Below are 144,179 nucleotides of genomic sequence, written 5' to 3'. Positions count from 1 at the left end.
CTCCAAGTTGAAACTGTGAGAGGCAGATGGTACAGGAGTTTCCTGCTTCTCCTTCCCCAGCAGTGCATCTTCTGTAGGTTGGAAAAAGTGGACGAACAACTCTCAGCGCGGTGTTCAGTGCAAGGATCTCAACTCTCTGTGCGATTGCTGCATAATCGCTTTCACTTGGTCCATCTCCTGCACTTCCTGGGGATGATACTCCTGGGGATGGTCGCCCTGAGTATGGTGCTCCTGATGGCCTTCCTGATGGCGTCCTTCCTGCTGCTGTCCTTTCTGATGGTGTCCTTCCTGCAGATGGCCTCAGGCGCCCTGATCTTAGCCATGAGCCAGTGGTCTGGTTTGCTCCAGCTGTAAAGATATTTTATATATTGCAGATATAATAGATAGCCATAGGTAACATGTAAAAATCTAATATTTTGACATAAAATACGAGTTACAAAAAAAACACAATTTATAGATTATTTTAGGATACATATAACTCAAATCAGCTGCAAAAGTATAAGGGGGAGATGTATCAAGCCATGGGTGCAAATCAATTCAGCGTGATGTTGAATAACCCCAGGAAGGAGTTCCCAGAGCTATTCAACTGACCGCACTTTTAGCCCGACTAAAGGATTTATTCTCACATTCTCCTGAGGGTGCGAGCAGAAATGTGACTAAAGTTCTGGCTATAAACCCAGCTTTAGGGGGGTATCCAATTAGTAGCGCTGCTAATTGATCGCAGCAGGGCAATCCAATAAGCTGATGTGTCCCGAAAATAATCCACGACCTTATCACGGGTCCTGTGTGTTTTGGGGAGAAATATCCTATTATTTCAATAGACATAATAGGATAGGGTGAAGAAAAAACATTGCAGAAAAATGGGGATAATCGGCGAACAATGTTCGGGGCTTCCCTTAGGTGCGCTAACTGGCATTCTCTGACTTACTGCAAGTGTCTTTAGTCAGACTTAACAGCGCGCTGAATTGAATCACTCCCATGGAGAGAGATACAGTGGGGAAAGTAACCAATCAGCATGTAACTGTCATTAATCTAGCGCAGCCTGTGAAATAACAGTTAGTAGCTGATTGGTTGCTTTCGCCAACTTCTCCACTTTTTTTTCTTTCTCCAAGGCTTGATACATCTCCCCATAATTATATAGATGGAGGCCTCAAATGTTTTTCCACCTAGCACAGCTGGAAATATTTTGATATAGTTATCTACAGAAAAGGCTGCTAGCTGGAATGGTAACAATGAGCCCCTGTCAGTATGATATTTGTGTTTTATCAAACGTATAAAATATATATAAAGATCTATAAAGATGAGAAATGCAGATAGAATCACAGCCAAAAGCACTAAAGGCTGCGAGAGCTCATCAGGCTATAACATGGGGAAGGAGCACACAGGTAATCTGCAGAGCTCCGCTACGTATAGATGCCAGATTATCGATAGTGATGCCCGATGTTAAGAAACTGTTCCTGGTACCAATCCGATTACTGAGGTCTGCACCTGTGCAGCATTCAGCCATCAATGGGGAAACCATCAATGTTTTCCAATGATGGTTTAAAACTATCAACCATCAATGCTACAACCTTCGATGACCATTACTAGCTGAATGTAGATTTACTGTGAAGTCACCTAATATATTACCCATAATCCCCCTCTCATATTAGATAACAATCTGAGGACTGAGCGTTTCCTGATCAGTAACTGAGTAACAGCATGGGAGATGCCCCCAGTAACACAGTACTCTGACCTAACACCTTCATCATCATTCCTCCCACTTCCTAATACAGCTGCTAAAGACTGAGAAATGTCTCTTACATCTCATTTACTGAGCTAACATTGGCCCTCATTCAGAGCCGCTCGTTAGCGGCAGTACGCTCGTTCCGAGCGATGTTTGCACATCTGCGCATGCGTACGCTTTTTAGTACGCATGCGCGAACCAGTCATTGCGGCCGAAAATCGTTTGTACGCTATATAGCAAGTGCCTGCTATTTTGAGTGACAGAATGAGGCGTATGTGGGTGGTAACAGGGGAAGGTGCTTGAAAATGGGGAGTGGAGATCCGAACGCAGGCGTGCTTAAAGGTCAAAACGGGCGTTTTATGGGTGTGTATATTTAAAACAGCAGCGTCAATGACCACGTCACTGGGTTATTTTAGAGCCAGAACTGCTCGCAAATTTGTGGTAGCAAACACCAACCACAAGAATAGCGAGCAGTTCATACGCTGGTCGATGTACTCGATTAATCTAATAAATAGCGGACATGACGTATGGTGCGAGCGGCCAGGGGGCGTTTTTAACAAATAAACGAGCGTATGTTTTGCTCGTTCGTTCAGACTTAGAGGTGTGAACAGACTGCAATGTGCGTACGGATCATTTGAATAGCCACCCCTTGTTTTTAAACGAACGACCGCAAATAGCGAACGGCTCTGAATGAGGGCCATTGTACTTACCGTCATTTCCAATGAGCTGGGCCAACTCCCTCCGGCTCATGGCAGCTGGTGATGATGTTCAAAGTGATGTAAGAGGTAGATGCTCCAATAACAGCACAGATGGGATAGTGCGCTCGGCTCCGGTCAGCGGTAAATTGCTGGCAGTATACAATAGTGTACAAACCAGTTGTCGCTTTTGAGGCCTTTCTCTAGTGCCAGCAACTGTCAACTGAAGAAATGCCAGTGATATGGCCGTGCGCTGGGGCTTTATACCCGGCTCATGCAGCGGGCACCTGACCATGGAGAATGCTGTGTACATATGAACGTGGCATGCGGGTGGCAGTTGGTGATGGCCGTGCGGCACATCAGCTCTCTGCCCTATACCCCACATCATCATCTTCCCACTGATATTACACAGTGACAAATGTGGGGAATCAGTGGGAAATGACAGGTTAGTGCTGAGGAGTCATCACACCCAGAACAGGGTGGCTTAGGGCATCTACTGGCACCATCTCAGTTCTACTTCTGGGCCCAGTAACCTCAGCTGTCATTGCTGCTGCTGCCATCTCTGCTCCTCCTTTGGTGATCTCTGTGGTGGCAGCTGGCTCTGTTTATAGCCATGAGCCTGATGTTATAGATGTATAAAGCACCCAGCATACATTTACTCCAAGCTGGAGGACTAGCACAAGCATAGCCACACTAAGGGCCTGATTCAGCACAGAATAGCAAAGTCGCACACAAGCAGCTTTGCAATTCGGTCCTTACAGATAAAGTGCAGCAGGAGGTGCCTCACACCCCCTGCTGCATTTGTGATCCCAGCGCTGTGACCGAGATGGTCGGTGCTGGCCAGCTGAGTAAGGCTGAGCTTATGCAGGCTGTCCGACTTGCGAGGCCAGGAAACTGCATCTGTGGACGCAGATCCTGGCCTTGCCACTCCAGGAAAACGCCCCCGTTTCTGGGAACCCCAGCCATTCCCGACCCCGCAACACCCAGTAATTGTCTCTGCTTGTCAGGCTGCATGCGATCACACAGGAACCCTCTGATAGAGGCAATAGATAACTATACACAGAACTGCAAAGATGGGAGATAGGTAGGTACAAATGCGAAGGGCTGGCATACATGCACAGCATGCTCCCAATATGACCATGGCCTGATTTCATGTTTCAGTGTTCAAAGACACCTTCATCAGGGCCTCCACAACACCCACCCAGGGGGGCAGAGATACAACAGCAGGAGCAGAGCTGTCATTACCTTGATGCAGCACAGTGCGTCCTGCTCTGCACACTGTCACATCGGACGGGCTGGTACATGCGCATGTAAGTGAGGCAGATCTCTGGTACCTTTACTACACACATGGTAAGTGCCTATACCCAGCGCTTATACTATGTAATTACTTATTTACCTACACACATGGTAAGTGCCTATTACCCAGCGCTTATACTATGTAATTACTTAATCTACACACATGGTAAGTGCCTTTTTCCCAGTCCTTATAATATGTAATTACTTATTGACTTATACACATGGTAAGTGCCTATTACCCAGCCCTTATAATATGTCATTACTTATTGACTTACACACATGGTAAGTGCCTATTACCCAGCCCTTATAATATGTCATTACTTATTTACCTACACACATGGTAAGTGCCTATTACCCAGGGCTTATAATATGTAATTACTTATTTACCTACACACATGGTAAGTGCCTATTACCCAGCGCTTATACTATGTAATTACTTATTTACCTACACACATGGTAAGTGCCTATTACCCAGCGCTTATACTATGTAATTACTTATTTACCTACACACATGGTAAGTGCCTATTTCCCAGCCCTTATAATATGTAATTACTTATTGACTTACACACATGGTAAGTGCCTATTACCCAGCGCTTATACTATGTAATTACTTATTTACCTACACACATGGTAAGTGCCTATTACCCAGCGCTTATACTATGTCATTACTTATTTACCTACACACATGGTAAGTGCCTATTACCCAGCACTTATACTATGTAATTACTTATTTACCTACACACATGGTAAGTGTCTATTACCCAGCGTTTATAATATGTAATTAGTTATTGACTTACACACATGGTAAGAGCCTATTACCCAGCGTTTATAATATGTAATTACTTATTTACCTACACACATGGTAAGTGCCTATTACCCAGCACTTATACTATGTAATTACTTAATTACCTACACACATGGTAAGTGCCTATTACCCAGCGCTTATACTATGTAATTACTTATTTACCTACACACATGGTAAGTGCCTATTACCCAGCGCTTATACTATGTAATTTCTTATTTACCTACACACATGGTAAGTGCCTATTTCCCAGCCCTTATAATATGTAATTACTTATTGACTTACACACATGGTAAGTGCCTATTGCCCAGTGCTTATAATATGTAATTACTTATTTACCTACACACATGGTAAGTGCCTATTACCCAGTGCTTATAATATTTAATTACTTATTTACCTACACACATGGTAAGTACCTATTACCCAGCCCTTATAATATGTAATTACTTATTGACTTACACACATGGTAAGTGCCTATTACCCAGCGCTTATACTATGTAATTACTTATTAACCTACACACATGGTAAGTGCCTACAACCCAGCACTTATAATATGTAATTACTTATTTACCTACACACATGGTAAGTGCCTATTATCCAGCGCTTATAATATGTAATTACTTATTTACCTACACACATGGTAAGTGCTTATTACCCAGCCCTTATAATATGTAATTACTTATTTACCTACGCACATGGTAAGTACCTATTACCCAGCGCTTATAATATGTAATTACTTATTTACCTACACACATGGTAAGTGCCTATTACCCAGCGCTTATACTATGTAATTACTTATTTACCTACACACATGGTAAGTGCCTATTACCCAGCGCTTATAATATGTAATGACTTATTTACTTACACACATGGTAAGTGCCTATTACCCAGCGCTTATAATATGTAAGTGCTTATTGCATTACACACATAGAGGAAATCATTACTATGGGCGATTCCACACCACATAGAGCAAATCATTGCTATGGGCGATTGCACAACACATAGAGCAAATCATTGCTATGGGTGATTCCCAGTCATACACGTCTCAGTCACATCTCTGCTAGTGGCTGAATGGACATAACTGGGTGACAATGGGACATTTGCACATAGACTAAGCTTAGTGAGGGCGTGTAGGCAGATTTATAGGCTATGCAGAATGTGTGCACACAGAGATCCATCTGTTCTCTCCCAGATCTCTTGCACCAGGTATAGGGTTGGTGAAATTGTGCCCGGATAATGGTGGTGACTGTTGGAATAGGGCATATAGATAAGGGCAGTGCGATCACATAGATGTGTATAACACGGCATATGGGCACATATATGTACAGTATTAGTACCATGCACGTAGTGTCAGTGTAATTGTGGCCATCTGGAGTGCAAATCTGAATAGGCCCCAACGTGTGACCAACCTTACCTGTGTATATGATGCTGGTGATTAATCCCAACCCCTGTAACACGTTATCCCTGCAGCTATAATCACCTGTACCTACCTCCCTATAAGACATATGAGCAGATGAAGGCAAAGCTGCTTTTTGCTGTACAGGAGACAGAAGGTTTTAGATTTGAATGAAGAGCATGGAAACACCTGGACCCTCCTGTAACATCTGGGGCCCCTTATAACACCTGGATCCTCCTGCAACACCTGTGGCCCCTTATAACGCCTGGATCCTCCTGTAATACCTGGGGCCCCTTATAACGCCTGGATCCTCCTGCAACACCTGTGGCCCCTTATAACACCTGGGGTCCCTTATAACACCTGGGGCCCCTGTAACAACAACTTTCCAAGGCAATAACATCAATAAAGCGACTTCTACAGTACATCAGGTCACTTATATCTCTGTCTCCTTTTTTATTTCTCACTCATGTGACCACATTACTGGAAAAAACAACATGGACCAAAACAGCATTAAAAATATGAGCTGTGATGCCAAAAGCACCAACATCCAAGAAGGACTGGAAATGGCCGCCACATTCATACAGGTCATCAGACAGGAAGGCCTCCAGATCAGACCCCTGTAAGTCCTGGGAACCGGATAGAAATTATTATATTTTTTCCGTTCAGTTGGTTTTTTTTTTTATATAACAAAAAACAACAAAAAACGCCACAATATTGTATCACATTAACACTGCAGCTGGAATGAAGATGTCAGGCAGCCAATTTATCTTCTGATGAACCAGTCTCTTCAGACAAGATGGCAGAGATACTGTATATCAGGGAGATCAGGGAATATATGTGACATACTGTATGGGGCCTTTTATCAGGAAACTCGTCTCTTACTACACTCACTGTGAGGAGAAATCATTATAGAACAGCCTTTGCCAATAATATATTTGTATATATAGTTAGTAAGGTATACTGTAATTGCAGTTAGGAAATGTAGGTATCAAAACCATAACTACAATACAGAAGTAAAACCTCCAAAATAAGAAAATAAATGAAAAGTAAGGATACTAAACAAGGGGAACGCAGTGGGTGCAGGTGTGGTTGCCGGTAGGTTATATAAACTGTTACTGAAAGGGGATAGCCACTCCCCAAATCAAGAAAAGCGCATTGAAAAATGGATGGAAACCGCGCTGAGTAACTCAAATTAAGTTCTAATACAGGAATAAATGAAATGATATAAAATTCATATAGGTCGGATCATGTAATCATTACATTTTAAATATCACAAGTATAAATTGACACTGAAAATACATAAATATAAAACTGATTCCTAAGGACAGTAATATAAAAATTGTAATGGTAATAATGCCAGTAGCAATAATGGAATGATGATACTATTTACCCTTGTCGGACCATCAAATGTCACAGTAACTGAACTTGCATTAGCAATTTGCATGAGAGTCTATTTCCACAGCAATGGGGCAGTGTTTTGTTTTTGTTTGTAGGAATGGAGTCCATGGTTTTTAGCAGCACAAGCTAACTGATGTCATCCGGTTCTTACGCAAGGTGTCACGGTGCTGTTGGGTCTTGGGAGCCCTCCAAGGAAATAGTATATAGTTATGGTTGATTGAGGGGAATTATTTCAATCCAGAGCACAGCGCAATGTTCCTGATATATTAGAAAGATGAAGAAAATTACCAGATAGAATCAGGGGCGTCTTAAGAGAGGAGGGTCCTGTGTGCATTCCCCGTGCAGGGCCCCCTCCTCTCTCCCCAGTGGCTGGCAGCCGAATGATGTGGCTGGCCGGCCACCGCAGCAGCAGTAGACTCTGGGCACTAGAGTGTGCCCAGAGTCTACTGTGCATGCATAGAACGCCGGAAACATGGCCGTAGTGGCCATTTTCTGGTGTTCTGTGCAGCGCTGACACGGGACCACGGACAGGTGAGTTTTAAATAATATGGGTGCAGGGTGTGCGGTGTAGGGCCTCCTGGACCCCGGAGGCCTGTATGCCCCGCACACCCTGCACACATTATAGATACGCTCCTGGATAGAATTCATGATTGAAACACAAATATTTACACAAGCTTTAGTGACCTCATCCTTACACAAAGTGGCAGCCATTTTGTGCGATGAACCAATCAGTGCACTAAGATCTAATGACATAATGCACTCAATAATACCATTATTTGCTATTAACCTGAGACTGCATTCTCATGAATATTGGTTCAGCACATAAAATGGCAGCCTCTGTTGTGTATAGGTGATAGGGTTAGCTTTAATTGGCCTCACATGTCAGTTACTGATATTTGGTGAATTTATGCAATGAATGGGCAAAGGAAATAAAGTTGGTATATAATGTGGTTGTGGGGCCGAATGATAGTCATCTGTGTGTACATTATTAGTGTGTATTATACTTGTATCATTTGTAGATTGTGTTGTATATCCCAGCCGGCTGCTTCTATCCTGGGGAGTAAGGTCTTTATTTTTTAGTGTAAATACTCAGGTTATAAGGTGTTTCCATGTGATATATTTATGTGGTTGTAGTGAAATATTCATCCAAATGAACTTTTGTAATGTATAATAAAATATATATTTTGCAGTAAGGGTTGTGTTTCCTAATTTATACCTGGTGGCTCTGACTTAACCCTAAACAGCTATTACAGACTGTCCTTCTAAAAGGCATTCGGTATGGGATCCCGGCTGCCACATGGCCGGCAGTTCGATTCCCGGCAGCGGCAGCCCGACAGCACTGGAAATCCCGATCGTCCCTAAGGTAAGTATAAACTAACCTAACCAACCCCCCTAACCCTAACCCTCCTTAGGGGTGCCTAACCCTAACCTCCCCCCATGTGCCTAACCCTAACCTCCCCCTCAAGTGCCTAACCCTAACCTCCCCCCCAAGTGCCTAACCTTAACCTCCCCCCTCTAAGTGCCTAACCCTAACCTCCCCCCCAAGTGCCTAACCCTAACCTCCCCCCCAAGTGCCTACCCTAACCTCCCCCCAAGTGCCTAACCCTAACCTCCCCCCCAAGTGCCTAACCCTAACCTCCCCCCAAGTGCCTAACCCTAACCTCCCCCCAAGTGCCTAACCTCCCCCCTCTATGTGTCTAACCCTTACCCCCCCTTCCCCGCTGCCTAAACCTGTCCCCCCGGGGGGGTGCCTAACCCTAACCCTCCCTCCCCCTAGCCTAACCCTCCTGGGGGGGTGCCTAACCCTAATTCCCCCCCGGGTGCCCTAAACCTAACCCTACCCCCCCCCCCCCGTGGCTGTCTGCTCGTGGCGCCCGGCACCCTTCGATCGGGATGCCGGGCGCCTGTCTCCCAGCATCAGGAAAATGACAGGCGTCTAGATTTTAGACGCCTGTCATTTAACCCTATGTGGGATAGAAGATTCGGGAAACCGGCGGTCAGGATTGCGGCCTCCAGCTTCCTAAACATATCCCTCTGAAAGACATCTGTAAGTCGTGGATCCAGGTAACAGAATGTTTATCACTAGATAAAAACCTATATGGGGGAACCCTGAGTATCAATCCAGTACTGCTTATTTGTATGCAATAATCTAAGACAATGTAATACACAAACATTAAATATATCTGCCTACCACAATATGCAGCTGACCCATTATAGTAAATTTTTTATTATTAGCAAGCACCCCGCTGGCACTACTGTATGCTACAAATGCTCCCAATGCATACTGCACCTGGCATACTACAACAACCAGCATAACCCATACTCTCCAAGCTGCAACTGGCAATATCTCTGCAGCCCAGTGTCAGACTGGGACATGAAGGATCCACCACGGGAAACAAATTGTAGGGCCCGCTAAGAAGTGTGACCAGCCACCAAAGGGGGTGTGGCCAACCATCAATGAATGACCAGCCACTAAAGGGGGTGTGGCCAACCATCAATGAATGACCAGCCACCAAAGGGGGTGTGGCCAACCATCAATGAATGACCAGCCACTAAAGGGGGTGTGGCCAACCATCAATGAATGACCAGCCACCAAAGGGGGTGTGGCCAACCATCAATGAATGACCAGCCACTAAAGGAGGAATGTTAATCCAATGATGGACATTAGTAACACCATAGTATGATAAGTACATGGAGGGTTCTGATGGCAGGTAAGTGGCATGTGGAGAATTCTGATTTCATATATAATGGGCACATGAAGGATTCTGATGGCATATAAGGGGTAGGTAGGGGGATTCTGATGGCATAAAAGAAGCACTTGGGGGGTCTGAGGGGCATTTAAGAAGCATGTGGACTAGTCAATCAGAATAAAATAGCGCTAAAGTGTATACGGAACTAACCGCTTCAGCAGCTGCAAATGTAATTGTAAATCCTATTAATGATTATCAGAAATAGAAAACAACAGCACTGCAACTCAGTCCAATTGTGATGATGAAGAAGAAGGGTCAATACTCGTAAGTATAAAATAAATGCCTCAATTACTGTATTAGACATATTGCACACACTAAAAGGAACAACAATGAATGTACGATTTCTCAACGTATGCTTTTTAATTATGCACGCCTTAGAACCGGCGTTTTGACGGTCAGACATGCCTGCGATCGCACCACCACTCCCCCGTTTGCAAGGACCTTCCCCCGTCACCACCCACAAACGGCACATTCTGTCACTCATACTAGCGGGCCGTCTGTATTCCGAGCGATCGGTTCCCGATCACAATGACTGGCTCGCGCACGCTCACTGCGATGCATATGCATGCGCAGATAGCGAAATTCTACCAGCAGCCTAGCGAGCGGGTCTGAATCGGGCCCTGACACCGATACCAGGAAAGCAATCGAATGTCCCACAATAAGATGATCTATATCATTAGTGCCCCTTGTTTTGGGGAAGCAGTTGGTATAAGAAAGTGCCTTGGCAATGCACCCAACACTGGTGAGAGACTCTTCTTATTACACTACCAAATATAAACATTGGGACAAGTGGCATGCCTCTATGGTGGCTATAACAGTTACTATGCTGGATACTGAGGATGTTTGTATGAGAGAGGATTTAATCAATAGATTACATGTGGACTGTGGTGAAATATTCACAAGCCTGTAATATACTGTATAAGAGAGAGGGGAGATTAGGTATCAATACCAGGGCCGTAACTAGGGTAGTGTGCCCAGTGCCATGGCACAGGGCACCGCAGGGCAGGGGGCGCTGTTTGGGCCTGTCAATTCTCCTGTTTATTATCATTCTCACTTGTATCTTCCTCTTCTTTTATCCCCAGCATCTCCTGGCCTCCCCTATCTCTTCCCTGGCCCGTTCCCTCGAGGCCATGGTGCTTTTTCAGGTGCATTATGTCCCTATTTAAAAATTGAGGGGTGCGCCAATGTGGCACAGGGCACCAAAAAGTCTAGTTATGGCTCTGATCAATACTGCAGTGTCATTTATTATTTTTTTAAAGTAGGGAGTATATGATAAGTCAGTCATTGAAATATAGAATTGCTTAAGAAACCAGGCACGATGTATGTACTCATACTAATATGGGTCCCCAGAGTTAGGTGCCAGCAGTAATTTCTGTGGATATTATATAGTGGGTGGTGGCCTGTACCTTTGTAATAAACTGTATAATAGAGAAGGGGATACAGATATTAATCACAAAGTGAGTTAGTCAGTGTTTATAAAATACAGTATGGATTACTAGTAATATAATACCCTTACTCTACTCATTCTACCGCTCAGTCAACCCCAGAAATTGCTCTCTAGTAAACAGTACACATACTTTTGATACAGCAGCTGCTGCAGGTACAGGTTGGAAATGAGGTTGGGCAGCTTATATCAAGAGGCCTCGTGCCGTGATTCACGGGGGATATGGGGGCGGGGCTTGCCGTATTGGCTCCGTCCCCAAAGCGGCCAGTAATGGGGGGTGCATGGTCAGTCAGGGGGGCTTCTAGGTAGGTACTCGGAAACCCCCCTGCGTGCGCTAGATCCCCTCGCCTGGAACAATGTTCTGCATCTCTGAGGGTCACTGCATGGGGAGGAACTTATACAGTACCTCAACGCATATAGGAAAGGATGCTCCCGGGCATGTTTAGCGGATGCTCTCCTGCATCTCACTTCTCTCCACTCAGGTTGGGCCCCAGATTGCCAGCTGACGCAGATATGAAAAGGCGACGTCAGATAGAGAAACATCCATGTTAGCATCGCTGGTGTGTTACAGGGGGTGTCTCCACCATCAAGCTCCCCACTGATTGCGCGTTCCCAGAAATGGAATGAGTGGCTGCTGCACACTTATAGCATAGCCTGTCACCAGCTGCCCTCTGCCCACAGACTGCAGCCACCGCCACCGGGTCAGTCACCAGCCTTTACACCTTCTATCAGATGATGTGTGTCATGTGTGCAAACCATTTAGGCTAAGAGAAATAAAGACACTGAGACGTAGATTTGGCAGAGAAACTAAAATGGCGATTTATTGAAGCAATATTATTTATTTAATTTATTAATTATTTAAGGACGTATGGTGGCAAAGAAAGGACATCCAGAAATCAGCCAATCTGCAATGCCCACACACAACCAACAACAGGCATAGCAGCCGTATACTGCCCAGAGTGCATGAACATAACTATAAAACCCCTATAAGCAAAAAAGGTATCCACTCACCTTCTACCTTGACTACCCACCCATCTGGGTGATGATACTGCCCCCGTTAGGTTGGTACAGCCAACTACCAGTCAACGAATGGAGAGCACCTCAACTAAACAATTGCACCCGGATTGGTGACCTGCCATTCTTTCCCGCCACAGGAAGGTTCTGACCATAGAACCGCCGCACCGCCACCATACGAAAAACCTACCCCAATAACGCAACCTCCCTAAACAGATCCTCAACAAACAATTACAAACTTTCCTCCGTTAAATGGACACTGTCCGCCCGATACAAATAACTGAAACTACATTGGTGAACCACACGGCCATTACTGGCCACCACAGATTTTGACACTGCAGAATTAAGGGTTTTTTTGGGCCTCATCTATACCTGGAAAATTCCTAACCCCACGCCACACCTGGTGAGAGACCAGACAAGTGTGCACGAGGGCCATGCTGACAGCAATCGCGACAAATCATCGATGATAGCAAACTGCATCTCCAAAGTGACCCAAATCATTACCTCCTAAATGAACCACCAAAACTTTCAGCACTCCAAAACGTCTTTCACACTCCAACAGCCTAGGACAAAAAGAATGCCACTTCATGCCTCTGACACCTATCCACCATACCCTTGCCGAATCTGCAAAAACCGGAGCTCGATCCAAAGCCATAAACTTAGAAGCCCAGAAAATATACGAGTGGCCTATTATCCAAACGCTACATAAATCAAAATTTACCCTAAAAGAGAAGGAAAGGCAATAGAAAACACATTAGTAAATGTATAAAAGTATAATTAGTGGGGATCTGCCAAAAAAATAAAAAAATTGCGCTATTAGGTCGCCAACTTTACTAATTAAAGTGGCTGAGACAAACAAAAAGACACATAAGGAAAGAATGGGTGGGGGGGAATTGGGAAAAAACAAGTGAACTCGGCAAGAGGTAAAATAAAAACCTGCTGAGGGACATACTAGAACCTAATTAATTCATTGAAAATAGCCGAATTAGCCAAATTAATCCGTCAGTTCAGGCAAAAATGTAAAATCCCTCAAGACTCACATTGCCAGCAATGGCGAGTAGCTAATCCCGAGTAGGATGGACAAGGGTAACAGACAAGACAAGACAGTAACACAAAACATACATTGGACCATAAACATCACAATGGCCGGTAGCTTGGCCTGTAGAGCAGGAGCTGTCTCTATTGCTGGTTTGTCTCTGTCACTTCCTCTTACAGATGATGCTGGGTGAAGCTGGGGAAGTCGAAGCACCGTGTGCGGCACAGGGGGCAAACGTTGTTAATATGAAGCCATCGTCTCAAGCATGGTAAATGGAAGACGTGGCGGCACAATGGCACGGCAATGTCCTCTCCAAGTTCAAACTGTGAGAGGCAGATGGTACAGGAGTTTCCTGCTTCTCCTTCCCCAGCAGTGCATCTTCTGTAGGTTGGAAAAAGAGGACGAACGACTCTCAGCGCGGTGTTCAGTGCAAGGATCTCTACTCGCTGTGCGATTGCTGCATAATCGCCTTCACTAGGTCCATCTCCTGCACTTCCTGGGGATGATACTCCTGTTGATGGTCGCCCTGAGTATGGTGCTCCTGATGGTCTTCCTGATGGCGTCCTTCCTGCTGCAGTCCTTCCTGATGGTGTCCTTCCTGCAGATGGCCTCAGGCGCCCTGATCTTAGCCATGATCCAGTGGTCTGGTTTGCGCCAGCTGTAAAGATATTTTATATATTGTAGATATAATAGATAGCCATAGGTAACATATAAAAATCTAATATTTTGACATAAATTACGAGTTACAAAAATAACACAATTTATAGATTATTTTAGAATACATATAACTCAAATGAGCTGAAAAAGTATAAGGGGGAGATGTATCAAGCCATGGGTGCAAATCAATTCAGCGTGATGTTTAATAATCCCAGGAAGGAGTTCCCGGAGCTATTCAATTGACCGCACTTTTAGCCCGACTAAAGGATTTATTCTCATTTCTCACATTCTCCTGAGGGTGCGAGCAGAAATGTGACTAAAGTTCTGGCTATAAACCCAGCTTTAGGGGGGTATCCAATTAGTAGCGCTGCTAATTGATCGCAGCAGGGCAATCCAATAAACTGATGTGTCCCGAAAATAATCCACGACCTTATCACGGGTCCTGTGTGTTTTGGGGAGAAATATCCTATTATTTCGTCAGATATAATAGTATAGGGTGAAGAAAAAACATTGCAGAAAAATGGGGATAATCGGCGAACAATGTTCGGGGCTAATTGGATACCCCCTTAGGTGCGCTAACTGGCATTCTCTGACTTACTGCAAGTGTCTTTAGTCAGACTTAACAGCGCGCTGAATTGAATCACTCCCATGGAGAGAGATACAGTGGGGAAAGTAACCAATCAGCATGTAACTGTCATTAATCTAGCGCAGCCTGTGAAATAACAGTTAGTAGCTGATTGGTTGCTTTCGCCAACTTCTCCACTTTTTTTTCTTTCTCCAAGGCTTGATACATCTCCCCATAATTATATAGATGGAGGCCCCAAATGTTTTTCCTCCAAGCACAGCTGGAAATATTGTGATATAGTTATCTACAGAAAAGGCTGCTAGCTGGAATGGTAACAGAGAGCCCCTGTCAGTATGATATTTGTGTTTTACCAAACATATAAAATATATATAAAAGATCTATATAGAAGAGAAATGCAGATAGAATCACAGCCAAAGGCACTATAGGCTGCGAGAGCTCATCAGGGTATAACATAGGGAAGGAGCACACAGGGAATCTGCAGAGCTCCGCTACGTATAGATGCCAGATCATCGATAGTGGTGCCCGATGTTAAGAAACTGTTCCTGGTACCGATCTGATTACTGAGGTCTGCACCTGTGCAGCACTCAGCCATCGATGGTGAACCATCAGCGATTCCTAATGATGGTTTAAAACTATCAACTATCAATGCTACAACCTTCGATGACCATTACTAGCTGAATGTAGATTTACTTTGAAGTCACCTAATATATTACCCATAATCCCCCTCTCATATTAGATAACAATCTGAGGACTGAGCGTTTCCTGATCAGTAACTGAGTAACAGCATGGGAGATGCCCCCAGTAACACAGTACTCTGACCTAACACCTTCATCATCATTCCTCCCACTTCCTAATACAGCTGCTAAAGACTGAGAAATGTCTCTTACATCTCATTTACTCTCATAACATTGTACTTACCCTCATTTCCAATGAGCTGGGCCAACTCCCTCCGGCTCATGGCAGCTGGTGATGATGGTCAAAGTCAGGTAAGAGGTAGAAGCTCCAATAATAGCACAGATGGGATAGTGCGCTCGGCTCCGGTCAGTGGTAACTTGCTGGTAGTATACAATAGTGTACAAACCAGTTGTCGCTTTTGAGGCCTTTCTCTAGTGCCAGCAACTGTCAACTGAAGAAATGCCAGTGATATGGCCGTGCGCTGGGGCTTTATACCCGGCTCATGCAGCGGGCACCTGACCATGGAGAATGCTGTGTACATATGAACGTGGCATGCGGGTGGCAGTTGGTGATGGCCGTGCGGCACATCAGCTCTCTGCCCTATACCCCACATCATCATCTTCCCACTGATATTACACAGTGACACATGTGGGGAATAAGTGGGAAATGACAGATTAGTGCTGAGAAATCATCACACCCAGAACAGGGTGGTTTAGGGCATCTGCTGGCACCATCTCAGTTCTACTGCTGGGCCCAGTGAGCTCAGCTGTCATTACTGCTGCTGCCATCTTTGGTGATGTCTGTGGTGGCAGCTGGCTCTGTTTATAGCCAGGAGCCTGATGTTATAGATGTATAAAGCACCCAGCACACATTTACTCCAAGCTGGAGGACTACCACAAGCATAGCCACACTAAGGGCCTGATTCAGCACAGAATAGCAAAGTCGCACACAAGCAGCTTTGCAATTCCGTCCTTACAGATAAAGTGCAGCAGGAGGTGCCTGACACCCTCTGCTGCATTTGCGATCCCAGCGCTGTGACTGAGATGGTCAGCGCTGGCCAGCTGAGTAAGGCTGAGCTTATGCAGGATGTCCGACTTGTGAGGCCAGGAAACTGCATCTGTGGATGCAGATACTCGCCTTGCCACTCCAGGAAAACGCCCCCATTTCTGGGAACCCCAGCCGTTCCCAACACCACACCACTCAGTAATTGTATCTCCTTGTCAATCAGGCTGCATGCGATCACACAGGAACCATCTGATAGAGGCAGTAGATAACTATACACAGGACTGCAAAGATTGGAGACAGGTAGGTACAAAATGCCAAGGCCTGGCATACATACACAGCCATGCCCCCCAATATGACTATGGCCTGATTTCATGTTTCAGTGTTCAAAGATACCTTCATCAGGGCCTCCACAACCACAACACCTACCCAGGGGGGCAGGGCCGGATTACTAATGGGGCGGGTGGAGCTACAGCTCCAGGCCCACCTTGAAAATAGGCCCACAGGATCCATTGCAGTGCAGGCAGTTTTGAAAGGGAATTTAAAAAAAAAAATCCCTGTCACCGCTGTCTGCACTGCAGTGGAGGGAAGCCCCAGGCCCCGGCCAGTCACCCCCTCTCTACCCCCGGCCAGTCACCCCCTCTCTACCCACCTCACATCGGCAATCCGAAGCTCCGTCATTCGAGGCTCCACCCCCAGACTGTCTGAAGCCCCGCCCCTGTGTTATCCGAGTATCCTCTCCTTACAGGGTCTCCTTGCAGTGTTAAGCTCCGCCCCCATACCGGCCGAAGCTCCGCCCCCATACCGGCCGAAGCTCCGCCCCCAATTCGTGCTAGGGGTCCCATCTGCATCTGCAGTTATGTCCCTTTTCATCTGAAGCACGGTCCATTCATCCCCACCCACCTCCATTGATTGAGCTGACTGCTGGCATAGAAATTACGAGATGTCAGCCCTGCACAGGAGGGAGGGAGCTGTCACCAGCCATTAGGAGCAAGCAACCCACAGGTAGGTATACTGGCTGGCACCTATGTATGTGTGTATATATATATATATTATTATTTTTTCCCATTGTCTGGCACTACCAACAATAAAGAACCTAGGCCCTGATTCAGAGCCGGACGCTCTGACCAGAGTGCTCACTCTGAATCAAGGCCCTCCTCCATTAAAATGGAGCGTCCTCCTGGACGCTCATATAGCTGTGGGTCACCGCCCACAGCATATACGAGTGTTCAAAAAGATGGTCGCGATGGTCTTGACCATCGCGACCATCGGACTTGCGACGGAAACCCTGCGGTAGGGTTTCCCAGCCACAAGCCCTGGAGTGATTTTGGCTCTATCAGAGCCAAAATCACTCCCACTGACATCACTAGTGATGTCAGTGGGGCCGGCTTCAGACTGTAGGCGTTCCCATGGGAACGCCTCTGTCTGGCAGGCATGCCCACCAAAGGGGGCGTGCTGTCAGTCACCATCGACAGCACGCCCCCTTTGGTGCGAGACCCGGAGCGACAGCTTGGCTGTCGCAGTCCGGGTCTTGCGCATGCGCACGACGGAGCTCCCTCCGTCATGCGCATGCGCAGTGGGGAACATCGACCCACTTGCGAGCGTACTGCCGCTTGCGAGTGGGTCTGAATGACCCCCCTAGTCCTCACAGTCAGAAAAATCTACATAGCAGAGTTGGGGCACTCTAATGCCGGGTGCACACTAGACGATATTTTGCCCGATCCGGCGGATCGGGCCAACATATCGTCCGCATCAACCAGCGTGTACCAGCTATGTCGTTGATGACGTGCGCTCCCGTGCGTTGTCAGCGACATTGCTTGTCGGACCTGCATGCAGGTCCGACAGGCTATATTGTTAGCGGGGCCCATGCTGTCGAATGCTCCTGGCATCGTCTAGTGTGTACCAGCCTTTAGCTTAAATAAACATTTTCTGAGACTGAATGCATTATCAACATTTCAGTCATTGAGTCACATTGATACTGCATCCAGTCTCAGAAAATGTTTAAGCTAAAGGCCCCCATAAACGGTGCAATATGCACCTTGCGATGCGATGGGGGATCCGACGTCCGACATATTGGATGGTCCCCACACACGCTGTGATCGGGTTGCTGACCGCCCCATATGCCGGCACCCCTCTCCCCCACCCGCATAGCGCTGTGTGGGATCGTACATCGCATCTCCAGATCAATTGAACTTGCAGTAAGATCTGGGGGTGCGATGTACGACCCCACGAGAGCACGCTCTGGCCGATATCATACCCACACATGGTACGATATAGCAGCGATATCAAACCAATCATTCGGGTCGGCTGCTATATCGCACCGTGTATGGGCACCTTAAGAGTGCCACACCTCTGCTCTGTATAGAGAGAGAAAGAGAGATAATGTGTATATATAGAGTAATTATATGCCTCTCTCTCTCTCTCTCTATATATATATATATATATATATTATATATTCGGTTAGTATGCAGAGCCACGGTATGTGGCAGAACACAGTGCGTCACTCCAGGATTTGGTACAAAGTAATATTTCTGTTTCAATGTTTCAAGGCCCCTGCGGCCCCTTCGTCAGGATAACAAAAGTGTGAGCACCCATGTCATTGTCACAATTGAGAAGTATTGAGTGCTGGTCCGAGTGGTTTGTGTGTGTGTTTATATAGATACATATATTTATATATATATTCTCTCTGGGCCGTAACTAGGGTAGTACAACACAGGGTACAGGGCACTGCAGGGCAGGGGGCGCTGTTTGGGCCTGTCAATTTTCCTGTTTATTATAATTCTTACTTTTAGCCTCCTCTTCTTTTACCCCCAGCATCTGCTGGCCTCCCCTATCTCTTCCCTGGCCTTTCCCCATAAGGCCATGGCCCTTTTTCAGGGGCATTATCTTACGTCCCTATTTGAAAAATTAGGGGGTGTGGGCGGCACTGCTCCTTTTGGCACAGGGCTCCAAAATGTCTAGTTACGGCTCTGATATATATATATATATATATATATATATAATATATATATGTGTGTTTGTATGTGTATCTATGTCGGCCTCCTGCCTTGGCTCTGCTTTACTACAGCACAGCCGCAGGCTCAGTGTGTCTGTGTTGACACACTAGCTGCGGTGCACACAGTATAGAGGGCGGCAGTAGTGACGGATGGAGGCGTTAGGCAGCTGTGGGGCTGTGCTGTATTATAGACCTCTATCTGCCAACAACTTGTTATCTGGTTTATCCCATATTTCAGGGGCCATAGTCTGTGGCTGTGGTGTCCTCTGTATTTTGTGGTGGCCTTTGGAGTTCTCTGTATTATATGGCACTCACTGCAATGGTTTTTTTTGTAAAGTGTATGGCGGTCACTTATGCTTAGTGTAGTATATCTATCATGATGCCCTGTATTGGAACAAGTATGTATGACCGCCGGACGTGAGCCCGGCGGTTCAAATCCCGACACCGGCAGCCCGATGGGTGAAGATCCCAACAGTGCAGGTAAGTATACTATCTCTACCCCTCTCCCTCCCCTAACCCTCCCTTAGGGGTGCCTAACCCTAACCTCCCTCCCAGTGCCTAAACCTAGCCCCCCTCCCTGCACCCTAATCCTAACCCTCACTTGGGGGTGTCTAACCCTAACCTTCCCCCAGTGCCTAAACCTGACCCTCCCTTCCCCTGGCCCCTAGCCTTCCCCGGGGGGGGTGCCTAGCCCTAAGTTCACCTGGGAGTCCCTAAACCTAACCCCCCCATCCCCGGCTACGTGTATACTTACCCCCGGCAGAGAACGATCGGTCCAGCGTCCTCTCGGCGTTCCGGCATTGGGACTAACATAGGCGTTGGTAATTTGACGCCCTATGTTAAATCCCTTACCGGGATTACAGTGTTAGGGTTGAGACATCCCCCTGTATTATATGGCACTTACTGCGGTGCTCTCTGTATAATATGACGTCACTGTAATGATCTCTGTATTATCTGTTGGTCACTGAGACGCTCTCTGTTTCATATGGCACTCATTGCAATGTTCTCTGTATTATATGGCACTCACTGCAATGTTCTCTGTATTATATGGAACTCACTGCAATGTTCTCTGTATTATATGGCACTCACTGCAATGTTCTCTGTATTATATGGCACTCACTGCAATGTTCTCTGTATTATATGGCACTCACTGCAATGTTCACTGTATTATATGGCACTCACTGCAATGCTCTTTATGTTATATTGTGGTCACTGCTATGTTCTTTGTAGTGGTCACTTGAATGCTTGGTGTATTATGGCAGGCACCGATGCTCTGTATTGTATGGCAGTCACGATCTTATATGTCAGTCACTGCAATGCTCTATGTATTATATGGCAGTCACGACAATGTTTTCTACATATTATGTTGGTCACTGCAATGCTTTCTATATTATATGGCAGTCACTGTGATGTTCTCTGCATTATATGGAGGTCACTGTGATGTTCTCTGTACTCTATGAGAGTCACTGTCGTGTCCTCTGCATTATATGGAGGTCAATGTGATGTCCTCTGTACTATATGGCAGTCTCTGCAATGTTCTCTGTATTATATGTCAGTAACTGAGATGTTCTCAGTATTATCTGTGACCACTGCGATGCTCTCTATATTATATGGCAGTCACTGCACTGTTATTTGCATTATCTATCTAACTATATATATATATATATATATATATTCTCTGTATATTTACACACACCGATGTAGAGGAATCCTTTTGGATAGCTAATAAAATAGATCATGTAACTACTACTGCAGATAAGGATGTAATTGATTTAAGTTTCTTGCCAGAGTGGGGATGCACCAAATCGTCCTCTGTCAAAGTTAACCCTTACTGTCCTGGTCCAGTATTGCCATTGTTTTTTTTTTATTAAAAGGCAACACCTAAGAAGGCAGTTCACTAATTATTTTACTACAGTGGTTACGAATGTGGGATGAAAACGTACATAAATATGGTAATTTGCAGTGAACAATTTTAAGAATTTTTTGTTCTTTTGTTATTAATCTAAATCAGGGCTTGACAAATTTTTCTAAAATCTAGGAGCCAGGATGAAAGTGTAGGAGCCAGACCACAGTCCCCTCAAAAAAAATTACAGGAGTGAGGAGCACAGCTCTGTGTGCTATGCAATTGTTATACACACTATACTAGTCCACAAAATGGTCACAGTTGAATGGATGCAGTAAAATGGAGGCCCCCTCATTGCTCTGCACAGCTCCCCTGCTCCACCCCCCCCCCACCCTCCAGTAATAACACACCACATTTCACATAAAATAATGGTGCCAGAAAGTACAACAAAACCCCCTTCCCATCGTGGTCACACCGTAGACCCTACTACCGGAGAGCTCTATGCAGCCGGAGATAGGAGACAGTAGACAGCCGGGACGTACAGGAAGATCAGCATAGACTGGGACAGACCGCAGGGATCAGAGCAGGCCAAGATGGAGAGGAGTCATCAGCGCAGGCCGGGACGGACAGAGGCACAGCAGTCACCGCAGGCGACACTCAGCACATGCACTCCTGTGCATGATATGAACACCGCAATACTATAGGCACGAATCTCCGCCAGAGTTGATGAGGATCTGCTTTCTCCCTCACTGCAAAATCTAGTAGCCAGGCAGCAAAATCTGGTAGCCATGGCGACCTGGCCCCCGGGATTTGTCGAGCCCTGATCTAAACTATTCTAGGGGGTTAAGAAAAAGCATACCATACAGTTTTCACCATTTTACAAAAAAACCTCCATCAATTTATTTAGGAGCTCCACTATAAAGTGGTTCAAGACAGTTGCCAATGCTGGTCATACCTGCAGCGGCACACAATAGGCCCTTCATGAAGTTCAGCTCTAGGCCCATGCAGACCTTAATCTGGCACTGCAGGGGGGCAGAGATACAGCAGCAGGACCAGAGCTGTCATTACCTTGATGCAGCACAGTGCGTCCTGCTATGCACACTGTCACATCGGACGGGCTGGTACATGCGCATGTAAGTGAGGCAGATCTCCGGGACCTTTACTACACACATGGTAAGTGCCTATTACCCAGCGCTTATAATATGTAATTACTTATTTACCTTTCACAAATGGTAAGTGCCTATTACCCAGCGTTTATACTATGTAATTACTTATTTACCTACACACATGGTAAGTGCCTATTACCCAGCGCTTATACTATGTAACTGCTTATTTACCTACACACATAGTAAGTGCCTATTACCCAGCGCTTATAATATGTAATTACTTATTTACCTACACACATGGTAAGTGCCTATTACCCAGCGCTTATACTATGTAATTACTTATTTACCTACTCACATGGTAAGTACCTATTACCCTGCGCTTATACTATGTAATTACTTATTTACCTACACACATGGTAAGTGCCTATTACCCAGCACTTATAATATGTAATTACTTATTTACCTACACACATGGTAAGTGCCTATTACCCAGCGTTTATACTATGTAATTACTTATTTACCTACACACATGGTAAGTGCCTATTACCCAGCGCTTATACTATGTAATTACTTATTTACCTACACACATGGTAAGTGCCTATTACCCAGCGCTTATACTATGTAATTACTTATTTACCTACACACATGATAAGTGCCTATTACCCAGCGCTTATACTATGTAATTACTTATTTACCTACACATGGTAAGTGCCTATTACCCAGCACTTATACTATGTAATTACTTATTTACCTACACACATGGTAAGTGCCTATTACCCAACGCTTATACTATGTAATTACTTATTTACCTACACACATGGTAAGTGCCTATTACCCAGCGCTTATAATATGTAAGTGCTTATTGCATTACACACATAGAGGAAATCATTACTATGGGCGATTCCATAACACATAGATCAAATCATTGCTATGGGTGATTCCCAGTCATGCACATCTCAGTCACATCTCTGTTAGCGGCTGAATGGACATAACTGGGTGACAATGGGACATTTGCACATAGACTAAGCTTAGTGAGGGCGTGTAGGCAGATTTATAGGCCATGCAGAATGTGTGTACACAGAGATCCATCTGTTCTCTCCCAGATCTCTTGCACCAGGTATAGGGTTGGTGAAAATGTGCCCGGATAATGGTGGTGACTGTTGGAATAGGGCATATAGATAAGGGCGGTGCGATCACATAGATGTGTATAACATGGCATATGGGCACATATATGTACAGTATTAGTACCATGCACGTAGTGTCTGTGTAATTGTGGCCGTCTGGAGTGCAAATCTGAATAGGCCCCAACATGTGACCAACCTTACCTGTGTATATGATGCTGGTGATTAATCCCAACCTCTGTAACACATCTTATCTCTGCAGCTATAATCGCCTGTACCTACCTCCATATAAGACCTATGAGCAGATGAAGGCAAAGCTGCTTTATGCTCTACGGGAGATGGATGTTTTTGGATTTGAGTGAAGAGCATGGAAACACCTGGACCCTCCTGTAACATCTAGGGCCTTTGTAACAACTGGGGCCCCCTAAAACACCAGGGGCCTCCTGTAACACCTTGGGCCCCTCATAACACCAGGGCCCCCATGTAACACCTTAGGCCCCTTATAACACCAGGGCCCCCATGTAACACCTTGGGCCCCTTATAACACCAGGGCCCCCATGTAACACCTTGGGCCCCTTATAACACCAGGGCCCCTATGTAACACCTTGGGCCCCTTATAACACCAGGGCCCCCATGTAACACCTTGGGCCCCTTATAACACCAGGGCCCCATGTAACACCTTGGGCCCCTTATAACACCAGGGCCCCCATGTAACACCTTGGGCCCCTTATAAAACCAGGGTCCCCATGTAACACCTTGGGCCCCTTATAACACCAGGGCCCCATATAACAACTGGGGCGTCCTGTAACTACAACTTTCCAAGGCAATAACACCAATAAAGCCTTACAGTGACTTCTACATCTGGTCACTTATATCTCTGTCTCCTTTTTATTTCTCACTCAGGCTGGGATGTACTAAAGCAGAAAATGCGGTAAAACCCCTGAAAATGCCATTTTTGGGGGCTGTACTGCATTCCACAAATGTACTAAGCAATGGAATGCGCTGCATTCCGATACTTCATACCGATGGGTAACGCCACCTTCAGATGGCATTACCCAATAGAAGCCTTTGGGCTTCTTATAGCGACTCTCCCCCCTGGGAGGGATGTAATTGGATCCCTCCCATGAGCCCCTCTTATCGGGAGAGCTGTCCTTTGAGAAATTCTTGGTATATACCGCGGTAATGAACTCAATTTATAAATCGCAATTCATAGATTCTTTATATAGTTGTAATATAATTGATCCTGATACAGATGGGAAATTAGACACCATAAAGATGTAACTAATAATGCACATAACACAGTAACCCAGCATATATAACAAATCAGCCTATTTATAAACCAGTATAAAATTCTCCTGTTCCCCACACAAGGTATCAGCAGATATTACCAGTGTGTGTACTGTACCTGTGATAAGGACTTTCCTAGCTGTATATAGACCATCTGCCCACTGACATGTACTGTACATAAGCCATTGTCACACAGGCACTAAGCTCGGACATCTCACCGTCTCACACTGACATTACACTTACTGATTTCTGTATCAATTACACTTTATGTACTAAGCAAACTCATCCTACACAGAAAGGGAACAGCGACCTCGGTTTGTGCATTTTCATGTTCAAAGGGTTTTCCCCAAACTGTTGCCCCAAACTTGGATGCCCACAGTTCACTAGGATATAATTGTATATTGTAGTATTAAGATTTCCCTTCACTGGAACTAAGGTACCCAGGCCCGTCTCACTATAAACTCCATAAACTTGCATTTGTATCCCAGTTGGTGCAGTGATAAATAACCTCTATTTCTCCATAGTGCAGATACTGCTTTTGCCAGTTTAGGATCAAGTCAATGTAAACTAAATGTTAAGCAAATAAATCTTACTAACTCTTTTGGTCTGGCAGCAGCCTCCCGCAGGTCTCCGAGTCCTGTAGCTGTTGATTTCTATCCAGGGTTGGACTGGCCCACAGGGGTACTGGGAAAATCCCCGGGGAGCCCCCACCTCTCCTCTAGGTGTCAGGTTCCAGATCTCAAATTATACATTGTTACTCTAATAGATGGTCAGTTACCTGGTGGAGCAGGACTACTGACCAACATGGGGGCTTGGTTCCCTACTGTAGAAACTACTCCAAGATTTGTCTAATGGTTAGCTAAGCATCTGTGGTGGCCGGCCACACCCCTTCTGGTGGATGGCCACACCCCTTAAGCATGGGCCCCTATTAATGCATTCCTCCAGTGGGCCCTTCATGCTCCAGTACAACACGGTTTCCATCTTATAAGCAAGGTCCTTGTTGACATCTCAATCCAAAATGTATTTGCAGCAGCAGTTCCTAAGCAGGTGAATCACTGTCAGTAGGAGATTTAAAACGGCTGTCATGGGGTCTCTAAACATTGGTCCGTATTCTGAGATGGATGTAGTCCAGATGTTTACGCAGTTGAGCGATGTATTGCTACTGCGCACGCACTATAACTCTCGGAAACTTTTACTGCGCACTCGCGAAGTGTACAATGGCGTTCACAATTGTGTGCGATATCGCTAACACTTGAGAAGTGGTTTGCGATCCCTGAGCGATTAAAGGTGGAGACTGGGAGGTGACCTAAAGTGATCGCCAAAAGGGGGCGTTTCATTGGTGTGTCTGGGAACACTGCTCCATTCTCAGTCATAAATGCAATGCTTCAGAGGCCATGTTTAGTTAGACTTCAGAAGAGTAGATAGAGTAGAGCCTAGGCTCCTGGAAATGTCGATGGTGCGACTGATTTTGCATGGATATTTGAATGTTTTCAATCTTGCAAATTGAGAGGCTGGCCCTCATATTATATTCTGGTTCTACACACACAAGACCTTTTTTTTTTGAGGGGGGGGGGGAGCTGTGACTTGCACTGGGAAGTGCATCAGTTAACACATAAGATACAAAGTCCATTATAAACTGTTGGTAATGATGATGCAGAGTTGACAGCCACACAACAGCGATGACACAAGTTATGAACATCCCTTGTACAGTACTTAATTAGCGATTGTGGTTTATTTGGCAGTAGCAGGTACAGCCGTACTCACTGTTACATATACACTGGCGATGGAGTAGAGATTGAGTGGAGTGGGGTTACATACAGCTCACCAGCCGGTGAGAGTATAACTCTTGCGCATAGCGGTGCAGGACACTGGAACAGCATTTGGGATGGTATATCACCAGGTGTCACACAAGCTATATAGTAGATGTCCGTATCCCACCATGTCACTCTACACAGTGGAATGATGGCGCCCACGCATGCGCAGTATTACATCTTGGTACAAGGAATGAAGCCTCCCTGGACTAAGATGGAGTCTATGAAGTAGCACACTCCTCTTTTAACATAAACAGTATATAAAACACAACAGGAAGGACAGTCTGTTTGCTGCCCCCTCCCATCCAAAAAAAAACAGTATTTACTGTGCACACCAGTTTTATATATCCAGGCCTTGCTTTATCATTGCGGGATACTGAGGTCCAGACAGCCATACCCGGCCAGCGGCTAGAGATTGATTCCTCTTCTCACACATAGGCAAGGGTGGTTCAGAGACACAGATGGGAAGGGGGGAACACAGGCACAGATGGGAAGGGGGGTTCAGAGGCACACACTAGTATTCTACTGACCCACCTACCAAATTGTGCCTCTGATCCCCCCTGATCAGAGGCACAATTTGGTAGGTGGGTCAGTAGAATACTAGGGGAGGGATAAGGGCAGAAGCACACATGGGAAGGGGGTGCAGTGGCGTCACAGGGGGGGTGCGGGCCGCACCCGGGTATCACCCGCCGAGGGGTGACATCAAAGTGCAGACTCCCCCCCAGTGACAGGAGCCGTGTGCTGCACTGTAGAACTACGTGCAGCACTCGGCTCCTGTTACAGTGAGGGAGCTGATGCTACAAATACTCTGGTTCCCTGTGGCACCACGCACCTCCAGGACCCCCCAGAGAGACTAAAACCGGGATTCGGGTGTGTAGACCCGCCCCCATCCACGAGGCCACGCCCCTTGACATGAGGTCACGCCCTTTTTTTCTGACAAGCAGCGGTGCCGCGCACCCTGCTAAGTTACCCACCGCCCCGGGTGCATCAACAGGTAGGGACGCCGCTGGGTCAGTGGAACACTATGGGAGAGGGTCAGAGGCACACTAGGGGAGGAATAAGGGCAGAGGCACACATGGGGAGTGGGGGGTTAGAGGCACAGTTTGGTAGGGGGGGGGTCAGTGGAACACTATGGGAGGGAGTCAGAGGCACACTAGGGGAGGAATAAGGGCAGAGGCACACATGGGCAAGTTCTGTGTGCCTCTTACTGTGCAAGTAAAAGGAACAAGAGAATAAAGGAGAGATGGTGGTGGGGAACCGTGAAGACCCCTATGAGAGGGAGACAAGGGGAAAATAACTTTTGTGCCCCTATATATAATGGTTCTGTAGCTTCTACTGCACAGTCACTTTGTCAGTGTCAGACAGGGGGGCTGCAGTGCTGATGGTCCCAGCAGTAAGATGATTCTTTCAGACATCTGTCTGTGACTAAGAAGGTTTACTGCCGGAGTCATCAGTGCCAGTAGTCCTTAACATACACATTTACACACACATGACTGTGGTGTCCGTCCAGCGGCACCCCATGGAACTCCACCCTTCCCCATGTAGCTGCAACTCGGCGCTGTGCAGCCCAGCCTCATGGTGACATAGAGGAAATCACCAGGGCTCGGAGGAGGCTGCGGGAGGGCTTTAATCATCGGGATCAGCTGGTTTAAATTTTTAATTGTGCCGCCAGTGCTGTGGCCACATCTGTACAGCTTGCAGACTTAAGGTGAGCACTTACCAATCATTCTCTCAATATATCTGGCCAGACATCACAAGTGAGCAGGCCTTTAAATTTTCCCAACCAGTTGGGATGTCAGTGCCAGCGGATCCTGCGGCCAGTGTACTGGTGGTCGGCAAGTCGCCTGTACTCCCCGGCCCATGTACGAATATATCAGCGTCGGCTGTGCTGCAGGGCCAATTTGCTATGTCTGTGAACGACATCTCTACACACCGGCGAATGCTCTATGCGATATGTCGTTCGCCGGCTGTACCAACAACATATCGGATAGTGCAGTGCTTCGTAAGCTCAGCCCTCAGACCCCAAACAGTACACATTTCCCAGGTCACCCACCAGGTGCACAGGTGTAGTCATTACTCACTGACACATATCCCAGGTCATCCAGCAGGTGCACAGGTGTAGTCATTACTCACTGACACATTTCCCAGGTCACCCAGCAGGTGCACAGGTGTGGTCATTACTCACTGACACATTTCCCAGGTCACCCAGCAGGTGCACAGGTGTAGTCATTACTCACTGACACATTTCCCAGGTCACCCAGCAGGTGCACAGGTGTAGTCATTACTCACTGACACAATTCCCAGGTCACCCAGCAGGTGCACAGGTGTGGTCATTACTCACTGACACATTTCCCAGGTCACCCAGCAGGTGCACAGGTGTGGTCATTACTCACTGACACATTTCCCAGGTCACCCAGCAGGTGCACAGGTGTGGTCATTACTCACTGACACATTTCCCAGGTCACCCAGCAGGTGCACAGGTGTAGTCATTACTCACTGACACATTTCCCAGGTCACCCAGCAGGTGCACAGGTGTAGTCATTACTCACTGACACATTTCCCAGGTCACCCAGCAGGTGCACAGGTGTAGTCATTACTCACTGACACATTTCCCAGGTCACCCAGCAGGTGCACAGGTGTGGTCATTACTCACTGACACATTTCCCAGGTCACCCAGCAGGTGCACAGGTGTAGTCATTACTCACTGACACATTTCCCAGGTCACCCAGCAGGTGCACAGGTGTAGTCATTACTCACTGACACATTTCCCAGGTCACCCAGCAGGTGCACAGGTGTAGTCATTGCTCACTGACACATTTCCCAGGTCACCCAGCAGGTGCACAGCTGTAGTCATTACCCACTGACACATATCCCAGGTCACCCAGCAGGTGCACAGGTGTAGTCATTACTCACTGACACATTTCCCAGGTCACCCAGCAGGTGCACAGGTGAAGTCATTACTCACTGACACCTTTTAAAAGAACCACAGGTGGAGCTGATTATTTTGTGATTCTGTGAGGAGACCTGGAAAACATGTATTGTTTGGGGCCCTAATGATTGAGTTTGAGTAGCTATGTCATAAATGTGTACCCAGCATTACGCATAGGGGCCCATTTATCATCGCATTTCAAATGCGTTCTGGATGCAATATTAGCGCAGCCATGATTGCATTGCAGGATGTGATGATTGCGCAGGTATGTATTAAATAGCAGCCACAGGGACACATACCTTCCAACTTTTCTAAACTGGAAGGAGGGACAGTTGGGAGGTATGGGGTCAGAGGCCCGTCCCTGCGATGTGCGCATAAGTGTTCTCTTCACTCCTGTGCCAGGACTCCTGCACATGCATTTAATGATAAATAAGCCCTATAACCTGTAACATAAGAAGCATTACACTGGTGTAGGCTCTGTGCAGGGAGCAGTGAGGTCATGTGTGCTTTAGGAAGCATGGTAAGGTGTGGTGTGTTGTAAGCAGGAGGCTGCACAGCTGTTCTAGGAGAAGCAGCCAGAGCAATTGTGTGCAGCGCACTGTTCTACTTAGCAAGGACCACGGACATGCTGATTCCAGAACTGCTCTTTGTATACATATGGATTGCACACATTGTTAGTGGTGAGTAAAACGTGTTGCACTGGCTGTGGGCTATGATACCATACAAGTGTAAACTTAAGCTGAGTAAGCTATATGTCTGTTATTTGAGCCTGTTTGTTGCCGTCTTACACCCTCGGTTGTATAATGGAGATTACAATATGTTCTGCATATACGCAGTAATGTCCTAATGCTGACTTATGTTGTGTCTTCCTGCTCAGAGTATTTGGGTGCTTACTTGCCTATCTCTACTCACAATCATTGTATTATCCCTCTCTTCTCCCCTCACTGTCCCGTGTGTGTCCTTCCCCATGATGCAGTTTCTGCTGAGTTTTATGGTTTGTTGCTATGTACTAATAGCGTAATGCACTCTCCTACATAATGCTGAGGATGTAGCGCACGGGGAGAGTGGTTACCGCAACTGCTGTCCCTGTGAGTTTCCCTTAGTACAGTGGTTCCCAGACTCTGTCCTCAAAGCACCCTAACAGTCCAGGTTTTCAGGATTCCCATACTTAAGCACAGGTGACTTAATACCTCAGCCAGTCTGATTATACCATTTATGCACCAGCAAGGATAGCCTAAACTGTTAGGGTGCCTTGAGGACCCAGTTTGGGAACCCCTGCCTTAGTACATAGCGGGGATATTTAAAAATTTAAATATCCGCCACAATTTCCGGGAGGGGGCTGCCAGGTCGGTGCAACAGGGCGGGTGGGGAAGTTTAGACAAGCGGAGCAGGGGTTGTGTGATCGCGTCATCGCGGGCCTGCCCCCGCTTTATAATGCCGATATTACCGGCATTATAAAGCAGGGTGTGGGGCTACGATTGTGATTTAGCGTGAATCGCGGAATCGCCCCCTCGTACCGCCCACTTTGGCAGGAGTCACGGGGGCAGGCGGACATTCCGGGGGACTTGCTTACAATTTTCAGGAGGCTCCCGGGAGTTTAGGCAAGTATGCCTATGTGCCTTTGGCGCGCGTCTAAAAAGTCGGCGTGACCTTGTGGAAAGGGGTGTTGCTGTATGTGACATGCCATGCCCGCAAGCCACTCCCCCCTGTGTTCGTTATGCTAGGGGCATGCCCAGCAACGTTCAACATTGCATCAACCACCTTAGAAGTGCACCCTTCATCACACTCATTTATTGCAATGTCTCCTTAAAACAATGTTGGGATGGAGACTCGCAATGATGCAGAGTTAAATAATTTTGTGTCCTACGAAAACATAAATCTCAAGGATTCAGCAGAAATGAATCTTACTAAAATCCTTGTGTTTGATTTGTGGCATCCTCACGCTCTGTGCCATTTCTAAGTCTGTCAGAAATTTCCATTAGTCTGGTTATATCTCGCTGACATGACTCATTGGCGTACGAGTTACAGATCACTAGTTGCTCCTGTACACATCGCCATACATTTGTGATGTCTTAGGAATGCAGAGGCATTTATCATCACTGTATTTCTTTTACAGGCAAAACCTGCACAGTGGTTAGTCAGCTTCATATATATGTCACCACATTGCCCCCCCAGCCATCTCCATGCATACAGTAGCATTTCCCAGTTATCCCATAACCCCATGCATATCCCCTGTACAGATGACTTGCTCCACATCACTGAGGGACAATTGTGTGTCTGTGGTCAGTAGCCGGTGTCCAGGAGACCCAGAAGAGAACAGCTCAGATATATATACTGTCTGCGGTCCTTGTATAGCAGAGTGGCCCCTGTGTCACCAGAGATCGCCTGTATCCAACCCAGGGAGCCAGCTACAGTCATACTGGTAAGGCATACTTGCCGACATTCAGCGGGGGGCGTAGCCGGCTAATGATGCTCCAATAGAGTCGGGCCGTGGGCGAAGCCGCGCGATTGCGTCATCGTGGCCCCGCCCCCTCTTCACAATGCCAAAAACCCGGCACTGTGAAGCAGGGAACCGGGCCACGATGACGCGATTCAGCTTTTTATATATATATATATATTATACGTAGAAAAAAAAAAAAAAAAACCTGTTTACAGAAATAAACATTTAACAATTAACACAAAGTATGTAAAAACTAGTGCTAGGAAGTATTATAAATATATAGATTAAATAGATAAATAAAAGAAACCAGAAATATTAAACCTCTACGGGTGACCGCAAGTCCTGCACCAAAATACAGACAAACTCACAGTTAGTATACTCACAAATATAGTACATTTATAATAATATAATACAATTATATAGAGCTAATAAAAATTACTCCATTTCATTGTTCTTATTGTCCTATATATAACAGAGTTTCCCAACTTCAGTTCTCAAGGAACCCTGACAGTGCATGTTTTCCATATATCCTAGTTGGTGCACAGGTGTAGTCATTACTCACTGACACATTTTAAATTATTATTATTTAAATTGTAATACTGAGGAGATCTGTAATACATGCACTGTTAGGGGTCCCTGAGGACTGGAGCTGGGAAATGTCCTGCAGGATACGAGAAATGGGAATAGTGCAGGGGTTTCCAAACGAGGTCCTCAAGGCTCCCCAACAGTTAGGTTTTAGGGATATCCATAGTTGAGCATAGGTGGTTAAATCAAATTGACTGAGGTGCTAATTAATTCAAGCATGGATATCCTTAAAACCTGGAATGTTAGGGTGCCTTGAGGACCGAGTTTTTTTGAACCTCTGCGAATAGTGCTTGCAGCACACTTGCCGACTTTCTGGCTGCTCCTTCCGGGAGAGATCAGCCAGATCGGTGAGGGCGGGGGTGGAGGGCGGGGGCGTGGCTGGGACAAGGGGGAGTGGCATTTGTGGGTGGGACGGGGCCACGTGATCGCGTTATTTTGTCCTCGCTATACAATGCCAATAAGACAGGCATTGTGGAGCAGGGGGCGGGGCTGAAATGACGCAATACAGTGTGAATCGCGTCACCGGCCCCCTCCACTGTGGGGGTTTAATTATTATTCACAGGTCGGGGGAGGGGGGGGTCGGGAGGATCGGCGGCTGCCGGGAGGCTTGCCTGCTTTTCCGGGGGGCCGGGAGCTGCACCCGGTTTTCGGGATGCTCCCGGCAAAATCGGGAGGGTAGGCAAGCCTGGCTTGCAGGAAATCCCGGGGGGAATGAGAACGCAATGCTTATCACCAGGCCCAGCTCACCGCTGTGTGACGATGCAAATCCTGTCATCAAGCCCCCTCACCTTGCGAGATAAAGAAATGTGTTCTGGGCAGTGACGTAGCTAAGAGGGGTCGAGCAGGGCGTGTGCCCTGGGCGCCGTAGGTACCGGCCCATCCTAGATAGCCAGTGTAGTGCCGACCGCAGAGAGTGCGGTCAGCACTACACATTTACACAGGATCGGCACTAGGCTTCCGTGCGCCCATCGCCGTCCTGTGCTGCACAGCTGAGCCCCTTCCTTCCCCCTGTGCGCTTACCCAATAGCGCCAGTCGGAGGGTGGGAAGCGGGCTCAGGCTGGTGCATTTTTACACACACATCGACGCCAACGCGGCGGCAATGTGTGTGTTACTCTGCAGCCAATGAGAGTCAGAGAGGAGGCTTGCATGGGGCGTGGTGCTCACTGCAGCCTCCGCAAGACTTGAATATATGCCTGCCCACCGCTCACATTCCAATGCCTGTCTGTATATAGTGAGCTGCCCAATCCAAGTCCTACATAGTTTGCCGGATTCCTGCTTTGTGTTGTTCCACTAGAGGTCAGAGTACACTTACTGTAATGTCTGTTTGCATTATTACCTGTTTATTGCCTGTTCGGCACTATGGAAATTGTGCGGCACCTTATAAATAAACAATAATAATGTTTGCTGATACAGTAAGTGTAATGTGTTTTTGTGAATATGGTTAGAAAGAATCCCCCTTATTATACAACTGTAAGTTTCAGCAGCCTTTATTATGTTGCAGCCTGATGTCTAACTCAAACTTCTGTGACTGGTCCATTCTGCTTATCTGACCCATTCCTTCAGTTTTATTTCCTCTCCTTTATGTAATCCTGGGGCAGATGTATTTAAGCTCTGGAAAGTGGAGAGTGATAAATTACCAACCAATCAGCTCCTAACTGTCATTTTTAAATCACAGCCTGTAACATGACAGTTGGGAGCTGAGTGGCTGGTAGTTTATCACTCTCCACTTTATCACTTTCCAGAGCTTAGTACATCTCCCCTTCTATGTGTTTTCCCGTCATCTGTTTGGAGACATAGGGCCTGATTCAGAGCCGGTCGCTATTTGCGCTCGCTCGTCCAGAAAATAGGGGTGGCTATTCAAATGAACCGTTCGCTGTTTGCGGTCTGTTCACGCCTCTATGTCTGAACGAGCGAACAAAACTTGCGTTTGTTTTTTGGAAAAATACGCCCCCTGGCCGCTCGCATCCTACGTCATGTCCGCTATTTATTAGATTAATCGAGTACATCGACAAGGGTATGAACTGCTCGCTATTCTTGGGGTTGGTGTTTGCTACCACAATTTTGCGAGCAGTTCTGACTATAAAATAACCCAGTGACATGGTCAATGACGCTGCTGTTTTAAATATGCACACCCATAAAACGCCCGTCTTGACCTTTAAGCACGCCTGCGTTCTGATTTCCACTCCCCGTTTTCAAGCACCTTCCCCTGTTACCACCCACATACGCCTCTTTCTGTCACTCAAAATAGCAGGCATTCGCTATTTTGCGAGCACATGAATTTCGGCCGCACTGACTGGTTAGCGCATGCGTATTACGATCCGTACGCATGTGCAGTTGGGCTAACATCGCTCGGAACGAACGAGCGGCCGCTTACGAGCGGCTCTGAATCAGGCCCATAGTCTATAGTTGTTGTTCTAAACAGACGTTAATGAATGAATAATAGAAGTTATGCTGTGCAGTTGTCCATATGTATTGAATAAAGCAAATATTGAGAATTACATCCAGTAAACCGAACAAGAGTAGTGGTACTCGCTGACTGTTGTAGGGGCAGACAAGCAGGGCAATTGCCCGGGGCACTGTGGCTTGAGGGCGCGGCTGCAGTCCCCCCCGCTAGAGCCGTCTAATTTGAAGGCGTCCGATCTTGTCCACCGCTGTTTGATGTGCAGGGAACAACTGGTGTGTACACACTGGGCGATTAAAGTGGACGACTGAACGATAACTATATCGTTATCGTTCGGTCGTTCACTTTATCGTCCATTTTTTTACCTAAATGATGAACGACGAACGATGCGCGTTCCCGCAGGTCGTTTGTCTTTATCGTTCATCGGGCTGACATGCAGGCCAACCTGACGATATTGTCAGGTTGCTGCATATTGGGGAATCGAGGAGAGAGCCCGGCGCTGAACGTTATCGTTAATGATATTGTTCAGCGGGTGTGCTCAATGTCATGAATGACATTGCGCACACCCTGCCGGGGACACACTAGACGATATCGCTCAGGGAGCATATCGTCTAGTGTGTACGCTCCTTTTAGACTGTAATTAACTGCGGTGGCGCCATGATGTGCAGTTGTTCCCTCCCACTGTCTCCCAGAATGCCATGCGTGACGACATCACACCATGTGACATCAACACGCAAGGCATTCTGGGAGCAGCTACGGTGAGTAGAGGACGGACTCGGAGCAGCAGAAGGAGGAGGGACCCGTCCGTCTTGTCAAGGTAACTTTAAGGCAAACAGCACCCCCAATACAAACTGCCTCCCCACCAGTCACACTGCGCCTACCCTGTGCAGTACGCAATTAGTATTTTATTTTGATTTATAATCTTTTATTTCTGCCCATGACCACACCCCCACATCAGGCCACACCCCCTACGCTCAGGCAGCTAAGAGAAACCTTCACCCTGAGCTTCGGAATGTATAGTACCGGCCCCGGTGGCACTGTACAGGTGACCATATATACAGAGAGTTACATCTAGAATATAAAACAACAGTAGTGGTGCTGTGCTCATATACAGGACATACTTGCCTCCTCTCCCGGGAGTTTTCGGGTAACCCACCGCAAAAGTAGGCAAATCTCCCGCATCCCCACCACTTCCTAGTGAGGTGGGCAGGATGGGGAGATTTTCCAAGACATTTTGCGGGTCCGTATGGAGGGGGCGTGGCTAAATGGTGTGAATCGAGTAATTTAGCCCCGCCCCTCCTCGCGGACCCGCAAATCGCGGGGGTTTCCTGTAATGGGGTGGGGCCTAATGTCGCTATTGCTTAGTCTCGCCCCCCAAAGATGAAAGAAGCAGGTCCTCTCCGGCTGCTCCCGGAATGGTGCCCTGCAAAGTCTGTAAGTATGATACAGGGTAATAACAGATAATGAGAGCTACATCCATAATACAGAACAATAGTAGTGTTACTGTTACTGTGCACATATCCAAATATACTGAATAAGAACAGATACTGAGAGTTACATCCAGCATATAAAACAGTAGTGGCACTGTGCACATATCCATTTATACAGTATAAGAACAGATACTGAGAGTTACATCCAGTATATAAAACAACAGTAGTGGCACTGTGCACATATCCATTTATACAGTATAAGAACAGATACTGAGAGTTACATCCAGTATATAAAACAACAGTAGTGGCACTGTGCACATATCCATTTATACAGTATAAGAACAGATACTGAGAGTTACATCCAGTATATAAAACAACAGTAGTGGTACTGTGCACATATCCATTTATACCAGTGGTTCTCAAACTCGGTCCTCAGGACCCCACACAGTTCACATTTTCCAGGTCACCTAGTAGGTGCACAGGTGCATTCATTACTCACTGACACATTTTAAAAGATCCACAGGTGGAGCAAATTATTTCACTTGTGATCTTGTGAGGAGACCTGGAAAATATGCACTGTTTGGGGTCCTGAGGACCGAGTTTGAGAACCTGTGATTTATACAGTATAAGAACAGATACTGAGAGTTACAGCCAGCATATAAAACAGTAGTGGTACTGTGCACATATCCACTTATACAGTATAAGAACAGATACTGAGAGTTACAGCCAGCATATAAAACAACAGTAGTGGTACTGTGCACATATCCATTTATACAGTATAAGAACAGATACTGAGAGTTAGATCTAGCATATAAAACAGCAGTGGTACTGTGCACATATCCATTTATACAGTATAAGAACAGATACTGAGAGTTAGATCTAGCATATAAAACAGCAGTGGTACTGTGCACATATCCATTTATACAGTATAAGAACAGATACTGAGAGTTAGATCTAAAATATAAAACAGTAGTGGTACTGTGCACATATCCATTTATACAGTATAAGAACAGATACTGAGAGTTACAGCCAGCATATAAAACAACAGCAGTGGTACTGTGCCCATATCCATTTATACAGTATAAGAACAGATACTGAGAGTTACATCCAGTATATAAAACAACAGTAGTGGTACTGTGCACATATCCATTTATACCAGTGGTTCTCAAACTCGGTCCTCAGGACCCCACACAGTTCACATTTTCCAGGTCACCTAGTAGGTGCACAGGTGCATTCATTACTCACTGACACATTTTAAAAGATCCACAGGTGGAGCAAATTATTTCACTTGTGATCTTGTGAGGAGACCTGGAAAATATGCACTGTTTGGGGTCCTGAGGACCGAGTTTGAGAACCTGTGATTTATACAGTATAAGAACAGATACTGAGAGTTACAGCCAGCATATAAAACAGTAGTGGTACTGTGCACATATCCACTTATACAGTATAAGAACAGATACTGAGAGTTACAGCCAGCATATAAAACAACAGTAGTGGTACTGTGCACATATCCATTTATACAGTATAAGAACAGATACTGAGAGTTAGATCTAGCATATAAAACAGCAGTGGTACTGTGCACATATCCATTTATACAGTATAAGAACAGATACTGAGAGTTACAGCCAGCATATAAAACAACAGTAGTGGTACTGTGCACATATCCATTTATACAGTATAAGAACAGATACTGAGAGTTAGATCTAGCATATAAAACAGCAGTGGTACTGTGCACATATCCATTTATACAGTATAAGAACAGATACTGAGAGTTACAGCCAGCATATAAAACAGCAGTGGTACTGTGCACATATCCATTTATACAGTATAAGAACAGATACTGAGAGTTACAGCCAGCATATAAAACAACAGTAGTGGTACTGTGCACATATCCATTTATACAGTATAAGAACAGATACTGAGAGTTAGATCTAGCATATAAAACAGCAGTGGTACTGTGCACATATCCATTTATACAGTATAAGAACAGATACTGAGAGTTACAGCCAGCATATAAAACAACAGCAGTGGTACTGTGCACATATCCATTTATACAGTATAAGAACAGATACTGAGAGTTACATCTAGTATATAAAACAACAGCAGTGGTACTGTGCACATATCCATTTATACAGTATAAGAACAGATACTGAGAGTTACAGCCAGCATATAAAGGAAGAATCTGTAAGAACAGCTACATTTCATGACATGCCTGTTTTGGCACTATTGCATCTGTCTTTCCGGCATTCACTGTTTAGTTCCTACTGATGGACGGAAGCTGATTAGACACTAGAGAATACATTAGGATTTCCTTATTTTTGCTGTAACTTACTCTGGTATTTTGTTTTTGTCACAGTTAGGAACTGATTAGTTGGTACTTTATCTCTCTCCAAGGCTTAGTACAACTCCCCCACATTCTCTACCAGATTCTGTGTGAGCTCCTGATCGGTAACTTTGTGAATAGGTTTTACCTTTTGACTTTTTAAATTATTATGAATAAAGTTTACATTTGATAACTACCATTGACATATTGATACTGAGACTGTTTCCTCCTGCACATACTGTATATGAATAAAAAATCTGCGCCGATGCAGTTGTTTGCGATAATCTTGTTGGTGGTCAGATTCGTCGTTTGTCGCATAAGGCTGATTTATGTCGCATTGCGGCAGTATTTGTGATGCTGCAATAACCAGAGTTATTTCCATCTCTAGATAGCTGTCACAAATGCTTTTATTCTTTATACACTTTAGTAGAACTGAGAGCAAAGCCCATTGTCCTTCTGGGACGACTCAAACATGGCTAAAGCGCATTAACCCATAGATTTCAGGATAAGTACCGCCGGCAGAAGTCCAACTTAACACAGATCTTTGTTCGAGCCGCAGGATGAGGTGAACAGTAATCTGCCTTAAGTGCAGCCTGTGGGCTTATTGCGGGCTGTAACTGAATAGCCCCGGGCGCTGTATCATAGCTAGTCCTAACTTTGAGGTTTAATTGAATTTGTCCCTAATAATTTATTTTGTTTAATTGAAACCAGGGCCGGCTCGAGGAGGAGCTTTGCCCGGTGCAGAGAGGGACTCCAGTCTGTGTGCCCGGACTTTTTTTTTTAACACCTCACCCCCCACCCCCCCCGTTATTGAGTCCAGTCTGTGCGCCCTGCCTTTTTTTTAACACCTTTTTTAGCGCGGCCTGCTGAATATTTTCCCACTTACCTTTTTTATGTTAAGAAGGATCCAGCTACTTCCTCCACGGTCCACCAGCACTGCAGGTGCGGCTGCTCCTCTTGATCCGCGGCTCCTCCGACGTGGACCTCACCCTCCAGCGGTGCGCCATGACGTCACGCGCGTTTACTCCAAAACAAGCTTTATTGTTTTGGAGTCTGTCAGTGACTGTAAGCTGGTGGAGGAGCGACCCGAGCGGGCCCTGGCTGCCTCCTTCAGCTCCCTCCTACGTGATTTACTAACGGGGACCGGGTTGGCGGACAGTAGCAGCGGCTGGGGCCCCCTTTCTTCTGTCCAAGGGGGTAGTTCAGGCTGCAGGCTCTGCAGTGGTGGTAGTAGCGGGCGCCCCCCCCCGTTTAGCTAGAGACCGGGCCCGGGACTCCAGCCCCGGCAGTCCCCCCCCCCCCTGATGGTGGCCCTGGCGGGGTGCCCTACCTCCTGACCACTGGTGGGACACTTTGGCCCGAAAAATGGGTCTGTCCCACTGAAAATCAGGATGGTTGGGAGGGTTGCGCCCTCTATGGGTTGGCGCCCCTGTTCGACCGCACTGGTCGAACGTGCCTCAATTTATATATATATATATATATATATATATCGGGAACAAACAAAGTGTCAGAGGGCTGGCAGCGACTGACTGTTTAGACAGCCGCTGAGGAACTCAATGAGTGAAAGAGCGCCTTGGGTGTCTCACGGCGTCACAGCAGCCTCACAGACTCACACAGTCATTGTCAGTGGATCAGGTCCCTCTCTTGGCTTGGAGTAAGCCCTTCTTTGGTGACTTGTTTATCTGCTGGAAAGATGAGCTTATTGGCGGTGGCTACTTTTGCTGTTGATACCCTTATTATAACCCATGGTCCATTCATCTCTTGGTGGGCAGCACTTTAATAGTCTTCATTCTAGCACCTTGCACCTGTCACAAGCAGTGCAGTTCAATATTCCTGCCTGGGGTATCACTCTCTGTTCTGGAGCTTCTAGCACACTCTGGTCTGTATATCAGAAGTTTGTTGCATTAGCTGAGTGTGCTAGAAGCACCAGGGCAGAGAGCGACACCCCAGGCAAGAAAGCGGAACTGCACGGGTTGTGACAGATGCTGGGTGCTAGAATGAACACTACTTTAATATTCATTGTGCCCCTCCAGCAAGCCCCACCCATTTATTTCCTACATCTGAATGGTCACAGCAGTGAATGGGTTAATGGAAAGCTGTCTGATGCAAACCCTCAAACTCTTCAATTACATCCACTATATATTCATGGTCCCTGGGACTCTCGTACTTCCATAAGCACACAGGCACCAGGGTAATGGCACAGATATGTGAGCACTCCTTGCTTTCCCCCACACCATACTATTCCCTCTTCCCTGGCCTATGTAGCAAATGTAACTTTGTCTGCAGTTCCTAAAGAGGTTACAACTGACAGATCTCTCACCCATACCTACCCCTTCTGAGTCGGACAGATGTAAATGGTCAATTTTAGCATATAGTGCGTGTGTAGAAGCACATTTACATTATTCTGCCTACCTCTGGCTGATTCTGAGTCTGGATCTTTGGCGGATCTGTCTTTGCAAGAAATTAGATTTTCAAGGTCGGAACTGGGTTGCGACAACATGATCACGCTGAACTGTTCTGTCTGCTTGGCGTGTAATGGACGTGCAGCTTGAGTCTCCGTGTGTGTACGGAGAGGGGAAGCCTGGATCTCTTTCACTTAGATTGGGGTTGGTGGACATGTTGATGATAATGATTACGGTTTCGGCTGTTGGCGGAGTGGCTTCCTATTTGACGCCATGTGAACCTCTGCATTAGCATTATGTAATAAATCAGGCAACCGCCATATCGCGCCTGTCTAATAATCAGCCCCTGCGAGTTTCGAATCTGGGAACGGGCCTTCCTCCTGCCGGGTGTGGTATAAGAGATGGACAGTAATTAGACAATGTCTAGATAGACACCAGATGTTAGACAGTCAATAGCTAGACAGGGTAAAAAGTCAGACACATTAAAGTTAGACATGTACAAAAGGTCGACAGGGTCAAAAGTTCGACATGAAAATGGTCGACAATTTTTTTACATTTTTTTTTTTTTGTAGCCCTAATTTTCACCCTAAACCTCCCCTTTGTGCCTAACCCTCCCTCTTGGTGCCTAACCCTAACCGTGGGGGTAAGTGTCTAACTCTAACCCTCCAGTAAGTGCCTAACCCTAACTCTAAACCTAATCCTAAAAAAAAAAAGTCGACCATTTTTGTGTTGATCTTTTTCATGTCGATCTTTTGTACCTGTTGAACTTTTTACATGTCTAACTTTAGTGTGTCTGACTTTTGTCTCTGTCGAACTTTTATCCTTGTCTAACTATTAACTGTCTAACATCTGGTGTCTATCTAGACATTGTCTAACTAATTACTGTCTGTCTATAGTCTGGAACCCCCTCCTGCCGTCCCCGCAGTTCCTCCTTATTATTTTGCATAGAGCGGTGATTTCAATCCAACTCCTCCTCTATTAAATTATTTTCTGTCTCATTCTCTGGGGAACATTTGTAATAGAAATAGTTTATCGAAAACCCTCCAAATAAAGCTATATCACAGCACTACTCGTTCCTACATAATTCTCTATACTATAATACCCAACACACGGGTTTGGCACAGTGGAAAGAATACTTTCCGTCTTTATCCATAGAGTACTTATTACGTTCATTTGAACAATCGGTCAAGCTAGTGCCGGGAACTTCTTACACAGAACCTATCTCACCCCTCATCGTAGACATGTAATGGGATTACTGGAAGATTCCAAGTGTCTTCGTTGCGGAACGCAAGATGCAGAATTGATGCATTGTTTATGGATCTGCCCAATTATACAGGGTTTCTGGGTTTTGGTAGGGAATTACGTCAAAAAATATTTGGTGGATTGCCTCCCATTAACACCTGAGTGGGCAATATTCGGTATTACACCTAAGGAAACTAAAGTACCAAGAGGGATTAAAAAGCTACTAATTATTATCTCAGCGGTGGCTAAGAAATGTATATTGCAGGTATGGTTGCAACCCCACAGCACCTACACTGACGGGGAAACTTTTCCATATCTTTCGAATGGAGTGGCTGGCGGCCACGTTACAGAAAAAAAGGTTCACGGAACTTTTCTTCTCCTCTTGGGAAAGCCACATCAAAACATTATCCCAATCATTGAAAGAACAATTATAGAAATGTTTTAGAAACACACTCTGGTATGAAACACGTCTTTGCGCAAATGATCCCCCAATATTATTTTAAGGTATATAATTACCCCGCTACGAGTTATGAAAAAAATAAATCAATAAATTGTCGAGAACCCAGGCTTACATAAATGTGAATTTGTTAGTATTATATATATATATATATATATATTGTGACAGTCAGATTAGGAGGTCCCTCTCCTGGGTAGGGGACTCCTTCCTTACACACACACACAGCAGCAGGGAAGCAGCAAACCAGTCTGGAAGCGAGTACAAGCTGGTCGGCGCCAGTCTTTATTGTACAATGTCAGAAATAACATAAAGAAAACATAAACGTAAATCCTAGCCCTGTCGGGGCACTAACTTCACAGGTAGTTCCCTCACTACCAGAACCTGGCAGGGCCTAATGCCCTCGCCAGCAACAAAAGCACAGCACAACACTCACAGTTAGGTATCCAAGTGTCTCTGAGCAAACTCCCTGTCTGCTCTCCCAGGTGAGACAATCAGCCCTCAACACACTAGACTTATATTGGCCACTCTCAGGTGGAAAACTAACAAGCCTGATACCAGGCTGCGAGAACCAAAACCTGGAGTGGCCGTGGGCGGAGCCCTCCCTCTCCTCTCACCCACAACCCCCAGGTCCCAAACCGGCTTTTCAAAAAGCCGAAACTCAAGCCTGCTACACTGCAGACTTTCTCCTGGGGGTTTAAAACACAAAAGACAGGAATCTGGGACAAATGTACCTGCCATAGACCACTTTACCAGTGATCCTATCACAAATCCCCCCCCCTTTGTTTCGACCTGTGGGGCGGAACAACTGAAGCCCCCAAACAATGAACGCGTGACAACGCGTCAGCATTGGCCAGCTAGCTTCCTGGCCTGTGTTCCACTGAAAATGTAAAAGTTTGTAACGCCAAGAACCATCTTGTAATTCTCGCATTACTGTCCTTATTTTCAGTTTCAAAGGTGAGTAACCCTCAGATTGCGCAAGAAATACAATTTTGCAGCTCCCAACCACACAAAGGATGAAGTAATACCAACTTCAAAAGAGTACAACAAAACAGAGAAGTGTGTCTTGGATAGCGCTAATTGCATGTAATGCCTTGAATTAGGAAGGGAAATATGCATAAAATACCCATCCAATAAAATTATATCATTTATTCAGACAAAAATAAATTAAAAACAAGAACATTCATAACATAGATATGAAGAGGAATCGGGATCCAAGATGTTAAAATCTCACCAAGTGGAGATGCTGCGGTGGGTTAATGCTAGAAATTAGCAAAAGGTCCCGGGCCAAAGTTAGCTCGGTACCACCGCAGAGAGCTTTATAGTAGTCCAAATGGTAACAGGATCCCAAAAGACGTTCCTCCTGATTCACAAACTTGCACCTCCTGCAACGCGTTTCGGACCTCTCAGGATCCTTCCTCAGGCAAAGGTAGTTTGTGATTAAAAGTCAGATCCTATTTATCCCCTGCAATAATTTCTTATTGGTCCTCCAATTCCCGCTATTTTCGCGGCAAACATCACGATGACGTCACTTCCGGTCTAAACAGGAAGCTGCTTGCGTTCCATCTATTACAACTTCCTGGAAAAACGGAAGTTATATGCGTTCCACAGCGCAATATTTTTTCTCTCTATTGCTGCACCAAAGAAATGCTAGGGGGTGAATACCAGGCTCCAATCGCGGCCATCTTATTTTCAGACATCCACTTCAGAGGGGCATGGTCAGTGATCAATTTGAACTTTCTTCCGACCAAGTAGTACCTGAGAGCCTCTAACGCCCACTTTATGGCCAACGCCTCCTTCTCCACTGTGGCATAGTTTCTCTCATGTACATTCAACTTTCTGCTAAGATAGAAAATAGGGTGTTCCTCACCCTCCTTGTTCTGGGACAGAACCGCTCCTATACCTACTTCTGATGCATCGGTTTGTACTATAAATTCCCTTTCAAAATTAGGAGTCGTCAGGACTGGTTGGGAACACAACGCTACTTTCAACTCCTGAAAAGCTTTCTCTGCCTCAGGACTCCATTCTACCATGACTTTTTGTTTGCCTTTGGTCAGGTCAGTCAGTGGGACTGCCATGGTGGCAAAGTTGGGTATAAACCTCCTGTAGTACCCCGTAATTCCCAAGAAGGCTCTCACCTGCTTCTTATTCAGAGGCCGTGGCCAGTTTTGCATGGCATCAACTTTATTGAGCTGAGGCTTTATCAGGCCTCTGCCAATGGTGTATCCCAGATATTTTACTTCCTCCATGCCTAGACAACACTTTTTTGGGTTGGCTGTCAAACCTGCCTTATAGATGGAGTCCAACACTGCTTGCACCGTGGGTAAGTGAGACTGCCAATCAGGACTATGAACGACCACGTCATCCAGATAAGCAGCCGCATACCGTCTATGGGGCCTTAGAATCCTGTCCATCATTCTTTGGAAGGTAGCGGGTGCCCCATGTAGCCCGAAGGGCAACATCTTGTACTGAAACAAGCCCTCTGGCGCTGAAAAAGCTGTCTTTTGTTTGGCGCTCTCGGTTAACGGTACTTGCCAATACCTTTTGGTTAGGTCAAGAGTGGTTAAATACCTTGCCGTCCCTAGTCAATCAGTTCATCCACTCTTGGCATCGGGTAGGCATCGAATTTTGAAACACTGTTCAACTTTCGGAAGTCATTGCAGAAACGCACACTCCCGTCGGGCTTTGGAATCAACACAATGGGACTTGACCATTCACTATGTGATTCTTCAATAACCCCTAACTCTAGCATATTTTTTATTTCTTTCGATACCAATTCTCTTTGTGCTTCTGGTAACCTATAGGGCTTTAGATTAACTTTAACCCCTGGGTCAGTGATGATGTCATATTTAATGACCAAGGTTTTCCCAGGTACGTCAGAGAACAGCACCCTATTTCTGACCAGAAACTCCTTGACCTCTCGTTGTTGAATTGCCGACAGGGTTTTTGCCACTGTCACTTCGGGATCTAAGAGCCCTGGATTTACTGGAGCAAAGCTGCATAACCGAGCATTGCGGTTGTATACCCTCTGCCGTGCCTGTTGAGCCGGTTCCAGGTGCTCTCTTACTATCGGCACCTCTATAATAGGCACTGGAACTAGTGGACCCTTAAAATGTGGCCTGGGAGCATGATACTGACACTCAGGGCAGGATGCGCAAAAGTCAGACACCTCTTTATGAAGCCCGGGCCAGAAAAACCTCTGCATTATTCACTCAGTGGTTTTCTCTACCCCTAGATGGCCAGACGTTATAAGACCATGGGCCAGATCCAACACTGTTCTTCTGTAGGCTTTGGGAACTATTAGTTGTTCCACAATATCTTCCCCCTTCTTAGTCACCTGATATAACAAATCCTGACACATTACCATGTGGGGATAGGACAAAGGACTATCAGGGTCTATGGGTTTACCATCAACTACTTTTACATTCTCCCTGGCTTTTACCAAAGTAGGGTCATTCAACTGCTCCACGGCAAAGAACTCTCTTCTGACCTCTAAATCAGGCAGACGATCACCTGGCCCAACAACACTTCCCACCTCAATGGGACACACATCAGTTGGCGGGCCACCGTCACGTTCCGCATTCTCTAGTTCGCCAATCATAGTAGAAAAAGGGAATAACTGACTCAGAAGAAACTCCCTCCTCCACTACATCGACAACCTTCTCAAATGGATCGGGGTTGTTCACCTCTGGAACAAAACTGCTTTCCCACAACTTCCAGAAGTGAGCAAAGTCTCTCCCCAATATTGCATCGTACACCAGACCATGCACCAAACCCACAGAAACTATAGCAGAGCCACATGGTGTCTCGATGTTCACCTCGGCCGTAACATAATATCGAGTATCCCCATGTATGCAGGTCACACCAACAGTTTTCCCTGTATGCCTCAAGGGGTTCACCAGCTCAGCTTTTATAAGTGTCACCAAGCTACCAGAGTCTAACAGTGCCTCTACTCGGTTGCCATCTACAGTGAGTACACACATGTGCTTATCAGTCTCAGCCTGCCGGTCAGCCGTACAGGCTGTCTGTGCAAAGAAAGACCCCCTGCGGTAGACATGAGCAGTATCACATTGCATAGGTTCAGTTGTAAGTGCACAATTAGCGGCAATATGGCCGAAGCCACCACATCGGAAACACTGAGTCATATTAATGTCTAGTCGTTTACGGGGCAAGAACCTTCCCGGCCTGTCTCCAGGTTCTACACCCTCAGTCTTAGGTACATTCCACCGCCCAGTACCCTTCTCCCCTGGAACAGTCTTACCAGTGTCTGTGGGAGTTCGCCGGTGCGCCATCGGGGCTCGGTGGGGCATACTCATCAGCTCCTCAGCCGCCACGTACCTCTCCACCAGCTCGACCAACTGGTCCGTGGACTTAGGGTCTGCATGGCTCACCCACTTGCGCAGAGTCGCAGGTAATGATCGCAGGTACCGGTCCATCACGACCCTTTCCACGATCTGTGGTCCCGTCAGCATCTCGGATTGTAGCCATTTTGAGGACAGATGGACGAGGTCATGCATCTGTGAACGTGGAGGCTTGTCCATATGGAACTCCCAGTGGTGGACCCGTTGGGCACGAACAAAGATGGTGACTCCCAAGTGAGTTAGGATCTCCTGTTTTAGTTTTTATAGTCCTTGACATCAGCCAGGCATAAGTCGAAATAGGCCTTTTGTGGCTCCCCAGACAAAAAAGGTGCCACCAGACTTGCCCACTGCTCCTTGGGCCAACTCTCTCTTTCGGCCGTTCTTTCAAATGCGGCGAGATAGGCCTCCACATCATCGCCCGAAGTCATCTTTTGGAGGAAGTGACTGGTTCGTACGGAGTTAGTGGTGGTGGGAGGACCAGTAATAACATCTCTGTGCCGGGCGACCAGGTGCTGTACCACCTCTTTTATGGCCTGGCTGTTTTCCGCTAAGGCCTGGCGGGTTTCCTCGATGGCAACCTGTTGTTGCCCCTGGGCTGTCTCCAAGGCCAACAGTTGCACCCTGGTGGATTCCTGCAGAGCCCTGGTAGCTTCCTGCTGAGCTGCTATAGCTTGGAGCAAGGCCTTAATTATGTCCTCCATTTTGTCCTGGGGTGTAGGTTGGAAGCTGAACCTTGCCTCTCTGAGCATGGGCTGACGCCTCCTCTATGGGACTCCAAGGACTCAAGCATTATTTCCACACTCACAAATTGGGTGTCTGTCCCTTTAATTTTTAAACGGAAAGTTTTCCTCTCGCTGCAACTTCAGTGTGTGTGGGTGCCCGCATTCTCCACCATATTGTGACAGTCAGATTAGGAGGTCCCTCTCCTGGGTAGGGGACTCCTTCCTTACACACACAGCAGCAGGGAAGCAGCACACCAGTCTGGAAGCGAGTACAAGCTGGTCGGCGCCAGTCTTTATTGTACAATGTCAGAAATAACATAAAGAAAACATAAACGTAAATCCTAGCCCTGTCGGGGCACTAACTTCACAGGTAGTTCCCTCACTACCAGAACCTGGCAGGGCCTAATGCCCTCGCCAGCAACAAAAGCACAGCACAACACTCACAGTTAGGTATCCAAGTGTCTCTGAGCAAACTCCCTGTCTGCTCTCCCAGGTGAGACAATCAGCCCTCAACACACTAGACTTATATTGGCCACTCTCAGGTGGAAAACTAACAAGCCTGATACCAGGCTGCGAGAACCAAAACCTGGAGTGGCCGTGGGTGGAGCCCTCCCTCTCCTCTCACCCACAACCCCCAGGTCCCAAACCGGCTTTTCAAAAAGCCGAAACTCAAGCCTGCTACACTGCAGACTTTCTCCTGGGGGTTTAAAACACAAAAGACAGGAATCTGGGACAAATGTACCTGCCACAGACCACTTTACCAGTGATCCTAGCACAATATATATATATTAGTTTTATTGATTGTTTTGCAGTGATGTATTGGTACAGATATTTACTGATTAGTTATTGTATCTGTTTCCAGATGTTGATTTTTCTGTATAATTGCCAGAAATATGCTACTGTTCATATTAATATCAATTTTATATTTTGTCATTTTTATATTATTGTATACAATTGTTATGCTTCAATAAAGAAACTTTTTTTTTTTTTTAAATGTTTATCTGCGTCGCTGTCTGTTTGCCGAGTGACAATCCGCCCCAGCTTTGGAATGTTCTCTGGCAGACAGACAGACTTTCCTCTACAATTCTCATGTACCTTTTTATTTCTCAATCTCCTTTTCCTACAGATGAAAGGGTCTCTGCTCGCTTTCCAGTTTCACAGAAATATCCTTTAAAACTTTCTTTGATAATGACTTTTCTTTTCTTTGCCCCATACATACTGGTGTAATCAGAACATGATCTGCTGTTGTGGTTCTCCAAAGAGAAACCTCACACATAAAGGTCCTGAATTCAATCAGCTGCGGTAACTGTGAATGTGGGCAGCCGCGTTTCTTTTGCTGTTCAGTAAGACATGCGTGTAACCTCACATTAACTCTCCAAAGGAATCAGTGCTGCTTTTTGTTCGCAACCCCTGAGCTGGCCAGATGTTGGGGAAAATCCCTATTTTTAGGTAAAAATGTTGGGACTTGCAGCCTCATGCAGTAGTGATTGCTAATGTGATCGCAGCTACAGTTTTGCACGAAACACAGCTGCAAGAGTATGCTAATGCTTGCCAAAGCACAGCCAGCAAGACTCCCACTGCTACTTTCTCATATTCGTCCACCAGCGGTGGATTCTCATGTCACACGTTTAATATGGAGCACTACTTTGCCATTACAGTCTATATCCTCGCTGAAGGATCCCACGGACAGGAAGGTTGAGACTTGCTTAAAGTCCATTTACTCCCTCTCAGGGGCAGTGGCCCGACTGTCCATGGCCATCTCCTGGGTGGCCAAGGCCATTGAGGGATGGGCCAACGCATTGGAGGATACCTTTCCGGACAACGCTCCGGATGTCCAGAGGGCGTTGTTGGGACAGATGAGGGACGCTGCTTCCTACATTGGAGAAGCCTCTTTGGATGCTAGTCTGCTGACTTCTTGAGTATCGGCTGCAGCAGTGTCTGCCCGCCGATCCTTATGGCTGAGGTCCTGGAGAGCGGACTCTGATTCAAAGAAGGGCCTAGAGGCCTTGCCTTTCAATGGAGAATTACTATTTGGTCCGGACTTGGACAAAATAGTGGATACCCTGGCTAAATCCAAGTCGGCTTTCCTCCCTTCAGCGGCAACGCCTGCCAAGGTCCGGAGCTCGGCTTTTCGTTCCTTTCGGGTTCAGGGTAAGGCAAAAGGTCAGTCCTTTCCAAGACAGTCGGCGACTAAGACCGCCTCTAAACCCAAGAAGCAAGCCTGGAGTGCTCAGTGCCCTTCTTCCAACCAGGAAGATAAACCTGCGGCCTGATGGGACGGGCCTCCCTCTGGGGGACCTCAGAGTGGGAGGCCGACTTCTCCAATTCGCCCAGTGTTGGCACAATACCACCACGCATGCCTGGGTTTGAGAAGTAGTCTCTCAGGGGTACGCCCTGTCTTTTTGGGTCAGGCCGCCCCGCCAGTTTTTTTGCACGAGTCCTTCTCTGGACACGGCCAAAGCGTCCCAGATTCAGGTGGCTGTACAATCCGTGCTACAAGCAGGGGTCATTGTTCCCGTTCCGCAGTCTCAACGCGGGATGGGGTACTATTCTACTCTTTCTGGTACAGAAGCCCAATGGTTCTCATCGCCCTATCCTGAATTTGAAGTCTCTGAACAAATACCTCAGGGTTCCCAAGTTCAGGATGGAAATGTTACGTTCCATCATTCTGGCGATGGAACCCGGGGACTACATGGTCTCCCTGGATATCCAGGACGCCTATCTTCATGTGCCCATAGCACCGGCACACCAGAGGTATCTGAGGTTTGCTATCCTGCAACATCACTACCAGTTTCGGGCGTTGCCTTTTGGCCTTTCCACGGCTCCGAGGGTGTTCACCAAGGTGATGGCAGTTATGGCCGCCCACCTTCGGGACCAGGGCATACGGCTGCTGCCGTATCTGGATGATCTTCTTCTGCTGGCGGGCACCCCGGAGGTACTTCTTTGACATCTCCACCTGACCATTGCTTGTCTTCAAGCACACGGGTGGTTGATAAATTGGAAGAAGTCAAATCTGATCCCATCACAACGGATGGTTCATTTGGGAGCCCTTCTGGATTCTCGTCAGCAAAGAATTTTCCTGACTCCGGAAAAGGTGTTTTCCCTACAACTGCGGATACACAGTTGCCTGAGCAGGACCAGGGTGTCGGTACACTCGGCCATGAGAGTCCTAAGGTTCCATGGTGTCGGCATTCGACATGGTAGAATTTGCCCAGTTCCATTCCAGGCCCCTGCAGGGGCAGATTTTATCGGAGTGGAACGGGTTGCCTCACCGGATCTGATCCCAGACACTGGTCTTGTCCTCGGAAGTGCGCCAGTCTCTAGCTTGGTGGCTTCAGCCAGCCCATCTCATCGAGGGTCGCCCCTTTTGGATCCCGGACTGGGTTCTGCTCACAACAGATGCCAGTCTCCGGGGTTGGGGGGCAGTGACCGGCTTGTTGTCTCTTCAGGGCTGTTGGTCTGCGGAGGAAGCAGTTGTCCCCATAAACGTGCTGGAACTGCGGGCCATCTACAGGGCTCTGCTGTCGTCCGGCACCGCTCTTCACGGAAGGGCAGTGCAGGTGTAATCCGACAACGCCACCACGGTGGCGTACATCAATCACCAGGGAGGAACTCGCAGCCGAGCTGCGATGTCAGAGGTGTCTCAGATCCTGGCTTGGGCGGAGCGCCACCTTCCAGCGATCTCAGCAGTCTTCATCCTGGGAGTCCTCAATTGGGAGGCAGACTTCCTCAGCCGTCACGACGTGCATCCCGGGGAATGGTCGCTTCACCCAGAGGTGTTTCAACTTCTCGTGAACAGATGGGGACTGCCGGAGTTGGACCTGATGGCCTCTCGTCACAATTACAAGTTACCCATGTACGGCTCAAGGACAAGGGACGCAGGCGCAAGCCTGGTGGACGCACTATCGGTGAAATGGACATTTCACCTAGCGTATCTGTTCCCGCTGATCTCCCTGCTCCCTCGGCTACTAAGAAAAATCAAACAGGACGGGGGCACGTTTCTGCTGGTGGCTCCAGCGTGGCCCAGACATCCTTGGTACTCTGATCTCAGGAGCTTGTCCGTCAACGCTCCGTTCCTTCTACCTCAGCTTCGGGACCTACTGTCTCAGGGGCCTTGCCTTTTACCCAGATCTGGGTCGGCTATCTTTGATGGCGTGGCTCTTGAGGCAGCCGTCTTAAGGTCCCGGGGTTTTTCAGGCCCTGTCATCGGTACCATGCTGAGGGCGCGTAAACCGGCCTCTGCACGGATTTACCACAGAGTGTGGCACACTTATTTTCAGGGGTGTGAGTCCAGAAACTTTGATCCTCAGGTGTTCAGGGTTTCTAGGATTTTGGCATTTCTGCAGTCAGGTCTTGACCTGGGCTTACGTCTTGCTTCCCTGAAGGTTCATGTATCGGCTCTGTCGGTGTGGTTCCAACGTAGAATCGCTACACTGCCTGACGTTCATACCTTTTTCCAGGGTGTTCTTAGAATCCAGCCTCCCTTTGTGCCTCCAGTGGCTCCGTGGGACTTGGCGGTGGTTCTTCGGGTCCTGCAGGGACCTCCTTTTGAACCTGTTGAGTCGGTTGACCTCAAGTGGTTAACACTTAAGACTGTGTTTCTCCTGGCAATTGCTTCGGCCAGGAGAGTACCCGCCCTGACGCACTTGGCTTCAAATGGGCTGTGTTGCTGGTCACCGTTTTTCCGTCTCCCTTTTCTGTGGTTTCTTGTGTGTTCCAGTTTTCCTTCTCTCTGTTTCGTCTCCTCCTCCGGCCTTGGCTGCTTACCAACTGAGGTGCCTGTGGCTCGGGGGCGGGGTATAGAGGAGGATGCATCCTGGGAGTAGCTAAAGCTTTAACTGCGTGGTGCCCGTGGATCCAGATCCAGCTATACCCCAAGGTCAACCCTGTGGACCCTATGGACTTCGTAGAAACAGAGATAACAAAGGTAAGTTCTTACCATATCTCTTGTTTTTATAATTAAACACCCGGTGCAGGGTTACAGGGAGTGTGTTAAATCAAGCTGCAGAACATTTTCAGATTATCGCGGCTAATTGACTTCAATTAATTCTTAATGAAGCAGTTCCGTATATAGGGGTCCGGAGCCCCTGGCAAAGTCAGGGACAGGACTAACTAAAACTTCTACTCAGTAATGTTATCATGAAACCGCTCAGATTGCACTACTGAGCCACATCACGGAGGCACCGTGATGGAAGACAAATGAACAAAATATTAGCTGGCACTGGTGCTTGCCCTGCAGCCCGTGTTTAATTATCAAATTGGCTTAATTGGTTGCAGCTTCCGAACAAGAAAATTCTTTAATATTTTCAAAAAACATAGGGGTCTAGTTACTAAGCAGTGTTAGGAGACAGAGTGAAAAGTGATAAGGAAGTGATAAGGTGCCAGCCAATCAGCTCCCAACTGTCATCTCACAGGCTGTGTTTGACAAATGACAGTTGGGAGCTGATTGGCTGGCACCTTTTCACTTTCTTATCACTTTTCACTCTGTCTCCTTAAACTGCTTAGTAACTAGGCTCCCTAAATTGACAAATTTGGCTGCACAATCCTATGTTTAAGCCAAATAAAGTTAATCTCTGTATAGAATAAACAAGTCCACGTTTATTGCTACAATCGCAAAACCATAAAAATATGCATGCAACAGTCATAAAAGATCACATAATCTAGATACAATTTATCGTTTAATACTGTAAAAGTAACTACTGGTATAATTCAACAGTATCCTGGGAATGAATTGCTAATATCTGTACAGTCTAATAAGGGGCCTATGTATCAAAGCTTGATGTGAGATAAAATTGTGAGATCTATATCACCAACCAATCAGCTTCTAACTTACATTTTGCAGGCTGTGTTTAAGAAATGATAGTTTGGAGCTGATTGGTTGGTGATATATATCGCACAATTTTATCTCACATCAAGCTTTGATACATATGAAATACTGTAAGTCTTATATAAAGATGCTCATTATAAAGCCATGTGGTTAGAGATACAGATGACACAGGTATGTGCTTATATATTGGATATTGTTACCCCCAGTGGATTTTTCTTAAGGTGGTTTATCATTGGTAACCCAGTTTATAGGAATGGGTAATTACCGCATCCGTGCACCGTCTCGTCCCAAAGGCTATTAGTGCTATACAACCCTCCGGTTGTATAGCCGTATTCTATTTGAAAGACTTTCCGCCTATGCAATGTAATAGGTGGAAAAGTTTCGCCCATGAATAGCAGGCGGAAAATAGAGCAGAATTGGGGTTTTGGGGTGCAATGTTGTGGGAACCCCCATGCAGCCTTCAGACAGTCCCCCAAAGGTAAACTGCGTCAAAATTTTTTAAAAAACACTTAAGACACCCAAAAAAAACACTTTGAATTTGGGGGCGAAAAAATTTTTTGGGGTACAAAGATAAAAACGAGCGAACTTGACTCTGGGGGGTCCCCAAGTATGTCCCAGGTGTTTTTTTTCATTGCAGGGGCTTGCAGCAGGTGGATTTTTCACGAGTTTTTCAACTTCACTTTAGCTACTTTAAAATATGCTGACCCCCATTTTCAAGAACCCCAAATTTGCTGGGATAAGTTATTTTCAGCAAAAAAACCTCCTGAATACTATTCTGCACCACTTATACAAAAACGCTATTTAGCAGCTATTGAGCCTGTTTAAAAACACCAAATACCTTCAGCAAGCCAAATCGGGGGGTATCATAGCTAACCCACCTGTCAGAGCATCTTTTGGGGGGTGTCAGGCTTATTTCCCCAAATCTGACAGTACTTTCCAAGTTTCGCCGGGTCCCGTTTTCGCGAACTTTTTAATTGAATACAGGGAATATCAGGCACGTGCGCGATACTTTTCCGCCTACAAAACACGGGATGTAGGCGAAAAGTCTGGGAGGCGGAAAAGTATCGCGGGTCCGCTCAAATTGAATACGACTCAAAGTCCAATAAGTTATTGAGATATTACTCACAATGCAGCGTGTGGTGACAGGTCCAGCCACTTAACACCGGTACAGCATCCAATCTCCCGGCTATAGCTGGATACAATCGGGTGATGTTTAACCCAGTGAGGGGAATGTTCAATAGATATCCTGAAATAGTCCAAAAATCTCAATGCGTTTCTGTGCTGTTAAGCACCTTCGTCAGCAGCTCCTGACTCTCTGTAGCCGAGAGATCGGATGCTTTACCGCTGCTCAGTGGCTTATCAATATTTAAATTGTTCTTTTGTTGCAGACAATAGGATTTTCATGAATTAGGCGGACTTCAGACATTAAACTGAAAGGTCCTAATTGACATTTGTCCTGGGAAAAGTTTCTCAAACTTGCAACTCCATGAATGGTCGCAGCTTTAGGGCTGGATGCATCGAGCAGCGCATTTCGGATTCGATGTTATCCGGCCAATCATTGCGTGCATACCAGTGTTTAGTAACGCCGTTTACTTGATGATTTAAGCAAAGGACAGTTCTCCCGATAAGAGATGTACTTTGCGGTGTGGAGACTCCCGGGGTTATGACGTGGGAGTCCCTCTGCGCATGTGCGACCCGTGGGGAACCTTGGGAGCGATCCTATTGGATTGATCAGGGGGAAGTCTCCCAAAAAGACGCCCACAGGCTTCTATTAGGCAACACCGCCTATAGATGATTTTTTTGTGTGGTACAAGCTCCGGAAAGCTTCAGTTTTCCGGACCTTGGGGCATATGGAAAATTTAGTCAAGCCTCCGAAAACTGCATTTTCGGAGGTTTGACTGAATTGTTAGCGTTGATGCATCTTGTCCTCACTCTTTCCCAGGTATGGGATATTACTTTACAGAAACAAAAACTTTGAAACTGCTTTATCACTAGTGTCTGCTATTTTTGTCTTGTTGACTTGCCCGGAATCAGATAGCAATCCCCTGCTGTCAGGAGATAAGGTTCTGCAGCCACACAACACCTTACATTATTGTGGCTTTAACATCTCAGTCCTCTGAAGGCTTTGCTTCTCAATACCTTCACTCTCGTAATCCACAGATTATAGCTGCCCCTTTACATACATTTTCATATTAATACATTTAACACTATATTAATGGTTTTCTTATATTTTACATTTGGCTTAATTCATTAGTCGTCTTCTAAATTCTATAATATTTGTGTCTGTGTGTCATGCAAACAATTTGTTCTGGGTTTGCATGTCAGTATCCGATACAGGTTGAGTCTCCCATATCCATATATTCCGAAATACGGATTTTTTTTTTTTTTTTAACATGACTGAGATAATGAAACCTTTTGCTTTGTGATGGTTCAATGTACAAAAACTTTCTTTCAGGCACAAAATGAGTAAAAATATTGAATAGAATGACCTTCAGGCTCTGTATACGGTGTATGTGAAACATAAATGAATTTCATGTATGTACACAAACTTTGTTTGAGCCACAAAATTATTGTAAATATTGTATAAAATGACCTGCAGGGTGTGTATAAGATGTATATATTACATAAATGCATTCTATGTTTAGATTTGGGTCCCATTCCCAACATATCTCATTATAGTGCGCAATTATTCCAAAATACGGAATATTCTGATATCCGAAATACCCGTGGCCCCAAGCATTTTGGATATGGGACACTCATCCTGTATACAGTTAGCAATATTACCAATACCACTACGAGCAAGCGTCTTCTGTGTGTATTAATTCTGAAAACCAGATGTCGAAGCCGGATAATTGGCTGAGACAGGATCGGTTTAAAATTAGATCGGGGCGACGCCATCTTGCGAATGGCAATGAGACCCCATTTTGCGACTTGCCGCCCAGCGCCATTTTAGTGACACTCGCCATTATAAGTACATACGGCGATGCTATTATTTAGCGTCGTGCGATTCCCACACAATAGAAAGAAATTAAAAGTCCTCACCATACAAATACAGACAGTCACTAAAACATATAAAATGATTAACACTGCAAAACACGTACCATGGTGTACTCCACTAAACACAGTTGCACAGCGCTATCTAGCGTCTTTTCCCAATTTCCCCAATACTTACACACTGCACACTTACATAAAAAGTTCCTTAACATTAAAGAGTAGTATTCAAGGTTTATTCAGTAATGATTAATGTTGTGAAATAAATGTTATTTGATATCTAAAGTTTAGTACATGATAAACAGACAGTGTTTGGTGTTGTACTGATCCACTGTGTCTCAACAGATTTCCGGTATCATCGGTGAGAAGATCGCAACATGCGTCTGCAAATTATGGACTATAGAGAGTTAAAACATTAAAATGTACTCTGTAATGTTAGCAGCTTAGATTAGCATGCAGCGGGAAAAAGGATACAAAGGGCTGTTGGAGGCTGACCTGTGTCCATTTGAATTGACCTATGAACTATCCTGTAACTGAAGCACCATGACGGAGAAACAATGGAATCATGCCAATCTGTTCTATTGTATTGCCTATCCCTGTAAGAGTATATATGTGTGCTCCCAAGAGTCTTCTTGCTGTGCTGTTGACGGAGGTTTCTATTGCTGATGCCGGTATCTGGGCCCAGAGCGCGTGCGAATGTAACAACTGTACCTTGGGTCTGTATGATTTACTTGCGCTAATTGTATTTAGATCACAGCGTGTAACCATCTGTTTTTATATTGAATAATAACTTTTTGTGCTTTGGAACCACACTCAGTCTGAAAGCATTTATTTCTTGTGCGTCTCACAACGCTGAATAGTGACAATTTTAGAAGGTATAGGAAGGAATATTGTTAGAAGGTATAGGCAGGAATCGATTGTTAGAAGGTATAGACAGGCAGGAATCGATACAGGTCCCTATCCCTGAACACCAAATTGCTGGATCTAACCAGGAGAACCAAGACTCTGCTATTACATTAGTGTAATTATGCCTCCTAGCTAAATAATTTATCAGCTGAATAATATCATTAATTGTCTCATCTATCACTTGGTTGGATGAGTTTGTGAGGTTGGTGCAACACTTCACAGCGTATACTGGGCCTATTGCGGATCGCAACAGCGCACACAGATCGGCCATACATGCATCGCAGTGCATTGCGAGCACCTACGCAGTTACAAAGCCATCGCAGGCCAAGGGGTGGGACATCAGCGTTTGGAGGTGGTGACGAGGGAGTGCAGAAACACAGGCGTGTGTCCATTTGAACACCGTTGCACGGGCATGCTTAAATTATCCACTGCGACGGCATACGCAGCTTGTGTACTCACTGCGTGTGACGAGGTTAGCGATTTCTGAGTAAGGTCAGACCTGCTGTAATTGTGCGAGAGGGGCCGATGTTACTCCATGTTACCGATGCATATGCAAAGCATTACAGATGTGAGACAGCGGTAGCGGAGGCAGTGGGCGTCTCTATGCTGGCTGTGCAATGGCAGTCATTTAGCATATTTTTGCAGCAGGCGTGCGTGATCGCAGCCGCGATTGCAATAGTGATCCGTAGTGAATCAGGCTCACTGTCTGTAATGTAACTGTGATACTCCAATAAGCAGGATCGTTGCACACAGAAAATATTACAATATCTAATAACCTTCACCACAATAATGTTTTATACAATTTATTTAACTGGAAACTTGACTGGGTAGACTTGTTTTGCTTTGTAATATTACACTTAATGCGGTTGTATTATCCCTATAATAAAACACTTCTATAGCAAAACAAACTTCTTATACTTACAACCAATTTAAAACATTACTCAATAACAGAGCACAGTGGGCCTAATTCAGACCCGCTCGCGAGCGAAGGACACTCGCAAGCGGGTCGATGGTGCCCGAATGCACATGCGCACAACTGAGGGAGCTCCGTCGTGCGCATGCACGAGACCCGGCGAGCGACGAGGATCTCACACCAAAGGGGGCGTGCTGTCTATGGTGAGTGACAGCACGCCCCCTTTGGTGGGCGTGCCGGGGGCGTGACTGCCAGACGGAGGCGTTCCCATGGGAACGCCTACCGTCTGGGTCCGACCCCACTGACATCACTAGTGATGTCAGTGGGAGTGATTTTGGCTCTGATAGAGCCAAAATCACTCCAGGGCTTGCGGCAGCGAGACCCTACCGCAGGGTCTCATCGCAAGCCCGATGGTCGCGATGGTCTTGACCATCGCGACCATCATCATGGACGCTCGCTATAGCTGTGGGTGGTAACCCACAGCTATGCGAGCGTCCAAGAGGTCGTTCCATTTTTAGGGAGGAGGGCCCTGATTGAGGGTCTGATTCAGAGCCGGACGCTATTTGCGCTCGCTCGTTCAAAAAAGGGGCTGGCTATTCAAATGAACCATTCACTCTTTGTGGTCTGTTCACGCCTCTATGTCTGAACGAGCGAACAAAACTTGCGGTCGTAATTTTGAAAAAGACACCCCCTGACCGTTCGCACCATACGTCATGTCCGCTATTTATTAGATTAATCGAGTACATCAAACAGCGTATGAACTGCTCGCTATTCTTGTGGCTGGTTTTTCCTACCGCTATTTTGCGAGCAGTTCTGACTATAAAACAACCAAGTAACGTGGTCAATGACGCTGCTGTATTAATTATGCACACCCTTAAAACACCCGTTTTGACCTTTAAGCACGCCTGCGTTCTGTTTTCCACTCCCCGTTTTCAAGCACCTTCCCCTGTTACCACCCACATACGCCTCCCTCTGTCACTCAAAATAGCAGGCATTCGCTATATAGTGAACAAACATTTTTCGGCCGCACTGACTGGTTCGCGCATGCGTATTGCAAACCGTACGCATGCGCAGATGTGCGAACATCGCTCGGAACGAGCGAACGGCCACTTACGAGCGGCTCTGAATGAGACCCTCAGAGCGAGCGCTCTGGTCAGAGCGTTCGGCTCTGAATCAGGCCCAGTGTTAACAATATTTTATATAGAATAAGGCAGTTAATATATTAACTTTAACCTTGGGTCCCCATAAAGTGAGATAAATCAGATCAGTATGATGGAGCTCGGTTGTGCACTCGCCAGAACGTATTTCCTCCTTCTAGACTCTTTATCAGAGTTATGGAGCCTGCAATTTATACAGTCAGGTGCATAAATATTGGGACATTGACAGAATTTTCAGATTTTGGCCTCTATTCACCACCACAATGGCTTTGAAATGAAACAAACAAGATGGGCTTTATCTGCAGACTTTCAGATTTAATTTGAGGGTAATTACATCCAAATCAGGTGAACGGTGTAGGAGTTACAACGGTTTCTATATGTGCCTCCCACTTTTTAAGGGGCCAAAAGTAATGGGACTATCAACTCAAAAGCTATTTCATGGACAGGTGTGGGCTATTCCCTCATTCTTTTATTATCAATTAAGCAGGTAAAAGGTCTGGAGTTGATTCTAGGTGTGACATTTGCATTTGGAATCAGTTGCTGTCGACTCTCAATATGAGTTCCAAAGAGCTGTCACTATCAGTGAAGCAAGCCATCATTAGGCTGAAAAATCAAAACAAACCCATCAGAGAGATAGCAAAAACATTAGGTGTGGCCAAATCAACTGTTTGGAACATTCTTAAAAAGAAAGAACGCACCGGAGAGCTCAGCAACACCAAAAGACCCGGAAGACCACGGAAAACAACTGTGGTGGATGACAGAAGAATTATTTCCCTGGTGAAGAAAAACCCCTTCACAACAGTTGGCCAAATCAAGAACACTCTCCAGGAGGTAGGTGTATATGTGTCAAAGTCAACAATCAAGAGAAGACTTCACAAGAGTGAATATAGAGGGTTCACCACAAGATGTAAACCATTGGTGAGCCTCAAACACAGAAAGACCAGATTAGAGTTTGCCAGACAACATCTAAAAAAGCCATTACAGTTCTGGAACAACATCCTATGGACAGATGAGACAAAGATCAACTTGTACCAGAGTGATGGGAAGAGAAGAGTATGGAGAAGGAAAGGAACTGCTCATGATCCAAAACATACCACCTCATCAGTGAAGCATGGTGGTGGTAGTGTCATGGTGTGGGCATGTATGGCTGCCAATGGAACTGGTTCCCTTGTATTTATTGATGATATGACTGCTGACAAAAGCAGCAGAATGAATTCTGAAGTATTTCGGGCAATATTATATGCTCATATTCAGGCAAATGCTTCAGAACTTATTGGACGGTGCTTCACAGTGCAGATGGACAATGACCCAAAGCATACTGCAAAAGCAACCAATGAGTTTTTTAAGGCTAAAAAGTGGAATGTTATGCAATGGCCAAGTCAATCCCCTGACCTGAATCCGATTGAGCATGCATTTCACTTGATGAAGACAACACTGAAGGGAAAATGCCCCAAGAACAAGCAGGAACTGAAGACATTTGCAGTAGAGGCCTGGCAGAGCATCACCAGGGATGAAACCCAGCGTCTGGGGATGTCTATGTGTTCCAGACTTCAGGCTGTAATTGCCTGCAAAGGATTTGCAACAAAGTATTAAAAAGTGAAAGTTAGATTTAGGATTGTTTAGTTTGTCCCATTACTTTTGGCCCCTTAAAAAGTGGGAGGCACATATAGAAACCGTTGTAATTCCTACACCGTTCACCTGATTTGGATGCGATTACCCTTAAATTAAATCTGAAAGTCTGCAGTTAAAGCACATCTTGTTTTTTTCATTTCAAAGCCATTGTGGTGGTGAATAGAGGCCAAAATATGAAAATTCTGTCAATGTCCCAATATTTATGCACCTGACTGTATATGTTATAAGCACATACTGTGTTTGCTAAGCTTTGCTGAAGTAAGGACTAAAGTGTCTTTGTTTTGCATAGAAATAGTTGCAACACACTGATGTGATCTCATTTGTTACTTTGTAAACATCCCAGCATTGGCAACAAACTTTCATTAGTACTGTGCTCCAGGAAGTCTCTGAGAATATTATTACAGGTACTGGAAAGTTTGCTGACTCAAAAGATGTTAATAAAATTCTGGTGCTGTTCCTTGGTCAGGGCTGAACACTATACCCTCTCTGTACTGACTGACTGGGTACTTTCATTACACTGCCCAGTCCTGGCTCCTCCTATAAGGTGGAGCTATTAGCTCTGTGTGATCAGATGACTGACTCTCTATAGTCTTTTCTGACACTCTCAGAGGAACTGCCTGTTACATTACGGCAGTAACTCCTCACTCTGTGGTATTAACAACACTGTTATGGGAAGCAGCACATAGTTGGGACTATGCTTTGTTCAGCTAAAGGGTTATACTGTCTCTGGCGTTGTCCCTCTCTAATATGGACTTGGGCTGTGTGTGGACAGTAATGCAGGACTACCGACCTGTATCATACACTAACGCTGGCTCCAGCTGATAACTGAGGGCTGACAAGATGTCCTCTTTATCTGTAGCCATTGCTCTCCCCAACTGATTGGATACCTTCTTCTGCAGCCCACCGAGTGCCTGTTAAGGGAGAAGCCCTCCGGTCACTGGGAAATACCACTGGGAACCCGGTGACACACACACCGCAGCTTTGCTCCCACTGGCAGTGACCTCACCACAGCGCAGCCACCAACTGCCATTTTTCTGTAGTTCATAACCTTGAGCCTGCTACAGTACTCGCTGGTCCCCTAATGTCCACCACCGCTGAGGGGGAAGTGCAAAAGTCCCTGAACCTTAATGAAACCAGTTAAATCATGCCCTATATTAGACAATGGCAGGAGTCACATTAATACTTTACATTTTCATAAGGGCACATCAGCCTAGGTAGGAACACAGGGTATTGGTGGGGTGCCACATAACCATACTTGTCTACTGTCCCAGAAGTATCGTTGGATACATGGGTGGCTACATATCCTGGTATTTTTGGACACATGGGTAGCTACATATCCTGGTATTGTTGGAAACATGGGTGGCTACATATCCTGGCATTGTTGGATACATGGGTGGCTATATATCCTGGCATTGTTGGATACATGGGTGGCTACATATCCTGGTATTGTTGGATACATGGGTGGCTACATATCCTGGCATTGTTGGATACATGGGTGGCTACATATCCTGGTATTGTTGGATACATGGGTGGCTACATATCCTGGTATTGTTGGATACATGGGTGGCTACCTATCCTGGCATTGTTGGATACATGGGTGGCTACCTATCCTGGCAGCAGTGGATACATGAGTGGCTACATATCCTGGCATTGTTGGATACATGGGTGGCTACATATCCTGGTATTGTTGGATACATGGGTGGCTACATATCCTGATATTGTTGGATACATGGGTGGCTACATATCCTGGTATTGTTGGATACATGGGTGGCTACATATCCTGGTATTGTTGGATACATGGGTGGCTACATATCCTGGTATTGTTGGATACATGGGTGGCTACATATCCTGGCATTGTTGGATACATGGGTGGCTACATATCCTGGCATTGGATACATGGGTGGCTACCTATCCTGGCATTGTTGGATACATGGGTGGCTACCTATCCTGGCATTGTTGGATACATGGGTGGCTACCTATCCTGGGATTGTTGGATTCATGGGTGGCTACATATCCTGGCATTGTTGGATACATGGGTGGCTACCTATCCTGGCAGCAGTGGATACATGGGTGGCTATATATCCTGGCATTGTTGGATACATGGGTGGCTACATATCCTGGCATTGTTGGATACATGGATGGCTGCATATCCTGGTATTGTTCAATACAAGTGATTTTTTTTATTTTTATTTTATATCTTGGATTCATATAAGTCATTACTGTGTGTTGATTTATGTAAACTTGAAATATTTATTTGAATGTGCTGTGACTGTTATTTTATTTTTATTTTTTTCAAAACGGAATAACCCAACAATGTGAAGAAAAACCACAGTAGTGTGACACAATGTTATGACAGGGAGTGACGAGTGAGGAGAGATGACTGTAAAGTTTTATTGTGCATAAACAATATTAAAGCAGCATACCAGTGAGCAGACCTTTGTATCCTATTTATTAACCGTTACTGATATAGCACCAGCATATTCAGTTGTGCTTTACAATTGGGAGCAAAACTGGGTAATAATAGACAGACAGAGAGGTATGGGGGTCCTGCTTGTTATGGTTTGTGTTTTATTTAAAAGATGTCCTGTGGAAACCAATCACCTACTGCAATATGTTTAAAATATGGCAGAATTTTTATTTAAACACTAAAGCGGGCCATACATGGTGCGATAGGCACCGTGCAACCCGACTGGGGATCCAGCATCTGACAAATCGGGCGGTCCCAACACACGGTGCAATCGGGTGACCGACCGCCCGATATGCCGGCTCCCCCTCCCTCACCCGCATAGCTCTGCATGGAATTGCACATCGTATCCCCTGATCGACTGAACCTGCAGTAAGATCAGGGGGTGCGATGTACGACCCCCATGGGTGCTCGCTCAGTCCGACATCAGGCCTATTCACTTGCAGCCATATCGCACCAATCCATCGGATCGGCTGCTTTACCACACCCTTTATGGGCTGCATTACTCTGCATACTATACAGCACAGGTTCTCCAACTCAGTCCTCAGGAACCCAAACAGTGCATGTTTTCCAGGTCTCCTCACAATCGCAAGTGAGATAATTAGAACCACCTGTGGATCTTTCAAAATGTGTCAGTGAGTAATGAATACACCTGTGCACCTGCTGGGTGACCTGGAAAACGTGACCTGTGTGGGGGTCCTGAGGACTGAGTTTGAGAACCTCTGCTATACAGGAAAAGAGAACACAGCATGATAGGGCTAATCTGTGGTATTATAGATGGTATACAGAACAAAAAGCTTTATTATGGGGCAATAGATCATGTCATACTGTGTACCCAGCATTACACATAGGGGCCCATTTATATTAATCGCATTTGAAATGTGATCTGGATGCAATAGTAGCGCAGCCATGATTACATTGCAGGATGTGATGATTGCGCACCCACGGGGCCAGGGGCCCATCCCTGCGATATACACATCAGTGGTCTCTTCACTCAGGGGCGTCTTCAGAGAGGAGGGGGCCTGTGTGCACTCCCCGTGCAGGGCCTCCTCCTCTCTCCCCGGTGGCCGGCAGCCGGCTGATGCGGCTAGCCAGCCACTGGAGCCTTAGTAGACTCTGGGCACTAGAGTGTGCCGGGAGTCTACTGCGCATGCGCAGAACACCGGAAAAATGGCCGCGGCGGCCATTTTACGTTGTTCTGAGCAGCACTGACACCCGACGCGGGACCACGGACAGGTAAGTTTAAAATAATATGGGTGCAGTGTGGGGCCCCCCTGGACCCGGGGGCCAGTGTGCCCCGCACACACTGCACCCATTATAGATACGCCATTGTCTTCACCCCTGTGCATGCATTTCGGCCATTGCCCAACTCTCTCCAGCAGCTTGGTAAATCTGGCAGCATCACAGATAGAAATCTATGGGGGTTGTGGCCGCTGTCGGAAATGCGGTCCTCTGTAATACATCTCGGGGATACTTAATATTTGTGGGTGTCCTCCGAAAATGGCTATTTTCTGTATTTATTGATTACCAGTTCTTTATATAGCGCACGCATATTCCGCAGCGCTTTACAGAGAATATTTGGCCATTCACGTCAGTCCCTGCCCCAGTGGAGCTTACACTCTATATTCCCTACCGCATGCTCACACACATATACACACTAGGGTTTTTTTTTTGGGAGCCAATTCACCTACCTGTATATTATTGGAGTGTGGGAGAAACCTACGCAGGCACAGGGAGATTATACAAACTACGCACAGTTAAGGCTGTGATGGGATTGGAACCCACTACACCGTCTGTGCTGTATGGTCCTGTAACATAAGAAGCATTACACTGGAGTAGGCTCTGTGCAGGGAGAAGGGGATTTCAGCCTTGTGCGCTTTGGGAGGCGTGGTTGTCTCTTGTGAGCAGGAAGCTTGGACAGCTGTTCTAGGAGAAGCAGCGAGAACAAGTCTGCGGACACTTAGGATCACTTAGCAAGGACCACGGACATGCTGATTCCAGAACTGCTCTTTGTATACGTATCCATCGCACACATTGTTAGTGGTGAGTAAAACGTGTTGCACTGGCTGTGGGCTATGATACCATACAAGTGTAAACTTAAGCTGAGTAAGCTACATGTCTGTTATTTGATCCTGTTTGTTGCTGTCTTACACCCTCGGTTGTATAATGGAGATGACATTATGTTCTGCCTATACGCAGTACTGTCCTAATGCTGACTTATGTTGTGTCTTCCTGCTCAGAGTATTTGGGTGCTTACTTGCCTATCTCTACTCACACATTGTATTATCCCTCTCTTCTCCCCTCACCTGTGAGTTCTTCCCCATGATGCAGTTTCTGCTGAGTTTTATGGTTTGTTGCTATGTACTAATAGCGTAATGCACTCTCCTACATAATGCTGAGGATGTAGCGCACGGGGAGAGTGGTTACCGCAACTGCTGTCCCTGCGCGTTTCCCTTAGTACAATGGTTCTCAAACCCAGTCCATAAGGCACCCTAATAGCCCAGGTTTTCAGGATACCCATACTTAAGCACCGTTGCCTTAATTAATCCCTCAGCCAGTCTGATTATACCATTTATGCACCAGCATGGATAGACTGAAAACCTGAATTGTTAGGGTGCCTTGAGGAACGAGGGCCTGATTCACTACCGATTGCAATAGCGATTACGCACGCAGTCTCACTGCGATAGTATGCTAATCCATTGCGATCGCAGCACAACATAAGGACGCCCACTTTACCTTACACACATCCTTGTGTGTAATCCTTAGCAAGACTGCGAAGCCATCGGTACCATAGAGTACCATCGCAGCCTCACGTACACTTGCACAAGCCCCGACCTCACTCAGAAATTGCTAACTTCAGCGCACGCTATGAGACCTCAGGCTGCGTACGGCATCACAGTGGATAATTTATGCACGCCACTGCAATGCGCTCAAACGCTCTGGCATGCCTGCGTTTCACTGACCCCCCCCCCTCCCGCGTCACCACCCATAAACGGTCTGCGTAGTCACTTCGATTGCAGTCACGATCGCAGTGGCCGGTTCATAGGTGAATTCACATGGTCTGAGGTTTGCTTATTAAATGCAGCGCAACACAGTAAATTGTGCAGGACCCAGACAGAAAATAATATAAAATGTTGCAGATATTGATATTACTACCATAACTACTACACTGCAGATACACCTGGTGTTTATTCCATTTGTTTTTAAATATTTGGTTTAGATTGCCTCAGAGAGATTCCTGCTCCCTATCACTTAGTAGGTGTAAGGATGTGCTGCCTTTCCCTGCTTTAGGGCTCTATTTATTAACATTATTTTTACTAAAATAAAGTGAAAAAGGGTGTTTTGTGTTTTCACACCCTTTTCACATTATTTTAGTATCACCTATAGTTATTACAGGGCAATTGGAGTAGAATTAGTAAAATTCTACTCCAACCCCCAGTATCACTTATTTTTAGTAAAGCAGATCGCATTTCCCATAACTGTAATGGGAAATGTGATCCGACCAAAGTTACTAAAAATAAATTGTAAAAAAATACCGGGGGAAGCCCTGTGATAATAACGCCACCTGGAGGTGGCGTTATCCAGGGTCTCCCCCGGTTACCGGGCTCCCACTCTGCTCTAACGGGAAGAGCAGAGGTGGGAGCCGGTACCAGTAATCAGCTATGTGGTCTAAGCAGACCGCAAGCTGATTGCTGTAAAAAAAAGAAAAAAAAAAATGTAAATTTTTTTTTCTTCCTTACCTGAATCCAGGGACCGGTGATCGGGCCTCCGGTGATGGCCCCTCTCCGGTCAGCTGGTCTCCCATAGTACAATGGGGCCCGGTCATCAGGTGATCGGGTCCCAGTGCAGTATGGGAGATCACCTGATCGAGGAGCCCGGAGAAGATCCCCGGAGGCCAGGAGGATGCAGGTAAGTGTAATGAAGGGAGGTGGGGGTCGCGCGGGGGGGTCGCGGGGTTCCGCGATTGCGGGGGCGGGGCTTAGCACCGGGGGTGGGGCTTAGTGTCGGTGGGGGGTAGTAGCGGTGGTCGGTCGGCGCATGCGCGGGCTCTTAGTCGCGGTATTTTTTCCGAAAATACCGCGACTAGAGTGCGGATGGGATCCACAGGGACAGAGCTTTATCGCAAATCCCTGTGATATTGCCTGAATTCGCAATGCGAATTCACTCGGTAATATCACACTACAATCCGCATTCAATATGCGGATTGTAGTAAATAGAGCCCTTGGGCTTTAAACAAGACATTGACTTTTTCTAAAAATAAATAAATCCACTTTCAATGCTTATCCAAACCTTATGAACTGTATAAATGTTCTGCATATAGCCAAGTGTTCTAGGATGCCATAATTCCAGAAGACATATAGATATAGATAGTTCCTGACAATCACCACTTCCCACGTTGTCTCTCCACACTCAGGGCTGTTTGCGAGCGCTGGCTCTGAATCAGGGCGGGGAATTTTTTTCAAATTTCCACCTCCAGGCCGCTCGCATAGCTGTGAGTGTCCATCGGCATTGCGAGGAGACCCTAAGGTAGGGTCTCAGCACTCGCAATGCCGAGTGGACTTCCTGCTTTAATAGAGCAGGAAGTCCACTACTGACATCACGAGTGATGTCAGTAGGGCCGACCACAAACGGCAGGCGTTCCTTCGAGAACGCCTCCGTTTGTGCAGCCACCCCCCCTCCCCGGGGCGAGCTGTCGATCAACATCGTTCTCACTAACTACGGGGCTTGCGCACGCATGTGCACTGGGCCACCATCGACCCGCTTGTTGCAAAAATAGTCTTACAAAATTCTTTTATAAATAATCTCAGCACCGAAAAGGAATTACTGTCATTCAAGTTAATCCAATCTTGCAGTACACCAAAAAGATAGTTCCTTTAGGTAATTGATCACAGGGTCCACCTTACCACACTCCTCCAGAAATACACTTCATAAACCAGCACCTGTAGTCATACGGATAAGGACAGTGGGCTCTGTTTATTAACATTATTTTTACTAAAATAAAGTGAAAAAGGGTGTTTTCACACCCTTTTCACATTATTTTAGTTTCACCTGTAGTTATTACAGGGCAATTGGAGTAGAATTAGTAATATTCGACTCCAACCCCCAGTATCACTTATTTTTAGTAAAGCAGATCGCATTTCCCATAATTGTAATGGGAAATGTGATCCGACCACAGTTACAAAAAATATCGGGGAAAGCCCTGTGATAATAACGCCACCTGGAGGTGGCGTTATCCAGACTTTCCCCCGGTTACCGGGCTCCCACTCTGAGAGCAGAGCCGGGAGTCGGTCCCAGTAATCAGCTGTGTGGTCTGAACAGACCGCAAGCTGATCACTGTAAAAAAAAAATAATAACAAAAAAAATTACTAACCTGACTCCAGGGACTGGTGATCGGGGGTAGCAGCGGCGACCGGTCGGCGCATGCGCGGACCTTTAATCCCACAGCTATAGCGAGCGGCCATGATGATGGTCGCGCTGGTCAAGACCATTGCGACTATCGGGCTTGCGACGAGACCCTTGTGGTAGGGTCTCGTTGCCGTAAGCCCCAGAGAGCTTTCGGTTCTAACAGAGCTGAAAGCTCTCCCACTGACATCACTTGTGATGTCAGTGGGGCCACCCCCAAACAGCAGGTGTTCTCATGGGAACGCCTCAGTTTGGGCAGCCACGCCCCCGGCACGCCCATCAAAGGGGGCGAGCTGTCACTCAACATCGACAGCTCGCCCCCTTTGGTGCGAGACCCGGAGCGACGGATTGCCCGTCGCTAGCCGGGTCTCACGCATGGGCACGACGGAGCCAGCTCCGTCGTGCGCATGCACTGTGGGCCACCATCGACCCAGTTGCGAGCACTCAGCGCTTGCGACTGGGTCTGAATCAGGCCCTGAGTGTGGAGAGACAACGTGGGAAGTGGTGATTGTGAGGAACTATCTATATCTATATGTCTTCCGGAATTATGGCATCTTGTAAAACTAAAAACCGCTTTCAGCTCCCTGTACCGCCCTTGTACTCTGTGTACTGCTATCTGCTATAAAACCTATTTACAAAGGTTGGCAACACTGGTAATAGCACAATGGATGTCCTGTCCTACATCGATTATCAGAATACCTATACACGGAGAGCGGTATAGGGTTCATGTAGTCAGTGCTCACAATTAAAAGCTTCAGGGGTCTATCTATCAAGCAGTGATGATAGGGGCGGTTTAAGAGAGGTGGGGGCACGTGTGCAGGCTGTGTGCTGGCCCCCTCTCTCAGAGCCGGCCCTAACCAATTTGATGCCCTAGGCAAAATTTAGGCTGGTGCCCCCTAGCACGGCCATGAGGTCCGTCTCTGACCCAGCACCCTTCTCCCAGCAGTGCAGATCACAGCAGCAGCCAGCAACACATTCGCCCACAGCAATCCTCAGCCAGCACAGCGCCCCTCACCCAGCAGCACAGATCACAGCAGCAGAACTCATCACCCCTCACACCGGCCAGCACACAGCACCTCTCAAAGCAGTCAGCTCAACACCCCTCACTGATGCTGAGCTGACTTGCACTGGGTACACACTTAGCGATGTGTACCCAGCACTGATGTCGCATGCGGCGGATCCCAGTGGGGTGCCAGCATTGGCAAGCGGATAAACTCTTGTCGATGCTGGCAGCAACAGCGGGAGCCATGCTGCAGTTGGCAGCATGGCCCCTGCTGGCGATATCACCTGTCGGACATAGATGCAGGTCTGATGGGCGAGTTACTGACAATGAGCGGGAGCACACATCGTCAGTGACATATAGTCTAGTGTTTACCCAGCATAAGTCAAAAATTGTCTCTTGAGAGCTGCCATGCTACCTGTGAAGCTGATTGCTGAAGCACATACGAGAATGCAGCTGCCGTGCGTCCGCCCCTGCAGTTGTTTCTAGGCTCCTAGTCCTTCCTGTGCTTGGTGGCTGGCAAATACATCGCCCCCACAGGAAAAAACACACTGCCCCAAACAGGGAAAAATTATATACATTGCACCACAGGAAAAAAATCATATACATTGCCCCCACACAGGAAAAAAATCATATGCATTGCCCCCACACAGGAAAAAAATCATATACATTGCCCCCACACAGGAAAAAAATCATATACATTGCCCCCACACAGGAAAAAAATCATATGCATTGCCCCCACACAGGAAAAAAATCATATGCATTGCCCCCACACAGGAAAAAAATCATATGCATTGCCCCCACACAGGAAAAAAATCATATGCATTGCCCCCACACAGGAAAAAAATCATATGCATTGCCCCCACAGGAAAAAAGTCATATACATTGGCCCCAAACAGAAAAATTCATATACATTGCCCCCACACAGGAAAAAAATTATATACATTGCCCCCACACAGGAAATAAATCATATACATTGCCCCCACACAGGAAATAAATCACTGCCCCACAGATGAAAATATTCAACCCCTCCCATCTCCCTGCCCACAGGGCATTGCAGTTATGGTACTGTTGGTACTAGAGATATTTACCGAGGAGCAGGTAATGCAGGACAGGCAGGCTGACAGGTAATGCAGGACAGGCGGGGACAGTTAGAAAAAAAACAAGTACCCGGCAGCAACTGCAGGAGGAGAGGCTGTACACAGAGAGGCAGTGCCGAAGGAGAGATGAACAGAGGTGAGTGGAGCGGCCGGACCACCACCTTCTCCCTCTTCATTACAGCCCGCGGCTGTCAGCATACTATGAGTCAGTATGACTCATTATTAGTACCTGTCTAGTGCGGCAGGCTGCGAGCCCCTTCATAGCGGTGTGCGCTGGTGCCATGCACTGACTGTACCGCCGCTAGCTCCCCCGGACCACTTTAGTTGCTGTCCGCTGCAGGGTAGCCAGAGCCACCATCCAGATGCCCCAAACCTCCCCCCCAGCCTCTAGGCATTTTCAGATGCCTCTAGGCATTTGCCTATGTTGCCTATGCCTAGGGCCGGCTCTGCCCTCTCTCCAGCAGTACTGTAGACTATGGATTTGTGCCAGAGAATACTGCGCATGTGCAGGTCTTCAGGAACCTGGCATCCACGCTATGTTCCCGAAAATTTCTCTATTGCACATGTGTAAGTCTCCGGGAAAATGGCCGCTTTGCCATTTTCCCAGTGATTTCTGTTTGCAGCCAGAGCCGAAATGGGACTCTGAAGAGGTAGATATAATATGGGTGTGTGGTGTGGGCCCCCCTGGAGTGATAGCCCCTTTAATTTTCTGGATAAAAGAATTGTCACTGCTTCTTCCTATTTATCAAGAGGGAATCTACAGAGTAAACTCTATATAGACTGTGAAGTTGCTTAATTCATCTTGAGATAGCGTAACCCTTACCTGGCAATGGGAACCAGCAAAGCTGGGGAGGTGGCGTGCGGCGCCCTCCAGTGGCCAGCGCCCCTAGGCAGCTGCATAATGGTGGCTCCAGCCCTATCTCTGGGTCAAATCTCAATGCGTGTTCTTGGGGAGCGCACATTTTACATGAACCCTTTAATGGCAGCTTTAGGTTGTCATTTTAGGGCGATAAATACTCTGCTTGATCTATTTCTCAGAAACTGTTCTGCATCACTGTGATATGCAGCAAAACAGCACAAACCCACCAATGATAAAATAGACCCTCGGTATGTTAAGGGGAACCCAGATTAAAACCAGGAAGGGATTAGGAGTCCTTGCAGGAGAAGAGGGAGAGACAATTAGGGGCCTCACCAGCTGACACTGTAAAACATAGTAGCTATATTTTCTGGATAAGTAAAAGAGTAGAGCGCCTATACTCCAATATATAAACACAACTTATAAAATCAGCTCACAATTTTAAATGTTAGTTTAATATCAAATACACAAAGAAAATTCCTGGTGCCTATCAGTATGCTACCACCCGCCTGCAGCTCTCAAAAAATGCGGGTGCTCTGCCTACAATAGGAAATCCAAAATAAACTATGATATGAAAACTCTAGCGATTAGACATCTAGGGGTAACTTTACTAAGATGGAAGTTCTACTAAGAAGTGATGTTGCCCATAGCAACCAATCAGATTCCAGGTATTATCTTCTAGAAGGTGCTAGATAAATGAGTAGTAGAATCTGGTTGCTATGGGCAACATCACTTCTTAAATAGAACTCCCTTCTTAGTAAATGTACCCCTTAATATCCAATTCACAATAATACATTATATATAGTGTATTATTGTGAATTGGAAATTAAATGTTTAATTAATCACTAGTGCTTTCATATCAGTTTGATTTAGTTTAATATTAATCACTGTAAAAGAGTCTCTATTCATTAAAAACATATTTGTTAAACAGAATATTAATCAATGTTACATAATGTACATAATACAGGTACAATCAAATGCAATATATGAGATACAGCAGATTTTGGTCAATCAAGATTATCTCATATATTGCATTTTATTGTAACCGTATTATGTACATTATCTAACATTGATGTATATTCTGTTTTACAAATATGTTTTTTAATGATTAGACAGACTATCTTCTTTTATAGTGATTAATATTATATTTATTATTATATTAAACATTTGAAATTGTGAGCTGATTGTTGTGTTTATATACTGGAGTATAGGCGCTGTACTTTTTTTTTTTTTTCTCTTAGAGCAGTTTTTTGGATTACTTAACAGGGAACGGCAATCACCCTTGTGAACTGTATGTTTTTTGAATGAGGTGGCGCACTATATAAACAATATTTTCCCAGTATACCTCCTTCCGGGAGGGAGCTGAATGTATGCATACAGCGGGGGGCTTGCCTGCCTTTCCGGGTGGCGGGAGAGTGGCACCCAATATTCGGGAGGCTCCCGGACAAATCCGGAGAGTAGGCAAGCCTGTTATGTACATGTATAGTGGGGGGTGTTTGGGTAGAGTAATTTATGTGAAAACTGAGCGGAATCTGCATTAGGCTCTGGTCACCTGTAACGGAGACTCATCATTCCAGTTTCTGCGTCGGTTTTCACAGTAAGTTGTTATGATCATTTATTCAGCATGTAGATAGGTAGCTACTTTGTTCAGTTACTGATTTTAAGTGAATTTAATTTACTTGATTTTTATTTTAGCATTCCTTCTAAAAAATTCACAGTGATATTTCTGCACTTACAGGAGAAAAGAGAACAGAACCCGTGTGTACTTCAGGTAAGTGGATTATAAATGTATAACATACACAGACATGTATGGGGACTATTATCCTGAATGCTAGGATTTAGGGGTCTATCGGTGTCCCAGGATCCAGGAACTCGCGTGAACCACACGCCCTGCACCCAGTCTATATAAATATATATATATACGCCCATAGGGATGTACGTTCCCCATCCAACGGTGCCTGCTATCACTCCCACCAAGATGGGGGCGGCAGTGTTCTCTTTCAGAAAGAACTTCATAAAGTCAGATTTTAGCTCTGTTGGAACGCAATATAATAGCGAGCATGGTGTACAAGGCTGATGGTTGGATGAAGGTTGTTATTTTGAACCCCCAATGGTTCATGTTTTGAGGGTGTCTGTCTGTGGAAAAAAGTGTGGGATAATCACTGACCCAGCCATATACATGAATTCACCTCAGAGGTGTAACTAGAACTATGTGGGCACCATTGCAACATTTAGAAGGGGCCCTATACCAATACTTCTAGAGACAGGTTGGGTACGGGTTACCGGTGCTAAGGATCCCGATGCCTGAATCCCACCTAGGTGAGAATACGGACACCTGGAGGTAAGTGTACTAACACTAACCCTGCCCCTAAACCTCCCCCTCCCCCCGCCGCCTAACCTTTACCCTCCCCCTAGTGCCTAACCCTAAACATAACCCTCCCCCTAACCCTAAAACTTACCGTCAGGATGTCAGCGGTCAGGATGCTGGCGCCGGGTTTATGACTGGTGTCGGGATTCCAGTGCCAGCAATGCGCAAAAATAGCTTGCACCACTGAATCAGGCCCTGAGGGTGCGATACTGGGGAAGTACTAGGGCATTAGGGTAAATGGGGCAGTGTATGGGTGGATAAGTGAAATGGGGCAGTAATTGGAGGAAGGGGCAGTATGTGGAAGGGGGTGTGGTATTTGGAGGAGGCACGGTGTTGTGCGAGCAGTGTTGAGGCATTGTGAGGACTGGGGGCATTATGAGGAGTTGGCCCAGTGTTGGGGTAGTGTATGTATGGGGGACAGTATGTGGAGGGGGGGAGCCCCGGATGCACTAATATAATAATAGGACAGAACACAGGGAGATGACACTAATACCCCTTTCACACAGAAAACGAAACTACCAGGTAAAACACTTTTACCCAGTAATTTGCAGATAAACACTGATACTTTTTTTTCTGTGTGAAAGGGTCAACCCGGGTCGAAATTGCCAGGTCTCCAACCCTGGTAAAAAGCAGGGATGGAGACGCAGCAATTTTAACCCAGTTTGATCCTTTCACACGGAAAAAACCCCAATGTCGATCTGTAAATTACCGGGTAAAAGTGCTTTACCCTGTAATTTTGTTTTCACTGTGAAAGGGAGGGGTAAGTCTTTAACCGGGAAAACACACCTGACATTTAAATGCCGGTTAAAAGATATTTCACACATTCTGTGTGAAAGCTGTATAAGAGGAGAATATAACAGGGCTATAACTGAGAGGAAACAGTGTGTCCATATGAAAGCATCAGGCATTGCGAGGTCCTCACTACTCACCATGCTCCTAGTTCCAGTGCAGGAGGAGCAGAAGTAAGGGGACGTAGCCTGTGTACAGCTAGAGCTGCCCTCCTATGGTAATAAATGTATGGCCAGTCTAGCACAATATTGGGGGCAATCCCGACAGCATGGGTTATATCATTTTTGTAGCATTCCACTGGCGAATGATCACTGCCACTCAGTGGAGGTTGCCCCCCCCCCTTGTATAGCTCACAGCATTGGCACCGCCCTTGCTACACCCCTGCCCTGCAGCACCAGCCAGTTAGGGAACTCTCCGCATCGATAGACAATTAACTGAGGGCTCTCTTAATAAAGTATTCACATACTGATGTAAAATCTTTGTTTTGGGAGATACGGTTATAGGGGGAGATTTATCAAAGCTTGGAGAGAGATAAATGACCGACCAATCAGCTCCTTATTTTTCAAACACAGCCTGTAAAGTGACAGTTAGAAGCTGATTGGTACTTTGGGCGGGATGTATCAACCCTATAAATGCAGTCAAACCACCAAAAACTGCAGTTTTCAGAGGATTGCCGCAAAACCCCATGTGCATAAAAGTGGCCCATAGCGTATATCGGAGATATCCGCTGCAGACTGCTGGCATTGCATGCTATGGGGCTGCGATGTGACGTATACACCAGAGCTGATTCCCAATAGGTTATGGGCTTCTTTAATACCCCTTTTACACCAGAGCAAAAACCTGGGTTTTTGCTGGGTCTACCCAGGTCGCAGCTCAGTGTAAAAGGGTCCCTGAAAAATAACCTGGGTCAAGTGACCCTGCAATCCAACCCAGGTAGCTACCAGGGTTGGACCCAGGATGGACCCAGGTAATGGTGCAGTGTAAACGGTGCAACCCGGGTTATCTGACCTGGGTCATGCCTAAAATGAGCGGATTGGTGGTTGTGGAGCATTCACCTCCCACTTTTTATGACCTCACAGATTTAGCAGGGCAGACCTGAGTTCAGTGTGAACAGGGCTGACCTGGGAGTAACCCAGATCAAAGGTGCAGTGTAAATGGGTCTGACCTGGGTCTGACCAGGGTTGGAACCATGTCCAAAAACCCAGGTCGGACCTGGGTTTTTGGTGGAAAAGAGGTATTACATAGAATTCCCCTGAGAGAGATCCGTGGCTTGCACAAGCACAGGGGAACTACCGGCTCATAAACCTAGAAGTCCTCACAACGTATAGGACTGCTCTTATTGGACGAGCTGACATTTGCATTTTATACACATTGATTCATAGATACATACATCATTAATAAACACCGCTATGCATGCGATAATTTACAGGATGTACAGCATGCAATATGCGATGCATGATATGTCCCACCCTTTATCTCTAACCACTTTATCTCTCTCCAAGCTTTGATAAAACCCCCCCATACTCTTCAACAATCTGAAGCGGTCAAGCCAGTCCCAGCGATGCGCCAATACCTGTGAATGAAAGTAATTGCTATCCATAATCACCATTGCACATGTACAGTGTAGATGGATGCCCTGGCCATTGGCCTCGCTACAGCTGATTGGACCATAGGCTCTGTAGCCTCCCACAGCAGAGGCCGGAGGATGGCCTGGTTAGTGGCCTCGCTACAGCTGATTGAATCATAGGCTCTGTAGTCTCCCACAGCAGAGGCCGGAGACTAAGCAGAGCAGCCCTATCCAACAGATTATTTGTCAATGCCTCCCAAAGGCCCCCTGCCCCAGGCTGACTGTCTGCCCGTTAAATGCTGACAGCCTAGAAAGGACACATCCTGTAGCTTCTGTCCTCTACCCCGGTTAGGCCCATGGAGGGATGTTGGGTGCTCCTGGACTCCCAAGCGCCCTTAGCATAACAGCGCTGGGACTTTCTATTGCTGTACATCCAATCCCTTCCCACTCTGTAGGACACTTCTGATTGGGCGCTGTAACTGAAGGGGGCGGAGAGGACGGGGAAGAGGCAGGATGACAGCACTCTCCACTGATCTTCTCCTGCATTGATGCCCATTACTTCATCCACAGATGGCACATTTCTTAGAGAAAGAGCAGCATTCTGTTCTTCTCTGAAACACTTTCCCCATATTGGTGTATGGGGTTAGCGATATTTACACCACTGGAGAATCTGAGATCTCCTCACGGTAACCCCTTCTGTGAATAAAACAAAGCAGTGAAAAGCCCTGTTATCATGTGGATGAGTAATAAGGGCTTCTCACTGCTGCATTAATAGATCCCTGGGTCTGGGATATCCTGGGCACCGACTGAGGCGCTACTTCCTCTGTACCTTGTGCTGGGTTCACTACACTGGCTTGAAACAGGGAAATAGAATTTGCTCACCAGGGGTGCACTGCACTTAGGTTCCACCAGCTGTCCTGTGTGTCTGATCCAGATTTGTTCTCTGTGCTTTAGAGTGTGGCCTCTCTTGCCCTCCGTTCCCGGCCGGCGGTGGAGTGACTGCCAGCAGGGTTCGCTGCTCTGGCACTGGATAGGCCCGGGTAGTGGGGACCTCACCTCATGGAATGCTGGGAAGAGTGTCACAGTCTCTCCCTTTTCCAGTGACATGCTGCTTTGTGAGCTGGGTCCATGGGGTACTGGAGGAGACCTGCGCATGACAAAAGAAATCCACAAAACATGATCTATTGGGAGAACTTGAGGACTGGCTTTGAGAACCATTCATTTATTATATTCTCAATTAGAGAAGCCTGGACCAGCCATGGGACGATTGTGAGACCATTTTGATGAATCAATACAAAAAGGTTAAATTCACCAAAATCTTACTAGACACACCTGTGTAAATCAAGACTTAAAGCAACAAAGATGATTTTGATCTTCTATAATAAAGGGGCTATTTTAAATTGGGACAGAGACGGACTTTGAAGGGATAATTACACACTAAAACAGCGCGCACCTACAGATTAGTCTGACCCTCAGACTATCTAGGTGGACTTCTAGTTTGTGGAGGCATTTTAGGAGAGCAAAGAGTAGGCCTGCACTTTGATACGTGTTGGGCGGCCAATCTAGGCACCAAAGATAAACATGTTTTGCGGAGCTTAAGGGGCTAATTCAGCTGAACGTAGATTCTGTTAGTGTGCTAACACACACGCTAGCCCTTGAATGCCTCTGCTTGATTGACAGGCAGAGGCATTTAAGGGGCGGTGCGGGGGCGACCGGCTTTCCCGGAAGTGCGCCCCGTTTTCTGGGAGTGCTAAGTTCAGAGACTGCGTGGACGTACGCAGTCTGCTGGGCTCACAAGCCGGCCAGCCTCAGTAAGCTGAGGCTTGCTCAGCTGGCCCACTGCTCGGTGCCATCCACCATCGCAACCATCGACCACCAATTGTTGCGATGGTGACTTCTGCACTGCGATGGAGGGATCGCAAATGCAGCAGGGAGTGTCATACAGGGGGTGTCATACACCTTCTGCTGCATTTGCATGATTGCAAGGATCGCATTGCAAAGCTGCCAGTGTGCACCCCATATGCGTGCAGCTTTGCAATTGCGATCCTTGCTGTATCAGGTGAATTCTTCTTTTTCTCATGTGTTTAATTCATTTACTTTTAGTCCATTTTTATGTTTGGTTGATTTCTCTTCCATCTCCCACTTACACCGCATCCAGCGTATGTTCAAAAAGAAAGTGTTTGACAAGACAATACGCCCACATTTTTTAATGCTTTGTACTCCGTTGTATACAGGTGAAGCAAATGAAGTGCAGCATTCGATCGGTCTCCTGAACCATCCTATAGAATTCCCCATATGCCCGACCCTGTCGCAGAGCATCGCAGAGGTTGTCTGGTATTTTCAAACCCAAGAAAAAACGTTAATAATTGCGAAGTTCAACCAGAACTGGACTGACTACAATCTGGATTTTAGAAACCGTCTGCAGACATCCGATGATGGAACTAAGCTACATATTCAGGAACTGAGGAGGGAGGATGCTGGGATCTACCGTGTCAGAGTTACCTTTGCAGACCATGAAATTTGTTACAAATGTTTCGACCTCACATTATATGGTACGTGTTCATATTAATATGTGTATATGATAGAATAGTGATATTATTTTGTAATATACAATATTATTTCCAGATATTTACTAACCGGTCATATGCATCAACCCACCATATGACTCAAGCCAAATACCCTTGTAACATGCACTACCACACATATGTACAGAAATATTCTGGGCCTTCTGTACAGTTGGATGCAAACTACTGCCTTGTGACAAAAATCCTAGTTTCAGCCCTGATGCACTAAAGTGCGGGTTTTCAGAAGTGGAGATGCTGCCCATAGCAACCAATCAGAGTCTAGTTATTATCTTCTAAAAGGTGTTAGATACATGTTAAGTAGAATCTAATTGGTTGCTATTGGCAACATCTCCACTTCTAAAAACCTGCACTTTAGTAAATTTACCCCTCAGTGTACGAGGGAGGGCTTACATGGAATAGGTGTGGAGGGACAGAAAATGGTATAATAATTTAATGTGGCCAGGGCCGGATTACTAATGGGGCGGGTGGAGCTACAGCTCCAGGCCCACCTTGAAAATAGGCCCACAGGATCCATTGCAGTGCAGTCAGTTTTGAAAGGGAATTTAAAAAAAAAAATCCCTGTCACCGCTGTCTGCACTGCAGTGGAGGGAAGCCCCAGGCCCCGGCCAGTCACCCCCTCTCTACCCCCGGCCAGTCACCCCCTCTCTACCCACCTCACATCGGCAATCCGAAGCTCCGTCATTCGAGGCTCCACCCCCAGACTGTCTGAAGCCCCGCCCCTGTGTTATCCGAGTATCCTCTCCTTACAGGGTCTCCTTGCAGTGTTAAGCTCCGCCCCCATACCGGCCGAAGCTCCGCCCCCATACCGGCCAAAGCTCCGCCCCCATACCGGCCGAAGCTCCGCCCCCAATTCGTGCTAGGGGTCCCATCTGCATCTGCAGTTATGTCCCCTTTCATCTGAAGCACGGTCCATTCATCCCCACCCACCTCCATTGATTGAGCTGACTGCTGGCATAGAAATTATGAGATGTCAGCCCTGCACAGGAGGGAGGGAGCTGTCACCAGCCATTAGGAGCAAGCAACCCACAGGTAGGTATACTGGCTGGCACCTATGTATGTGTGTATATATATATATATATATTATTTTTTTTTCCCATTGTCTGGCACTACCAACAATAAAGAACCTAGGCCCTGATTCAGAGCCGGACGCTCTGACCAGAGCGCTCGCTCTGAATCAAGGCCCTCCTCCATTAAAATGGAGCGTCCTCCTGGACGCTCGTATAGCTGTGGGTCACCGCCCACAGCATATACGAGTGTTCAAAAAGATGGTCGCGATGGTCTTGACCATCGCGACCATCGGACTTGCGACGGAAACCCTGCGGTAGGGTTTCCCAGCCACAAGCCCTGGAGTGATTTTGGCTCTATCAGAGCCAAAATCACTCCCACTGACATCACTAGTGATGTCAGTGGGGCCGGCTTCAGACTGTAGGCGTTCCCATGGGAACGCCTCTGTCTGGCAGGCATGCCCACCAAAGGGGGCGTGCTGTCAGTCACCATCGACAGCACGCCCCCTTTGGTGCGAGACCCGGAGCGACAGCTTGGCTGTCGCAGTCCGGGTCTTGCGCATGCGCACGACGGAGCTCCCTCCGTCATGCGCATGCGCAGTGGGGAACATCGACCCACTTGCGAGCGTACTGCCGCTTGCGAGTGGGTCTGAATGACCCCCCTAGTCCTCACAGTCAGAAAAATCTACATAGCAGAGTTGGGGCACTCTAATGCCGGGTGCACACTAGACGATATTTTGCCCGATCCGGCGGATCGGGCCAACATATCGTCCGCATCAACCAGCGTGTACCAGCTATGTCGTTGATGACGTGCGCTCCCGTGCGTTGTCAGCGACATTGCTTGTCGGACCTGCATGCAGGTCCGACAGGCTATATTGTTAGCGGGGCCCATGCTGTCGAATGCTCCTGGCATCGTCTAGTGTGTACCAGCCTTTAGCTTAAATAAACATTTTCTGAGACTGAATGCATTATCAACATTTCAGTCATTGAGTCACACTGATACTGCATCCAGTCTCAGAAAATGTTTAAGCTAAAGGCCCCCATAAACGGTGCAATATGCACCTTGCGATGCGATGGGGGATCCGACGTCCGACATATTGGATGGTCCCCACACACGCTGTGATCGGGTTGCTGACCGCCCCATATGCCGGCACCCCCCTCCCCCACCCGCATAGCGCTGTGTGGGATCGTACATCGCATCTCCAGATCAATTGAACTTGCAGTAAGATCTGGGGGTGCGATGTACGACCCCACGAGAGCGCGCTCTGGCCGATATCATACCCACACATGGTACGATATAGCAGCGATATCAAACCAATCATTCGGGTCGGCTGCTATATCGCACCGTGTATGGGCACCTTAAGAGTGCCACACCTCTGCTCTGTATAGAGAGAGAAAGAGAGATAATGTGTATATATAGAGTAATTATATGCCTCTCTCTCTCTCTGTATATATATATATATATATATATATATTATATATTCGGTTAGTATGCAGAGCCACGGTATGTGGCAGAACACAGTGCGTCACTCCAGGATTTGGTACAAAGTAATATTTCTGTTTCAATGTTTCAAGGCCCCTGCGGCCCCTTCGTCAGGATAACAAAAGTGTGAGCACCCATGTCATTGTCACAATTGAGAAGTATTGAGTGCTGGTCCGAGTGGTTTGTGTGTGTGTGTTTATATAGATACATATATTTATATATATATTCTCTCGGGGCCGTAACTAGGGTAGGTACAACACAGGGTACAGGGCACTGCAGGGCAGGGGGCGCTGTTTGGGCCTGTCAATTTTCCTGTTTATTATAATTCTTACTTTTAGCCTCCTCTTCTTTTACCCCCAGCATCTGCTGGCCTCCCCTATCTCTTCCCTGGCCTTTCCCCATGAGGCCATGGCCCTTTTTCAGGGGCATTATCTTACGTCCCTATTTGAAAAATTAGGGGGTGTGGGCGGCACTGCTCCTTTTGGCACAGGGCTCCAAAATGTCTAGTTACGGCTCTGATATATATATATATATATATATATATAATATATATATGTGTGTTTGTATGTGTATCTATGTCGGCCTCCTGCCTTGGCTCTGCTTTACTACAGCACAGCCGCAGGCTCAGTGTGTCTGTGTTGACACACTAGCTGCGGTGCACACAGTATAGAGGGCGGCAGTAGTGACGGATGGAGGCGTTAGGCAGCTGTGGGGCTGTGCTGTATTATAGACCTCTATCTGCCAACAACTTGTTATCTGGTTTATCCCATATTTCAGGGGCCATAGTCTGTGGCTGTGGTGTCCTCTGTATTTTGTGGTGGCCTTTGGAGTTCTCTGTATTATATGGCACTCACTGCAATGGTTTTTTTTGTAAAGTGTATGGCGGTCACTTATGCTTAGTGTAGTATATCTATCATGATGCCCTGTATTGGAACAAGTATGTATGACCGCCGGACGTGAGCCCGGCGGTTCAAATCCCGACACCGGCAGCCCGATGGGTGAAGATCCCAACAGTGCAGGTAAGTATACTATCTCTACCCCTCTCCCTCCCCTAACCCTCCCTTAGGGGTGCCTAACCCTAACCTCCCTCCCAGTGCCTAAACCTAGCCCCCCTCCCTGCACCCTAATCCTAACCCTCACTTGGGGGTGTCTAACCCTAACCTTCCCCCAGTGCCTAAACCTGACCCTCCCTTCCCCTGGCCCCTAGCCTTCCCCGGGGGGGGTGCCTAGCCCTAAGTTCCCCCGGGAGTCCCTAAACCTAACCCCCCCATCCCCGGCTACGTGTATACTTACCCCCGGCAGAGAACGATTGGTCCAGCGTCCTCTCGGCGTTCCGGCATTGGGACTAACATAGGCGTTGGTAATTTGACGCCCTATGTTAAATCCCTTACCGGGATTACAGTGTTAGGGTTGAGACATCCCCCTGTATTATATGGCACTTACTGCGGTGCTCTCTGTATAATATGACGTCACTGTAATGATCTCTGTATTATCTGTTGGTCACTGAGACGCTCTCTGTTTCATATGGCACTCATTGCAATGTTCTCTGTATTATATGGCACTCACTGCAATGTTCTCTGTATTATATGGAACTCACTGCAATGTTCTCTGTATTATATGGCACTCACTGCAATGTTCTCTGTATTATATGGCACTCACTGCAATGTTCTCTGTATTATATGGCACTCACTGCAATGTTCACTGTATTATATGGCACTCACTGCAATGCTCTTTATGTTATATTGTGGTCACTGCTATGTTCTTTGTAGTGGTCACTTGAATGCTTGGTGTATTATGGCAGGCACCGATGCTCTGTATTGTATGGCAGTCACGATCTTATATGTCAGTCACTGCAATGCTCTATGTATTATATGGCAGTCACGACAATGTTTTCTACATATTATGTTGGTCACTGCAATGCTTTCTATATTATATGGCAGTCACTGTGATGTTCTCTGCATTATATGGAGGTCACTGTGATGTTCTCTGTACTCTATGAGAGTCACTGTCGTGTCCTCTGCATTATATGGAGGTCAATGTGATGTCCTCTGTACTATATGGCAGTCTCTGCAATGTTCTCTGTATTATATGTCAGTAACTGAGATGTTCTCAGTATTATCTGTGACCACTGCGATGCTCTCTATATTATATGGCAGTCACTGCACTGTTATTTGCATTATCTATCTAACTATATATAATATATATATATATATATATATATATATATATTCTCTGTATATTTACACACACCGATGTAGAGGAATCCTTTTGGATAGCTAATAAAATAGATCATGTAACTACTACTGCAGATAAGGATGTAATTGATTTAAGTTTCTTGCCAGAGTGGGGATGCACCAAATCGTCCTCTGTCAAAGTTAACCCTTACTGTCCTGGTCCAGTATTGCCATTGTTTTTTTTTTATTAAAAGGCAACACCTAAGAAGGCAGTTCACTAATTATTTTACTACAGTGGTTACGAATGTGGGATGAAAACGTACATAAATATGGTAATTTGCAGTGAACAATTTTAAGAATTTTTTGTTCTTTTCTTATTAATCTAAATCAGGGCTTGACAAATTTTTCTAAAATCTAGGAGCCAGGATGAAAGTGTAGGAGCCAGACCACAGTCCCCTCAAAAAAAATTACAGGAGTGAGGAGCACAGCTCTGTGTGCTATGCAATTGTTATACACACTATACTAGTCCACAAAATGGTCACAGTTGAATGGATGCAGTAAAATGGAGGCCCCCTCATTGCTCTGCACAGCTCCCCTGCTCCACCCCCCCCCCACCCTCCAGTAATAACACACCACATTTCACATCAAATAATGGTGCCAGAAAGTACAACAAAACCCCCTTCCCATCGTGGTCACACCGTAGACCCTACTACCGGAGAGCTCTATGCAGCCGGAGATAGGAGACAGTAGACAGCCGGGACGTACAGGAAGATCAGCATAGACTGGGACAGACCGCAGGGATCAGAGCAGGCCAAGATGGAGAGGAGTCATCAGCGCAGGCCGGGACGGACAGAGGCACAGCAGTCACCGCAGGCGACACTCAGCACATGCACTCCTGTGCATGATATGAACACCGCAATACTATAGGCACGAATCTCCGCCAGAGTTGATGAGGATCTGCTTTCTCCCTCACTGCAAAATCTAGTAGCCAGGCAGCAAAATCTGGTAGCCATGGCGACCTGGCCCCCGGGATTTGTCGAGCCCTGATCTAAACTATTCTAGGGGGTTAAGAAAAAGCATACCATACAGTTTTCACCATTTTACAAAAAAACCTCCATCAATTTATTTAGGAGCTCCACTATAAAGTGGTTCAAGACAGTTGCCAATGCTGGTCATACCTGCAGCGGCACACAATAGGCCCTTCATGAAGTTCAGCTCCAGGCCCATGCAGACCTTAATCTGGCACTGAATGTGGCACAGGAGACTAGGATACCTAGGTTATGACAATATACATAAGCTAATGGCATGGTGACTGAGATGTCGGTGGACAATCCTGTAAGACCAGCATGTGAAAGCTGTGTAAAGGGCAAGCAAACACGTTGCACCTTTCCCTAGTTTGCATCTAGCGCCCTGTTGCAATCAGTGCATACAGATATGTGTGTGTGTACCAATGGAGGGAGAATCCAGGAGTGGGAAACGTTACTTAATCGCACTCACCGATGATGCTACAAGGATGACACATGTTTACATTCTAAGTCTAAGTTCTGACAGAAGATTTTGGGCCGAGGCAGTACAAACAGCTGATTGCCACAAGAATCGATTGACATGAAATATAAAACCCCAAAAAATGGTTTCCCCCCCCCCACACTTTTATTATTTTGGGTGCAACTGCTGGGGCCACAACACCCAGTAAGTACAGTAATATACGCTGCCTCTCATAAAAACAGGATTCCCTTTAAATATCTAAGTTGAATTATATAAAAGACTTAATATTTTTTTTAAACCATAAAAACATTTTTTGCCACATTTATTATTATTGGGTCGGGTGACGGGGGTCTTAAATTTTATTTATTTTTTAATGTAAAAAAAACTCCTTTTCTGGAGTGTAGCTCACACTTTTATCTGTCAGGTAAGCTTGCAGTCACTTTACTGTCTCTGTCCCTAATATACAATAATAATACACAATATATACTGCACCCTTGTGAAAAACAATTGTAAGTGCAGCTCACTTCAGCAAAGCATACCCTCATTCGCTCTGTCCAGCCAATAGATGCTGCACGCATCCCACCCACTATGGGACACCGCAGCCTATGGGTGGTACACGAGACAGTGCCCCCCCAAAAATTTGGTGGTTGAGCGAGATGATGTGTATCTCTTCTGTGTTGGTGTGCATGTCTGTATCCCATGTGTTATGGGATAGGTTGGGTACACAGAGGGGGGTCCGGCACGACTCATTTGTATTTGGCCCCACAATTTCGGATGGCGGTCCTGGACATCACTACATTAAGAGCTTTTATAAGCAATAAACTTCATTACTTAAATCCTGCTTTACTCATGTGAGATGCCTATACATGCTGGGTTACTGTAATTATAAGGTAAAAGCACACAGGCTAATTCACCCATCAGCAGTTCTGTTTGGGGAAACAGCCTTCATATCTTACATCCAGCGTCATGGACGCAAAACTCGACACAATATTGCTGCAGTTTTCGGCAACTTCAAAGATGCAAAAAAAATCACAATTGCCTCTAATTAAACCATTATGGTGATAGGTGATCCTTTCTCTGTAAGCAGATGGTAGGCATATATCTTATCATAACTTTTCTGCAGGATGCTGATGCCTGATATTCAGTACCATGCTATAACTAGGGGTCTATTTACTAAGCAGTGTTAGGAGACAGAGTGAAAAGTGATAAGGTGCCAGCCAATCAGCTCCTAACTGCCATGTCACAGGCTGTGTTTGAAAAATGACAGTTAGGAGCTGATCGGCTGGTACCTTATCACTTTTCACACTGTCTCCTAACACTGCTTAGTAAATAGACCCCTATATCCAGTGGCGTAACTAGGGCAGGGCGAGCGGGGTTCGTGCCCTGGGCGCCGTTGGACCGGCGGCACGGGGGGGCGCCGCCGGCCACGGTAACGGCCCGCCCACCCTAGATAGCCAGTGTAGCGCCGACCGCAATGAGTGCGGTCAACGCTACACATTTGCACAGGACCGGCGCTAGGCTTCCAGCGCCGGTCCTGTGCTGCACGCCTGAGCCCGTTCCCTCCCCCTGTGCGCTTGCCCAATAGCGCCAGGAGGCGGGCTCAGGCTGTGCATAACACACGCATCGCCGCCAGCACTGGCAGCGATGCGTGTGTTAAACAGCAGCCAATGAGAGTCTGATAGACTCTCAATGACTGCTGCAGTACCCACTGCAAGAGCCGGACTTCCGTCCGGCTCCTGCAGTGGGTAATGGGACTGACGTCATGACGTCAGTCCCATAATGCTGAGCGTGCCAGCCCGGGCAGACTGGAGGGCGGGAGCGGCATCGTGGACAGGAGCAGGAGCAGCGTGGAATCAGGTAAGTATATTTTTATATATATATTTATTTATTTTTAAACCTATCTGCACAACGGGGGAGGGGTTGGCTACTACTGGGGGGGACATCTACTGGGGGTGCCATTGGGAGGACCTCTACTGGGGGGGGCTACTCTACTGGGGACTACTACTTGGGGGGGGGACTACCACTGGGGGCATTCTAAAAGGGGCCTAGTATTACTAGAGGCACTGCACTCGGGGGCCCACTACTGGGGGCAATAATAGGAAGGGCCACTACAGGGACCACTGGATAGGGTGGGGGGGGGTCACTACTGGGAGCCTGCATCAGGGGGACCACTACTGGGGGCACTGCATTATGGGGACTGCTACTGGGGGCACTGCATAAGGGGGAACACTACGTGGGGTACTGCATTTGGGGGGGCCACTACTGGGGGTACTGAGTAAGGGGAACTAATTGGGGGCTGTATAAGAGGGACCACTACTGGGGATACTGTATAAGGGGCACTACTATGGGCCTGCATGAGAGGGACCACAACTGCATACTGGGGGTACTGTATAAGGGGTACTACTGGGGTTAAGGTGCATATGGATAGGAATGTTCAGTTTGAAAATAAAGGGGTGTGTCATATTGACACGCCCCATTTTTAAGTGACCACGCCCATTTTTTTGCCACTCGCGGGGGGTCCCTTTTCAAATTTGCCCTGGGCTCCAAATACCCTAGTTACGCCACTGCCTATATCTGTGACCTCTCCCCGTCCTCTCTCCCCAGCTCCAGTCACCATCACCAACATAACCTGCAGCTCCAGTGATTTGGGGGAGAACACCCTCCATGTTATATTCACCGGGGACCATCCCGTTACAGTCACCTGGAGCAAGGATGGAGGGGATCTACCCAAGGGGCACCGGCTCAGCGATTACAACAAGTCACTCAGCATCCCAAAGCACGCCACCGGGCTATACAGAGTGACTGTCACTAACAATGCCAGCACACGCAGCATGACCTATACCATCCCACCCAGAGGTAAGAGGAGCATCTGACCATAGTGCTTGTGTGAAGAGAACATAAGGCAAAGTGTAATCTGTTACCTGAGCTCTGCTGGACCACAGATGACAGTAGAAGAGCAGCCAATGATGGGAATAGCAATGTTGCTCCAAAGGTTTATGGAGAAAATATCACATATATAGTGGGAGTGTCCTATTAGGATGTGATACTACTAGACTAGTACAAGTGTAATTATATAAACCCCACTATACATAGAGTACAGTATGTGACAGCTGTGTAACTGATCTGTGTGACTCCCTTCTCTCTTACAAGCAGCAGACATCTCCTGAGACCCAGGTAGGTGACCTCTGTATTATCACAGGTGGTTATGTGTTTACTTGTATCATGTGACTACAAGCTATTGTATAATGTTCCATAAAGGCCTATACTAGCAGGCATGCAAGTCTGTTTTCTCATCAGGACAGCCCACACTGGTGCCCACCCCTGCCATGCATGTACCACGTTAGGGATGGACATCAGTGTTTGAAGGTTTAACAGCATCAATATTTTTCTTGTGATGGTGGTGCTTTCACTATTCTATGGCGGCTTCCCGATGGTCGCCTCCATTGAATGGTGTAGAAGCGATGGCCATCCAATGTTAAAATACAATTGAATTCAGCTGTTGAACCTCTAGATCTGCAGCAGATCGCTTTGGGACATCCCCAAGGTCAACCCTGTGGACCCCCTATGGACCCTGAAGTAGAAAACAAGAGATATGGTAAGAACTTACCTTTTGTTATCTCTGTTTCTACGAAGTCCATCGGGTCCACAGGGCGCCCGCCCTGACGCACCTGTTTTCATTTGGGCTGTGTTACTGGTCACCGGTTTCCTGTCTCCTTTTCTGTGAGTATGGTTCTTGAGTGTTCCAGTTTTCTCTCTTTCTTTCCTCCTCCGGCCTTTGGCTACTTACAAACTGAGGTGCCTCTGGCTGTGGGGGCGGGGTTATAGGGAGAGTGGACCCAGTGCATTATGGGAGCTGAAAGCTTTAACTGCGTGGTGCCCAGATTTGGTTCCCCAACCTATACCCCAAGGTCAACCCTGTGAACCCTATGGACTTCGTAGAAACAGAGATAACAAAGGTAAGTTCTTGCCATATCGCTTGTTATTTTGATGCCATGGTTAGTTACCATCACATTGAAAGTTTCGATGGCAGGAGCCCAGCTACCATTTGATGGTGGGCTTCCGATGTCCATACTTGCCGTGGTTTCACCATACTACCTAAGGCGTGTGTCTATAAAGGAGGCATAACCTTGCACCTATTTCCATCACTCTAGAGGTATGCCCAACACTCCCAGAAATGCCGGGTTGCCCCCAGGCTCTCCCCACACTGTGTAGATGCGGTGCTTGGCTATGCCCGGCCTGCAGGCGGGAAAGCAGGACAGTGCCCAATAGACGGGATCTCTAGCTCCGGAGAGCTCTTGTTTGTTTCTGTAATGTAAAGGAGAAAGGGCCTAAAGATTTCTATAGACACAGACATTCTCTCAGCTTCTAGTTGATAATATAATATCGCTGGTATGTACCTAGAAAATTCCCGAGAAGAGCTGTCCTTTGCGACAGAGTTTAATACCCAAAAGTCCCTCTTGTGTCCTTCTGCACATGTGCAGAAAGATGCACACGCCACAGGGGGTGCTGAGAGGTTTCCGATTAGATACCACTCGGGGGTTGTGAAGGGAAGCCCATAGTCTTGTATTAAGTAACACCATCTAAAGAAGGTGATACCCACCGGGTCCTAGCTCCGGAATGTATCGCATTGCAGAGCTTGGTACGTGTGAGAAATGTGGTCAAACCCTTAAAAACAGCATTTTCGGGGGTTTTACCGCATTTTGGCCCTTAGTATCCTGTGTTTGAAAAATGACAGGAGCTGATTGGCTGGTATCATCTCCCTCTATTTGATCTCTCTCCAAGCTTTGAAACATCTCGACCTTAACCCTGCTCAAAAGGCAGCGTCCTGCAATGCTTCACCATGTACTTATCATTCTACGCTACCAGCATGTTTAAAGTTTTATCATGGCCGCAAGGTTAAAATGTTTTAAGTACAAAGGGGTGTATGTACTAAGCCTTGGAGAGAGAGAAAGTGGGCGGAGATAAAGTACCAGCCAATTAGCACCTAACATTTTTCAGACACAGCCTGTAAAGTGACAGTTAGGAGCTGATTGGTTGGTACTTTATCTCCGGCCATGTTTTTTCTCTTCAAGGCTTAGTACATAGAGCCCATAGAAAACATAGAAGTTGACATCAGATAAGTACCTACTGGCCCATCTAGTCTGCCTGTGTTACCTTTTGGTAACCTCAACCTTGTTTGATACTTAGTTTTTCATAAGGATATTCCTATGCCTATCCCAAGCGCTGTTTACATTTTAGTTTGACATCGTGACTGTAGAAAAATGACTACATACTTGACAAATGACCCCATATTCCACTAGTTTTGTACTGGAGAACCCTCTGCCTCACACCTGTGTAATACTGTATGTGGATGTGCATTAAATGTCTGTGGTACAGTATGTATATTTGGTGCAGTTCTTCATTTCTCTTGTTATACAGCAAGCAAGATCTACAACTAAGCTGTGATATATTGACCATTTTATTTTATTGCTTCAACAGGTCCTGCTGAATATTTAAATTTGGCGGTGATAATTGCCATCATCATCTGTACATTTCTGGGTGCAGACCTAGCCTTGTGTTTATTGGTATGTATGTACTGTATCAATTATATCACCTCCTTTCCCTACCATACATTACATAACTCAGGGCATGATTCAGTGGTGAACGCAATGGAGATATTTACGGAGAATGAGCGATTGTTAGGCATACGCATGCGTGAAAGCAGCATTACTCACATGCAGCGATTAAATTGTGCTTGCCCAATGGATTCACTCACAAAGTGAGTGACAGTCGTTTGGGGGAGGTAATGGAGGTGTGGTTACATTAATACAGGCGTGTCAGACCATTTAAACGCTGTTTGATGGACGCGCATAAATTAGCCATGATGATCTCCCTCGCGGTATGAGAGCTCTCGACGTGTCAGGTGAGAGGGGTGGGTACAAGGCAGGTTAGACTTGACCCAGAAGCTGCGTGGTTGACCAATCTGCGTTGATGTTCCCGATGTTTGCACTGTTGCACGTCGTTGGACGGATATGAGAAGGCAGCAGTCGGCGTCCCGATGCTCGGGTAAGCGCTGCAAGAGAGCATATTTCAGCAGCTGCTGTCTATGAGAGATCAGAGAGCAGCTGCGATTGCAGTGGAGTAAATCTCTGAATCAAGCCCTCAGGGGTCTATTTACTAAGCAGTGATAAGGTGCCAGTCAATCAGCTCCCAACTGTCATCTCACAGGCTGTGTGAAAAATTACATTTTATAGCTGACTGGCTGGCACCTTATCACTTTCTTATCACTTTTCACTCTCAGGGTCTCATTTATCCAACGATTTTATCACTCAAAACTAGTGATAAATATGAATGTGTATGATAAATGGTGCTTATCCAATCAGCTCCCAACTGTCAACTGTTAGAAAAATGACAGTTGGGAGCTGATTGGCTGGAGCACCATTTATCATATACAGTGATATTTATCACTAGTTTTGAGCTATAAACTCGTTGATAAATGAGGCTGTTAGTCTGTAAACTACAAACCATTTGGCAATGTGGGGTCTATTTACTAAGTAGTGTTATGAGACAAGTCTGTAATAAGGTGCCAGCCAATCAGCTCCCAACTGTCATTTTTCAAACACAACCTGTGAGATGACAGGAGCTGATTGGCTTGCACCTTATCACTTTCAAATAGACCCCTTTATTTCTTATAGTAGCAACAGCATCATCACACAGAGATTACTGGTCCCTTGGACTACATTATTATAATGTTATTTTGTGTGTGCTATAGTTTCCATGGCACAGTACATACAAAATTACAGCAAAGTTTGACATACCATAGGTACAGGAGCTGTAAGGTGACATACCATAGGTACAGGAGCTGTAAGGTGACATACCATAGGTACAGTAAGTGTAAGGTGACATACCATAGGTACAGGAGATGTAAGGTGACATACCATAGGTACAGGAGCTGTAAGGTGACATACCATAGGTACAGGAGATGTAAGGTGACATACCATAGGTATAAGAACTGTAAGGTGACATTACCATAGGTACAGGAGCTGTAGGGTGACATACCATAGGTACAGGAGATGTAAGGTGACATACCATAGGTACAGTAACTGTAAGGTGACATACCATAGGTACAGGAGCTGTAGGGTGACATACCATAGGTACAGGAGCTGTAAGGTGACATACCATAGGTACAGGAGATGTAAGGTGACATACCATAGGTACAGTAATTGTAAGGTGACATACCATAGGTATAAGAACTGTAAGGTGACATACCATAGGTACAGGAGATGTAAGGTGACATACCATAGGTACAGGAGCTGTAAGGTGACATACCATAGGTACAGGAGCTGTAAGGTGACATACCATAGGTATAAGAACTGTAAGGTGACATTACCATAGGTACAGGAGCTGTAAGGTGACATACCATAGGTACAGTAACTGTAAGGTGACATACCATAGGTACAGGAGATGTAAGGTGACATACCATAGGTACAGTAACTGTAAGGTGACATACCATAGGTACAGTAACTGTAAGGTGACATTACCATAGGTACAGGAGCTGTAGGGTGACATACCATAGGTACAGGAGCTGTAAGGTGACATACCATAGGTACAGGAGATGTAAGGTGACATACCATAGGTACAGTAATTGTAAGGTGACATACCATAGGTATAAGAACTGTAAGGTGACATACCATAGGTACAGGAGATGTAAGGTGACATACCATAGGTACAGGAGCTGTAAGGTGACATACCATAGGTACAGGAGCTGTAAGGTGACATACCATAGGTATAAGAACTGTAAGGTGACATTACCATAGGTACAGGAGCTGTAAGGTGACATACCATAGGTACAGTAACTGTAAGGTGACATACCATAGGTACAGGAGATGTAAGGTGACATACCATAGGTACAGTAACTGTAAGGTGACATACCATAGGTACAGTAACTGTAAGGTGACATTACCATAGGTACAGGAGCTGTAAGGTGACATACCATAGGTACAGTAACTGTAAGGTGACATACCATAGGTACAGTAAGTGTAAGGTGACATACCATAGGTACAGGAGATATAAGGTGACATACCATAGGTACAGGAGATGTAAGGTGACATACCATAGGTACAGTAACTGTAAGGTGACATACCATAGTTACAGTAAGTGTAAGGTGCCATACCATAGGTACAGGAGCTGTAAGGTGACATACCATAGGTACAGGAGCTGTAAGGTGACATACCATAGGTACAGGAGCTGTAAGGTGACATACCATAGGTACAGGCAGGGCCGGTTCTATGGTTACGCATGGTACGCGGCCGCGTAAGGCGCCACGTAGTGAAGGGCGCCGCGGCCGCGACCATGCAGAATTACCGCGGTGCAGACTGTGTCTCTGTGACACAGCTGCACCGCGCGTGTAGCGCTGACCGGACGGAGTTCGGTCAGCGCTACACAGTGCCAAACACACAGCCGCCGGAGCCGGCAACTGTGTGTTTGTTTCAGCAGCTGATGAGAGTCTGTCAGACTCTCATCGGCTGCTGTAGCTCCCACTGCGAGAGCCATCTTCCGGCTCCCGCAGTGGGTAATGGGAGAGACGTCGTCATGACGACGTCTCTCCCATAATGCAAAGCGGCCCTGGAGAATGGTCGGGAGTAGCGGATATCGGCGGCGGGAGCAGGAGCGGGGGGTTCAGGTAAGTGTTTTTGTTTTGTTTTGTTTTTTATAACGTGTGTCTCTACTGGGGGGGCTACAAGGGGAGATTACTACTGGGGGCACTTGAAGGGGGGATTACTACTGGGGGCACTTGAAGGGGGGGATTACTACTGGGGGCACTTGAAGGGGGGGATTACTACTGGGGGCACTTGAAGGGGGGGATTACTACTGGGGGCACTTGAAGGGGGATTACTACTGGGGGTACTTGAAGGGGGATTACAGGGGGCACTAGAAGGAAGGATTAGTACTGGGGCACTTGAAGGGGGATTACTACTGGGGGCACTTGAAGGGGGGGATTACTACTGGGGGCACAGGAAGGGGGGATTACTACTGGGGGTACTTGAAGGGATTACTACTGGGAGAACTTGAAGGGGGATTACTACTGGGGGCACTTGAAGGGGGATTACTACTGGGGGCACTTGAAGGGGGGGATTACTACTGGGGGCACAGGAAGGGGGGATTACTACTGGGGGCACTTGAAGGGGGGGATTACTACTGGGGGCACAGGAAGGGGGGATTACTACTGGGGCACTTGGAGGGGGATTACTACTGGGGGTACTTGAAGGGATTACTACTGGGAGAACTTGAAGGGGGATTACTACTGGGGGTACTTGAAGGGATTACTACTGGGAGAACTTGAAGGGGGATTACTACTGGGGGCACTTGAAGGGGGATTACTACTGGGGGCACTTGAAGGGGGGGATTACTACTGGGGGCACAGGAAGGGGGGATTACTACTGGGGGCACTTGAAGGGGGGGATTACTACTGGGGGCACAGGAAGGGGGGATTACTACTGGGGGTACTTGAAGGGGGGATTACTACTGGGGGAACTTGAAGGGGGGGATTACTACTGGGGGCACTTGAAGGGGGGATTACTACTGGGGGCACTTGAAGGGGGGGATTACTACTGGGGCACTTGAAGGGGGATTACTACTGGGGGCACTGTATAAGCTTACTAATGGGGGCACAAGGGGCACTGCACAGGGGGGACCACTACCGCGGGCACTGCATAGGGGGGGCGCCAAAAAACCTACTCGCTTACCAAAAAATTTGGGCTAGGGCCGGCCCTGGGTACATACAGGAGCTGTAAGGTGACATACCATAGGTACAGGAGATGTAAGGTGACATACCATAGGTACAGTAAGTGTAAGGTGACATACCATAGGTACAGTAACTGTAAGGTGACATACCATAGGTATAAGAACTGTAAGGTGACATACCATAGGTACAGGAGCTGTAGGGTGACATACCATAGGTACAGGAGCTGTAAGGTAACATACCATAGATATAAGAGCTGTAAGGTGACATACCATAGGTACAGGAGCTGTAAGGTGACATACCATAGGTACAGGAGATGTAAGGTGACATACCATAGGTACAGTAAGTGTAAGGTGACATACCATAGGTATAAGAACTGTAAGGTGACATACCATAGGTACAGTAAGTGTAAGGTGACATACCATAGGTACAGGAGCTGTAAGGTGACATACCATAGATATAAGAGCTGTAAGGTGACATACCATAGGTACAGTAACTGTAAGGTGACATACCATAGGTACAGGAGCTGTAAGGTGACATACCATAGGTACAGGAGCTGTAAAGTGACATACCATAGGTACAGGAGCTGTAAGGTGACATACCATAGGTACAGTAACTGTATGGTGACTAGTGCCGGATTAAGGGGGGGGTGACAGAGGCGGTCGTCCCTGGGCCCCCAGGCACGGAGGGGCCCCCACTAGCAGAGTCAGACAGGCTCTCATTGGCTGCTGCACAACGGAGGGAGCCAGCTGGAGCTCACTCATGAGCTCCGCCTTCCGGCTCCCCCCAGCAGCATGTTATGGGAGAGACGTCATGACACTGACGTCTCTCCCATACTGAAGGAGAAGAGCCGGGATCCGGGGCTGACTGCAGCGGGCGCGCCAGGAGCGGCGATTCAGGTAAGGTGTGATTTTTTTTTTGGCGTGTGTGTGTAAGTGGGCTGCTAAAGAGGGCACTGTATAGGGGGGGTGCGCTTCATGGGGGCACTGGGGGGGCGGCGCTACTAGGGTCAGTGTATAGGGCGACTACTACTGGGGGCACTACTACTGGGGGCAATGCATAGGGGGGGACTACTACTGGGGCCCCTATATAAGGGGCACTGCATTGGTGGGGACCACTACTGGGTCTGGGGGCACTATATAAGGGACACAACTGGGGGACTGTATAGGGGAACCACTACTGGGGGCATTATATAAGGGACAATGCATAGGGGGTACCACTATTGGGTCTGGGGCACTATATATGGACCACTACTGGGGGCATTATATAAGGGGCACTGCATTGGGGGGGACCACTACTGGGTCTGGGGGCAATATATAAGGGACACTACTGGCGGACTCTATAGGGGGACCACTACTGGGGGCATTATATAAGGGGCACTGCATAGGGGGGGACCGCTACTGGCTGCACTGCATAAGGGCTATTACTACAGGTGGCACTGCATATGGGGGACTACTACAGTGGGCACTGCATATGGGGGACCATTACTGGGGGCACTGCTACTGGGGACATTGCATAAGGGGCACTACTACAGAGGTGAATAAAAAGAAAAAAAAATGTTCCTAGGGTGACGAGAAACTGTGGTATATAGGGGTCCCCACAAGTTTGTTGCCCAGGGGCCCCCACAGACCTTAATCCGGCCCTGATGGTGACATACCATAGGTACAGGAGCTGTAAGGTGACATACCATAGGTAGAGTAAGTGTAAGGTGACATACCATAGGTACAGGAGCTGTATGGTGACATACCATAGGTACAGTATGTGTAAGGTGACATACCATAGGTACAGTATGTGTAAGGTGACATACCATAGGTACAGTAACTGTATGGTGACATACCATAGGTACAGTAACTGTATGGTGACATACCATAGGTATAAGAGCTGTATGGTGACATGCCATAGGTACAGGAGCTGTATGGTGACATGCCATAGGTACAGGAGCTGTATGGTGACATGCCATAGGTACAGGAGCTGTAAGGTGACATACCATAGGTATAAGAGCTGTATGGTGTCATACCATAGGTACAGGAGCTGTAAGGTGACATACCATAGGTACAGGAGCTGTAAGATGACATTCCAGAGGTACAGGAGCTGTATGGTGACATACCATAGGTACAGGAGCTGTAAGGTGACATACCATAGGTACAGGAGCTGTAAGGTGACATTCCATAGGTACAGGAGCTGTATGGTGACATACCATAGGTACAAGAGCTGTATGGTGACATACCATAGGTACAAGAGCTGTAAGGTGACATACCATAGGTACAGGAGCTGTATGGTGACATACCATAGGTACAGGAGATGTAAGGTGACATACCATAGGTACAGGAGCTGTAAGGTGACATACCATAGGTACAGGAGCTGTATGGTGACATACCATAGGTATAAGAGCTGTATGGTGACATACCATAGGTATAAGAGCTGTAAGGTGACATTCCTTAAGAACAACATAGCGATATTCTAGATAAAACACGCAGAAGGCATGATGGGTAAGCAGAGGTGAGTTACAGAGAGGGGAAGGCAGCTCAGCACTTAATAAATCTGTATCCCATGAAGAGTGAGAACAGTCTGAATCGCTGGAAGGAACCAGGAGACAAGGCGCATTAGAAGCTAGGAGAGAGCTGGGTATGAACATGAGGAAGAAGGGCCCTGCCCGTGAGAACTAACAGTAGATGTGGACATTAAGAGGGTGAACTATAATGGGTGCAGGGTGTGCGGGGAACACAGGCCCCTGAGTCCAGGGGGGCTCCGCACTGCACCCATAATGTTACTTACCTCTCCGGAGTCCCACGGCGGTGTGGGGGTCCAAGGCTGTAAAACGACTGGAAAATGGCCACGGCAGCCATTTACCCCGTCGTTTGCGCATATGCAGTAAAGGGAAAATGGCCGCTGTGGCCATTTTCCCGGTGACCTGTACATACACTATAGACTCTTGGCACACTCTAGTGCCCAGAGTCTATAACTCCGGCGCTGGCCGCGCATAGCTCAGTGCGCTGCCGGCCGCCCGGAGGAGAGGAGAGGGCCCGTGTTGGAGACTGCACACGGGCCCCCTCCTCTCTAGAAATGCCCCTGTGTGTGTGGTTTAAGCTTTTCAATTTGTCAGCACAAGATGTTGCCAATAAAAGGCTCCCATATCAACTGCAGCAATATGGCTGACACAAACATGGCTGACTTTACTTCTGTGGCTCTCTACAGCAGTTACATTGCCCTCAATGTCTGCCCCCTACAGAGAAGCATCAATTGGCATCCCTAATCTAGTACATGTGCGAGTGATGGACATAGTTTTTTAGTCTGAGATGTTATTGTGTTTTTTTTCTTTTTGTTGGTTCCAGATACTCTCCATCAGAAGATGGATACCGACTATTGCCCCCTGGCGACACTGATGCCAGCAAATATGGCTGTACCGAAGAAGGGGGTGCCCGAGTCTTTTTGCATGGTGGAGCTGATGATGGTGGCGCTGCAGAAGAAACGCACATTACTGTGAACAAGCCAGAGGTTCCCAAAGCTTGCCATTACAGTCCAGGATTTAAGGATATCTATTGTAATTGTAACACCCATAGCGGGTATAAAAAGATGGAGGAATAAATAGTTCACCTTTGTTATATACTTTATGTAGAAGAAAAATATATATTTTTACATTAAACTGAGGTGAAATAGTGAGTGTGTGCATATATATAATTTATTAGAACCAATTATTTGGGTTAAGTTAAGGGTCCTTGTTAGAATGGGGTTAATGGGGTACTGAGTATGTATAAAGGCTTAATAAATGTGTGTTTAATCAATTTGGTTGATTATAGTATATAAGAAAAATAAATTGATGTAATTGTATGTACATATATTATGTTATCTGTAAAAAGGTAAAACATGGTCTAAACTACCGGGGTAAAACTCTGAAAAATTTTGCTATTTGGAGTTTAGTACATAGGGGTCAGATCGTAGTCCTCATTGATAATAATGGAGGCTGCAATCTGCAGTGCTAATTAGCACTTTGTTGGAGGATTCTGTGAAATCTCCTACAATGTGCTATTAGTACATAGGAACAATTCATAAACTTATGCAGAAACTGCAGTTTCTACATAATTTTATGTAAAAACCAGCTTGATACATAGGCTCCTAAGACTCATTTGTAACCGCTATAACTTCATGAGTCCCATAGGAAGAAAAAAAAAGAAACAAGTAAGTGATATTTTTATAGGTACATACATTAAAAGATGCTGGAGTTACAGCTGGTAATAGCAGCTGCGGGATTGTTTCCTACATTTAGTGGCAGAACCTGCGGGATACAGGATACTTTTTATGATGCGTAGCCTCTTTCAAAAAACAAAGACAGAGTTGCAATGGATTAAAGAGCAAATACAGGAGTAATGGTGCATACACACGGTCAGACTTGCTAGATCAACGATGAACGATGTGACCAACGATTTCATGAACGATTTCTGACAGTTAAAATGAATGAAATCGTCCAAATCTCAGTCAATGTCAGATCTCGTTATCTGATATGCGGGAACGCGCATCGTTCGTCGATGCATGCCCTACATGTCAAAGATATGAACGATTTTTACAATCGTTATCGTTCATATCGGATAAGAAATCTGACCGAGTGTATGCACCATAAGAGACACACCTGAGTATAACTTGAATACATTCTTGGAATATTTAAATATATAAAACACTGATTGTTCCTCAACCTATTTCTTCTATCCCTGGAACCAGCACTCAGGAGAGTATACATTTTGAAGTTTCTCTAGGATTTAAGTTGAAATAAATCCTGTTTGGTTACTTACCTGACTGTTGTCTTACTTGGCGCATACAAGAAGGGAAGAAAAAAACATAAGTATTTGCATAACAGGTAATAACATTACAACATAACACAGTAACCATTAAGTGGGTTTTACCCAAGCAGACCCGCTCTCTAAACCGCTCTAGTACACAGCTTTGGTGGAGGCACTGAACCTAGTTGCTCTGGGGTGGAAACCTGGTTATACTATGCTTGAGTCCAAATGGTTAAATCCAATTAACTAAGGTGCTAATTAAGTCACCTGGATATCCTTAAAACCTGGACTGCAATGGAGGTGTTTGAAAGCCTCCTGTCTAGACACTTCTGAAAATATTTTACCTGCCTCCCCCTCATCCTCATCATCTATTGCACAGGTTCTCAAACTTGGTCCTGAGGACCCCAAACAGTGCATGTTTTCCAGGTCTCTCCACAGAATCACAAGTAAAATAATTAGCTCCACCTGTGGATTTTCTTTATTTATGGAAGCAAAAAACACCATATATAGATTAACAAGACATAAGTATAAAGATCCAGCATAGGTAAGGAGAACAATGCTTACAGTGTAATACAATGAACACATTTCAGCACAGACCTATGGGCCTTTCCATTATACAAGTGATCATATGGCCCAAGATTTATATAAGCAAAACTTAAATATAAATCTATATTGAAGACACAATGAAGGATGAAATAAATGAATAAATCATAACTAAAAAGAAAGAGTATGTCCGGTGCTCACCCACCGGGCAGTGTTATAGGGAGGATCACCGAAAAAAATTCTAGTCTCATACCGCTGGGTCAGACGCATGCTATGGTATATCTGGGTTTGCGTTGACGTTGGCAGGGTTGCAATAAAACCTTCCCAAGTGTCAAAGAAAAAAAAGGGGCCCTCTTCTTTTCATTTTCAAACATTGTCTCGACCCAATCCATTCGGAAAATAAAGGTAAATTTTTCCCTATACAATTGAAGGTATTAGGGGTTGGGGCGTATACAATCCTGTAAAATTGTCTTTTTTGCAGCAGGGCTTATAGCGAGTAATAATTTCCTACCACCCGGGGTAAGTCTCTGTCCCCTTGAGAAGATACCCAGAATGGCCCACAATGGCACATAGCGCTCGCGAGCGGGTCTGAATCAGGCGCTGAGTTTGAGAACCACTGATCTATTGGGAATCTGGCTTGTATGGCTGTTGACAGGAGTTGTGCTGTGAATATTTATAAGTATGATTTTATTTTATTTTATTTTTTTTTTTTTAAAATAAAACTGCATTGTCAGGACGCACATCATCTTGTTTTTTTTTTTTTTTTTTAATAAATTCTTTATTTAAATTTTTCATATCAAAACAATTGAAAGTTTCCAGCAAAAATATTTTGACCAATACAAAAACAATCACAATAGATAATATAATATCTTATATTAGAAAAAGATAGAAACTTTAAATTTCTTAAACTTATCCATCAGAATACTGAAAACACACAACAGAAAAGGGGTGAATCAAAGGGAGAGAGGGGGAAGGAAAAAAGGGGGGGTACAAAAGATGCACGAATAGTAGCAAGTTACAGATAGGGCACTGAGCACTTTCAAAAATAATGGCAGAATGAAATAGCAGAAAAAATCTAAAAAATAAATAATAATAATATTAAGATCAGCAAGTAGAGATACTTCAGGAGGATATGCAGCCTGTATCTCGCGGAATCAAACCTTTATACGAGGGGAAGAGTTTAAAATCTAGCCAGCTAAACCACCGTGCAGTGAAATCAGGTTGTCTCTCCGGGGCCGTATAAAAAACATTGTCCATGTACATATAGAAATCTAATCTGCGACACCAGTCCCAGATAGTAGGTGGTTGAGGGGATCGCCAATGAAGCGGAACTACTGCTCTGGCTGCATTGTTCATATGTTTTAGGAGGGACTTCTTATATCTAGATAAAGGAATGGTTGTATGAGAGAGTAACCAAAAATCGGGGTTTGCAGGGGCCGGATAACCAAGAATCTCCGATGCCAAGGCTATAACTCCGGTCCAAAATGGTGTAATCAACGGACAATCCCACCAAATATGGAACATTGTACCTTTTTCTCTTCCACACCTCCAGCAGAGAGGCGACACCCCAGGAGAATACTTCTGGATAATAGCTGGGCAGCGGTACCACCTCGTCAGAACCTTGTATTGAGTTTCTATGACCTCCAGACTAGTGGAACATGCACTAACAAACTGAAATACCTTATTTCAATTAATCTGAATATCTTTAGTTGCCATATCCTTATCCCAAGCACTTTGAAAGGATGTCCCTTCAGGAAGAGAAATAGCTAAAAGAATTTGGTAAATAGAAGAGATTACATGTTGAGGAGTGGCATCGCTCGCACAGATAGATTCAAAGGAAGTTAAGGATCTCCCTAAATTATCCATTTCACCCAGAGAGAAAGCAAAATGGCGCGTTTGTAGGTAAAACCAGTGGTCTTGCCTAGATAAGCCAGCTTCCTTGGACAATGTGTCAAAGGACGTGAATATACCTCCAGAAACCCAGCCACCTAGTCTACTTAAACCAAAAGCAGACCATTTAGATGCCATATATCTCGATACACCAGGGCTAAAAAGAGGATTGTATATTATAGGGGTAAGGGGGGACACCACCGAGGACACATCAGACTTTAACCTCAGATTTCTCCATAATGTCAAAGTAGGCCCTACAGTTGGGTGATCTGTACATGGCAGTTTGGAGCACCATGGAGCAATATCCAAATGTAGGTTGGTAGAGGCTGATTCTATAGCAACCTACTGCTTCTCCCGTGAATTCCGATACCAATCTACAACTCTATGAAGGATAGTAGCCTGGTGGTAAGCTGAAATCATGGGAAGCTGTCTACCCCCTTTTAATTTGTGCCGGAACAAGACCTGATGTTTAAATCTCGGCTTCCGGCCACTACACACAAAATTCCGAATAACATTGTGAACTATTGATCGATATCGAGCAGGAAGTCTAATAGGTACCGTTTGAAACAAATATAGTAATCTAGGAAGTATATTAATCTTCACTACATTCATTTTACCTAACCAGGAGAGTTTCTGCATATGCCATTGTGAAATATCTGAGCGGATCTTCTTCAAAAGGGGGACATGGTTCAAAGTACATAATCTAGATAAATTGCGGGGTATCAGTATGCCTAGATATTTCAGGTGGTCAGGATGCCATGTGAAAGGGAACGAGGCCTAGAGTGTCGAAACAGTCTCAACAGAGGCGTTAATATTCAGTGCCATGGACTTAGTGTAGTTAATTTTAAAATTTGAGAGACGGCTAAAGCGGTCAAATTCCACCATGAGATTTGGCAGAGACGTAACCGGATTCGTTATGAATGCTAACAAATCATCTGCAAACAGAGCCAAACGGAATTCCTGAGAGCCCACTGTTAAACCAGTTATATTTGGATTAGCTCTAATCGCCCTCGCTAAAGCCTCCATACAGAGCACAAAAATTAAGGACGAGAGAGGGCATCCCTGTCTTATGCCGTTAGTGATGTGTATAGCATCAGATAGAACCCCATTAGCCCTCACCTGTGCCGAGGGTGCCCTATACAACGAGAGAATTTTGTGGAGGAACGTATCCCCCAGATCCAATTTCTTTAATACTGCTGACATGAAGCCCCAGTCCACCCGATCAAAGGCCTTCTCCGCGTCCGTGGAAAGAAGCATCAGAGAAGCACCACTGTTTGTCGCATAAGTTATTAAGTCTAAAACCTTAGTGGTGTTATCTTTAGCCTCCCTCCCCGGGACAAAGCCGACCTGATCGGAATGGATTATATTCGGTAACCACTGTTTAAGGCGGTTATCTATAAGTTTTGCATGTAGTTTAATATCCACATTGAGGAGAGAGATAGGTCTATAACTTTCAGGTAAGCACGGGTCTTTACCTTCTTTAGGTATAACTGATATATGGGCACTCAGGGACTGGGCAGAAAAAGGTGTTAGGTCTGAGGCTGCATTACAGGCCCGTAGAAGAAGGGGGAGCAGCCTATCCTGAAATGCCTTGTAATATGTGATGGGAAACCCATCTGGTCCTGGGCTTTTCCCATTGGGTGTTGTTTTTAGGGCCACAGATAGCTCAACCTCTGTGAAAGGTAGATCCAGAGCCTGAACCATGTCCTCTGGAAGGGCGGGGAACTTTATATCATGTAAGTACATTTGAACCTCTGACTCATGTCGCAAGGTTTCAGGACCCGAACGGGATCGAGTCAGATTATAAAGGCTGGAGTAATAAGCCTGAAATATTTTTGCAATCTCTGAGTCAGAGGAACAAAGAGCACCCGAAGGATTTTTTAGTTTCTGTATATAGGTCTGAGACCTCTGTGCCCGGAGGGCCCTTGCCAGCATCTTCCCAGGCTTGTTCCCCCACTGATAGTATTTGTGTCTACAGCATCTAAACGCTTTCCTGACTCCTTCTGACAATAGAGTGTTAAGCACCTCCCTCGCTTTTTGCAATTCCACATATACATCTGGGGTCAATGCAGTTTTATGGGTCTGTTCCAAAGTTCTGATCTTAGACAGCAGCATATTTCTACATTCAACTTTCTGTTTTTTAAGGAAAGAGCCCAATTGAATATACTTCCCCCTAATGAAGCATTTATGGGCCTCCCATATTGTCACTGGTGAAACATCACCAGTCACGTTGGATGATATGTATTGATCAATAGCTTCCAATAACTGTGTTCTACAGTTAACATCGCTAAGGAGCTGCTCATTAATCATCCAACGCCAGTGACGAGGTGGAGGGAGGTGCAATCGCAATGACAGAGTAATGGGGGCATGATCTGAGTCCGTGATCTGGCCTATAACAGCATTGACTAATAGCTCAAGATTAGAGTGATGGACAATAAAATAGTCGATACGAGAGTACGAACTATGAGAGGGAGAGTAAAACGTAAAATTCCTCTCAGATGGGTGAAGTAACCTCCAGGAATCCACTAGCTGAAACTCATGAAGAATTGCCCTTAAATTATGAACCTCTTTAAGGGATGATCTAGGGGCCCCAGAAGAAGAATCTAAATGGAGATCTAATACCCAGTTAAAGTCACCCCCGATAACCAAAACACCTTCCAAATAGGTCTCAATGGTTTCTAAGGACTCTCTCTTTATGGCTTAAACTGTGACTGCCCTTAGCCAAAAGTCCATCAACAATGTGCAAAAGAGGAAGAGGGAAAATGAAAGGGAAGAAACATGAGGAAAAAAGACAAGACAAACAAGAGAACAAATACAACAACATAAAAAACAGGAAGCTCAGAGTACTGAGCATAATCAGTATATATCTAAAACAAATATTTAAGCTAAATGAGATCTCTGCCTTAGAAGCCGTGACAAGCCCAAAAGGGGTCACAGTCAACATATATACAGTAGAGCAGGGGGAACTAAAGGGTAATAGTGCACATGACACCAAAATATAAAACACATTTCAAATAAATGTTATTGCCTAAATTAAACAGATGTAACTAAATTATGCATATATGTAAATATTACCTGTGAGGATATCAGACATATCATTTGGGTTTACGAAATTGGAAATAATCATAAATAAACTGAGGCTGACCTCAGCTTAACTGCAGTATTAATATCAGTGAAAACAGAAAATATAAACCACAACAATAATAAATGTACCGCCACAAAGAGCAGATCAATTGGCATATAGCAGACATGGAGGCCAAGTTCAGGTTACTGCCGTAGCATCAGCATCAGGTGTGCGGCGTGTTCTGCGTCTAGAATTGTTGACCTTCTGCCAGACTTCTGCCCTAGCACCGGTAGGAATGGACATCATCGGGGGTTCTAACCAGTTTGGCAAGGAGATTGCTGGTAATCTCAAAGCAGAGCAGAACTGTGGCACATCCTCATAGTCCCTGAGTATACATAAGGCACCTTCATGCACAACCTGAACACTGAGGGGAAATCCCCATCTAAACCTGATGTTCCGTTTCCTCAGTTCATCCAAAAGAGGTCGAAGCAGTCGTCTCTGTTGAAGAGTGTGCCAGGATAAGTCCTGAAAGATCTGAATCGAATGGCAATCAAACTCTATCTTCTCAGACAGACGAGCCTTTTTAAGAATCTCCTCTTTAATCGTATAATGATGAAGGCGGCATATAATATCCCTTGGCTTTTCCGAGGGCAAGCCTCTAGGACGTAGTGCCCAATGAGCCTGGTCGAACCTAATTTGGGAATCTGGGGCTGCCATCAGTAACTCATTAAAGACCTTGGTCAGGACTTCAGTCAGACCCTGTTGAGGGATGTCTTCCGGGACACCTCTAATTCGAAGATTATTCCTGCACCCCCTATTATCAATATCATCCAACTGGCGTTGCATGTCCATCAATAATCTGGATTGCTGGTGGTAGGTAGTACTTAAGTCCACAAATTTAGTATCCACCTCCTCTTTATGGTTTTCCAGCATCTCAACACGGTCAGCCACTTGCGTAAGATCTGTTTGGAGTGTTGCTAAGTGGGTCTTCACAGTTTCCTGAAGGCGTTGTTCCATAAGTTGTAGATCATATTGGATATCTTTCGGCAAGGAGCGTAAATGTGACAGGATCTCACTGGTGTCAGAACCTACATTTTGTGAGGATGGAGATAGCCTGGGTGAGTGCGGATCAGACATTGAACCGCCCTCAGAACTACCCGAAGCCAGAGATGGCGACCTCTGGTTAGCAGATTCAGGTGTGGAAGTTGATGTAGCCCCAAACAGAGTGTTAAAAGCCAAAGTCTGGGATGGTTTAGCTGGTGTGGCAGAGGTCTTCTTAGCAATACTGCGTCTCCCCATGAGATGATGAACGTAATGGAATCCCACAGGAATTCATATGTATAGGCTTGTGAAAGAATAGGTGTCACATGTCAGGTTCCAGTCAACACATTGTGCTCATGGCTCAGCAGGCATCTTCAGGTCCAGAGATCTAGGACATGGTCAGGGATGGTCTTCATTACATATGATAATGAAAGTCAGCTCTGAGGTTTTTAATATGTCCAGCAATTACAGTAAAAATCCTCAAGAGGGCGCTCAACTGACAAAAATAAGTACTTTTAAGACTGAGGTACAGTGTGAGTGTATAAATTAAAGATTTCTCTGGAGATTTGGCACCTCCAGACCCAGTACACAGGAGCAGGGATACTGTCAGCAGCTGCAAGGTAAGTGCGGGGTCTTCAGTCCTGAGTGACTCTAGTCAGCTGGGGAGCCAGGGATCACAGCAAAGGGTGCCTGGGTCTCTGCAAAAATCCAGGTCCCGGCTCCAATGAGGACAGTAGGCCTCAATCTTTAGGGAGGCAGGAAGCATCCTCAAGCTCTGTAAATCACCACTGCCTGCTATGTGCCTGATGAGAAACTCAGGTAGGGCATTGGTAAGGTCTCAGGGGCCAGGCAGGGAAGGAATGTAGATGATATATTTCAGAAAGAACAGGAGCCCTGCTACCACACTTCCTCCTTCAATGGCTGCCAGGCCACGCCCCCGTCTTATTTATTTTTTATGTAAAGAGGCCACTATGACTTGTGGAAACAATACATATGTATTGTATGTACGTACGCTCAAGACTTGCAGGGATTTATTTAGGTCACATAGAATAGTGGACTAGTGGTTTATTTGGCCGTAGCAACCATTCAGCTTGGAGGAATATTTGTCCTCGGAGATAATTTATAAACATGATCGGTATAATGTGATTGTTTCTTATGGGCGCAACGTGGCCAAAGGGAAAACTTCTCCACTAAGATACTAGAATGGCAACTTCCATTGTTTCAACAACAATATTAGCCGCTACATGCCAGTGCAATGATAATGGTGTAACATGCGTGTGAACTTATATATGCTCAAATGGGACTTGATGAGACCTTATCTTAAATAAAGTGAAGGCTGGAAGCCTGATTTGATGTTTCTTAGCCACTTGTTTATTTGGACATGAAGATTTCTCATTGTGTGGCCCGCGTATTGGAAGCCACAGGGACATTGTAGTAAATACATTTCCTGTGTTATGTTGGGTACACACATAAAGATTATCTGTCCAACCAGACAACTAGTTGATTGGTTGGAATGAAAATCTGATAAGGTATGAAAGCAAATGACAATCATCAATTTGCTCCCAAACGCTGGAAAATGGGCAAAAACTGTTGTTTGAACAAATTGTTTAGATCAAACATTTAACAAACTTGTCTGACCGACCATTTTCATCTGTTTACTGGCATTTAGGAGCAAATTGCTGATCATCAGTTACTCCCATACGTTACCAGATTTTCATTCCAACCAATCAACTAGTTGGATGGTTGGACAGAGGCCCTCATTCAGAGCTGCTCGCAAAAAGCGAGCACTCGTTCTGAATGAGGGCGGCCGCTTTTTTTTAAAAGCCGGCCTCCTGGCCGCTTGCTAAGCTGTGCCCACATCAACATCGACAGCCGCCCCGTTTGTAGCGAGCCCCGGAGCGAATGAATTTCTCACCATCGACCTGACAGTGCCTCAACATCAACCCGATTGCGAGCGGAACTGAATGAGGACCAGAATCTTTACGTCTGTACCCAGCCTAACAGGTAGTTCTGTCATTGATCGTGATTCTGTTTGGTCATGTCTGTATGTGGTTTTTGCTTTTTGTCTTCGTTTTTCACTATGCAACATTTCTTTATGGAACAGAAGATAGTTCTCCATCCGCAAAGCCGCAACTTGTCTGGTTCCCTGGTTTTTTTTTTTGTTTAAATGTACCTTCAGGCCAGTCTGTTTCTTATATTTGTCTCTCCTGTATATAATACAAAAGGCTTTGGGAAGTGTCTTACATAGGGCCCCATTTAACAATGAACCTAAATACCAGCGGCATATTTAGTTTAGTATCACAGTGATACAGCCGAATAGGACACTGGTATTTATCATTACTTATCTCGCCAGCGAGGTCCAGCGACGTCCTCCGCTAAGATGCTGTACAGTACAGTGGCTCCCAAACTGCTCAAGGCACCCTAACAGTCCAGGTTTTCAGGATATCCATTCTTAAGCACAGGTGACATAATTAGTACCTCAGTTTGATTACACCATCTATGCACAAACATGTATATCCTGAAATCCTGGACTGTTAGGATTTGAGAACCGAGTTTGGGAACCCCTGGATTAGTATATCATGCTTATCGTTTACTCCTTGGCTACCCCAGCAAATAGTTCACTCAGGAAGTTGCTTCCACATTTAATATAAGCCTCTTACTGATGTATACATGCCATCCAGTTCATTTGGGTGAAGTGAACTACACACTCTCCTAAAACTATATCAATATTGGAATTGCTTTATGTGAATCTGCTCTATTCTGTGCGGCCATCAGTATACCTGAAAAAGTCCCGGGACGGCCTATGGCCAATCCATTCCCTGACTGTAGTCCAGGCTTCTTGGCCTGTATCCGTTCTCATCAGGATACTGTGCTGTCATTCAGGGCCGGCCCTAGGGGTGTTCGACCAGTGCGGTCGCACAGGGGCGCCACCCGTAGAGGGCGCACCCCTCCCCAACATCCCGTGGGCCGAAGTGGCATGCGGGTGGTCAAATCGGGAGGTTGGGGACCCCCACCACCGCGGCGGTGCCGGACCCAGGAGTGTGAATGGATGCTGCGCGCGGCATCCATTCACTGTCGGGAGAGGGCTTTACCCCCAGCATGACGTTATTTGGAGGGCACGCCTCCTAATAACGTCACTTAGGGGCGTGGCCTATTGTAATGAGGCCACGCCCCCAAGTTTGGTCGCGCGTAAAGGGCCGGCACAGGGTGCTGAGAACCCTGGAGCCTGCTGCACATTTATTTGTAGATTTGATGGAGGAACATTTTGCATTTCAGGAAACCATTTTATACATACTGTATGTGTGTGCTGCCAACTGGGAATGCTATACAGGTGGCATCACGGTGTAGGGTGCTTCTATTCCCTGTATGGTATCTTTGTTTTGGACATGCTGGTGCTCCTAACATTACAGAATGCTTGTGGAAGGACTTCTTATGTTACACTCCTATAGTAATGTGCCAGTTCATGGAGGGCTGATGGGTTAGCAGGAGCTGGGGTGCTCTACATGATGAGCGGGTATATGCATGGTGAGTCAACCCTCCTAAAAAAGTCAATATGGTCTGTATTACAGACAGGGCTGGCTCGAGGCATGTTCGACCAGTGCAGTCGAACAGGGGCACCATCAGGGGCCTATCTATAATGGGTGCAGGGTGTACGGTGCACACGGCTCACTGGGTCCAGGGGGGGGGCCTGCACTGCACACCCTGCACCCATATTATTTAAAGCTTAACTCTCCGAGGTCCCGTGCTCGGTGTCAGCGCTGTGCAAAAAGCTGCAAAAATGGGTGCGGCTGGCATTTTTCCGGTGTGTTGCGCATGCGCAGTAGACTCCGGGCACACTCTAGTGCCAACAGTCTACTAATGCTCCGATGGCTGGCCAACCGCATCAGTAGGCTGCCGGCCACCGGGAAGAGAGGAGGGGGCCCCGGAGGGGGAATGCACAGGGGGCCCCCTCCTCTCTAAAGATGCCCCTGGGCGCCACCTCATAGAAGGCGCACCCCTCCCAGCCATTCCCGATTTCAGCAGGACAGTCCTGTTTTTCGGGCACTGCCCCGCTGTTCCACTCGTGGGACGAAGTGTACCACAGGTGGTCGAGATATTGGGTACCTCGACTGCCGTGGCAGTGCCAGCCCTGGAGAAGAGGAATGGAAGAGAGCTTGGGGGCAGCCCAGCTACTGACGCAGTGCTGGGCTCGCCACCAGCCTGATGTTACTGGGAGGCGTGCCATACAGGCATGCCTCCAAATAACATAATTTAGGGGGCGTGATCGATGGTAATTAGGCCACTCCCCCATTTTCGACCGCGCGCAGGAATTGGGGGCGCTAGAGTCCCATCCTGCCCAGGACGTGGCTCCCCCTGGAGCCGCCCTGATTACAGATGACACACAGATTGTTCCAGATAGTATTTTTGTTGCGAACCAGTAGGCTCATAATACCTTATTTGTTTGCAGTGGTTTTCTTTCTTGTTCCCTTACTGCAGCGATGTTGAGGTGAAACGCCCCATTTAATGGTTTCCTGTGATTAGTGGACTCTCCAGGAGTTGTCCCATCTAACAATTTGTTGTATTGGGGCTTATCCCCAATTGTATAGAGCTGCGGCTTATACAGGTGCTATAGAAATAAACGTTAGGGGCGTCTTTATATGGAACCTCTATCTGTAAATACTGTGTATGTAATCCTGCGCAGGTTATATCTTAAGGACACTGTTATATAATTTCTTTACTGAGTCCTGTCTGTGAAATGAAGCTGCTGTCTCCTTGTATCTGGCCATGATGAGCATCGAGAAGTGTGACGCAGTTCATGGGTAATTGCCCAGGACCATAGACAATGTCTGGAAACAATACGGCGATATATGAAGAATTACAGCCCACAACTCCATATTGTATGGGTCTTTATTGGAATATTTGATGGAGTCCCTTGGTCAGTCTTCCATACAGTCTTCTGACCATTCCTGAGAGCCTTCTGAAGAGCAATGTGGCCGTTCCCTGGATTTGCCACCAGATCTGACGTATTATTTACACTATTCGTGGCTCCTCGCTAGTAATAATTGGCTGGGTGTCAGTCATCTGATGGACATACAAGTAAGTGACAATGATATTAGTGGCTGCATTACTGCCATAGGACATCTGTTATTCTGGGTGACACGGCCCTATCCCTATGGGGAGACATTATTGTTACTAATGCTGCAAATATAGGAAATACCTGGAGCATCCAGTCAACGTATATTGGATGTTTCCGCAGCATGACTCGGAATGGACGTTCCTGAGGTGACAAAGCAGAGGAGAGACCCGTTATTACACACATAGGGGAATTGCAGAGTGACGGTCCCTCGTTATACTGGAGAGCAGATGAGCTGCAGGACCAGGGGCTTCTAGGACCTGGCAGACCATCCAGCTGAGCATTTCATTCAGGAACTTTACATGTTATTGTAGATACAAGCAACTGATTCATATATGGCCATATAGACTGTTTAATGAAGTAAAAGATATAGCAGAGATCTATGCGGCAGGGAAGCGTTTAGCAGGCGCACCATGTTATGGATGGGATTATATTATTTATATAGAACATAGAAAAATACCTCAAAGCGGCACTTTAACATCCTACCAGCCACACCCATTACATCATCACATTTACCAGCCACACCCATTACATCATCACACTTACCAGCCACACCCATTACTGTACATCACACTTACCAGCCACACCCATTACATCATCACATTTACCAGCCACGCCCATTACATCATCACACTTACCAGCCACACCCATTACATCATCACACTTACCAGCCACTCCCATTACTGTACATCACACTTACCAGCCACTCCCATTACTGTACATCACACTTACCAGCCACACCCATTACTGTACATCACACTTACCAGCCACACCCATTACTGTACATCACACTTACCAGCCACACCCATTACATCATCACATTTACCAGCCACACCCATTACATCATCACACTTACCAGCCACACCCATTACATCATCACACTTACCAGCCACACCCATTACTGTACATCACACTTACCAGCCACACCCATTACTGTACATCACACCAGCCACACCCATTACTGTACATCACACTTATCAGCCACACCCATTACTGTACATCACACTTATCAGCCACACCCATTACTGTACATCACACTTATCAGCCACACCCATTATAATCAAAACAGTCACTTTTTTTTCTATAAAACTTTTATTGACACGCTGTTTACAACTATTATGTATATCTTTTGTTTATAACCATTATTCTATGTGTTTTCGGCCGATTCATCCTATTTGCGTGCCCAAACAAGTAGGATGGGGTGATAAAACAAGTTGTCGAAAAAAGGGGATTATCAGTGAAAAATCCACGTTTTTTGCCCCGGAAAATATATCAGGGCTAATTGGATCTTGGTGTTAGAGGTGCTTGTCTTCTTCCTGAGTTCTTTCTTTACAACTGCCCAGAGATTCTCATTGGATTTGCACCTGGGCCATACTTGCCGACTTTGTATTTCTCCTCCTCGGGAGAAGCATGGGGAAGAGTAGGGGGCGGGGCCGGCCAGAATTGCGTCATTAAGCCCCACTCTCTTGCGGGAATAAGCCGCAACAACACATATTTTATTTAGGGTGCGAGGCTAAATAATGCAATTCTCATAGAATTGCGTCATTAGACCCCGCCCCCAATGCTGATCGCCCCTAAAAGTCTCCCCATTCGGCCTACTTCACTAGGAAGTGGGCGCAATGCAGGAGAAGTGCCTACCCTTCTGGGGGTGTGGGGGGTTACCTGAAATATCGGGAGCCTCCCGCGAACTCCGGGAGGGTAGGCATGTATGATCTGGGCTGTTACCTGGCCAGGGAAGGGCAACTACGTTATTTTCTGCCAAAGTTGCCACCTTCAAAAAAAGATTATGGCGAGTATGTCAGGAAAACTATGAAATGTAAAAATAATTAGCCTAAATTGCACATCACTGTATTGCTGGTTACACTGGGGGAGATGGTCAGCACAGCGCAGGTGTGTAATTTGGTGGATGGGTGCAAGTTTTGTATTTTGGGAGCTTGTATACAATGATGCATAAGATCAGGGGTTATCCCACTTGCATACCTCCTAACTGTCCTCCTTTTGGCGGAACAGTCCCACTGTCCCACCCGTGGGCCGCAGTGTCCCGCGGTGGGAGGAAATTGGGGGAGATCTCCCTGACCTTTGCTCTGCATATCATTGCAGAGCAGCGGGTGAATAGATGCCATGCGTATTGCTGTGAGGGAGAGCCTGGGGGCAGCCCAGCATCTCCAAGACTGCATGGCGGCGCCACCTTTTCCCAGTAGGCCACACCTTCTTTTCAGGTGTGCGGAAGACCCACAACTGAAGTTGAATATGTTGGGAGGTATATTTATCAGCTGCTCTGTCCCTATGGTCTGTCATACATTGGTAAAATGGAACGTATGTTCAAGGAACATATGGCAGTCCACAGATCATCTGTCAGAGCAGCTATCCTTACTGGCAACAGTGAACAGCCTGTTGCTCGCCATTTTTGCCAGGCCCATCATCCTCTTACTACACTAAAGTATAGGATGATTGATCTGGTCCCACTATCTATACAGGGTGGAAATAGAGCGGCAAGGCTGCTCCAATTCGAGACTTGTTGGATCTTCCGTTTGGGTACCCTTGTTCTCAAGGGGCTTGTCATGCCTTCAGCATAGGGTTTGTTATGTTGCACGAATTCATTCTCTCTCTCATTCTCTCTCTCTCATTCTCTTTCTCTCTTTCTCTCTCTCTCATTCTCTCTCTCATTCTCTCTCTCTCTCTCTCTCTCTCTCTCTCTCTCTCTCTCTCTCCCCCCCCTCCCTCCTCCCACACTAATATTGTTGCCACAAGAAATCTCGCGATTGGCTATAACCCTCTGTGTTTTGTTCAAACTTTTCTATCATCAAAGAAACCTCAAATGTTCTAACCAAACTTTATTTTAGCTGGTCAGAGACACTATGCTTATCACACCTCTTCCTGATCTACAAGTATTTGAACACATTATTCGTCGCCAAGACAGCAGTACAGAGGTATGAGAGGTCAGCTACTGCTTACAAGTCAACACTGCATGACATGAGCTGTGATGACAGGTATAGATAGGCGTGCCATATCATCCCTTTAATCCGGGACACATATGAATTACACAGGTTCTGTGGCTGGCTGACTTCAACTCTCCATTTCACCTGGTTTATTTTTTAATCATCCACAGAACCTGTGTAACCCACACGTGCCCCGAGTTAAAGAGCTGATCGGGCAAGCCTAGGTATGATAGTTTAATGGAGCAGGACGAGTTCTACTGACCTTGCAGAACACATTGGACTTGCTGTGAATAATACCTGTCATGGTTTGACAAGCTTATTATTTAACGTCAATGCTAAATCTTTCAGGGAGGCCTGCCTCATGCACAGCTGTGAACAGATAAAATTCAGTGCAATGGAAGCTTGGAAATGTTATAGCCGAGAAGCTGGTAGAAGTATATTTTTAAGGGTAGGCAAATTGTAATTCTAGGCCCTCAAAAGAGTACTTTATACCCATGGCCGTAACTAGAGGTCTGCAACCGGTGCCGCCACACAGAGTGCAAGGGTCAGTGGGCTGTACTGTTGCCGCCCCACGGCCCTGGCTTCTGGCTAGCAGGGTGCTTGGAACAGCACCCTGCAGCGGTGACGTAGCATCCTTTAGTCTCTCCTGGCAGGTGCCCTGCAGTCTGTAGAGCTGATTTGAGCGTCCACAGGATGTCAGAGAGAATGACCCTTAAAAAACTGACCAAAGATTAGAATCTGACTATCAAACAAGCCGATAAAGCTGGTGGGTTGGTAATACAGAATACTGAGGACTATATCAAAGAAGCTCTTAGACAGTTGGGGCACCAGTCTTTCTATTCTAGACTTCTTCATGATCTGACTAATGGATATAGGGCGGAACTTAGAGATCTATTAGATGACGCTTAGTCATGCAGCGTGATATCCAGAGAGACTTTTGATTTTATTTACACTATTCACCCGATCACCCCGATTTATTATCATTTACCCAAAATCCACAAAGCACTCGCCAATCCACCGGGGCGTCCTATTATTTCAGGTATTGGGTCCCTCACTAGTAATCTTTCTCTTTTTGTTGACACTCGCTTACAGAAGTACGTGGTGTACTTACCTTCGTTCCCAGGGGGGGGACTTAGGGTTAGGGGGGGGGATTAGGTTAGTTTATACTTTACCTTAGGACGATCGGGATCTTCACTGCTGCTGGGATGCCGCTGCCGGCGGTATATCATACTGAATCCCTCCAAACATCACTTACAAATATGGGTATAATAAATCTGTTTCCAACTACTCTATTGGTTAAATACTGATGAGAAAGGTATAACAAACTAGGCCTGCGTATATACCTAAAGACAACGCCTTGAGGATTTATGGCGTGCCTAGTTTCCGCATTCCTTTTGTACCACCTATTGCAATGCCAGACCACCACCTAATGCTGACCACTATCTAATGCCCTGGCACGTTCATAAAAGCACTGCACACAACATGGCCTTCAGCAGCCATTTTCTGCTCTCCCATTACACTGGGCGCATTTAACAGCTTCTTTTATAGATTGCAAAATGCGTCCAAATCTATATCCGTCCCTGTGTGTCCATACCACAAACTAAATCACATGTTATTTCCTGTCTAACACACACTTACTGCACATCCCCTCTCTCTCATTCTCTCTGTTCTAAGGGACACAACATGCATCTACATAATGGTATAACCCTCAGTGTCCTATTCTCCGCTGTGATCGTCTCTGTCTCAGGGTCAGTGTCTGGTATAGAACATGCTTGGTACATTATAGTATGTTATTGCTATTACTGCTATTCTCACTGGGGGCCTATATATAAATTAACACGTTTTCCGGGGGTAAGCTCAAATACTAAATTCCCCCCAAATGTATGTACATGGGACCGCTGCAGAAATTGGAGATATCAGTTATTGTCCCCTTATTTTTGCCCCATGGTGGCTGAATTATTGGTGAAGTTACCAAGCTCCGGAATGCTTTGCATTGTGGGCCTTAGCTCGGGTAACCGCCATTGTAGCCTGTATGCTATAGATCGCAAAAACTACCGGGAGAGGAAACCTTAGGATCCCTCCCTGGCAATGATGAACCGCGCAGGTGGGCTCAGCTGATCGCATCATGCGCAGTCACCCCACAGGATTCCGAACAAGAAGAGATGTGATTGCATTAGCGATCTCATCCCTACTCACACACCGCAGAGATGTGCGATAAGTGGGGGATATGATATTTTATTTATCGGGTCCAGAACCCAATGATTGATAAATATGCCCCTAGGGAACAAAGAGTTGCCCAGTACGCAGCAACTCGCACCCCCTCATGTGAAATTGAATTGATCCCTATATCTCTAATATAATGGGATTGTGTCAGTGTTAGAAATGTGAATGGTGCTGAGATTCAAATCATTTAGATGAGTTTTTATACCAAAAACCATGTTAGATTCCTGAGATTGTGCAGTTTCCGGGTGATTATAGGATTTCTGAGTGATAAGCGTATTTCTCTATCAGTTTAGTCAGGCAATAAAACATTTTTGCCTTACAGAACAATAAAGCCCTTGTAAATAGAAAAATATCATCATTATATACAATGGTAATAACACATATAGTGGATCCTGTTTTAGAAGCAGTCCTACATAAACCCATTCTTTGTACAAGTGAGAAGCCTAGAATAAGGAAGGTTGGGTGCACCCTGATTACTAAACATCACGGCCTCAAGGTGCTATGTAATGTATCTATTATGCCATCACTAGTCTCTAATTATGTGCGTATAATTTACTTTTGATTTTTAAAATGTTGACCTCCCCTCCCCCCTCCTTTCTACTCCTCCCCTCTTTCCCCCACCATCTCTCCTCTTGTGCGTTCTCTCCCATCTCCCGCCTCCCCTTTGGGCAGAGCACCACAGATTGGCTAATCCGTTCAACGAACACTGTGATATATAATTGGTCCAATCACTTTTCTGCACTGTATTCTCTTGCTGTGTATATAACAGTAACCGCAGCTTCCATACTGTATATATTCTAGGTCACCAGAACGCTCCTCTTATGAGTCATTGCCATGTACTGTATGACTGTCATACCCACAATGACTGAGGAGGGTGTCTGCTCCGCAGCTACAATATTTTACCATCACAGCGACCTGATACTTAGCCGCACGCAATGGGCACCCCCTGCTGATATTCACATGATTGTGCGATGTGCAACTGCGAGTGCCCAAAAAGTTCTGGAAACCCCTACAGTGCATACATTACACAGAGGGTGCGCACTATGGTGGGTGTTACACAGAGGGTACGCACTGCGGTCGGTGTTAGAGTGTGCGCACTATGGTGGGTGTTACACAGAGTGTGCGCACTATGGTGCTGTTGCGCTCAGTAAAGACGGTATCAGAAATGTGGTGTAAAAGTGACGGGTGTTCCTGGGAGGTGACTGGGAAGTGGCTAGAAAAAGTCAGTCTTGTGGGCATATTATGGCAGCGTTGCGGGTGTCAGTGCAAGTGGCTGCGTTCACAGACGCAGGCACGGGAGGCCATGTTCATACAGCAATGCATCACCTGCCATAGGGCTGGTGCAAGTTTCCATGGTGCGTCCAATGTTGGCGTATAAGGAAGCACCAGTCGGTATTACAGCGTGCACGGGCGCCGATAGTGGATGTCTCAGTCCTTGCACAATCGGCCGCAAGGATGTACACAAGGAGAGGAGTTTGTAGTGGAATTTTCATAAAGTCGCAGACGAACGCTGATAGCGCTTCTACGTGTCACTTTTTTTTTTTTAAATCCTATTTTAATCAACAGATGACAGACAATATACAGAGGAACCCACGCAGGGGACCGATAAATCAAACATATGCAATACAATAACAATCGGAGAAAGAAATTAGCATCTCGCATGGGTAATATATTAATTGCATAAACTTGTTCCATCCACATTTATTAATATCAATAAGTAATCAGGAAACGTAAAAAAGAGAATAACTTAATAAAAGAGAAAGGGACGTGACGCGGCAATCTACAGCGATGGGGGGAAGAAAGGAACGAAAGGAAAATGAAAGTTAAATGATTGTGACATAATTGGATTCCGGAAAAACTCTAAGTACATCTAAAAACCTAGATGTATGTATATAGAAATAGAAATAATAGAACTAATAAAGAGCATACTTAAGGCCAAGGGGCCTATTCATCATTCCATAATTATCATTAGTTATTATGTTTTGAACTCCCTGCGAGTTCAAAGAAATGTTCGGAGGCCATTACCATCCATCATCACCATCATAATCATCACCATCACCATCAATCACCATCATCATCACCATCATCATCATCATCATGTCTCCCTAACAAAAGTATCACTTTCGAAAAGTTGCTCATTTTGCGGAGTCAGCTTTTCGGAAAAGTGATACTTTGCCCCTGGAGCTGAAGTATCCACAAGGATTTCCTCACTGCTGCCTGTCTCTCCCCTCTCTGTCCCCCACTGTCTTTCACCTCTTCCTCCCCCCCCCCCTTCCCCGCTGGCAGCGGCTGGTACTGGGAGCTGAGACGCTGCTGTTTACTCCACTGTCGCCAGAGCCATCCAATCCAGCTACCACTCCCCTGCAGTGGTCTCTCTCCAAGCCGGCTCCCCCCAACACTGTTCAATCTGGCCGGTCCCCCCTCCTCCCCTGTGGCTGGTGGTGTACGATCCAGCCCCCCCAGTGGCTGCCGGTGTACGATCCACCTAATCCCCCGCCCCGGCAGTGTCAAATCTGGCCTGACTACTCCCCCCCCCCTTTCCCCAGTGCCCGACAGTTATCGATCCAGCCGGCCATCCTAGCCCCTGGTGTCCTATCCAGCTCACCTGCGGCCGCCGCTGTCTGTGGCCAATGCTCCCCCCCCCTCCCCCCTGTAACCCTCCAAAGATTGATTGAATGGGGCTGACACCTAACATTATGTTTTCACCAAATTTTATATCATTTAAGTGAAGATGAATAGACCCCCCCCAGGTGTTATAGAAATGCTGGAGGTATTTAAAAATTTGTAGTCCAAGGATCCCATATTTTTAAAAAAGCTTTTGGAAGAGTTGTGTAAGAGGTCCACCAAGTGTGTAATAAAGTTCCAATATCACTGCCACGTCTCCAGCACAAATTAGGGGCATCTGGGAACATGTTGGGCAGCCTTTGACGGGACATAATACCATCTATGAAAGAGCTTATAGGTGTTTTCTTTGATGCGTACACAAATGGAACTGGAAGCCACGTTAGTTGCAATATCAGTCCAATCCTCACTATCCAGGGTTTTTCTGTGTCTGAATCTTAGATCCCTATGCAGATATCAGTCTGAGGAGCACACGTTTCCCATGTTCCACTTACAGAACAGCAATGACACTGAGAAAGTATAGAATGCACAGTATTTTGTATGTCAATCTATGCAACACAGAAATACCTGTTAGCAGATAGTAATAGCAGTAGTAGTAGGATGACAGCAGATAGTAGTAGCAGAGTAGTAGGGTGATGGCAGATAGTAGTAGCAGCAGAGTGATGGCAGGTAGTAGTAGTAGGGTGACGGCAGATAGTAGTAGTAGTAGTAGGATGACAGCAGATAGTAGCAGAGTAGTAGGGTGATGGCAGATAGTAGCCTCAGTAGTAGGATGACAGCAGATAGTAGTAGCAGAGTAGTAGGGTGATGGCAGATAGTAGTAGCAGAGTGGTAAGGTGATGGCAGATAGTAGTAGGATGACAGCAGATAGCAGTAGCAGAGTAGTAGGGTGACGGGAGATAGCATTTAGCAGAGTAGTATGGTGATAGTAGTAGCAGAATAGTAGGATGACAGCAGATAGTAGTAGCAGAGTAGTAGGGTGACGGCAGATAGTAGTAGCAGAGTAGGAGGGTGATGGCAGATAGCAGTAGCAGAGTAGTATGGTGATAGTAGTAGCATAGTAGGATGACAGCAGATAGTAGTAGCAGAGTAGTAGGGTGATGGCAGATAGTAGTAGTAGTAGGATGACAGCAGATAGTAGTAGCAGAGTAGTAGGGTGACAGCAGATAGTAGTAGCAGAGTAGTAGGGTGATGGCAGATAGTAGTAGCAGTAGTAGTAGGATGACAGCAGATAGTAGTAGCAGAGTAGTAGGGTGATGGCAGATAGTAGTAGTAGTAGTAGTAGGATGACAGCAGATAGTAGTAGCAGAGTAGTAGGGTGATGGCAGATAGTAGTAGCAGAGTAGTAGGATGACGGCAGATAGTAGCAGAAAAGTAGGGTGACAGCAGATAGTAGTAGTAGGGTGATGGCAGATAGTAGTAGCAGTAGTAGCAGAGTAGTAGGGTGACGGCAGATAGTAGTAGTAGTAGTAGGATGACAGCAGATAGTAGTAGCAGAGTAGTAGGGTGACAGCAGATCGTAGTAGCAGAGTAGTGGGTGATGGCAGATAGTAGTAGCAGAGTAGTAGGGTGATGGCAGATAGTAGTAGCAGAGTAGTAGGATGACGGCAGATAGTAGCAGAGAAGTAGGGTGACAGCAGATAGATAGTAGTAGGGTGATGGCAGATAGTAGTAGCAGTAGTAGCAGAGTAGTAGGGTGACGGCAGATAGTAGTAGTAGTAGGGTGACGGCAGATAGTAGTAGTAGTAGGATGACAGCAGATAGAAGTTGCAGAGTAGTAGGGTGATGGCAGGTAGTAGTAGCAGTAGTAGTAGGATGACAGCAGATAGTAGTAGCAGAGTAGTAGGATGACAGCAGATAGTAGTAGCAGAGTAGTAGGGTGACGGCAGATATTAGCAGAGTAGTAGGGTGACGGCAGATAGCAGTAGCAGAGTAGTATGGTGACAGCAGAGAGTAGTAGCAGAGTAGTGTGGTGACAGAAGATAGCAGTAGCAGAGTAGTGTGGTGACAGCAGATAGAAGTAGCAGAGTAGTATGATGACAGCAGATAGTAGTAGCAGAGTAGTAGGGTGACAGCAGATAGAAGTAGCAGAGTAGTATGATGACAGCAGATAGTAGTAGCAGAGTAGTAGGGTGACAGTGGATAGTAGTAGCAGTAGTAGTAAGGTGGCAGCAGATAGTAGTAGCAGAGTAGTATGATGACAGCAGATAGTAGTAGCATAGTAGTAGGATGACAGCAGATAGTAGTAGCAGAGTAATATGATGATGGCAGATAGTAGTAGCAGAGTAGTAGGATGACGGCAGATAGTAGCAGAGAAGTAGGGTGACAGCAGATAGTAGTAGTAGGGTGATGGCAGACAGTAGTAGCAGTAGTAGCAGAGTAGTAGGGTGACGGCAGATAGTAGTAGTAGTAGTAGGATGACAGCAGATAGTAGTAGCAGAGTAGTAGGGTGATGGCAGGTAGTAGTAGCAGTAGTAGTAGGATGACAGCAGATAGTAGTAGCAGAGTAGTAGGATGACAGCAGATAGTAGTAGCAGAGTAGTAGGGTGACGGCAGATAGCAGTAGCAGAGTAGTATGGTGATAGTAGTAGCATAGTAGGATGACAGCAGATAGTAGTAGCAGAGTAGTAGGGTGATGGCATATAGTAGTAGCAGAGTAGTAGGATGACAGCAGATAGTAGTAGCAGAGTAGTAGGATGACAGCAGATAGTAGTAGCAGAGTAGTAGGGTGATGGCAGATAGTAGTAGTAGTAGTAGTAGTAGGATGACAGCAGATAGTAGTAGCAGAGTAGTAGGGTGACGGCAGATAGTAGTAGCAGAGTAGTAGGATGATGGCAGATAGTAGTAGCAGAGTAGTAGGATGACGGCAGATAGTAGCAGAGTAGTAGAGTGATGGCAGATAGTAGTAGTAGTAGGATGACAGCAGATAGCAGTAGCCTGTATAAAGCGGTCACAGGTATGTGTAGTGGATGTGCTTAGTGCAGGAGTCCTCAAGATGAGAAGTTAAACCCAGGTGCACATGTATTGGCCAAGGTACTGGTGGTGCTGTGTGTGTAACATAGGTTAGGCCACACGTGGTACATCTTATCCAGTTCTTATATTTATTGTAATCTGATAGAGCAGCAAACAACCGCTGACACAGGAATATCTCAGGTGTAACAGCGGTAGGCAATCTGAGTGGATTATAGCAGCCTGGAGTTTAGGGTAATGCTGGGCGTTGTAGTGCTCTGGGTGTGAACAGGGTGAATGCCAACACAGGGGATAGGCCTGGTATCCTACTATATATCGGGGGAGGTATAGAGTACTTGCAGTTATGTTTGGGCAATGAAATTTCTCGGTCTGTGGTCCATTGTGCCCATGAGGACAGGATGGATTCTAGGACACGCGGAGACCCTGCGCAGTATACTCCCCGGCATAGTCCACCGCGCATGTGCAGGAGTCTCGATGGAAGAGTGAAGAGACCACTGACTCCTTTTGGAGCCCTCACCCCTGCATGTGCTGTATAATACATCCAGGCAGTATTATCACATACTGTAATGCGATTGCCCCCAGATGGCAGTGAGTGATTCTTCATAAATGGGCTCCTAAGGGGCTGATGCAAAGTCTGATAAATTTGGATTTTAAAACGCGGCCACATATTACCTTCACATAAACATGGCATGCAGAGATCCGTGTGCATCAGCGCATACACATAATACACATCATTACCTGTGAATGCGTACAGCAATGATTATATGCTGGTGATGTGCAATACTCGAGATTATATTGATGATGATGACTGATGTTGTGAGATACAAAAAGTATAACTAATAATGAAAAAATTTAAATAAACCGTGTATCACCCCTCACCCCACTGACAACAAAATGAATGTTCCCAGCACCAGCACTTACAGCCGGGGCTACTACACTAGGCTAGGACAAGCTGCTGACTCTCTCTGCACCTAGCGTTTCCCTGTAATAGGGGCTCATTTATCATTGTACATTTGCTACATAATCCCCCCAAAACAGCAAATATTACATTTCCCCCAGATGTATCACAGAGCGACCGCAGCAAATATCTCCAATACCTGCTGTGATCCCTCAATTCCCACCGGCAACCGCATCCCCTCTAGGTTTCTATGGGGGATATGATGCTGCCATATTTACCAACTTTTGGTAAAAGCACTTTGGAGATTGGCCCCCTCAGCTAACGCCATCTGAGGATCTCGCATTCAGCCAGTAAAGGGTTCCCCCGGAAATGGGCGCTGTGTGTGTGTGGTCAGCAGGACTGTGCATGCATGGCAGCCCCCGCAGCACATCGCAGGGATGGTCTCCTTTCGGAACGACTGTCCCTGCGAGTGCTCTATAATCATACATGCCTACTCTGCCGGGAGGCTCCCAATTTATTTGGGGAACCCCCCGCACCCCCAGAAAGAGTAGGGAAATCTCCCGCATCCCAAGAAGTGGGCAGAATGTGGAGATTTTAGGACAAATTTGCGGGTCTGTATGCAGGGGGTGGAGCTAACCGGTGTGAATCTCATCATTTAGCCATGCCCTCTGGTGGACCAATGAATCGCGGGCTTTACAGCAATGACAACTGTAGCCTGGCCCCGCCCCCCGAAGCCAAGATGACCGGGCTGCTCCTGGAAAAGGCTCATTTAAAGTCGGTAAGTATGTCTATAATACATCCCGATGATGTAATGGCATTCTGCAATGTGATTATGGGTGCTGAGAGGGGCTTTGCAGGGAGACCTCATGCTGTGTGTCCTGCCTACGGTGTGAGCACTGCTGCTTATATACACTCTGGGGGCACAAGTGCCTGATGCGTACAGTATGACAAATCTCAGTGTCTCCCTCCCCATAGCAGGACCTGACTACTGGATGATAGAGCTGTGAGTCACTTGCATAACTTAGGATGTTCCTCCTTCATCTTCCACAGCAGCAACAGCGGTACCCACCCCACTTTCATATGGTACAAAGACCAGGGCCAGCATAGGAGGGGATAGCGTGCTGGATCCACCTTATAAAATAATTCATATCAGGAGTGTCTTAAGAGAGGAGGGGGCCCGTGTAAACTCCCTGTGCGGGGCCCCCTCCTCTCTCCCCGGTGGCCGGCAGCTGACTGACACGACTTGCCAGCCACCGGAGCCTTAGTAGACTCCGGGCAATAGAGTGTGCCCGGAGTCTACTGTGCATGTGCGGCGGACATTTTCCAGTGTTCTGAGCAGCGCAGACACCCGACGTGGGACATCGGACAGGTTAATTTAAATTAATATGGGTGCAGGGTGAGCGGCGCGGGGCCCCCCTGGGCCAGGGGGCCCGTGTGCCCCGCACACACTGCACCCATTATAGATACGCCACTGATTCATATATAATTGCTATGGCTGGCTGTTGTGTTTCATATGTTATTGAATCTATATTTATTTTCAACCTAAAAATATTGCTGAGTTACTTGCTGGCTGCCATTAGGGCAGCTCCGGTCGTTGCCTAGATCACCAACACTGTTTATATACTTTTGGTAACCATGTGCTGAGAGTCTCTGGGCCTTATTGAGCAGTGGGCCTGATTCAGAGCTGGACACTCTGAACGAGCGCCTGCTTTAAATCGTGGCGTGTTTTTTTTAATTGCGAAGCGGCCTTTTGGACGCTCGCATAGCTGTGGGTTACCACCCACAGCTTATGCGAGCGTCCATGATGATGGTCGCGATGGTCAAGACCATTGCGACCATCGGGCTTGCGACGAGACCCTTGCGGTAGGGTCTGGGCAGCAACGCCCCCGGCACGCCCACCAAAGGGGGCGTGCTGTCACTCACCATCGACAGCACGCCTCCTTTGGTGCGAGACCCATAACGACGGCTACCCCGTCGTTATTCGGGTCTCGCGCATGCACACGACGGAGGCGCCTCCGTCGTGCGCATGTACATTTGGGCAACATCGACCCGCTTGCGAGCGTACAGCGCTCGCGAGCGGGTCTGAATGAGACCCAGTGTATGTATGTATGTGCACTGCTGAACGCAGATTCCCGATGGTTGGCAATGTGTGCAGGTGCTGATGCCGTACTGCACATGGGATCCATCGCAGATCAGCAGCAGACTCGGTGACTGACATTCTGCTGCAGTTTGTGGGTTGGAGGGGGAGGCAACAGCCTCCGCTTCCCGAAACTGAGGTGTGTTGCTGCCGTGAGGGGGGAGGGAAAATGCCAGGATCTACGTCGTCCTGGCATCTTTGTTGTAACTGCGGCAGCTGTTCTTGCTGACCCTGTGGGTCACTTAGCCGGCTGTTGTTATCGCAGATAATCTGGTGCTGCGTTCTTAAATGCAGCTCTGATAAGTAATGGATGCAGGAGCCATGACGCCACCTCCTGCATTATCATAATGGCAAGGACGGAATTACAAAGCTGCTCACATGTGGCTCTGTGATTCCATCCTGTGCTGGATCAGGCCCCACTGTACGGGTGACATTACACCTGTGTGGGATCTATTCTGGAGACACCTGACCGCTCTGAACATGGTCAGCAAAGAAGGAATGAAATAACCGTATCATTGTGGCATCCATCTTTAATATTTCCCATCATGCAGTAATGACATTATATACATACAGTATAAATAACTGTATATGGAGAAGTCACTGTGTATGTATATACTGACCGACCTATTCTCCCATTTATATACCGTGTACAGGAGAACAGGACGTCCCTCTACATGTGACTTGTGTGATAAACCTGTCCGTGGATCTGTCACAGTCTGTGGATAGGACATGTTCTGTAGCTAGAGTGTACTGGACTTTCCAAACCTACATAATGGCCATTTACACCAATCATCACCTCAACATAGAGAATAAGAAGTTTGATAAGAGGCTGGAGATGCTGCACGATGGGACCACACTGAGGATCAGGCACCTGAGAATGGAGGACAGTGGGATCTACGATGTATCCATAACATGTACAGATGGAGAACAGCATCACACGTCATATAATGTCACTGTGTATGGTACGTAGTCCTCATTCATGAGTGTTCTATAATAACTAGAGATGAGCGAGTTCGGATCCCAGATAATTTCGGGGATCCGGGGCGATCCGAGTGCAGCTCGGATCTCCCTGCCTGCCCCGGATCCCTCACCCGAGGCAAAAACTCACGACCACTTTGTCGAGTCGAAAGGTTTTGTTTTGAGTGGGCTTAACGCTGATTGGCTGAGAGAGCCGTCTGTCACGGCTCTCAGCCAATCAGCGTTAAGCCCATTGAAAACTGCACAAAGGATAAAAAGATGGCGCCCGCCATCCCCCGCCGCCTGACACCACCGGCACCCCCTGTTGCCGACACCGTCGGCACCACCACTGGCAGCAGCCCCCACTGCCGACACCACCGCTGCTGACACTCCTGCACTGCTGCCCAACGTATTGAGGACACCGCCAGTGACCCCCACACTGCCAACACTCCCACACTGAGCACACCACCAGCACCCCTGCACTGCCGACAGTCCGCAAACCTGCACTAAAGACACCGCTTGCATCCCCCGCACTGCCAACACAGCCAGCAAACCTGCACTAAAGAGACCGCTGGCACCCCCGCACTGCCAACACAGCCAGCAAACCTGCACTAAAGAGACCGCTGGCACCCCCGCACTGCCGACACAGCCAGAAAACCTGCACTAAAGAGACCGCTGGCACCCCCCGCACTGCCGACACAGCCAGAAAACCTGCACTAAGACACCGCTGCACCCCCGCACTGCCGACACAGCCAGCAAACATGCACTAAAGACACCGCTGGCACCCCCACACTGCCGACATCACCGGTACCCTTCGCTGAGGACACTGCCAGCACCGCAGCACTGCCATTCCATGTACTGAGGACACAGTCAGCAACCCCGCTCTGCCGACACTGATGTCACAGTAAATGCACTATTGGTGTATCCAACCCACACTGTATCTGTGTTGGAAATTAGAAACTGAACTGCCACATGCAGAGGCGGGCTGGGCCGGGGGGCCGGTAAAACTTTAGTGGTCCAGGGCCGCCCGCAGCCGTGCTCTGCATATACATATCAGGCTGTGGAAGGCCGTCGGCTGGGGCTGGTCCTCTGTTCCATCGGACGTCCTACCTCTTGCTCCGCCTCCTGTTCCCTGTGCTGAGTGCATGTCACCACCCAGGGCCCCCCCCTCGCAGCGGATCCCCAGTCACAGTGCAGTTCGAAGAAGGCTAACTGTCACGGCTGCTGACACTTGAGACTCCTGGAGGGAGGCAGGCCTACTAGGCACAATAAACTGGGGTGGTCTTAGGAATGACCTTTCCATGAAACTCAGTAGCACAGGATAAAAGTAAAATAGAATTTATTCCCAAAAGAATTATAATCAGCAAGGTCTCATATACAGTCTCAAACAGCACAGAGATTTATATATGCAACAATAAGTATAGGAGAGAATCCCCAAATATATATAAGCAGTCTTTAGCATATAAGTACTAAGGTGGCAGGGAACCCCGAGTCTACTATGAGGCTAACACCTCAGGATGGCATTGAGGACCTTGGACAGGGTAGAACCCTGTAGTAATGGAAATCCGGAGCAGAGCGAGCCCTGCAGAATAGTATAGTTCCGGGACAGGGCCGAGCCCTACAGTGCAGTGAGAGATGAAGCAAACTTGAGCCTTGTGGTATAGTGAAGACGGAGCAGGGTTAAGCCCTGTTAGGCGATGAGATTCCAGGACAGGGTTGAGCCCTGCGGCATGGCTAGAGTTCAGAGCGGGGTTGAGCCCCATGATGCAGAGAAGATTGAAGCAGGGTTGAACCCTGTGATGCGATGAGATTCCGGAACAGGGTTGAGCCCTGCAACGTGGCTAGAGTTCGGAGCGGGGTTGAGCCCCGTGATGCAGAGAAGATTGTAGCAGGGTTGAACCCTGTGATGCGATGAGATTCCGGAACAGGGTTGAGCCCTGCAGCGTGGCTAGAGTTCGGAGCGGGGTTGAGCCCCGTGCTGCAGAGAAGATTGTAGCAGGGTTGAGCCCTGTGGTGTGGCTAGGGATCGGAGCGGGGTTGAGCCCCGTGATGTGGAGAAAATTGTAGCAGGGTTGAGCCCTGTGGTGTGGCTAGGGTTCGGAGTGGGGTTGAGCCCCGTGATGCGGAGATGACACTTTAACGGTGCAGTTGACAACTGTAAGAAGGATGAGTTCAATATCCACAGGAACGGAAAGACAACAGGCAAAGTAAATAGTGCAGCAAAATGGTGAAACCACAGTGATGGAACAGTAAGCAATACTTAGGAAATAGGAATGCTGGGCTCTGTAGTGCAGCGGGTAACTGGCATCAGAAGTTCATCTGGAATATAACAAAGTCCACAGCAATCCATAGGCACAGTGGGGATCTGGAAGGAGTCCAAGAAAAGACCTGAAAGCAACGTTGCACAGACACTGAGACACAGTTAGTAACAGGCTTTATATTAGAGGTCTGTGATCCATAGGAAGTTTCAGAACATGTGACCCAAATGGAATCAGGTTTGAAATAATGAGCAATTTAGGAATCCGACAACCTGACGACACCTGGGAAACAGATGATCACTTTAACACGTAGGGACCTATTCATCAACACTAAATTAACGTTTTTAAGGACCTTTTCCTTAAATAACGTTATTTTAGTATTCATGAAGACTTAACACAGGAGATAACACTGATATCTCCTTGCTAAGTCCCCCTGCGTTAATTTCCACACTCCCCATACATTAGTATGGGGATGTGGAAATTATGGAATTCATCAAATTCCGAAAATTATGAATTTTTGGAATTTGATGGAGGTACTATCCGCCACTGTGAGGTGGCGAATAGCAGGTGAAACTTACCTGCTGCCAGCTGGACAGGTCCCCCGACGTCTTCCTCCGGCGCTCTGGTGCGTCCTCTGGCTCCGGAGGCTGGTCGGCCACTGTTCTCCCAGCAAAACTTTTTTTTTTTTTTTCTAATCTGTACTGTGGTGTGCTGGGAGACCATGTGACAGACCAGCAGGACGGAGCCGGCGGCTGCTGCGCAGACAGGTAAGTGCTAAAGGGGGGTGGAGGTGAGCGGGGGGGGAGGATACACAAACTTACCGCATGTGTAGGTAGTGCTGCACATGTGCTGGGTGAACGAATTTAACAGCGCTTGCGCAGCACTGTTTCCAGCTGCGGAAAGTTAGTGTAGAGAGGGATAACTATCTATTTCCTGAAAAGCTGTCATCGCAAACATGACAGCTTTTCGGAATAGATGGTTATGGAGAGGAGGAATGATGAATTCCTCTGGTAATTAGGTAGAACTCCATGCCAGTTCTAAACCTAATTACCTCCAGGGAAAGTTTAGTAATGATGAATAGGCCCCTCTATCCCCTAAATGAGCAGCATGCCAGCAAGCAGGATAGCTCCTCCAACGACCACAATGGAACTTGGGGAAAAAGTAGTCTATCTTTATGTACTGATATAGTCGCAGTCCTGACACTAACAGGGAGGCGAAGTCGGGACAGGGGGCAGAGCTACACGGCAGTCAGAGGCCAGGCCAGCATCATGAAGGGAGAGAGGAGGTGATGGAGGAGACAGTAACTATAGAAAGTGAGTATACTGCACCCTGCCTGCCTGTAAGGTGATGTATGTATGTATGTGTGTTAATTTGTGACTAGGTGTGTATTAGTGTGTGACTGTATGAATGTGTGTGACTGTGAATAAGGACCTCATTCAGAGTCGGTCGTTGCGGCCGCATGGTCTTAGGGGAAAGAGGCCCGGATATGCAAATGATGTGATCACAAGTTGCGGTCCTAAGATGAGATCGTTAGCTGAACGACCGAGGGTAAGAAGCGGTCATAAGACTACATCACGCCCCCTTCTCGTTCACCACACACGTCATCTCCTGGGATTATAAGGATTAATCGCGGACCATCGGGAACCATCGGAAACTGGTCGTAGAGCTTAAGGTTGACCATACCCTCTCAAGCACTACGATCAAGTCAGTGTTTCAAACCTCCCATGTCAACGTGTGCCATGACGCTACTTTGTTAATTATGCACTCCCATTAAACGCCGTTCGCATAATAGGCACGCCTGCGTTCGGATCTCCACTCCTCGTTTTCAAGCACCTTCCCCTGTTACCACCCACAAACGGTTCATCCTGTCACTTAAACTACCGACCTGGCTGTGTTCAAGGAGAGAGAAATTTCTGATCGCAGCAGCTAGTTTGCGCACGCGCATTGCGAACTTTACGCATGCGCAGTTTAGCGAACATCGGCTGTGTACGACCGTGCGGCCGCAACGACCGACTCTGAATGAGGTCCTAAGTGTGTCTGTATGTACAGTATGTGTGTAATTGTATGTATGTGACCGATGGCTTCCTGACTACATCCCGTGCTGTACATACTTCATTTTTTATGTCTCTGGGTGATTATAAAGATGCAGTCAGAGATAGTAATTTGTTTTAGAAAAACTTATCTTCATTTTATCCTGATTGTTTTGGGCTGTGCAATAGAGTAAATGTGCCTCTAGTTTTAAGGTGGCCATACACGGTGCAATGCATCATGTAGTGCGACTGCCGATCCGTCAGCAGACGGATCGTGCTGTCACCACCGGCAATCGTGCGGTCCCTGCAGACCGCACGATATGCCGGCTTCCCCCTCCTTCATCTGAATGGGATCGCACATCGCATCCCAGATCAGATGGTTCTGCAGGAAGACCTGGGGATGCTATGTACGACCCCGCGGGAGCACGCAGCACGATATCGTGCCCATACACAGCACGATATAGCACCTATATCGTGCTGATCCGTCGGATCGGCACGTATATCGTGCCATGTATGGGGGCCTTTAGACTTGTGATCCAGAATGTTACCATGGGATAGAATGGTAAGAAGAGGTGGTAAGTTGCCATGTGCTGATAGAAAAGCCCGGGCCACTTGATTGTATGTGCCCCCCAGACTAAAAGTTGCCAGCCAGCCCCTGGCCACATGTTAGTGCCGCCCACTGTGTCACTTAGCTTAGTCAGCCAGCTAGCTGGATGCAACCTTTTGGTCTTAACTAGATGAATCAAATAATATTGTGAGGTGGTCAAAATTGATTGGAAATTACTGGAAATAAATGTTGAGGTTAAGTATATTGTAGGAACAAAAACAGGCCCATTCTATGTGATTTTAGCTGTTTTTATGATTTTTTTTTTAAGAAAAAAATCCAGAACCAAAACACGAAAACAAAACACGGAGGTGAGGTTTTGGCAAAACCAATCCAGATCCAAAACCAAAACACGAGGGTCGGCGCACATCTCTAATAATAACATCAATGGCAGACACATTATTACTGTAAGTAGGACTAATCATAAAGGGCCTCATATAGATTTGTAGCTGGAAGATACATGTGAGTTACTGACCACAAAATCACATTGTCACCTGTGTATATGCAGGTGCAGCTTATTAATGTGACCCCTGTGTATTGGCTGATGCTGCTGTGAGCTGACATAGGCTCTATCCTAGTGTACATATGGAGAGTAAGAAACAGTCTGACCTACGTTACACCATCATTCGGGTTTATTATTTATGTGAATAGATGTAAGGACACTACACTTGGAATTGCGTATCTGGTGGTTTGGTCTCTTCCAGTGACAGCACATCACATGATAGCAATAGGTTGCTCACTAGGATGTCACCCTGATGCCAACTGCAAATAAACTGTCCCTGTTGTGTTACCCACCCCCCATACCAGGCTCTGCGGGGAAGGCAGCCCAGGTGTTTGTGCCACCAGATTTCCTAAAATTTCTGGAGACAAAATAAGCAGGAAAACTGAATGTTCGGTTTATATAGAAGACAGAAAAAAATGGATTAGTTTTCCAGTGTTGTAAAAAGCTCTTGTGTAGCGCTGGCTGTCTCTCTAGAAGTATCTAGAACCGCTTCAAAATTTTGCTATGAGGCCCAAAAAGTCCTTAACAAAAAGTAGTTTGAAGATCCCAATTTGACGGCATCAATCTAGATAGCCTAAATGTACGCCATTAAGCTGTCCGTGCTGTGACCTACTGTATTTTGGCCACGTATTCAGACCCTCCAACATGCCCCGTTCCATCAGGTACAAAATGCTCTGCTCCTGGACTTCCCACCTAATGTATGACTGCAGTCACCTGTGCTGAAACATCTGTCTCATCAATTACTTAGTTCAACACAGGTGACTGCAATCATACATTAGGTGGGAAGTCCAGGAGCAGAGTGTTTTGTACCTAATGGAACAGGTCATGTTGGAGGGTAGGTGTATTTACAGGTTACCCCATATACTGTAGGAGCCTCCTGCTTTCTGCCTTTTATCTTGGTCAGTGATGGGTAAAGACATACACTTCGGGGGCCACATAAGATGGCTCTCTAACCTTCAATAGGGCCACACATTATCCGTAACCTCAGTTGTAAATTACATTTATATGTCTAATCAATGAAAGAGGCCTCTATCTGTAATAACATGTCAGCAGGCCATTCACAAGGGTGTTACAAGCTAAAAAAACCACATTTTATTACAAAGTAGGAAGGAGCTGGGCTATGCAAGGAAAGGCTTGGTGGTGGGGGGGGGAGGTTCACTGATCTATATCCCAGATCTTTTAGCCTTTTTTAGCTCATTGCGTTGCCAGAACAAGTTGTGATCGCAACATCCGATTTGTTTCCTTTTATTTGCTATTGGACTAGGAAATTAGCTTTTCTTTTTGATGTCTTCATTAAACTTCTATCGTCAGATGATAGCTGTGACCCATAAACTTAAACTAAACTTAACTAAAATAAACACAGGAGACCAAGCTATGCCGTTTAAATTAATTGGTCAGCTTTATTTGGTTACAAGGTAGACATGGTGGCAGGAGAAAGAACGGCAACTAACCAGCGTCCACTTGTCTTAGGCCGGAAGTAAATCACAACTTGTGAGGGCCAACTATCCCAGATAAGGGTAGGGTGATCTTAAAAACTTGCAAGGGCCAACTATCCCTTTCAGAGCAAGTGATGCGGCCCCAACACCCATGCCAATGCACCATTCATCCTGCTCGGTCGAGAGGTGCCGCTGACCCCAATAGGGTGAAATCCAGCTATTACTGCTGCAAGATGGACACTTCAATATTGCCGGTCTTTCCCTGCTAATGAAATAAAGCCGACACAAGACACAAGAGGGGAGGGAGGGTGGGAGATCAATTCAAAGAGGCAGATTTTACCACAGTAGATTCTCTACACCCTCTCACTAACCCCGCCCCTAACCTAACGTCCTATCGCATCTGCCTACTACTGTCAACAAACATTTTTAACTTTATTAACCCCTCTATCCCTGACTGGAAGTTTATGTGCCGTCGGCTCTATTCCTAACCTCCGTTATATTATTATTATTTTTACAAAAGGAGACATGACCTAATAAAATATTATATATGTTTAGTTTTAAGGGGGCACCTTTATATTCTTTATTTTAACAGTGACCATTTATCATATTTTATTTAAAGGGCACTTCTGTTTTTTTTTTTTTTTTTTTTATCATATATGCGCCAACAAGAAACAAAAGTTTTATTTATTATGTGGGCACAAGTTATCCTTTAACCAAAGTACCCAAAGTACCAATTTTCAATCCTGTGATTTGCAACTTCAAGATCATTGGCTGACCACCATGTCTGAGAATAATGGGAGGATATTAGATTCCGGCTCAGGTCATGTTGAAGTGAACCTACTGTATGTAGAAAAGATGACTCAATGTATATAACATATGTAACATTATTTCTCATCACAGAACCTGTTCCGCACCCAGCTATAAGGATTGGATGGAAGAAGAGGACCAGTGACTGGTGTAATATGAGTCTCCATTGTTCTGTCCCAACAAACACATCAGCCTTGTCCTATACCTGGATGTACAGACACAGAGACTCTGAGTACCAGCTGTATAATAACGGTGACACCATCCAGGTGTCACTGCAGCCGGAGCCCTGGGACACTGAGCTCCTGTGTGCAGTACATAACCCAGCCGATCAGAAGAACGTCTCTATCCGTGTACAGGAGATCTGCCCCGATCTTGGTGAGAGAAATCTGAATGGAATGTGTAATGTATAAGAAGACCCCCAACTTCCAATCACATCTCATGTTGTACCTATAGAAACGCATTGGGTGAGATGTACTAAGCCGTGGAGAATGATATAGTACCAACCAATCAGCTCCTAACTGTCACATTACAGGCTGTGTTTGAAAACTGACAGTTAGAAGCTGATTGGGTGGTAGTTTATCACTCTCTTAGTACATCTCCCCCCGTCCTGCCTAGTCACCTCTCCTTCCTATTCTGCACCCATGTCCTAGCTTAGGGCATTGTTTGCTTTCTAACCAAAATTCCGGGGCTGACCCGGAGTTGGAACAGGGTTCCTATCCGGGTCAGACCCGGAATTTAGCCGGCGCCGACTCGGTATATTCCCGAGTCGGCGCCGCTCACACCGCAGCCGGGTCTGCATAGACCTGGCTTTTCCAGCGTGAAAGTGGACGCTTGGAGATGACGTCATCTCCAAGTGCCACTGAAGCCGGACCAATCGGCCGGCTTGCGGCACACTGCAGGTCATCAAGACCCGGAGTGCGCCGTACACACAGCAGGGTTTCACGGGCTACGCCCGTGTTAAACCCTACTATTTACCTGGGTTGGATTTGCGGGTCACTCGACCCAGCGATCCAACCCTCGCCCCTTTTACACCAAGGGGCTGCCCGGGTTACCCCTGCAATAACCCGGGTTTTAGCTCTGGTGTAAAAGGGGGTATTACATGCACTGCACTGGGTAACATATGTGAGTAGAGTAAAAAGATAAAATAGCCCCATACTCAAATTAGAGGAGTATTCCCAGGCGTCACCAGTAATGACAGGGCTGGCGCTACAAGCCTCTCTGCATAAGGTAACTTAGTATTCAGAGCTAAATCTAACATTGACCTTTCATGCTTGACAACTACAATCCAGTCATGCACAGCCTGTGGTCATTCTAGAATGATTACAACCATCTTGGTTGGAAAAATCACAATATATACCTCTTACACCACATTTATTTATAGTACCTGGGCCTAGCAGGGGCCATACTGCACCCCCCACTGCCCCTCTCCTGTCTCCTCACTCCCAGGGGCCACATACAGTCAGTGCTCAGCACCGCAGCTGTCAGAGCCTAGTGATGTCTGCAGCTCTCACCTCACTCCCAGGGGCCACATGCAGTCAGTACTCAGCACCTCAGCTGTCAGAGCCTAGTGATGTCTGATGCACTCACCTCACTCCCAGGGGCCACATACAGTCAGTGCTCAGCACCGCAGCTGTCAGAGCCTAGTGATGTCTGCAGCTCTCACCTCACTCCCAGGGGCCACATGCAGTCAGTACTCAGCACCTCAGCTGTCAGAGCCTAGTGATGTCTGATGCACTCACCTCACTCCCAGGGGCCACATACAGTCAGTGCTCAGCACCTCAGCTGTCAGAGCCTAGTGATGTCTGCCGCACTCACCTCACTCCCAGGGGCCACATACAGTCAGTACTCAGCACCTCAGCTGTCAGAGCCTAGTGATGTCTGCCACACTCACCTCACTCCCAGGGGCCACATACAGTCAGTGCTCAGCACCTCAGCTGTCAGAGCCTAGTGATGTCTGCCGCACTCACCTCACTCCCAGAGGCCACATACAGTCAGTGCTCAGCACCGCAGCTGTCACAGCCTAGTGATGTCTGCCACACTCACCTCACTCCCAGAGGCCACATACAGTCAGTACTCAGCACCTCAGCTGTCAGAGCCTAGTGATGTCTGCCGCACTCACCTCACTCCCAGGGGCCACATACAGTCAGTACTCAGCACCTCAGCTGTCAGAGCCTAGTGATGTCTGATGCACTCACCTCACTCCCAGGGGCCACATGCAGTCAGTACTCAGCACCTCAGCTGTCAGAGCCTAGTGATGTCTGCCACACTCACCTCTCTCCCAGGGGCCACATACAGTCAGTACTCAGCCCCTCAGCTGTCAGAGCGTAGTGATGTCTGCCGCACTCACCTCACTCCCAGGGGCCACATACAGTCAGTACTCAGCACCTCAGCTGTCAGAGCCTAGTGATGTCTGCCACACTCACCTCACTCCCAAGGGCCACATACAGTGTGCTCAGCACCTCAGCTGTCAGAGCCTAGTGATGTCTGCCACACTCACCTCACTCCCAGGGGCCACATACAGTCAGTGCTCAGCCCCTCAGCTGTCAGAGCCTAGTGATGTCTGCCACACTCACCTCACTCCCAGGGGCCACATACAGTCAGTACTCAGCCCCTCAGCTGTCAGAGCCTAGTGATGTCTGCCGCACTCACCTCACTCCCAGGGGCCACATACAGTCAGTGCTCAGCACCTCAGCTGTCAGAGCCTAGTGATGTCTGCCACACTCACCTCACTCCCAGGGGCCACATACAGTCAGTACTCAGCACCTCAGCTGTCAGAGCCTAGTGATGTCTGCCACACTCACCTCACTCCCAAGGGCCACATACAGTGTGCTCAGCACCTCAGCTGTCAGAGCCTAGTGATGTCTGCCACACTCACCTCACTCCCAGGGGCCACATACAGTCAGTGCTCAGCCCCTCAGCTGTCAGAGCCTAGTGATGTCTGCCACACTCACCTCACTCCCAGGGGCCACATACAGTCAGTACTCAGCCCCTCAGCTGTCAGAGCCTAGTGATGTCTGCCGCACTCACCTCACTCCCAGGGGCCACATACAGTCAGTGCTCAGCACCTCAGCTGTCAGAGCCTAGTGATGTCTGCCACACTCACCTCACTCCCAGGGGCCACATACAGTCAGTACTCAGCACCTCAGCTGTCAAAGCCTAGTGATGTCTGCCGCACTCACCTCACTCCCAGGGGCCACATACAGTCAGTACTCAGCACCTCAGCTGTCAGAGCCTAGTGATGTCTGCCACACTCACCTCTCTCCCAGGGGCCACATACAGTCAGTACTCAGCCCCTCAGCTGTCAGAGCCTAGTGATATCTGCCGCACTCACCTCACTCCCAGGGGCCACATACAGTCAGTGCTCAGCCCCTCAGCTGTCAGAGCCTAGTGATGTCTGCCACACTCACCTCACTCCCAGGGGCCACATACAGTCGCTACTCAGCCCCTCAGCTGTCAGAGCCTAGTGATGTCTGCCACACTCACCTCACTCCCAGGGGCCACATACAGTCAGTACTCAGCACCTCAGCTGTCAGAGCCTAGTGATGTCTGCCACACTCACCTCACTCCCAGGTGCCACATACAGTCAGTACTCAGCACCTCAGCTGTCAGAGCCTAGTGATGTCTGCCACACTCACCTCACTCCCAGGGGCCTCATACAGTCAGTGCTCAGCACCTCAGCTGTCAGAGCCTAGTGATGTCTGCCACACTCACCTCACTCCCAGGGGCCACATACAGTCAGTGCTCAGCCCCTCAGCTGTCAGAGCCTAGTGATGTCTGCCACACTCACCTCACTCCCAGGGGCCACATACAGTCAGTGCTCAGCCCCTCAGCTGTCAGAGCCTAGTGATGTCTGCCACACTCACCTCACTCCCAGGGGCCACATACAGTCAGTACTCAGCACCTCAGCTGTCAGAGCCTAGTGATGTCTACCGCACTCACCTCACTCCCAGGGGCCACATACAGTCAGTACTCAGCACATCAGCTGTCAGAGCCTAGTGATGTCTGCTGCACTCACCTCACTCCCAGGGGCCACATACAGTCAGTACTCAGCACCTCAGCTGTCAGAGCCTAGTGATGTCTGCTGCACTCACCTCACTCCCAGGGGCCACATACAGTCAGTACTCAGCCCCTCAGCTGTCAGAGCCTAGTGATGTCTTCCACACTCACCTCACTCCCAGGGGCCACATACAGTCAGTGCTCAGCACCTCAGCTGTCAGAGCCTAGTGATGTCTGCCACACTCACCTCACTCCCAGGGGCCACATACAGTCAGTGCTCAGCACCTCAGCTGTCAGAGCCTAGTGATGTCTGCCACACTCACCTCACTCCCAGTCATCACCGTCTTATTACAGAGGAGGCTGTGCACTGATAATGCTCTACCTGTGGGAGCTAGCAGGGGCCCAGAGAGCAGCGAGGGCCACATCCACACATGTAGGACATAATAGGAGGAAGTATACCTTGAGGAGGGGCAGAATGTCCCATATTCCACCTAAAGCTGTTTGGGTCTCGCATGCAATTGGGCCATTCCATGTGACTGATTGGGACATTTGGGTAAATTTTAAACTAAGTCCCTTTCCATGAATAAGGCTGAATAATGAATCTAAAACTTTTTCTTTTATCATAAATCAGTTACAGCTTAAAACTGATTTAAAAAAAAAAAAAAAAAGTTTGTCATTTTTTTGCAACAATTACAATGTACATGTGACGGAACGGGACTCAGACAATATACAAAATCCTTCTGAGGTAACATAACATTAAACTTCTGTGAAATGAGACCGGGCTGGGCTCTGATCTTTCCTGTGCAGGGTAAGCAGACCCAATGGTTTAGAAATATAAAATATTTGTGCATTTGTTTTTTGTACAAAAAAAAAAAATAGTTTTGGTGACGTAGTGGGACATCCAGTGTGACGGAAAGGGACATGTGCAGTATCGTTGTCTAATGTAGCTTGAACGTAGGTCACACAGTTAATTATTTTATATATAATAGTAATAAATGTACTAAAGTATGTGTACAAAATGTTATATTATTATGGTCATAACAAACCTTTTAAACTTCCTCTTGAAATACTGCTATTCACGTGCATTTGTTTCCATTAGTAGCTATAGTAGCTCCAGGATTAGCATTTACAGAAAGACTAGTGTTGTCACATATCTCTTCACCAGTATAGGAAACACTTTTACACCAAATTTACCTAGAAATAGCAGAGATTTTGCAAATGTATTTTTTATCAGTTTGGTTTCACTTTCTATGGAACGGCCCAATTAGACTACTAGAAATTAGTAGTATATAAGTTTGGTCATCGCTTACGTCCCTGTAATGCCAGTGTATCTCCTTGCTGTCTGTGGGGGAGATGTATCAAACTTCCTAATGGGAAAAAAAAAGTGGAGAAGTTGTCCATAGCATCCAATCAGATTATAGCTCTCATTTATCTAGCATAGTCTACAAAATAACAGACGCTGATTGGTTACTATTCGCAACTTCTTTACTTTTTCACTTTAGAAGGTTTGATTCATCTCCCCCTTTTATCTCTCAGGCTTTGCCTTTAACTGATTGCCCCTTTAAAACATCACCGATGACTGCATCGCACAGGGTATTAAATCCCCCCGCTGAGAGTTACATAGAGGAAGGCGTAGGGTCCCCTGTGATTCTCCTATTACATTGGGACAGGGAGATTGTGGGGTCAAACACATCTATAAGTGACACTAAGTTATTTTATCCAACTTGTTTTCTAATTTACAGCCGTACGTACAAGCAGAACATATGGTGGATTGTATCCTGTTATTTGGATAAAACTTTCGTATATACTGATCATTCTATTAGTATCAGTGATCGCCTGGATTATTATAGAGAGAATAAAAAGAAGGAAAGGTAAGGACTTCCACATTTATCATGAACCCTGGCTCAGTTACTATTCTACTTCCTGCTACTCATCTGACTACAAATATAGGGGAGATTTATCAAAGCTTGGAGAGAGAGAAAGTGAATGTAAATTACCAAGCAAGCAACTCCTTTAATTTTGCAAGCACAACCAGTAACATGACATTTAGGAGCTGATTGGTTGGTACTTTATCTCTCTCCAAGATGTGATAAATCTCCCTCTAAGTCAGCCATTAGGGTCTAGTGCTAGTTGATCTTAAAACACACAAAGGGTGTCATCGCATCTTTATGGGTACATACCGGGGTCAATTACCCCAGTATGTACTAAGAAATTCAATTAAAATTGCAAAGGACAGCTCTCCCGATAAGGTCTGTCCTTTGCGATACCCTCTGCTAGAGGGACTTCCGCATGTGCAGAAGGACACGCGCACCGAGGGGGGAGCTGGGAGGGATCAGATTGGATCCCTCGCAGAGGGCGTCCCGATAAGAAGCCCATAGGCTTCTATAGGGTAATGCCACTGAAGATGGCGTTACCCAACGGGACGAAGCAACGGAATGAATCGCGTTCTGGTATTTAGTACATATGGGAAATGCGGTTACCCCTCAGAAACTGCATTTTACAGTTTAGTACATTCCTCCCACAGCCCTCCCACAGCCCTCCCACAGCCCTCCCACAACCCTTAATTGCAATAATTGATCCCGGCTCCAGAATCCCAACCACTGACATCCGGAGCGGGTTGGTTAGGGTTAGGTACTGGGGGAGTATTAGGCTTAAGCTGCAGGAAAGGTGGGTTAGGGAGAGGGTTATAATACCAAATTTTATTGGGATTCCACTGTCAGTATTCTAACCATTAGCATCCTGACCTCCGGGATCACGTACCCAACCTGGACCCTCGTCCCTCTCTGTCTGTCTGCTATTACCCAGTCTTGCTTTACTACTATTTTGTTTTCAATTACTTACAATAAAGAGAGAATAATTATACAACTAAGTTCACAAGAAAAATGGAGACTAATAACTGCTATTTAAGATATTAGTGTATGGGGACAGGGGGCCATTCCGGGAGAGGTAGGTAATCGGGAGATATCTGTGATATTAGTGTATGGGGGCAGTGGGACATTCTGGGAGAGAAAGGTAAGTAGGAGATATCTGTGATACTAGTGTATGGGGACAGTGGCCATTCCGGCAGAGAGAGGTGAGCAGGAGATATCTGTGATACTAGTGTATGGGGACAGCAGGCCATTCTGGGAGAGGAAGGTAAGCAGGAGATATCTGTGATACTAGTGTATGGGGACAGCGGGCCATTCCAGGAGAGAAAGGTAAGCATGAGATATCTGTGATACTAGTATATGGGGACAGTGGGCCATTCTGGGAGAGGAAGGTAAGCAGGAGATATCTGTGATACTAGTGTATGGGGACAGCGGCCTTTACAGGAGAGTAAGGTAAGCAGGAGATATCTGTGATACTAGTGTATGGGGACAGCGACCATTTCGGGAGAGGAAGGTAAGCAGGAGATATCTGTGATACTAGTGTATGGGGACAGCGGCCATTACAGGAGAGGAAGGTAAGCAGGAGATATCTGTGATACTAGAGTATGGGGTACAGCGGGCCATTCCGGGAGAGAAAGGTAAGCAGGAGATATCTGTGATACTTGTGTATGGGGACAGAGGGCCATTCCGGGAGAGAAAGGTAAGCAGGAGATATCTGTGATACTAGTGTATGGGGACAGAGGGCCATTCCGGGAGAGAAAGGTAAGCAGGAGATATCTGTGATACTAGGATATGGGTAGAGCGGGCAATTCCGGGGAGAAAGGTAAGCAGGGGATATCTGTGATACTCAGTGGCATTACAGCCCCCACAAGACCCCGTGCTGGCTTGGGGGCACGGAGGCTTGTGGGGCGCGATGGCTTGGGGGCTGCAGATTCCATGCGGACTTGCCGTCTGCATGAAATCTGCTGAAAACATCCCTCCAAAAATGGCTGCCGCCTAGGAGGAGACAGATACTAGAGGTCCTACTGGACCTCTAGTGTATGTCTGTTAGGCCAGCTCCGCCGCCGCCACATCGGACCACCTCTGTGTGCCTGGCTGCCTGTGAGGAGAGGAAGCGCTCAGCCAGAGGAGCAGTATGAATCACCTGACTGAGGTACACACGGATGGGGGTGGGGGCTCAACTACAGGGGACACGGCATATGGGCTCAACTACAGGGGGGCCTGCATAATGGGCACTGCTACAGGGGGGCCTGCATAATGGGCACTGCTACAGGGGGGCCTGCATAATGGGCACTGCTACAGGGGGCCCTGCATAATGGGCACTGCTACAGGGGGGCCTGCATAATGGGCACTGCTACAGGGGGGCCTGCATAATGGGCACTACTACAGGGGGCATTGCATAAGGGTGGGGGGGGGTCTGAAACTTTTTTGGCAGGGGGCAGCCAAATTTATAGTTATGCCACTGGTGATACTAGTGTATGGGGACAGCGGACCATTCTGGGGAGAAAGGTAAGCGGGAGATATCTCCTGCTTTTGTAGAAATGATGTGATAATGAATGACTAGACCCCTCTATCTTTTATCTTTTTCCTGTGTCTCTGCCTTTTAAAGTATTCATTCTGTATTTCTGCTGTTTCTGTTTACGTGTTCCTATACCCAGTACAGTACATGATGTCATGGTGACATTTATTATCCTATTTTTCAGATTAAAATGTTGAGACAAATCAGATTCTCTTACATCTAAATGGGTTGAACGTATCACCGAAAGACGGCATCTGGCGAATCTGATCACATGGCAGAATGTACAATGTGACTTGGTTGGGTCACTTGTGGAGCAGCAGAATGAGACAGAGCCCATGCGAATTAATGCAGGGATGAGGGAATATTTCATAACTGTTCCATGGATTATTCAGCTTTATACAGCGCAACTATGCCCAGGGGTTACGTGTGGATTCCTAGCATGTCATGATATATGTTCTGCCCGGAGTTATATCCTGTCCTCTATACTGTAATCTCTCGCTAACATCTTCCTCTCTATCCTCTGTCATGTCTGCACTTTTGTAATCATCCTCTTCTGTACATGTTCCATTGTTATATGCAGTTTGCATTTTGTATGACTTGTAATCGTGGTTGTGCCACACTGCAGAGTTTCGTGGCACCTTACAAATAAACAATGATTGATTTGGTGCTCAGTCACACTAAGGGGTAAATTTACTAAAGAGTTTTTAGAAGTGAGTTTTAGAAGAGATGTTGCCCATAACAACCAATCCGATTCTAGCTATTATCTTCTAGAAGGTGCTAGTTAAATGTTAAGTAGAATCTGATTGGTTGCTATGGGCAACAGATCTTCTAAAAACTCTCACTTTAATAAATGTACCCCTAACTGTGTGAAGGTGTCCTAAGTTGGGTGAACCAGGATCTCCATTTAGTGATACCCCTGTATTTCTCCTGCAGCCATAGTAACCACCAGACCTGCCTGTGACTCCTGTTTCTGAGCCCCACAAAGCAGATTTTTCATCTGACTGAGATTCAACTTGGAAAACATTACTTTGTATATATTGTGATAGGATCACTGGTAAAGTGGTCTGTGGCAGGTACATTTGTCCCAGATTCCTGTCTTTTGTGTTTTAAACCCCCAGGAGAAAGTCTGCAGTATAGCAGGCTTGAGTTTCGGCTTTTTGAAAAGCCGGTTTGGGACCTGGGGGTTGTGGGTGAGAGGAGAGGGAGGGCTCCACCCACGGCCACTCCAGGTTTTGGTTCTCTTAGCCTGGTAACAGGCTTGATTGGGTTCCCACCTGAGAGTGGCCAATATAAGCCTAGTGTGTTGAGGGCTGATTGTCTCACCTGGGAGAGCAGACAGGGAGTTTGCTCAGAGACACTTGGAAAACCTATCTGTGAGTACTGTGCTGTGCTTTGTTGCTGGCGAGCGCATTAGGCCCTGCCAGGTTCTGGTAGTGAGGGAACTACCTGTGAAGTTAGTGCCCCGACAGGGCTAGGATTTGCGTTTATGTTTTATTTGTGTTATTTCTGACATTGTACAATAAAGACTGGCGCCGACCAGCTTGTACTTGCATCCAAACTGGTGTGCTGCTTCCCTGCTGCTGTGTGTGTGTGTAAGGAAGTAGTCCTCTACCCAGGAGAGGGACCCCCTAACCTA

The 144,179-nt window shown here is 46.6% G+C and overlaps 2 protein-coding genes across 3 annotated transcripts; both read left to right on the top strand.

Moving 5' to 3' along the window:
* Window positions 1-65,589: 65,589 nt before the first annotated feature.
* Window positions 65,590-100,134, top strand: LOC148502560 (CD48 antigen-like). Of its 2 annotated transcripts, XM_088449607.1 has the most exons (6): window positions 65,592-65,863; window positions 73,918-73,950; window positions 79,138-79,455; window positions 88,239-88,490; window positions 91,113-91,198; window positions 98,688-98,832. In XM_088449607.1, exons 1-6 carry the CDS (start codon window positions 65,809-65,811, stop codon window positions 98,736-98,738), a joined length of 795 nt encoding a protein of 264 aa, XP_088305733.1. In that variant the 5' UTR covers window positions 65,592-65,808; the 3' UTR covers window positions 98,739-98,832. The 2 variants fall into 2 exon arrangements, with proteins under 2 accessions (XP_088305732.1, XP_088305733.1); XM_088449606.1 differs by lacking the exon at window positions 91,113-91,198 and having other exon boundaries at window positions 65,590-65,863; window positions 98,688-100,134.
* A 6,958-nt stretch (window positions 100,135-107,092) lies between these two features.
* On the top strand, window positions 107,093-134,571 carry LOC148502559 (SLAM family member 9-like). The gene is made up of 4 exons (XM_088449619.1): window positions 107,093-107,196; window positions 107,245-107,285; window positions 126,221-126,529; window positions 134,255-134,571. The coding sequence occupies exons 1-4, from the start codon at window positions 107,093-107,095 to the stop codon at window positions 134,569-134,571; spliced, it is 771 nt and encodes a 256-aa protein (XP_088305745.1).
* Window positions 134,572-144,179: the final 9,608 nt, after the last annotated feature.

The sequence above is a fragment of the Taudactylus pleione genome, unplaced genomic scaffold, assembly GCF_031769625.1.
Source record: "Taudactylus pleione unplaced genomic scaffold, aTauple2 ptg000490l, whole genome shotgun sequence".
Taxonomy (NCBI): domain Eukaryota; kingdom Metazoa; phylum Chordata; class Amphibia; order Anura; family Myobatrachidae; genus Taudactylus; species Taudactylus pleione.
This window is presented reverse-complemented; position numbering and strand designations above follow the sequence as displayed.

Excerpts from the sequence above, each read along its gene's own strand:
- LOC148502560 (XM_088449606.1), top strand. The coding sequence starts at position 65,809 with ATGCTGATTCCAGAACTGCTCTTTGTATACGTATCCATCGCACACATT. Across the intron at positions 79,456-88,238 it reads TTTCGACCTCACATTATATG|CTCCAGTCACCATCACCAAC; the intron begins GTACGTGTTCAT and ends CTCTCTCCCCAG. Across the intron at positions 88,491-98,687 it reads CTATACCATCCCACCCAGAG|ATACTCTCCATCAGAAGATG; the intron begins GTAAGAGGAGCA and ends TGTTGGTTCCAG.
- LOC148502559 (XM_088449619.1), top strand. The coding sequence starts at position 107,093 with ATGAAAGTCAGCTCTGAGGTTTTTAATATGTCCAGCAATTACAGTAAA. Across the intron at positions 107,197-107,244 it reads ACTTTTAAGACTGAGGTACA|ACCCAGTACACAGGAGCAGG; the intron begins GTGTGAGTGTAT and ends TGGCACCTCCAG. Across the intron at positions 107,286-126,220 it reads ATACTGTCAGCAGCTGCAAG|GAGAACAGGACGTCCCTCTA; the intron begins GTAAGTGCGGGG and ends TACCGTGTACAG.